At 38.0% G+C, this 139344-nt stretch overlaps 3 protein-coding genes and 1 pseudogene across 3 annotated transcripts; 2 read left to right on the top strand and 2 right to left on the bottom strand.

The window, feature by feature from the left end:
* Positions 1–25473: 25473 nt before the first annotated feature.
* Positions 25474–68257, bottom strand: LOC139709787 (pituitary homeobox x-like). The gene is made up of 3 exons (XM_071621747.1): positions 67885–68257; positions 54799–55001; positions 25474–26019 (listed from the first exon to the last, which is right to left on the bottom strand). The coding sequence occupies exons 1-3, from the start codon at positions 68045–68047 to the stop codon at positions 25474–25476; spliced, it is 912 nt and encodes a 303-aa protein (XP_071477848.1). The 5' UTR covers positions 68048–68257.
* A 12717-nt stretch (positions 68258–80974) lies between these two features.
* Positions 80975–99187, top strand: LOC139709786 (beta,beta-carotene 15,15'-dioxygenase-like). Its single transcript, XM_071621746.1, has 10 exons — positions 80975–81315; positions 85722–85792; positions 87246–87396; positions 88044–88296; positions 88693–88834; positions 91288–91748; positions 92496–92604; positions 93985–94070; positions 98145–98256; positions 98741–99187. The coding sequence occupies exons 1-10, from the start codon at positions 81152–81154 to the stop codon at positions 98896–98898; spliced, it is 1707 nt and encodes a 568-aa protein (XP_071477847.1). The 5' UTR covers positions 80975–81151; the 3' UTR covers positions 98899–99187.
* Positions 99188–107028: 7841 nt separating this feature from the next.
* Positions 107029–111573, top strand: LOC139709785 (peroxiredoxin-like 2A; annotated as a pseudogene).
* Positions 111574–112395: 822 nt separating this feature from the next.
* On the bottom strand, positions 112396–136707 carry LOC139709790 (gamma-aminobutyric acid type B receptor subunit 2-like). Its single transcript, XM_071621751.1, has 17 exons — positions 136375–136707; positions 135453–135590; positions 133569–133736; positions 131861–131968; positions 129184–129249; positions 128266–128463; positions 127093–127362; positions 126029–126092; positions 124604–124687; positions 123296–123446; positions 122599–122731; positions 121280–121393; positions 119009–119131; positions 116393–116570; positions 115081–115244; positions 113017–113190; positions 112396–112461 (listed from the first exon to the last, which is right to left on the bottom strand). The coding sequence occupies exons 1-17, from the start codon at positions 136705–136707 to the stop codon at positions 112396–112398; spliced, it is 2532 nt and encodes an 843-aa protein (XP_071477852.1).
* Positions 136708–139344: the final 2637 nt, after the last annotated feature.

Here is a 139344-nt window from a genome sequence, read left to right as displayed (position 1 = left end):
ACTCTGTGATAATAAAACTGAGAAGATACGTTATCATCATCATGCACGACCCGTTATGCTGATTGTCGTTTTTTGTTAAATCAGTGCCTCAACGGAGAGGATTTCGTAGAGATGAAGAAACGAAATCTTAGGCTTATCCATTTATTGAAGTCTATCAAATGATAACCCTATTCAGAAAATTAGCCCGTTTTAAAATTTCATATTATGATAAGATACCTACCACTGAGATATCACGCTACTAGGACAAAAAAAGGGACGAAACAACAACAGCAAAGTATCAAAGACTACAGAAACCTCTATTGAAAGTGGGCAGAATAAAGATGAGTTCCTTCTCCTTTAAGCTGTTTGCGTTGTCTTAGTACTTAATATCACGACAATGATAGAATACGACATCAACATAGTTTTGCCAAATTGTAGAACATAGGTGAACAGGTTTTGAAGGAATAATCCCTGTATAGGATATATATACTGTCAAATGGTGCTTTTGGTCTCTTCTTACGTTTCCTTGGTTATGAATTAATTACTGCAATATTGATTTCGATGTCGACATTCTGGACACCACAGGTCTATTGTTATAGCTTGTTGCCAATAATGTTAGTGAAGATCTGAGTGAAGACTCAAAATAAAATGTCCTCGACGAGTAACGTCGAACCAAAACAACATTTGACGAAATTAACATCGGCGTTATTATTGCGTGATCAGAAAAAAAAAAAAAAAAATCTGACGGTGGGCTTATATCAGGCCGGCCCGTCGTCATTGGTTACCACTTATCGCTGCAGTCCATGGCAATGATATTAAGGCGCATTTGATGGATTCTGTAATGATCATTTTCCATTTAGACACCGTTTCAAAAAAAAAGATATTCCTGGTGGGTTTTGCTTTCTTGTGTGGATTTATTTCATGCTTTCTTTCTTGTTGTTGTTGTTGTTGCTAAAAACGCGAGCATCTCATCACTGATTTAACTAGATTGTACCAAAGCAGCATCTTTAAAGATGTTTAAGAGTAAAATCAATGCAACGCCTACAGATAAAAACAAAGCAACCCGGACGAGCGGGGAAGTAAATCCACCTTTATGTATTTTAGATCCTGGCATTTCTTTTCCTCCCCTGCTCCCTCTCCCATGCAGGCCCCGTCTTTTCTCCAGCGTATTTGCGAGGCAATGCAAGAGTTTTGCGAGGCTGAATCGTAATCACAGACTTTTCCAGCTCTGCAAATGAGAAAGAGTTCTCCTCCTTGTGAGGTATTCCATCACCGGATCTATGAACGTCGTTTAACAGATTAGGATTCTAGCCGTCTCCAATATGCGCTACTGCGGCTGCAGTCTCCGAAACCCCATTAAGCGCTACTTTACTTTAATGTTGTTATGTCAAATGCGCGCGTTACCCGTCGCTCCTTCTTCCCGTGACCAAATCATATATTTTGACGTTTCGTCATTGGTGGGGGGGGGGGGGGGGGGGGGGGGTCGAACACTTTCTCACACATGAAAGAACCCCAAATGACCAAGACTTGTCTGTCAATTTTCGTCAAGCTGGGTCTTTATTTTTTCCTCCTCCGTGCATCTCACAACAGTTCAAGAAAGCTCCTATACATTATGCCAATACAGCCTCCTTATCTGTCTGCACGTATTACGGACGGTCCGCTCTCAAATATGGCTTTATTTAATATCAACGCGCCAGCTCTATCTAGCGATGCAACGCGGATGTAGTATAATAAAAATGAATTATGAATTGCATTTCTTATTTTGTTAAGGAGATGGATTGGAGAGAGAAAGAGAGGGGAAAATAGATGCCTTCCATAAAATGGCTATATCGATAGACCTCGGCAGTAAATGATGAATCGGGACTGATAAAGAATGGTTATGAGAGCACCAGCGCCCCCGAGGAAGAGCGCGCATATTCGATTCCCGCTAATCCCCGCTCGGCATGAAGGGGGGATTAGGAGCCGGAGAGGGGGGGACCAGAGCGAATGTCATTTACGAGGCTGAGCGAGATTCGAGGCTTAATCCCCGCGCAAATCCTGGTTATGAATATGATTACGGGCAATCGAGACTGTTTTGCCCGCTGTCTCTCCCGCGCAGGGATGGCCTCGCGCTCTGCATGGATCAGGGGTAAATGCGATGCCTGCCCGTTCGAAGGAGATGAGAGAGAACGAGGTTGCAGAGGAAAAAAAAAACGGGGGGGGGGGGGTGGAGACCCTGTCCGCCGATTTGAAAGAAGCAGATATATTTTCTGTACCACAATGGCTTATTACTCGAAGAATAGAATGTATATCAAATAGGTTTTCAAGGAACGAGACGAAATAGAAGGAAGTGTACAAAGATGATAATACTTTCCCTCATCACCATTGCATCCCTCCACGTATTTTTTTTTTCAAATTCGGCTTCATTTGTTGTTGTTTTTTTCCAGAAGAGAATAAAAAAAAATATTCTGATTTGACATGCATAACGCGTACGTTTTACTATCTTTATTCATGTATTATTTTCAATGAAATCATATGAATTTGACAGTAAGAGAAAGTGATTGTCTGTGTGTGCAAAATACCAATTATAGATCTAACGTTGTCACATCTAACATTAATCCCAATACATATCACTATCGAAGGTATCTTCTTCCATGGCAAGAACTTTTCGTTCTTTCGAGTATATATATATATATATATATAATATTTATATATGTAATGTAAAATATATATTATTTATATGCATATTATGGAATATATACGTATATTTGTAATATATCATATGAAATATATATATTGTATATATATATATATATGTGTGTGTGTGTGTGTGTGTGTGTGTGTATGTGTATCTATGTCTGGGTGTGTATGGCCCCTAAACACAGAGAAAATCGTGGGACACAGTTCTTATGTTGTACTATATTCAACACGTCGATCATCCATTTGAAGCAGTCATAGCTTCCATCAGTATTTACAAAGATATATATTACAAAAATATGATATACACCTAAACAATAGTGTTTTGCTTACTACTGTATTTCATCGCAATTAGTAAAAAGTGCGAATGATGCATTGATTGACATCAATTGATTCAAAGAGTCAACATTGTTTATGGGGAACAAACTGTCTTTTAATATCGACAAAATAAATAATGTAATCCGTAGAAATAGTCATACATAAAAAGAAATATATATATATACATATATATATATATATACATATATATATATATTCCATACACACGGACAAGTAATAACAGGAACTAGAGGAGCATTCCAAGAAAGCAGACCTCCCCCAAGCGGCAATGATTGCAACTCTGATCATCCTTGTTAAGTTATTGGGAGATTATGCTTATTCTACGTCTTTTGTGATTTTTATGACTTCTGACATTTGATCTCATGACCCGATTTCAATTGTTTCTTTCTAACTTTATTGTGACACACTGCAAGTTTGGTGAAAATCCGATCATCCATTCTTGAGGTATTGGGGGATTAAGCTTATCTAGGTCCTTTATGACCTATGACCTTTGACCTTTGACCTCACAATTACAAATTAAATTATTTCTCTCTAACTTTACAATAAACACAGCCTGCAAGTTTGGTGAAAATCCAATCATCCGTTCCAGAGTTATTTGAAGATTAATTTTATTTTTCGTCCTTTATGACCACTATGACCTTTGACGGTTGACCTCATGACCCCCAAATGTAATCGTTTCTTTCTTACCTCATTATGAACACACCCTGCAAATTTTCATTATGTAATATATATATATATATATATATATATAATATATATATATTTGTATATACATATTCTTTTTTTTTTTGGTGGGGGGGGGGGTAACCATTTATGCACAATTATCTAACATACATATACGCAGAGTCCACTCAACATTATCAAGAAATATTGGGATTGCTTTCAAAGAAACGTGCTGTAAGACTTATTGCGGGTTTTCTAACTATTTCACACACACTGAATCAGTTGGTCATATGGGTATATATCAGTGATATACAAGATATAACCAACAGTAACAGTCATGTATAGATATATCTGAAATATATATAATCAAAAACTCCAGCGTACATTCCTTTCCCACCCGTCGCACAGCTGATTATCATTCTAAAAATCCAAAACTTATTATATAGCACAAAAATCTTTTAGACATCATGGGCGAGCTGTATGCAACTCGTTTGTCTGATATTCTTAGACGCAGTGCTTCCCTTATGTTCGCAATGTTAAATCAGTTCAACAACAACAACAACAACAACAACAACAACAACAACAACAACAACAACAACAACAACAATCATCCCTTTTCACAACGTATAACTTCCATAACAATCCAACTCAACTTGTTCTTCTTTACGCAGTCACATCCTAACGGCTTGTTGCCTATCCTTCTCATTCACGTTCATGGCCTCAAAAGATCCTAGGCAACGTCACTTTTGGGGATAGATATGATTACACAATATGGCTCCAAATGCTTAATCAGTGTTATACATTTTCATTTTCTTTCTACTCTATTTTTCAAGTATCCCCTCTAGAATTTCTTTTGTTCTCTTTCTTTGCAGTGAGTCTTTCAACTCAGCACCGTAACTGATATCTCATTATACGTTCTGTACTGTCCTGGATATGGAAGAAAAAATCCAAATACCCCCCCCCCCCCCCAAAAAAAAAAAAGAATAACAACAAGAACAACAAACAAACAAACATACAAAAGAATCCAAAAAGAAACAAAACAAACAAACAAACAAACAAAACAAAGAAACAAACAAACGCACACACTCACACGAATTAATTGTAATAAAGATATACGAAATGTAAGATCCCTTAATAGTGTTCATAAAACATTTTTTTTTAATAGGAATGCTACTATACCTTTCAAATAATATTCAAATCAAAGCAACATACAACATTTTACATCAGTATAGTTGATACATACTGACGGATAAATTGAGAAGTCATTTTGTATCCCCTGGATCAATACATTCCACTCTCATCGTTTGAAAAGAAAAATACTTTGTTATCAAAATAGGCTTACCGAATTCTTTGGTAAATTCTTTAGGAGATTGTTCATCATTCCAATCACAAGAATCACAAGAATGCTTTCACTGAATGATGACGTCTTACCTGTACTAGTGTATTCAAATAATATTCAAATAATATTCAAATAATATTCAAATCAAATTCAAATAATATTCAAATAATATTCAAATCAAAGCAACATACAACATTTACATCAGTATAGTTGATACATACTGACGGATAAATTGAGAAGTCATTTTGTATCCCCTGGATCAATACATTCCACTCTCATCGTTTGAAAAGAAAAATACTTTGTTATCAAAATAGGCTTACCGAATTCTTTGGTAAATTCTTTAGGAGATTGTTCATCATTCCAATCACAAGAATCACAAGAATGCTTTCACTGAATGATGACGTCTTACCTGTACTAGTGTACTAAGAGAGTAACTTGAACTGAGCAGCTGATTTCGTTTGCATATGATGATCAGGAAGGCAAGTATATATTTTGGTCAAAAAATCAAATTTTGGTACATAATGAGAATTGATCGTTTAATGTGTACATAGTAGAGTAAACTGTAACAGACAGTACAATGTACAGTATATACTCATGGAATCTATCCTTACAAAATCTGGCATAGTTCACTGAAAGAATATCTAAGCATTTCAAACGTAATGTCTTCTTACATATTTGTTTTTTATTCTAAGCTGATAAACGTTTTTTCCATACATTACAGATTTGAAACTAGGCAGAGAATAGAGAATGTAAATGCATTCCTGCCAAAAGAACTTAGTGTGGATTTCAGAAGAAAAACATTCTGCTGAGTACGCAGGTCCGATAATGGATCAGACTAAAATCATTTTAAAAAAATGGTTTCATCGAGTGTTAGGAATGAATATAAGTTTATGGTGACTTTTCTTGGGATAGTTTATAGTAATGATACTAATGTTTTCATTATTTGTATTATAATGATATTGCGCAGGTTACTAATATTGTTCAGTGTATTATCATTTCCCTGTTGGAATGGGATATACTGATACACTATTGCATTGGTGCTGAGGTGTATTCAAGAATGAACAGATAAAACGTGTCGGATTAGACGACACTCTAGATTTTTTTTTGTCATAGTATTTAAGTGTCTTTTTTTTCTAACTACATCATCTATGCCAAGGTTCATGTGACTAAAATTTTGTGTTCATATAGTTGTGTGACATTATGGTTTTGGTTCAAAACGAAGGTTCATTTCTTAACAAGTTTTCGTGAAAGAAAGATCTGTCAAATACAGATTTAAAACCCCGAATGATATTACTGAAACAGACGGACAATCTCTTGTTAGTGATTCATAAGGTACATTGTGGGCGAGGAGATGTCATCTCATCTTATTTGAAAAATGTGGCTGAAAATGACGTCAGTGTCTCATAAAATACACATGACACGTCAGAAAGTCATAAATGTTTTGTTCTACGATGCCCATACTCATAAAGAGGAACTTCTGCGGCTCTGTTTGTTGGATTCCATTCCTCCTATCCAAGTCAACTCGGACAGAGTAGAGTTTTCCCCTTTCGAACTGATTTCGTTTCAGTCCGCTGTTACGCCTGGATGAAATGGCCCGATATTTTTATGAAAATTAATATAAGATGTTTACCTATTACTGATTCACTTCCATTAATGTCGTCATATTGTGCCTTTTACCAAGTCTATGGGAATTTCAGAAGAGAAGAAGAGAAACGAATCATAGGAGGTTCGTAAGGAAGGGTGAAGGGCAGCGCTTGGCAGTAGATTGAGGAGGCGACCACTTCGGGGATTAAAACCTGACCCAGGGTAGGTCTTTTTTCGGACGTATCATTCGCTCTTGTGTGTCTCTCAGAATGTTGCTCTAAGGCCTCAACATTGTTTTGCCTTTGTATTTCATGAGAAAGATGTCAAGCGAGAGTTTAAAGGCGTTAAGTGCTGCTTGCGGGTTGGGGGTGGGGGTGCTGATGACATAGAAAGTCACGGTATATCAAAGGGATTCGATAGTGCTGCCACACTGTAGCAGAGCCAATCATCGGAGCTAATTGCCGCCGATCCCCGGTCGACGGCGAGAGAACGATGGCTTCTGACGATAGCTAAGGCTGTAATTGTGTAGCACGCGCATGCGAAATACGATCGTTGAAACGCTTTCCAGCTAACTGATTTCGGAAAGGTATAGGAGGGAAGATTTCGTCGCCATGGCATGACCCAATGCCGAGGGATCAGAGTGGGTGACTAGTGGCGTGTTTCCGTAGAGTCCGCTTTCTCCGAGCTCCTTGCCCCTCCTGTTTCACCGCGTCCTCATTACAAGTCGCCGCGACACTGATCAAGGTTAGGAGGCGCACGCGAGCGCGCAAGGCGCGTTCATCATCAAAACCATGACAACCGGCAGAAGATTGAGTGTGTTCGGTATCCCATCAGCATCCACGGGTTGTGAGGATACTGAGGCATTTTTTTTCTTTCATTTTCTGCCACCAAAAATAAAGAAGAGGGATCCGACAGACATTGCTGGTGCAGTGTCCGACCACCTGCTTGCCTAAATGAGCTCTCACAATCGGCAATTTCCTGCTACGAACCTAACCACCACTCAGACAGACCCCAACCGAACGTAGAGCGTGGAGCCCCGTGGAAGTTGCTGACAAATCGGTCGCCAATGTGCGGGTGACATTTATGACAGTAGACAAAACCGATTGTTCTTTGTCGTTCCCCATTATTCTCAGTCACTTTACAGCGCAAACTCTTACTGTCTCCGACAACATGTTTTATGACACTCCGCAGTGCATAAAAGCATCTTTTTATCACACGCATACTGGCCCCACGTGCCGTTCCAAGTCAATTTTGGTCAATTTGCATATTTTTCCCCTTTGCCCTCGAGGAATCTAAGGCTTCTATTATTTAAGAGAAAGTAGAGTTATGTTTTCATGTGTTTCATTCCTTTGATAATACTAGTACTTGATGTATTTTATGTATCTGGATAATGTATCTATTCATATATATATATATATATATATATATATATATATATATATATATAAGCTAAACACACATTATGTGTATTTGTGTAGTTGTACGTTGTATCCACTTAAGATAATCATTAATTGGTCAGAAAGTGGCATATTCATTTTATCTCACATTAAAGGGAATGGCTAGTAACTGATCAGTGGGAAACAGTGGGAAAGCTGGGGGATGATTGTTCGAATCCTTGTGGGATTCATTTAAGAGTACATTATATATCTATTTTTGAGTGAAAATAATTTGCTTCAGAATGGTCTCATATTCAATTAATGTGCAGTTTAATGTTTCCAGGTTAGCGTGCCTGGTCAGTGACGGGGCATTAATCTGCACATTACCTGAATATGAGACCATTCTGAAGCAAACAATTTTCACACAACAATATATATATAATGTACTCTTAAATGAATCCCACAAGGATTGGAACAATCATCCCCCAGCATTCCCACTGTTTCCCACTGATCAGTTACTAGCCATCCCCTTTAAATGAATGTCTAGTATAACTCGTTGCTTATCGTAACTTCTGTTTGTATCTTCCTCTTTCTTGTATTTTTCCCCTTTCATCTGGTCTTTAACTTACAGTATCATGTTTGAAGTTATAGTGCCATCATCATTGCTTTTTTAGCAAAGCTACGATAACTTTGAGTATTTATGGACAGATTCGTTTTAAGCGTATATTAGTCCTAATATTCTAGCTATAGCCTTAGCATGCGACTTATTTTGTCGAGATGACACATAATAATTATGCACTACCCCCCCCCCCCCCCCCGTCCTGCTAAAATCGTCAAGAAGTGGACTACTGTTGTCCTCTTGTATCTATCAACAGGAACGCTGTGGCACAGTGGACAAAATTACGGAGAATCATTTACAAAGTTCCTGGTTCGAATCCCCTGGCTTTAGAGATTGTGCCCCTACAAACGGCACCTGATTCTTATTGCCTGGTCCCTTGGCAGGGACCATTGGTACCTGGCTGCTTGTTTATAAGCATTCAGTGAATCAAATCAAATCAAATCAAACTGCCGGATAATGAGATGGTTATTAAAGAGACTAAACACTTTGGGTCTGTTTTTTTCTCTTCAAGAGCGACACTTCACTCATTTAGACACTGGAAATTTTGCTTCGATGCTGATTTCGTTTGACCTGATTTTCTTTGTAAATCAATTTTAAGATCACGCTCTGAATGCGATACTAACTGATTTTTTTTTTTTTTTTTGCGACTACATGATCTGTAAGTTTTAATGATGATGCTATGATTCAAATGTTGACTATTAATGAAATTATTGGCGTTGTAAGACAAATCAATTTATGAGTATATTAACATTCATTTTATGTCTATTACACAACTTCAGTACTATTTATTTAAGGGAACATCGCATCAGCTTAAATTTCCTCCAGGTTTCCAGAGTATAGATCGTTGGGGGAGGGGGGGGGGCAATAAAGAAAAAAAGTAGATGGTAATCCATATGAAAGTTGACTTTTTTTCTGCATTTATTCGGGTAGAAGCACCTGCGCAATTAAGCCTCATAATCCTGAGTCATTTTAATCCGAGTCGCAATATCTTTCAGCCCGGAGAAAAGCACCTGATCTATTTGAAAAGGGAAACCAGCAGATTTGATTGAGCGCACCAACGACGTGCGCGTACGGGTACCGTCTCTCTGTCTCTCTCCTTCTCCCTCATTTTCTTCTTTTCGTCAACTTTCTTTAAAGTTCATTTTCTTCTCTTTTTTTTGCGCGTGTACCCCACCAAATTACGGTTACATTGACATACCTAATCAATCATTTTGAGTTATTTAAGCTTTGAGTTTTCTTCTCTTTCAGCTGTTCTGGAAAGACCAGCAACGCGCTTTTGATAAACGAGAGGAAAGTGTGAATTTCATAAGATCACCATAAAGCATTTTCAACGTCGTAATCACTGCCTTGTAACACCAGTGTGAACGGGATATCATCTCTTAATCTCCGACATTAATTTCAAGAACAAAATCCCTGAATTTCAAGTGTTAACCAATGTACGATCATTGGGGTTACCTGTGTTGTGCTACTTTCATGACTTTACGTGACTATTCTTTTATCGATCCGCAAATAAGTGGTAGTAATATACTACATTATCAAAACTTTTAACTCTGTACTGACTACACTGTATAAGAAATGTTTATGTAATTCCACTGTAGCACCAGTGTACGGGATATCATCTTTTAATCTCTGACATTAATATCAATTGAACTAAATTCCTCGAATTTCACAAGTTACCCAGTGTACAATCGCTAGGGTTACCTTTTGTTGTTCTATTTTCATGACTTTTTGAGACTATTCTTTTATCGATCCGCAAATAAGTAGTATATATATATATATATATATATATATATATATATATATATCAGGGCTCAACACTAACTTTTTTGTTAAGTGGCCTGATGGGGCCACCAAAATCCTCAATTTCAAATTTTTGGTGGCCCGAGAGAAAAATTTGGTGGCCCCGAAAAAAAACCCAATAAAAAACATTTTTAAAAGTCCTTTTTTTTTTAATGAGTCAAATATCTAAGTTTTATCCAGTCATAGTAAGAATTGGAAGTTGGACATACATCTACTCATAAATAAACCTCAACAAACTCGCAACACTCACTCTCAGGCACTCATTCAGTCATTTTCATCCATCCTTTAAACGAATATAACTGCTAATTTCCGGCGCAAAAAGTTACGAATTAATTGACTTACTTTTTGAAAAAAAAATTGGTGGCCCGAGGTGGGCCACCAAATTTGCCATTTTTTTAATTGGTGGCCCGACGTTCAATTTTGGTGGCCCCGGGCCACCGGGCCACCGTATGTGTCGAGCCTTGTATATATATATATATATTTATATCAAAACTTTTGACCCTGTGCTGAGTATATTATATAAGAAATGTTTATGTAATTCCATTTCAAGGAAGCCATGCAAACTTTATAATTATCATGCCCACAATTGTCTTTGTTGACAGTGTCAGTGAGTACTTTGTCCGCCCGTCGTCAGTTGGATGTCATCCACCTTTTAAGTCACATGAGAAGAAGGCACATGTGCGATGAAACATGTGAGTCGTCATGCCGTAGGTGGGAGCATCCGTTGGAACATGGTTTGAGATAATGGTGTGTGTGGCAGCGCGAGTGTGTTTATAATAATCTTTCCAAAACACGAGTAGGCCAACAGAGTGGTCAAAACACCTCTGTACGTCTACGAACATAAATTTCTTTATGGTAAATTCCCATCGGTAAAAATAATGCTATACACGTATATGGTAAAATATTCTTCATACAATGGAGTCGACGTATCAAAAGGCAAAGCCTCATACACGTCGGTGACTGTATTAAAAGTGTTACAAGAGTGTATGGTTGGCAAAAATATGCGAATGGCCACCATATTTTTTTTTTTTTTTGTCATTGGTGAAAAGCAATTTCTCACGGAATGTTTACTAAAACCACAACTCAAGTGTTTATCATGATTATTCTTGCTATCTAATTCAAGTTGATATGCACAGATCTGACAATGATATAACTGTGTAGAGTTTATCAAGAGTAGTCCCCTTCAAAGCTGAATGATGCACAGAAAAAATGGTGATACATGATACCATTAAGAGGAGTTCATTGTGGTTCAATCGTCCAGACAACATCAAATCAAATCAAATCAAATCAAATCAAATCAAATCAAAATAACACAAAAGAAAAGAAAAGAAAAGAAAAGAAAAGAAACCAAAACATTGGAAATAGAGTACCAACGTATGATGTCACAGCCATTCATCACCATGGAAACTGGTTCTAAACAACCTCACCTGTCCTGGTCTGTGAACACTATTGTTGCTAAGCATGCTAGCACCATAGTTCCAACCCACTCTATAACACACAAAAAAAAAAACAACTATAAAAAACAGCAAAAAACGATAACTCTCAAATCATCACTTCAATATTTTATAACCAGGTCACACATTAAAGTTTTAAGTTGCACAAGTTGTCCTTTCATTTATTGTCTCCTTCACTCCATATCTCCTGCCACAGACTATAGATTGTAATGGTAGCAAAGTACACAGTAAACTTTGTTCCCTGCTTTTACATGTTCACTGTTTTGATTTGATTTAATTTGAATTCATTTCCACTTTTTGTCCCCCAAAACAAAGAAACAAACATAACTGACTTACAATGATTGTCACTTTACAGTAATTTTTTGTCTTTTTTGACGTACAGAAATAATCGGGAATATATTCCTATAACATATACTGTACATTTGCCACAAATGGTAAATAAGCAGTAGTCTTAGGAACCAAAGTATTTCGAAGGTATAGTCAATTTTTTTTGAGCCTTTGCTTTCGTTGGGTGAGTAGTTCCCAGTTCACCGTGGCACATTCACGTCTTCCTTCATAGTTGATTGTACGTCCCGCATTCACGTGATTGCTAGTGATCCAAAATTCTTTGGATGCTCAAAATTCTCACTTAGCGGAAGGAGCCGAGCTGACGCGGAAGAGGTGTGAAAAAAGGGTCGTCACTCTAATAAATTGCCATTGATATTCGAAATAAACAGTCTTTGCCCGTAAAGCCCCTTTAACACTTTCACGGATCATCACGGCTTGTAATCCGTCGAGTTCCGGCGTGCGACATCACGATTTTTCTTCTCGATGCCGGTGTGGAAGGTAGACAAGGTAACAACCCCGACCACACCGGAAATAGATACTGAGCTAACACCGACACCAAGTAAGAGCAAAGAGGCAAATGGGTCACTTCACGGTCCTTACATGGTTATGAAAGTTGTCTACATGGATATCCCCGAAATGTTGACAGATGACTATTTATTCCTTTAGGCGCTCATTTGATAATCAAACCTTCTCGGGCGATAGCATGTCTTCAAAGCCAAGTATATAAGCACATCTAAAGATTTAAGTTTCCTGCTAATGCTTCTGCTTGTGGACACCATAAGGTAAAAGTTTCGTTGCAGAAGCTCTTATTTTGCAGCACAGTCATGGCATGAAAATAAAAGAAGAAACAGAAAACATTGAAGAGACAGGGTGAGCCAAACAATGGCTTCTCAAGCGATCACTCTGTATGGACAGTATGAGAAGCTAATGGCTGAACTGATTGGAGGAAGTTGTGAGCAATGTGAAGAACTTTATAAGGGTGGACTCTAACATATTCCATAAAATCCTCGATTCAAAACAATGCGTTTATCTGTGTCCGTCACACCCAACTTTGCCCTCAACTATTCGTTTGTATAGGCAAAATATACTGTACATGGAGCCGATGCTATTACGAACGTCCCGATGTCTTCAAAGAATGTCCAGAAATGAATACGGAGGCTACAGGGAGTGCACGGCGCCTCCAAGGGAGAGTACAGACTGATTTTCATCCGTGAACTCCAGGATGAAAAATTAGGAAACATGTGAGCTCTTGGGTTAATTGCGTGCAACTTGGTCACCAGTTGACGGTGATAAACTGTTTACATTTCTTTTTTTCTTTTCTTTTTTTGTTGGGGGGAGGGGGGAGGGGATTTGTTGAAAGCTTATATATTCACATTCGGCCACTTGAAGAACAGTTTCCCCTCCCTGCGCATAGTGTAAAGCACGTAATACGGAGTTTGGGCCCTAATCTTTCTTTGTTGGAGTGAAAGTGAGAGTTGCAACGTCCGGTCATGTTTCGTAGGCTTCCCACTAACTTATAGGCACACGGACGGGGGATTTCAGAGGGCGTTGTTCGATGGCGTGATGATATATATAAAGCTACACTGTAGTTAACTGTCAAACAAAGTAGAAGGTGGATGCGTATTGCTGCGCTCTCTTTTCAAGAGTCGTTCACGATTTGTTGTACGCTGAACCAGCCAGGAACAACCACCGAATCAAGAGACAAACACAGATTGATCTTATTTCGACCATTTTCGAAATATACTCGCTGCATGAATCGGTTCTATTCGGACGTTCTGAACATGGCAGATGCGTAAAGGTCGAAATAACAAAAAGGCGCCCTCTTGAATCCCGATCTCCTTGTGCCTTTAACAAACCTGAAGCTAGGGTATCGTTGCATGAGCCGACTGGAAACATTCCTTTCCAGGCAAGACAAGGATAATGATATTTGTCAAAATATTTGCTGAATAATATTTGCCAGTCTTGTTGAGTATCGGCTAGTCATCTCACTGCTTTGCTGCAAAAAGAAAAAGATAAAAAAGAAAAGAAAAGAAAACGAGAAAGCACGCAATGGTCAAAACACGTCACAAATACATACACATCACAAACTACTAAATCAACAAACCTTCCCTGGGTAGTTGGGTCATGCTTGTCAGGTGAGCTGTCGGCTTCCATATCTCTCGAATGACTTAACTTTCATCTTGTTTCACGTAATGTATTAACTTTCATCGCATTTCACGTAATGCACAAACAATCATGCATGTATACTGACACACTGGCAAACACACACACACACACACACACATACATACTTACACTGACTAAAGTGCACCATTATATAGACACATACGCTTTCAAAACTTTGTTATTTATATTTGTAATGCATCGTAATCATTACTATGAATCGAATGTCTGGGTTAATATTTTTGTACAGGTTTCAAAAGGTATTGATTCTTTCTTGAATGTTCAAACAGAATTACATTGATCTTTAACGTTTATTTGTAATTGAAACTTGCAAAATTTTATTTCAATGCAAATATTTCAGGAAATATTTCGCATAAATTTGCTTAAACTTCCTTAAAATGATTTTTGAAAAAAATCTAAATATATAGATAATCAATTAATGCAGCCAAGAGGAATGATTATCATATTTCCTGTACGGTGTGATAGTAGATCAGTAGTTCAGTTAGATGTAAGACATTTGAAAAAGCAAAACTACTTTTTTTCTCTTTTTTTTTTTTTTTTGGATGAGGCGATGATTTCGATCTTTCCAGAGATTCCCTTCCGACAATCTTTTCTGAAACATTCTTTTCATATCGGCAAGGTGTTTCAAATTCTCACTCTTCATAGTAAGACATCTGATCTTCCCGAACAAGGCGTATTGATGGATAGATGCAATTAATTTCTGAATCCTCAAGCAGTTCAGGTGACGGGCAAAAATATGAAAATGCAAAATGCATGTATGATAAATTGGAAGTGCATGCAGTAAAACCATCGACTTACAAACCAGAGGGACGATGCAGTGAATATTTTATGTTGTTATAACGGCCATTAGCCAACCGAATCACATCCACATCACGAAGTTCTATGAGATTCATATTGGTCTTTTCATTAAAGCTTCTTATTATGTTTAAAAGAACCCTTTGGCTGTTATTTTGTAATATATAAGCATCCAAGTCTCAAATATCATAATTCAATTGTTTCAAAGACATTAAGTTCGTAATGACATTAAGTTGTTTTGGAGACATAAAGAAAAAGACAAGGACGCGCCAAATAGTAAGCCCAACAACGTACAAAACAAAACAAAATAAAACAAAACACAACATACCGTCTTAAAATATACGTCTTTTGTGAGACGGTTGTGGAACTTCAAACTGTCCCGCGAATTTCTCTGGCGTACTTGACTCCACTTCTATCGCAAAGAATCGAGGTGTTTAACATGATTACATATAGTTTCCAGGTAATGTGAGTGACAAGTGAACGGCTTCTTATAATTACCAATCAAAACACCATCAGAATTCGACATCTCCATCTTCAATTTAGGCTGTTGGTTTTGAATATTAGAGCCTATATAGGGCGAGCGGGATAAACATGGTGAGATTCAAACCATGGGTTTGAGATAAGATGGAATTAGGCCACTAAGATTGCATAGTCCGTCGATATAATATTATATTCTTAACTTTGGATATATTTCCTCGGTTTCCGTCTTGCATTTTGAAAGATGTATTTACATCGCTACATCACTTGTGCATTTTCCACGTTTTTTATGATGAGCAGAGAATCAATGGGCGAGAGGTGAAATTTCTTCTTCATGGTCTAACACCCATGCTATTACTATTATTATTATTATTATTATTATTATTATCAGCATTATTAGCATTATTATTATTATTATTATTATCAGTATTATTATTAGTATCATCATCATAACAATAACAATAATTAGCAAGACATAATGCAACTTGGAATAAATCGCTTGAAAAGGATTTGAGAGTCACGGTCAAGGGTAAAAAAAATTCAAGTGTTGATGAACTCTCTCAGTGGTCCAAAATAAGAAAGAAATATTTGTCAAACAAAAGCAAACAAATTGCCAAACGTGTATTCTTCATACGGATAAGCAGTAACCTTGAGCGCAATTATAACTCAATGAAGGCAATTTGGTAAAAATGTATTTGCAACCCGGTATGGGAGACTTGCCTGTGTTGATGACATCGTTGTCTCATGTAAATTAGGGCATGCGATCAAGAAAGTGAGTTTCTCATTGTCTTTTTTGCACTTTGAAATAATAATGGTTGAATAACGATGATGCACATAGATCTATTCATCATGTTTTTAGTGATCCGCGTATTACAAACTTTGCTTTTTAGTGGACCACTCTTTTTTCCATACCTACTTTATTGTTATCCTTCAAAACATTATACCCAGGTGTTCTCAGTTGTACTTCTTATATCATAATATGTTTTTTATGTACCTTGCGATTCGCTTTTCTTTTTGTATTTTTGTTTTCCTTGATTGAAATTAACAAATTATGTGGTTGTTATAGGCATGCTTTATGTTATATTACATTTTTACTGAACTGAACTGAAAAATATCGTTGCGTCGTGACGAACAAGCAAAGTTTCGTAACTTCCACGCTTTACATCAAATTGTGGCAAAGCTTTCACTACTTTTTTATTTCATTGTTTACTTCACATTACATCCTACAATTCGCTCAAATGTGAATGGAGATCTTCTTTAAAGAAGTATACCTCGATTTCCCGACGTCGTGGTAGAGGGGAGAATTTTCGAATATAAACGACCTTTTTTTTTTTTCTTAAGGATGATATTATATTTCGCAACATTCCGTTCATTTTGTCAATAATGCTACCAGTAGAACAGATTTGAAGTAACTGCAGGACGCCTCGAAGGGATGGTATATTTTTGCTTGAGATGGAGATTCAGATTAATTTTCTAACTTTTTGCGAGATAATTAGTAACCATTTACATGAAATATTAAAGAGCATATATAATTCTTAGAGAAATTAAAAGTTTATGTGACGAAAATCGGTTTTGGAAAGGCTGAAATATCCAAAAATAACGTAAACAAAGTAGTCCCAGTAAAAAGTGGTTCCAACATTTTATTAGGACCACTTTGTTTTTGGATATCTCAGCCATTTGATTTTTTATTCCTCTTAGAATTGCATGCTCCTTAATATTCATATAAGTATTTTCTAATTATCTTGCAAAAAGTTAAAATCTGAATCCCCATCTCAACCAAAACTGTAGGGGAGAGCGGGGTGAGTTGGAATGCGGGTCAAGTGGGACACGTTCTCTGTATCAAAAACTATTCAAGCAATCAGCGATTGGCTTATATCTACAATAAGCCCCTAGCAATCATACATCACACTAAGAAAGCCATGCAGTTCGGCAAATTCTAAGTATGTATAAATTGCTATTGAAAATTTTCCCCAAAATATGATATTTTTTTGAAATCAGGTTAATTAACCTGTTGTCTTTGTATTCATGATTTGAAGGGCACAATTGAAGCGGGTGGTGAGCCTTATTGATATGCAACTAATATAACTTGTTTTGACAAATGCCTGCATGGTTACTGAGCAGTCGTACATATTTATGTATATGCCATGTGAGGGACAGTTGGGACAACGTGTCCCATTTGTCCCTCATAATAACATTACATGTAAAAAAGTTGATATTTTCAAACATGTTGTTCAAACTTGTTTTGTTGAAATAAAGATTATTTTAAAGCATGTTTGACTGTTTTCATTACCAATGTTTCATTACGCCTTCCAACTTTGACATTTCCGACATTTCTATAGGATATCACATTTTACCAACACCGTCCCATTTCTCCCTTGCCGTTGTCCCACTTTTCCCACGGGTGGGTCAACTTCTCCCCCAAAATGAATTTTTTTCTTTTCATTAACTGCAGAAAATTGAGAACAGTGCCACCCCCAGTTTATAGCTCTTAATGTAACCTACCATATGAACTTTCATGCAAGCCCGAAAGGAAATGTAATCATCTCTTCTATAAAAAGATATAAGAAGAAAATCGGCGAACTTGAAATAATGTCCCACTTCTCCCCGCTCTCGCTGCGGCTCTCCCCTACCATCCCTTGATGCATCATCGGGAAATAACGGAACAAAGTGATGAGGATGAAATGACATGATTTACAGTCAACTGTACAAATCTAATCCTTTTGTGATGATTACTGTTGTTTAAATCAAAGATAAAAAAATATGACCAGACTCAAGTGGAAGGAATTAGATCTAGGATAGAGCAATACAAATATGTCGATCTGATGTATGATGGCAGACAGTGCAAATTGAATTTTAAGAATGCTCATGTTTATCATGTTGAGGGCTTTAAAAAAATGATGGCTTCTGGACGAAGAGAAAGAAAGTCTGTCGTCTCCCTCCGTCAAAAATGTCTGATGTCTTTGCACTCTATACAAAACTCTGCAAAAGAATAGAGAATGAAAGTGTTTCATCACACTTATGTCTGTATGTGGTACCCTAGACCATGCCGTTATCAGAGGGGAAACAAGTCGATAACAACAACAATAATATACTCAAACTATCATGTGTGATAAAAAGTAAAGGATGATGTACAACTTATTACAATAATTTCAGGTGATTACTTTGAAATGGAGATGGGAGATTACGTCACAGAATCAGAGACAAGCTGAGGCAGGGCGGAGAGTAAATGAAATGTTGGACTTGTTTGCTCCTGTTCTTGGTCTACAAACTTTGTTTCCTAAATTTGTTTTAATTCTTATAGAACAATGAATGGTATTGCAGAGTTTGAATATAGGTGTAAATTTATTACACATTTGGGTATTACCAATGTAACTTATCTATCATTCCATTTTGCATGACTGCAACAGCCGGTGAGTATAACATTATAAAGTATCGGCGCCTGGCTCGTTTGTTGTGTGTTAGGGTTGGTGTATATGTTTGTGGGTTTTAGTTCGATGTATACATATGATTTTCAAAAGTGAATAGAGCTTATATCATTTGAAAAAACAAGTGACTGTTTTCTGTGTCAACAGCAAATCGTTTTCTCTTAGGCGTCCATTGTCAATGTCTCATTATCATGTTTGTTTTCAATGGCTAGCTGTTTCATCAGTGGCACCTTAATCATCACCATCATCACCATCACCCTATGGCATAGTGGATAGGACTCCTGACTCCCGATCGGAGGACCCGAGTTCGAATCCAGCCCAGTGCTTACGTCCTCAGCCAAGATGTTTTTACCCACCATTTCCTCTCGACCCTGGTATATAAATGGGTACCTGGCAACGCTAGGGTAATGATAATAGCAGGACCCTGTGGTGGAGCATTGGCAACACTGAAGAGGCTACCCTGGGTAGATAAGTCCTTAGTATTGTTGTTATTATTATTATTTTTTTATCATTGTTGTTATTATTTATATTATTATTATTATTATTATTACCATTATTATTATTGTTATTATTATCATTTTTATCATCATTATTATTTATGTTATTATTATTATCATTATTGTTATTATTATTATCATTATCATTGTTATTATTATCATTAGTAGTAGTAGTAATAGTAATAGTAGTAGTAGTAGTAGTAGTAGTAGTAGTAACATTGTTAACATTATTATTATCACCATCATCATCTTCATCAGCAGAGATTACTTGAAACGGGGTCATCTCACGAGCTAGACACACATGAGAAATACGGTCCACGAGCTAGGCATTGATAAAATACACTCAAAAGTCATATACAACCCATGAGCTGATATATAAACACCAAGTAAAACACACCCAAGAGCTAGACACCAAGTACAGTATGTCCCCAAAAAATTACAATCAGATTTTCGCATTGATAACATCCAATATGATTAAATTGTCTAAATGCTACTTCAGGGTCTTAAAATATAAAATTTTAGCTCTATTTTACAGAAAACCCCATTCGATTTGGTTAAGCGGTCACAGAGAAATGTGGATTGTTGTAAAGCATGTCATGGGTCTGATTCTCCCTATAAGTTTAGCACTTCGATGATCTTGTGTGTGAATACAATGGACAGAACTTGGAGGGAAGAGATTCCCGACATCCTCTACAAAATTCCTCATTTCTCTTTGACCACTGAAGCAAATCGAATGAGGTTTTCTGTAAGATGTGGGCAATGAGTTATAGTTTCATACCCTGAATTTGTATTTAGATTGATTCAATATTTTTAAAGATATCATTGCGAAGGGTCCCGTTGTAATTTCTTTTTTGGACATACTGTAGAACAGACCCAAGACCTAGACACCAAGTTAAATAGACCCAAGAGTTACACACTAAAGGAAACAGGCCAAGAGCTAGGCGTTCGGCAGAATTGCTAAGCAGCAGCTGCAGCTGTTATTTGCCTCGTGTCTTGCTCGTGGACCGTATAGCTCATGGGCCTAGTTTACTCGGTGTCGAGCCTGCTCAAATAGTGTCTAATTGGTGGTCTGTATGACTCGTGGGTGTCTTCATACGCTCGTGACGTGCATCATTTGAAACATCCCAAAAATAAAATAAGGCAAAAGGACTGAAAACAAACAACGAGAAAATTGATATCTTGACTTCAACGCTTTTAATAAATTTGTACACGTATGTACATTGATTGAACAAGCGTATATAGCATCATTACCATTGAGATGTCATACAATCATACTAAATCTGTAATACTCTAAAACCAATAAATGGTTAATACATGCAAAACATCATATGTACACCTATGGACCAAAGAGAGAGAGAGAGAAAAAAAAAAAAGGAAGAACGAAAGATAATGGGAAAATCGTAATGTCATACTAAAAAAAAAATATTTTGTGCTCGTTTAGTATTCGTGTGACAGATTGTCTTATATCTCAATCGAGTGGCTAATATCATGTGATATATTTTATACTTTACACTTATATGTGTAATACGCATTATTAATGGGAGTCAAGAAATAAGTGAACAGCTGAGGTATACGTTAACGAATGCGATAGATGAATCTCTTTTGAAAATCAAAAAGTTCAGTGTATAGCCTTATTTTGTGTTTTAGCACACAAATACCAAACTTACGTTACGTTTGTAAAACAATATTATGAAACTGGTAAGAAGCTCGGTAACTGCTGTTAATTAATAAGTAGGCAAATAACACATATAGGTTAATATCACCGACAACACTGGTGTTAAAACTGGCCGGAGGAGAATAAACTTATCTAATTGTGTGAAGAACCTTGCACACAGATCGACATCACCATAATTCTAATCACATTGTCAGCCAAAGATATGTAAGCATGTATTTCATTATACATACATACATACATACATGTATATAATCATCATGTATTCATGTTCTGTGTGTGGCTGTGTGACTACATTTGTAATATTTTGTACATCGCAATATTCATAACAGTGTGCAATTGAAACATTTTGTTCGAGAATCTGCCGTATAAATTGATCCTCACACACAATAACCAACCTGACATCAATCGTATCTACAGTGTGACAGTTAATTACACACATGTTCGTATGAAAACGTCGTCCTAACATCATAAATTATAGATACCATAGGAAAATTGTGTAAAACAAGAAGGAATAAATATAGCACGATATGAAAACCCTCGTGAAAAGGCACAAATTTCCAGCAAATGCCTGTGCAACTGTAGCCACCACAACGAAATGAACAGACACGATGAAAAAGCACAAACTTGTAAGTGTAGACAAAGATAATTGTTTTCAAAACACATCAGCAACCCGGTTTGAACATTTTTTTTTTCATTTTGTCTCATTCATTATCATTGATATCACAGTAAACGTAATATCAAAAGGGCACAAATGCCCTTTTACATGCACACAAGATGGGCCAGAAGACTTCATGTCGCTCTTGTGCTGACACTACTTAGAGAGGGCGTATGTCGAGAAAGAAGCAAAGAGATTGGAAAGAACCAAGAATACACTAATAATCTACAGGTGTACCTCTGATGACCTCCGGTTGACTCGTATGAAAGACTGCGCATGCTTGCGCGGTCACAATAAAGTTTGTGGCAGTGTTTTATCACTATTTTTTGTGTGTGCATTAGACACGCGTGTGTGTGTGAGTGTGTGTGGTTTTGTGTGTGTAAGCTGTGTTACCATGAACATGTTGGGGAGGGGTGCTGCTGTAGTAAGAATGGCAAGAACGAGAAAATTGGATTCTCTGATGATTTTAAGCAGCCTTAAAGCGAAGTATCTTTTATCTGCGTGAGTGACATGACATTATCACGGTTCATTGTGTTCGAGGTACTGGAACTGAAAATTTATTCATGGGGCACAATCATTGGGTTAAGTGCTGACTCAGAGGGCATCAAACTATTTATGTCGAAACAAAAATCACAAAATAATGGCTCCATCAAGATGGGAAGCCAGTTTGACATGCTCTGAAACTGTACGTATACCTACGATTAACTTGTCATCGTTTAGCCGGGCATACTATAGTCGTGTGCTTTTCCTTTTAATAGATCAGTTCGATCTGACAGATTTGCGCCGTGAAACGTCGTAGTCTTCTAAATGTCATTGCGCGTGATAAGGATAGCTTTTATCGGTGGGGTAAAAATATTGTTTTACAGGCAGCTGTGTCAATTTCACTAGAGACTGCTGTAGTATTATCGTTCGCTATTATATGCGGTAGAACTATTCAATCACTAGGTCGTCCTGGGGGTATATTACAGCTCTAAACGCGTGATTGCAATGAACATTAAAACTACATCCTACTTTCGGTCAATGCTACAAAGACCAAGACAGAAATTGCACTTTGTTAATCGCATAGCAAAACATTTCGGTTACCTATAAGAACTCAATGTAACTTCCTTTTTAAAATAAAATGGACGTTTGTAAGGTTATTTAATTAAATGAGTGTTCAAGTGAAATGAACGTTACGTTGATGACTGTGCCTTGCATAAAACAGTGGTGGTAAGGTTGAGGATATTTTTTTTTCCACCGAAGGACGGCGAGTTTTACATGGTACGAAACTCGATGTGAGCTCTGGAGTATACAGCTTTCCAGCTCAGGGTGCTTCCAACTCGAGTATAAATTCGGGCCATGAAACTGAGGGGAAGGGAAGGAGGGGCGGGTAGGGCGGGGGGGGGGGGGGGGGGGTAGGGGAGGGGTGGTAGGTGGAGAACCTATTCTGTAGCATAATTATGAATATTGGGTATCAACAGAGAAGATCCAGTGGGATCTTCGCTTAATGAGACGCGAAGATGACTGTTATTATGGGATTGCGTCTCGGAGATTCCTATGCTGATGATGATGATGATGATGATGATGATAATGATGATAATGATGATTATGATGATGATGATAATCATTGTTATGATGATGATGGAGGAAGAATGATCCTAGAGGGGCATCGGCAAGGAGAATAGGGGATTGGGCATCCACATGAAATGATTACGAGAGTGTGATGAACGTACTATGACGAAGAGATGAAATACTCGAGAGTCACGAACCATTTATTTAAATATGTAAAATTTAAAGTATTTTGAGTATGCCGAATATTGTAGTTAATTTGCATAGACTAACAACAGCTTAAAGATAGTATGATAGGAAACATAATTATGTAAGTCTATCTTCGTTCCTTTTGTTTTTGTTATCTTAATGCACCTGTCAATGGATATAATAATTATAAACATGCTTTTTTTGGTGTGTTTTTTTTTTTTTTGCTAGGGGAAGGTATAGTGTCATGTGCAATTCCTTACATTTTCTATCATTACAGGGGTCCAGATGTGAGATAAAAAAATTCATTTTTTGCGTGTTCCTTCAGACAATAACACTTGTAAGATTTAACCCAGTCACTGTCAGGAATCATTACCGAAGACATGGGGGTGTTCCTTGTTGTAAATATTGGTGGTACAGTCCGACCTCTCCTATCCGGACATGTCAGGACCGGCACTCATCCGGATAAGGGATTTGGCCGGATATGGGAGACTCAATGTTTAATACACGCAGCTACATGTAACCTATTGCAGGTGGCGTACACTGAAACTCTTTCTTTACTAGAATGCATGTTATTTCGATGAAAATTTGATATGAATATACTAAATGTATGTTAATTATTTTGGGAATAATATGTAATTCATGTGGATTTGTGTAGAACTTTTGTTTGGGTTTGAAATCCCCCTTTTCCACGTATTATTGTTAGATTAAAAGAAAAAAAATCACTGCGAGATCGCGTCCGGATAATGTAGATCCGGATAAAGGGAGGCCGGATACGAGAGGTCGGACTGTATCTGATATCATAAGTGCAAGCAATCGATACCCTATCGATGTATTTGTACACCCGGTATGAAAATCAATTAACAGATTAACAGATACGCAAGTAATCACGATGTCATTAATTTTATTCTTCAATGACTCCCAGCTCATAAAAATACAGCTGTATGTTCCATTATCTATAATGCTACTGCACGCGCGAGAAATCCAACATTAAGAAAGTATGCTGCATATATTACGCGCGACACGTGTGCTCTGGAACAAACTGGATATCAAGTAAGTGAAACAAATAAGTTTAGTTTTGGAACTGCTCAGCAAAATTTGCTCCTTTGCCTAAAGTATCTCCATCCCAATTCTGTGGCCATTTCTTTAAGATCACTTCTCTACGAAAAAAAAAAAATCCTTTTTTTGTGACAATCCAGAAAGACTATCTTTTTCATTTATCATTCCAAGGCTTTTCCTCATATTGTGGCTGCGTAACAAGTACAAGCAGAATTATAAAGAAAAAATAAATAAAAAGGGGATCCTTACTAAAACCAATCATAGTTCTGCATAACAAGTCGGAATATTCTATACTTACACTGGCCACTGTATGTTTTCTTACAACGACACAGAAAACAAGAGAAAGTTATCGTCATATCAAATATAGTGGCGCCTGTTACTGTCAGCAGCCGAGACAGAAAAAAAAATTGTCTCGACTCTTTCAAATCTCTAAAAATGCATGCAATATTAGAAGAAAACAGAAAGTGGAAGAATCATATAAAACCAAAGTCTCATAAGGTGATTAATGATTATATGCTGCATGGTTGGGAACTGCCTTACGTGGTGGTGTGAATGTAGAAGAAACGTGAATAACATTCAACAATCCAACTTGCAACAACGGTATAAACACGAACGCTCTTACGCACTATAAGCCAACCAATAGGTGTGTCCATTAAAATTTCCGAAATCGTGAATGGAAAACGATAAACGTGTCCGTATGCATTTCCCGGCAACGTAAAAAAAAAAAAGAAAAAAAAAGACAGAAACTAGGAACATAAGAAAGATGATAATGTTACCATAAAATTAAAACCGCTGAGAAAAATTGATCTGCTGCTTCTACATCGTCCCGTTTAAGCCCGAGTATTGACAAGCTGACAGCGTCGAGCTCTGCGGTACGGGGTAGCTCACGCCAGTCATACTCTCGCAGTGTTGCTTTGCCTTCAGCCGCAACGAAGCGATGCTGTTCGAGCACGGCTCTCTGTACACGTAGGCCGGCGCACCTGGCGCAGATGCGTACGGGTAGCCGGGCGCTCCAGCGGCGGCAGCGGCAGCGTTGTTCAGAGAGTTCAGTTGCTGGCCGACACCGTTAACCGGCGTGGCCGCAGAGAAGGTCGAACTGATAGTGGTCGGTGGGTTGAAACACATCGGTTGGCTGGTCATCGACAACGGGTTGACCGTGTTCAGCGACCAGGCGAAGCTCTTCGAGCCGAGTGGGTTGGCTGTTTTGGCTGCTGCCCAGTTGTTGTAGGAGTAGCCCGAGTAAAGACCGTCATCGAACGGCTGCATCAGCCCGTTGAAGCCGGCTCCCAGTCCGTTCTTCAGCTCGTTCATCTGATTCCGCTCTCGTTTCCTCCACTTTGCGCGTCTATTCTTGAACCAAATCTGCAAAGAAACAAACAAAAAAGAAAAAAAAAAAAGGTAAACGACGTCCGAAGAGTCCATAAACTCACTGCTTCTTATCTCGCATGCACACTATAGATCGATAGTAAAGGATATTACATAGCAGCCATTAACAGGAAAGGTGTGTACTCGGCATCCATGAATGTGACTGCGAATTGTGACGTCAAACATTGCCGTTTTGTTAGCAGACGCAAGAGAGTTGGCTTGAATTGTAATGCTTGTTGCCCTACACACAGTGTTGCACCTCAACAGAAAATCAGAAGTTGACAATTCACGATTTGAATCATCATTTTCTATGTTTCTATCCCCTCCTCCTCCCCCCCCCCAAAAAAAAACAACAACAACAACCCACCACTAACAACAACGCTCAAACACACACAACGTAAAGAAAATATCACTTTCCGTATTACCTTAGATTCCATCTGTGTCTCTTTCATATTGTATGTATCGTCAGACACTGAATTTATGACCATGTGTATATATATGACAAAATGTAAATAATAAAAAGGATACAAAACGATTGAAGCGGTATTCATTATATCACAACAAATAGTGAGCTAGAGGATTTAGATGTATGGACGCCATGTGCAGTCCTGCCACCGTTTTATTGAGAGTAACTGAATTTGATTTCACGTTGATATCACTGCAGTATAGTATAGAATATGAGAAAAAAGAACGTCCACATAGATACGGTGAAAGAGAGAGAAGATACTGGTCTCTGTGACTGTCAGAGAAATACAAAATGACAGAATCTTGCATTCTACCATGCACATACATATACGCATACATTTATAATTACATACACATTGCGTTTTGTGGAATATGCTTAGTGTTCGCTATGTGAACTCGTATGTAAATCGGAAAATATATGCAAGGATTCACATTATAGTGTGTGTGGGTTTTTTTTTGTGTGTATGCTTGTGGGAAAGTAAAAGTGTGAACAGACTTTAATCATATGGATATCTGTATGGAACAAACAATGAAAATGATCATGAATCAAATGAGGCACACAATACTTCGATAAAAACATATCATGCATATGTAGATATGGAATATTCTGACACAATGTTGTTATACAACCAAGAAAAAAAACACAACAAAATGTGAAGGCGTGCTGCATTACATTAATAACATGAATGTAATAATCACGGTTCTTGTGTTAATTCGCCCTTAAGAAAAGTTTTTGTCCGTCTAGAAAAAGAAAGACATGATTATTTAATATCTTATTTATCAGGATTTGTGCTGAAGAATTAGAGCATGGTACAAGATCAATTACACACACAGAGAACATTGTGCTTTCATGAAAATTTGTATTCACTGTGTGCTGTTTATTTTCTAGTATATCTGATCAAGAACGGAGGATGATTAAACAGAGTATAGAAAAATATAGACCGCTTCATCAACCAAGAAGAAATGAAATGTGATTACCAACATCATCAAGAAGTACGATGGTAGCAAAATCCATGCACATACAAGTACCAAGCACCAGGTACAGTATAGTGCCCATGCACGATTATTTTTGCTGATTTTTTTTCTCAATCTATTCGTCTTCGTTTTCATTCGTTTTCAAATATCCTGCACAAGCTGTTCCCTCTCATTCATATTATTATAATTTCTTTTTGTAAAGTATGTTTTTTGGATGTCCTCATTACAATCTTTAAATGTGCTTTAATGGATTTGTCTCCTTTCTCTCTCTCCCTCCCCTCCCCATATATATATATATATATATATATATATATATATATATGTATATATATATATATATTATATATATATATATATATATATCATATATATATATATCATATATATATATATATATATATATATATATATATCTTTGGAATATCTTTATTTTTTTCTAAAATGATGCTTTGATGCGCATTTTAATTCCATCGAGCATCTGAGATTCAGTATCGTGTCATATTTCGTGATGCTATTTTTGCTATCACAATATTGTGTTGTAATTAAAATCGGAGCATTGCTGATAATGCATCAGTAACCATGTGTTATTACAACGTTGTTGCGATTATTGGTAAAGAATTATAATAAATAGGCTTGATGTTATCGATTTATGTCAAATGGGTTTAATGCTTCGTGATGAAAATATCCAAGAAAGGGTCAGGTGATTTTTGTTTATAAAAATCTTTGTATAGTGTTACCGATAAGTCTATTCTAAATGACACAAGAAATGTCAAACTATAGGCCTTGGGTTTAAAAGCTTCGAAAAAATAGAAATTATATAGAATTAGCGTCCCTTCAGACTCAACAAGAAACAAATCTTTGCCAACTCCCTGTTTTAATTCAATTTGGAACAAAAAAGAAAAACGAGCTGAAAGAGGAAGAGATAGATAAATGGATATATAGATAGATAAGCGGATAGATAGATAGATAGATAAGCGGATAGTTAGATAGATAGATAAGCGAATAGATAGATATCATCATATTATAGAGAGAGAAGGACAGGTGAGCTCAAATGATAACGGCTAAACTGGTGGTTTGCTGTGGTAAAGCGTTATTATTTGCAAGGGGAGAAAGAGGTGTGGAAGAAAGAGCAGTGGAAAATATGACAAGATGAATCTAAAGCTTCAAATCTGACGCATCATCAGCGAAGAGAGTAGAGAAGGAAAAGCAAATCCGACGGCAAATTTTCCATTTTCCATTTTCCTCTCACAAAGCTGACCCCGGCATTCTGACGTATACACACGAACCCGCACTCCGCGGAAAGGGATAGAGAAGAAAAAAAAAAAAAGAACGAGAAATCCACGCCGGAGATTGTGACGTTAAGTTGTATAATTTCGAAAATAGTCATAACTTCCCGCTCTGCCATGACATCGTAATGACTGAGTCAGAATGCGTACATAGCTGGCATGCGATTGACGTTGAGTGTTTACCTGCCTGGCCAAATGTTTTCTGAAACGCGATACGAATGACCCCTGTACGAGGAAAATCCCGCAGGCGCCGACAGGGTTTCGCGTATTGCGCCGGAGCGCGGGGAGGATCTTTCGCCAATAATTGCGTCTGTCCACAGCCCGCCCGCGCTCGCCCGCACTCTGTAGAGCTATCTATATCCACCGTGTATGTAGCGATCTAGTTCATGGCTAGGACACGTTGGCAAGGAGCTGCTCGTATTTTCAAACTACTGTCGCGTTTCCGCAAGAGCTATTTCCTACTTTTTGAGGGGGGAATTTACGTCTGTCAGTAGTAGTAAAGATTAATGTGATGTCATCTAATTTTAGACATGAGCCATATTATTATCAAACTGTGTCTTCAATCGCAGACTCTGAATTTTCCCCAGTATTTCCCGAGACTCAACATACGTTCCCTTGGACGGCTATATGCTACACGCAGACAACAAGAAAGACAGCTGTAAGAACTAAGACGAATACGACGGACTACAAATTTGCAGACAAGCATTAACATTTATTTATCACTTTTTATGTCTGCAAAATTTACGATCCCTTTCATCAATAATCTATGAGCTAGGTTACTCGGGTACAGACCCCAAAAATCGCTAGTTTGCAGCGAAAGTGGAATTGCGGTTGGCTTATCAAAAGAAAAATTTTCTTGATGGTGCAATATCAGTGAAACGATGTTTTGTTAACATTTTACAATGTTTCAACAACAAAAGAAAACAAACATGATGTCTTGCAAGGGTGTTTTCTTTATACTACAATGGAAAATAGGGCAAGTATGATTGTATGAATGTAGCTGTATACCCGCGCAAAGACAACGACTTCTCGCTGATTGTGAACTTAGGATATTTCATTTCTTTCAAATTTTAATTTTCCCACTGAATTCATCATAATCATGCACCAGCCTAAAATCAGTTTCATGCTGCTAGTGACTAAGATAAAGTCCTTTGTTTTTGAAAGTGGTTTAAATGAAACTTGTGATTATTATGATCTTATAATTTTGCAAGAATAATACAATTAACGATAATGATGATGATTATAGTTATGATTATGATACGCATCATCATCATCGTCATCAACATTATGATCATCACCATCATAATCATCATCACCATCATCATCATCATTATAGAAAATGACTGAAAAGAAAGAATGTGATTAATCACTATTTATTACATCCACTGCAATTGTAATTGTGATTTTTGCTCCCATGAAATGCGATAATGAACACAGATAATGACACTAAAATCAGTGCATGTGTTGAAATTCATAAATGGAATATTAGTCGCAAAATATACCTAACAAAGTTCCCGATCCATTTTTATGAATAGCTCTATATAAGAACCGGACATTTGTACTTCTTATTTCTCACTTGACGGCGCCCATGCAGAACACAAGTATCTAAACCAGATGCTGTTTGACAAGCTTTATGTATGGCATTACAATTTGAACTATCACTACAAGCCTTTTTTTTCCCTTGTCAGGGCCCCTTAACTAATAAATTTCTGAACCAATTGAAAAATCAATTGTAATAATTGTTCGGAGGTGACGCCCAGTAATTGGAACCACGTTCTGACACGTCCATTAGCTCCTTAGTCCTCCCCCTCTTCGTACCCATATCCCCCCTCGCCTCGCTGGTGCTCAACGCGAGGGAAGTCCGATCGAGGCATTAAGCCGCACTTCGCCTCGCGGCGGATGCCGCGGAAGAGTTGGCACGTCTTCCGCGCGACTTTGCTATATTTGGCTGGGAAATATGGACTGATACGTGCCGCTGGATCAAAGTCTCTTTGAAGCAAAGAGTCTGTAAAAGGCCAAAAATTCATTTGAATCCTACTCTGCAATCTGCATCCCATACCACGAGCGCGATGAAAGACATTCTCAAATGTTAGTATATTAATGATATATTTATTTTGCAATTTTATGTAATATAACGCTTCCATATTGAAGCTCTGAGAAATATCTGTTATGGTACAATTTAATCGGAATACTTGTTATTGTATTGTTGAAAAGCAGTAACTCCAATCTGCACTTGAGTGACATTTTGGTCAACTCTAAAAGAATCCGCTATGACAAAGACAAACTCATGCGTTGTAGGGAAAGTTTTGAAAACTAAGCGAAAAGAACAATTGTGTCTTATAATATGCTGGCTTCTTCTTAGCCTCAATTTCCGATTTTTGAGAGGTAATGACCTTTTTTGTGAACAGTTTTTTGTGTGTGCTGTTCTGTGGATATACATATATACAGGCAGCTGCTTTTTGAGCGTGAGAAAGATGTGATTCGACACTTCTTTCTCGCTCAGGTTGAGACCTTGGGCGAGAAAACAAAGAAGTCGAGGAAGTTTGACACAGGAAAGATAAGCTTTGAAAGTGATGACAGATACGAACGGAAGAATAAGGTGCATGGCGACTTGAGAAGAGAAATCGGCTGTGAAATTCTCTTTTGTCCAAAGTCTTCTACTTCTCCTCTCACTCTCTCTTTTTGGTTTCGTTTTTAAGACTGCTTAAAAAAAAGAAAGCGTTAACGGGGGAAAGAATCTCTTTACAGCAGAGTCATATAGTTCACAGTCAGTTTTCCTGAAGAAACAGAGATTACAAATCGGAAGCAATCATATTTTCATTTTGAAACCGTTGATGGCATTATAAGTCCTATACATTTCCTTTGATGTCGGTGAGAGGTGAGTAATACGAAAAAAAAAAAGTGAGAAGAACCAAGACCGAGTGTTGTGTTTACAAATTTTGATATGCCTATACAATCACTTTTAAACCGCAAGCAGAGATATGGAAGGAACGGAGATAGATCTACATTATTATCAATGTACGCACTGTATTGTTAATATTTGTGATTGGTATATGTGCTTGCATTGTCATTTAAGTCTACAAGCAAGGGTTCTCTTTTTTATTGTTCGATTTGTAGACATCTGAAATAATATTGTATACAAAGTTGCAAAATTACTGTCTTCTGAAAAACAATATTATATTTTGAATCAACTGCTTTATTTTCCTGATGTATAAGGGATGAATATCCCAGCCACTCAGGTCTTCTGATAATTGACTTTATATATAGTATGATATTTATTTATCTTTTTTTGTTGTTGGTAATATTCTCAAGTTTTGAGAATGTACCGCAGTTAAGACCACTATCTGATAGACAAGTATGAATATGAAGTAAGCTATGAAATCAACTGATACTTAACGAAATTTTTGATTTAGATTTCAAAGGCTGGCACTGCCATGCGACACTTATGCTTTAAATTGAAAAAAAAAACGTGAAAAGAAACACATGGTATTGCAAGGTGTAGTAGTAGTAGTAGTAGTAGTAGTAGTAGTAGAAGTTGTAGTAGTAGTAGTAGTAGTAGTAGTAGTAGTAATAATAGTAGTAGTAGTAGTAGAAGTAGTAGTAGTAGACGTAGAAGTAGTAGTAGTAGTAGTAGTAGTAGAAGCAGTAGTAGTAGTAGCAGTAGTAGTAGTAGTAGTAGCAGTAGTAGTAGCAGTAGTAGTAGCAGTAGTAGTAGTGGTAGCAGAAGAAGAAGAAGAAGAAACTAAAGTATTTGAGCAAGTTATTTTATAAGTAGATGCAGACTTTGTTCTATAAGGGTTTCGAGAGATGACCCCAGCCTCCTTCAGAGCTCTCATCACTTAAATCGCTGTTCACCATCATCCATCTTTCGAGTGGACGCTAGTGAACTTGTGGTAAACTTTGAGACTACTTCCCAGCACAGTATTTTTTTTTTCGCCTCTTTGAATTCAGCGTAAATGGAAATAGGTTTTTAGCAAGCAGTTACGAATAGCGGGTGTATTACCGTCACTAAGTCGGGTTATTGTGCGCAGGATTCACGCGCATAATACGAGGCGACCGCTTTAACGCGGTAAGTGGAGCATCAAGCTATAAATTACCAGCCTTAAATGCTTTTTATTCAAACTAAGAGTTCGTGATCCTTGCCCCGGTTTTTCACATAACTCAACCAAAGCTGGAGCGCGGGCAAATCCGTGGAGGCATTCACTTTGTCAAAACATTAATCAAATAAATCTGGGGGTCTTAAGTGAACAAAAAGGGGGAGAAGAAGAAGAGGAAGAAAAGTATATTCGTCCTTTGTCTGGTACACAACGGGTGGCGCATTAGATGGGTATACCGAACAAACATTTAGAAATAATTTTGATGCCAAAGCGATTTAATGTCTTTCCATAGCAAGCTGTCGACAAAGTTGGTGAATTTTTGTGTTTGTTAATCTAGAAGCAAATATACGAAGCAGAGGGATGAATGATGATTCTTAAACACGATGTAAACATCCTTGAAGAAGAAGAAACTCGAAAATCTTTATGTAATTGCTGTAAAAACTAGATACTTGTTAGCATACAGTTAAGGCTATTAATATGTGTCTTCATTGATTAGTAACGGGCAGTATACCTCAAAGTTAATGGAGTTGTACTCTGCCATCACCAATGCAGCAAGCGTCCGACGGTTGTGACATAACTTCAGAGTTTGAGATTACCTTAACACTAGTAAACCGTGTACAACATCAATCACCATCATATGACTATGCAAAATCAGATGCTTTTAGAAAAGTCATCAAAGATGAGCAAAAATGAATGAATAAAGTGGAATAAACTAGCAGATATTATGTGTCTATTCACAGCACAGTTATGATTAATACCAGGTCAACATCATATACCTTTATCTGTAGCATTATTGCATATAATGCACAAATAGATATAATACTTTAAGTCACAATATGAATGTGTGTGTTTGTGTGTGTGTTTTGAAACAATCCTAGAGAACGAAGAAGACGACGGTTGCACAGACTCTGTGCTAGCAGAGGGTCAAAAAATCAAATTTATCTGTCAACATGGTGCCGTAGGCACGCGCGGAGAGCGGAACCGCATCCCAGAAAGACCCGCGCGGTATTCATTACCGCGCGTTCTGCTCAATTTCGCTCGAAAAAGGTGACAACATTCGGTCGGCCCGCCCGGGCTACAAAACATACTGCTCGCCCCTTCGAGCGACGTTTCCCCTTGGCGAAGGTCAATCGCCTATTGTCTTTCCATCGTGGATTGTAAGAAAAAAAAAGGAAGAAAGAAAGAAAGAAAGAAAGAAAGAAAAATGCTCTGGAGAATAACTATGTTTCTATGGCAACCTTTAGATTGAATATTATATGTGTTGATCTATTCACATGAAGAAAAAAAGAAGTGGGAGAAAAATTATTCTCATATATTATATATACATATATATATATATATATATATATATATATGAAATATTATATTATACATAAAGTACAATTGTAGTCCACGTGTTGGTGCAATAATATCAAAAATAAAGCACAAACCAAGAACACTTGAGAAGGGGCGAATCGCTAGAAAATTTGTGTGCCGAACAAAAAAAAAAAAAAAAAAGAACCGTTGGTAATGACAGCATGAACTTGGTTTTTGTTTTATTTTTTTATGTGTATACAGAATAGATAGATATAGATAATTGGATGTAAACGAGTAAGAGAAAAAGAGTTTTTAGTTGGATAGTAAGATGGACGAGTGTTACGAACAACATCCGACAAGTAATGTTGTAACATGGATACACAGTCTAATGGTCGTACTTAATTAACAGAGAGAATGTGTGCCAAACTCTGTCGCAATGGATTGTGATGACGTCAAAACAATGAGGTAAAATCGACAAGGTAGAGGCATAATTATGTCAAAAACGCGCACGGCGCAGCGCGCGTAATATCGGCGGTAGCGATCGTTTGTTTTTTTGCTGACTCACTGTGTGTGCTTTGCCTTCGAATGTCTACGAGAAAGCTTGTCCACACCTTTGTTGCATATCTATATGTCCCCCTCCGAACTCGCAGCATCTCTCACACCTCATATCATTTGATATTCATTTCATGTTCAGCGGCGCATAATTGTAGCTGTAGGGACAGTTTCGCAATTGAGATCTGGGCACGTGACCAATGTGATTTATCATCATCGTTGTGCAGACGAAGTTCTCCCAATATCATCCGTCGATGTCCGCGTTGCGTCTGCAAACGCCAACGTTTGTTTCTTGTTAAAAGCTTGTCTCCACGTCTATTCTCTGTTGAAATGGATGTGTCTAAACCGTTACTCGAACGCCTTCTTTTCTTTCTTATTTGTCTTTTCTTTTCCAACTCTGTAAGGCCCAACGAGGCACGACAAGGGAGCACTAGATCACTCCATTGCTCGAGGTGAAACATATGGGAGGAAGGGCGGACACGCGGGCAATTTGGTGAGCACACGATTTAACACGTTCGGTGTTAGTCGTTTCCTCTGCGAATTTGCAAATGACACCAGCGAAGAGGAAGAGGGAACGAAAGAGAGGGGAGGGGTAGGGGGAGGGGCATGCAGCGAGAGGGGGAAGAGATGGAGAGAGAAGGTTGTGAAATGAGGTCAGCCTAACTAACTTCTAGAGTTTGACTATGAGAAGCAAATATGAAATCTTGAAGCAAAAGGACCTGTCGAGTGACTAAGCTGTTCTTCACCAAGCAAGCTCACAGGCTTCGCAGAGTGTTCAAGATGATTATGAACGAGGATTTTTGCTACAGTGTGGTTGCATGGCGATTATTTAAAGTAAATAAAATGAAAAAAAAAATTGTGTATCTACTTCAAATTCCAGCAAACAAAGAATTGTGGTAATGATTGAAGGTGAACTAAAAAAAAAAACCCAAACAAACAAACATTCAATCACCCATCCGGATTAATGTTTCAACCTTTCATTGTCAACGTTAAGTAATGTCTCCAAAATTTGAGAAAAGATTGTGTTCATGGAGACATACATAAAGAAGTACTGGCATATTCAAAATTAAAACCTACTAATATTTAGCTGAAAGGCCACAGGAGTAGGTCTACATTTTCAACAGATAGTTAAGGATGCATGCTAATAATCATTAAACCGCATTCACTCATGTAAATCATCCATTTTATAGACTGCTCTTAGGTCTTCTTATTTTTCATGTATACATGACAGTATATATTTCATGATTCATATTTTTTTGTGTGTGTTCTGCCCGCATTTTTCACCTTCCTCGACGAATACTGAAGAAGTGCATTGAATGTGATACCAAGAAAGATATGGTATACGTATGCCTTTCGTAATCCATATTTATTGGTTCACAATGTGCACCCTAAAACATTTTATTTTTCCCTCTACCTTGACTGATGTCAATCGTTTCCGATTGTAATTCTAGCCTTATTTACTGTATTATCACACTATTTTTGAATTGATGAATCAAAACAATCAACTTTATTTTCATTCTCGAGAGAATATGATATGTAGGCATTGAAATTGGACATATAATTGAGTAATATACAGAAAGCAACAAGGCCGTTATGTTGATGTGTACAATAAACTATACAAACACATACACTAATATATAATTCTGTGAAGAAAACAACAACAACGGACGTGCCTGTTATATGTGGGTTCCTTAAAAAAATAATTACGATAAGCTTACAGCTCCAAAGAATGCGGAAGAGAGAAAAAAAAAACAGCCTAAAATATTTTTGAAGATAGGTGTGACTTATGCAAATTCTGTGATTTAGTGTTGATTCCTATCTGATGTCTTTTAAAAAAAAAAACAATTTTGTCTTCGATCCAAATTATGTATACATATACATTTGTCTCTGTCTGTCTGTCTCTCTATACATGTCTCTCTATACACATATATATTAATATACTTATATGTTTACATATCCATATACTTATATAATCATACAGTTACATATTAGTATATCTATATATTCATATGTTTACATAATTATATATATTTCATTTAATAGTACTTAATTTCAATATCTCTCCTTGCTGCCCCCACCCATTTAACCTCTTTCTTCCTTTCACTTTAATACTCTCCCCGCGCCCCTCTCTTTTTTCTCTTTCTCTTCCGAGGTTTGTCATACGAAGAAAATGAATTTCATAAGGCATAATCACGTGAGCATGCCGAACTGCCATATACCAGGTCTGTTCCAAGACCCGAACGGTTTGATAATCATCATTACCATTCTCTCAGCAACAATCAGGAAAATATTTCTCGACCTTCTACATAATCCAAAAGAGCTACGAGAACGGGCTAAACACATGGAAAACATATTACAACCATGGATTAGGCTCGCTTGGGGGGAGGTTTCCACTCGAGTTCGCAGGAGATTAAGGTGCAACCAATTAGCTCGGGCCAACGAAGTCACGTGTCGAGAACGACATTTTTTTCGAATATGTAAAGAGGAAAAAAGAAATTCTGCAGAGAGCGCGTTCTCAAGAAATGGGAGAGCAGTCTTGTTAGACCAAAAAAAAAAAAAAAAGAAGAAAAGAAAAGAAAAAAGCTTGGAGATGACTTGGCGCGGTATCACTTTAAGTTTACCCTGAAGTGACATCTTGTGGCAGGGGGAGGGGCTCGACAAGATAAGATGACATTGTGACATGACACATAACAAATGGAAGGAGAAAGAAGGAAAATGAAGCGGAAGAACGTCAATAGGCATATTAACAACGACATGTCGGAGAGCGGCGGGGTTTAGAGGAGGTGGGATGGGGGTAGGAGGGGGGGGGGGGCACAAGCACTGATTATGTCTGGTTCTTGGTCATGGACTTGACATTGCGCCCTAAATAATGCAACGTGAAATCAGCGAAGTATGGTGGGGGGGGGGGTAGGAGAGTTAATAGACTGCCTTGTATACAAGTTACTGAGGATTTCTTATTGGTAGGCCTATATGATTTCTTGACATTCTCACGAATACCGAACAGGAACAAATGGTCGAATGACTTATGGAGAAGAAGAACATGAACGTTTTGCACACTCACTCCCTTATACTTAAAATTTGATATACATTTTACATATCTGCGTCATTCATTTAACTGTGACATATCAAGTATTACTTCCTCAACGTTTTCCCTTTTCTAGTCTTTGACACACATGACAATAGCGTTTGTTCGTCTGGCTATACTTCCCTAAGGAACCATGCCTGATAACCGTGCTCTCTTACATGCAAGGATGTTATGTGTGATTATATAAGATGATGAGTAACAAAATATGAATGACTGACTACACCCACACACAAAACACACACACACACACATGTATATTGGTGTTATATATATCCCTTCAATATTTATATATGTGTGTTTGTGTGAAATAATGAGATGTATCGCATTTCGTGTGGAGAGGGGGAGGAGGGAACCCACCAAATTTAATCGTTGCTGCCAGAAGGAGACTGAAAAACACATTCCGATAGATTTTCAAAGAATGTGGAATTGAAATTGGCTCAATTATTGCAATTCTTGTCACCTTCCAACGATATCCTTTAACCTCGTTTTCAAATCACACACTTAAAACAAAAGATCCAGCAACAACGCAATCATACAAATCAATTGAGGACAGCTCGTTAAAATGTGAACACAGTACATGTGTAAAGTAAAAAGATGTCGATCATATTATTTTGTCGAGTAGCAGACAGACAAGAGTGAAATATGTGTCGAAGGTCAGTGTGCCGGAAGTCATGACCTAAAGGTTTCATGCGAGACTTCCTCCTTAGCCCTCAGTCCGGAAGTGAAAGTAAGCTAAGAGAAAAGGAGGTGCGTTGTCTGCACACCTGTATGTTTACCCAAAAGTACATGCCCTTCAAACTGCGGGGGAGAAAAAAAGATAACATGAGACTTATTAAGTCAAATCACTATTATGGTTTTGAGGCTAGAGCAGTTTCTCTTTTATAGAAAAATACACGCGCTAGATGTGATTAAATCTAAAATTTGTAGATGGATCCGTCTTGCACGCAATGTAAGTATACGTATGTATTTATTTTTCTCTCCTAATCAATTATATTTATTATTCAATTTGGTCTGAGCAAACCGCGCCTGTAATAAATCACATTATATGAGTGGAATCGCAGAAACCGAAGTATTTCGAGTACCTTCGTCATAACATTTGCCCCTGTGAGGAGAAGGACGAGGACTTTAACGAAAACAGAGCGGGTCCGCAATGGATGAAAACTCGTCATCGTGTCGGCGCACATGAAAGGGCTTCGCGTCGGAAGACTTCACTAAAGAGTGGTGTCATCGGGTCTGTAGTCCCAGCTGATAGAAACGCATGTGGCGTTCTAGATCGGCCCAAGGGTGGCGAGGGTGGCTGATGGCGAGATGCAAGCTCGAGGAGGGAGTGGGGAGGGAGATGGAGGGGGGGGGGAGGGAGGGAGGGAACGGATCGGGGAGATTGCTGGAGAAGAAGACAGCCGCGTACCTGCAGACTGACGGAGCGGCGAGGGTGGGGCTGGCGCAGAAAGGTGTGAATGCGGGTCTTAGACGTGACGACAAACATTAATTGAACATTTTGACGAAGGGAATAAGGTTTCGAATACATCCCCGATTGGATTCTCTGGAGGGGAAGGATAATGAATAGGAGAGATAGGCGCGAGAAATTGATAAAAAAACAATCCCACAAAATTCACAGATTTTTTTCTTGACGTGGAGGATTTCTCCCCGAACTTCACATCTTAGTGGGACGATCACTATTGTTCACAGTCTCTGACATATCATAGCAACGCTATTGGTGCCCCTCTCACCTTTCCAACGTTAATTTCTTTATACGTCATAGATACCCATTCCTGAGGAGCACCCTTGTTGTGGCTTTAGTTTCTCGCCATGACCACGACATCCCTTAATATTGATATATTATTTTAGGATTCTAGAGTGGATATTACACACGCAGCGAAACTTGAAAAAGTGATCCTGTTGCAAGGACAAAATGTTTGTACACATAATCACAATGAACCTCTTTCCTTTTTTCCATCCATTTAATATCATAATATTTTTGACCTTGGTGACGTGAAAGTGATATTGGCCACCTTTAAGCTCGATGCAACACCTACACACATTAGCACTCACACTCCTAGCAAAGTTTACAATAATTTATGCACTATGGTACTAGCGGTGCGGCTCAATCTGAAACTGTTTGAAGATCATGTTGTATCAATCTAAGAAAGGAAGGAAACGGAATACTTGATACCATTTAACAGGTTATAATCAATTAAAAAAAAAGAATGTTTGGAAGATTATTTTGGAAGGGTTTTCGACGATAACACCAGATTGCGCTTACATCATTCCCGATTTCCTGATCTCTTCCACTCCCTCCACTATCATCACCATCACCACCACCAGCAACAGCATCAGCTCTTCTTCCTACGCTTTCCTCATCTAAAAAGGGGGAAAAAGTCCAGAAAGTACATTGGCTTATTTCCGATGGCCAGTCCTACTCATAGATATCATCGTGGGTCTCCGCGCGCATTTGAACGTCGCAGCAGCGCTCTTGTTGAGACGAGAGTCAAGGTTACCCAAATAAGCCCGCTCCGCCGGGTCCGGGGGGAAGGGCATGATCCTTACGTCCCACCTAGATGTCAGCACCGGTGCGCGCGCGTGTTAACAGTTGCGCTTTTGGTCTCAGCCGTGCGGAAATATCTTGAACTTCGTTTTTGCACCAACACTGACGGAGGGAGGAGAGAGGTTTGGGTGGTGATGATGGCAATAAGGAGGACGAAGAAAAAGAGGAGAGTTGTTGGGAAGATGGGTATAGGGAGTTTGGACACTTCGTTGTATTAGCAAGTCCTGCTTTCATAGGGATCTCCTAAAAATTTGCATGCATCTGACCATGAGAAGTTGTATATTGATACCAATATTACAAAGTGAAAAGTTGAAGAACATATAAAGTTATTAAGGTAACGAAATAATGATAAAGAAATTGTATACACCTAGCTTCAAAATCATTTCTACATATTTCATACATTGTTATAGTAGGCTGAGAAGTAAAAATCAGATGGGTTGATAGCTTAATCTTACATAATAATAATTATGTAATTATAGACAGATAATAGACAAATGGTGTAAGAGCTTTTCAACTCATATTAAGTATGTATGTGCATGTGTTTGTTTGATTTATTATTTGTGCACAGTGAATTGAAAATGTAGAAGTTTAATAAAACAGTATCGAATGACATGTATGTGATATTTGCGATGGAAAGGATGATACAGATGGTAACAAACAGGACAGGAGGGAATAACAGTTAACCAAATATTTACGGTTTCAAATTCAATCGGTTTATTAACTTGACACTATGGTCACAATGAAATAATATAATATTAAATGTTCTTTGATATGAACATCTATGTCCCTCTTTTTTGCGTACAACAGACTTTATTTTGGATACAAACATGAATTCTATAGAATACTGTTTCCCTTGGTACTATCCCTTCGTGAAACAAGCTTTTATTTAACAGAAATTAATGGAGCTGCGCGCAAGTCAAGTTTATAACACGAAAGGTATCTAATTACCACTTTCGCAAGTAAACAAGCAACAGTAGACGCCCGCTCGATTTTAATATATTGGAAATCGCTCATTTCCATGTGTTTTCGAGATAGTTCTTCGAATGTGTGACGCGTACTGGAGAAGGGTGAATCCCATATTTCCTTTCAACATTTCCGAAGCTTTATGCCATTTCAGCGATGTCCCAAAATACATTGTGCACATCATCCTGCTGGCAACTATGCAGTAGCTAAGCTGTCGATTGGGGCGCTTCTCCACGTCACTTGAGTGGTTTAGTTCTCGCCCTCTCTCAACATTTATTTAAAGTAGTGTGATCTTCACATTGTCCAAATACCTTGATAACAGATGGAGACAGGTTGTGAGAAAGAGGAACAGAGATCTAGGGAGATGGATAGATACAGTAGATAGATAGATAGATAGATAGATAGATAGATAGATAGATAGATAGACGAGAGAGATGATAGACGAGAGAGATGCAAAGTTAGTGAAAGAGAAAGTTAGTGAAAGAAGATAGATAGATAGATAGATAGATAGATAGATAGATAGATAGAAACTAGAGAGATAGATAGATAGATAGATAGATAAATAAATAGATATATAGGTAGGTATAGTTAGACTAAAATACAGAGATAGAGACAAAGTTAGCGAAAGAGATAGAAACTGCAGTATGGGTAGCGATTGTAAGAGAACTTAGGACAAAATATACCTTATATCTGAAAAAGAGAGAAAGAAAGAGTGAGAGATATATATGGAGAGAGGGAGAGAGCAATAGAGATGCATACGGAGAGAGATATGGAGATATGGAGAGAGGGAGAGAGGGAGAGAGCAATAGAGATGCATACGGAGAGAGATAGGGAGGGAGAGAGAGAGGGAGAGAAATTGACATAAGAGAGAGAGATGATGTGAGATGGGGAGTTCAAGGGTCAGTTGAAACCAAAACTGGAGATGTCCGTTCCGGAGATTCGCCGGGATTAGGATGTTCATCCCCCACCAAGGAGAAATAACACGAAGCCGCAACCTTCACGTGGTACTGCGGAAAAGTGTATTGTTGCCCGGGCCATCTCATCACGTTTTGACGGAAGAAATAACAATTAGGATAACGTGGAGGAGAGAAGAAGCAGATGAAGAAGAAGAAGAAGAAGAAAAGGAGGAAGGCGATGACTTTGAAGAAAGAGATAACGGAGCAGTAAAGGGGGAAAGGGTGAATAGAAGAAAAATGTGATTACCATGATGAAAAGTATCATTCGAAAGAGGATCGTAAAAAGAAAACAATCCAAACAAAAACGTCGAAGAACACACAAAAATAAAGGACAAAGAAAAGTAGGAAGAAGATTAAAAGGATGAATAGTCGATCAGCAAGGAAACTGAGGTGCTGTACGATCCAGCAGATTGTTTCCTCTCAATAACAGAATAAAAACATCAAGAAGAGTGAAGGATGTTTGATATGAAATGAAGTGCTTAAATGAAGTGAAAACACTGGGTCATAGTTAAAGGGAGGGAAGGAGGGAGACGTTTCCCTTCCCTCCCCCGCCCCCCACACACACTCACTCATTCTCTCTCAGCAAGCACCCTTAAGATGAATCGATCATTCTACGTACGTTTTATATAGGTACATGAATACGTATGAATTATCAACGTTGGAAACCTTATCAGAATGCGTGTTTGGGTTTGTAAAGTTGCTTAACACACGACTGGGATCGGCAACGTCTGTATTTCGATGTCGAAATAAGAAATACAAACAGTAGGGGAAATGCTTCACGTACATCCCTGCAAGTACGAGACAACGACGTATGCGCTCTCTGGCGGTTCACTGCTATCCTTCAACCGCGTTATGGCGACGAAGACTGATGGTGTAAGCCTCACCCTTCCTCCCTCACCCCGCGGTTCTGGCGGCACACAGTGGGCACGATTACGCGATAGCCGTGTGTGCAGTGCAGCTGGATGTTACCTACTCCCGCACGTCCCAACCTGGAGCCGAACTGGTCCGAGCCGGCCCGACGGAGAACCGAACGCACCCGAGGTCACGGTCACGCCAGGGTCAGCGCTAAGCTCTCTAAACCACGACCGATGTTTGTCTTGCGGAGTCTCTCTCTAGGGTTCACGGTTCAGACAGATTCGTGGCTTGCACTTTTCCTCACGATTCTCTTTTCGCCTTTAAATGACAGTGATAAACGAGCCCATGGCTGGTTTGCGTCAGAAAAACATATCACTCATAAAAAAAAAATCAAGGAAAAAATGATAAAAGCATATTGACATTCTACGCTAAACCGCGATTGTTGTTACAACAAATTGATTTCATTTTATTTGAACAAAATCTTGAATTGCTTTTAAAATACCTCCAACACATTGTGCCTGATCTATTTTCCGTAGAGACATTTCGAGTTTGTCATTTTTTTATTTGTCTTGTAAGTTTAGTTACGCTGATTTCTACATGGACTCGTCAAATTGTAATCATTATAGTATTTAAGAAGATCTCCACTATGAGTGTACTTCTTTTAGACTCATTTCACACATGTGTCTTGATTGCTTATTCGCAAACGTACATGGTAGGGTTGTACGTGATATTTGAATACCGTCGCGACGCGTCGATCATCTGTCAAGTAGCTTCCACTCTACCCAGCATAGTTCTATCTATAATGATTTTATTTTAGTTCATTTAAGTGAGAATTGATTTTTTTTTAATGAATTCGGGTGTCCTAGACGCTGCTTATAATTCGAGAATTGCCCAACTAGAAAGTTGTGCTTCACTCTCCCATGAGATGCAAAGAGCAATAATCCGTCTACGTCACCATCTTATTTAGATCATCTCATTTTTATCATGCCATGAAATAAAGTAAAACTATTCAAGTACTATAGAGTGTCTGTAGATTGTAACATTTGTCTTAATTTGTGTTTCCTCGTACACTAAAGTAGCTAATGTTTAAAATGGCGATGTCCTTATTACATGCATTACATTTAACACCCATTCATAGCTGTACGTGAAAAGATTTTGGATGATTCTTTGTTATCATATAACATGTATTGAGTGACTCCGACTTTATTTACCCTGCTCTTCAGTGGATCGCTCCTTTTCATCGTTATGCTGACTATTCCGTCAACCTTGCAAAGTATGCATTACTGTTCTTGATTATTCTACTTATTTACATATTATAATTATACTTTATCATAATGAATTATACAGCACTTTATGATCCACCCTGCATCGTGTACTTCTTACAAACTGATAAAACAGTATGATTCGTGTAAAATTTGCCTCGTATTTTGTTTCAGTCTTGTTGGATGGAAATGAGTGATAATTGAATTGAATCGAAATAGGAATAGTCTAAGGAAAGACTTCATTTCCATTGTTCCACATTCACATCAGCTTCATTCCTGTCACCTCCAGCAAATCCTCAAGACCTCAACGGATGTCGTCACGCCCTATTCGTTGTCAACTCACCATCACTGTAAATTCGAAGGATGGGGGGGGGGGGAGGGAATGGATCAAGCTATCCTTGATACACGCATTTCCACCTGAAATCATTAATTTGCCCCGACAACACACAGCGCGCCTATTTCCACATATCACTCGCACGTCACGGAAAGCTCACCGTCTATACCATGATGGCTATTCTACCTCCTCAATCAGCGATCCACTGAAATCAAACTTACTAGGCGGGCGAGTCGACATCCCTTTTGACATTGGGGGGTTTGTGGGTTGCCCTGACTAACAACAGCACGTTCGGCGCTTGTCTAGTTCATCTTATGTGGCTCTATGGTTTGTATATTATGATATCATAGAGACGAGGAAAAGAGAGGGAGAGAGAGAGATAGAGACATGAGACAGGGAAAGAGGTAGATAAAGAGGGAGCCATTTTAGAGGCAGTCATTGGCAGAAGTATCAAATTTGTCGTAACAGCGATGCGTCATCACCTTGCGCTTTATTCCTATAAATGAATACGTGAATTGGCGTAGACGTGGTGCCCGCGAAACAAAGAAATATGTCGCCCCGTATCATAACTATACGGGCTGTGGATGCGCGGCAGCAGAGAATATACGAGCCCCGGTGATTTGACGAGACCCGGGGACATCACTACGGCAGAAAAATGATACATGGTCGCATCAAAATAGATATAGCCCGATGTGATTCGGGGCAGATGATGCTGCGCGCCAAGCCGAAATTCTATATATTGCCAATTTTGGTCGAGTATGCCTTCACATAAATTGGCAATCGGTCCAAATCAGTCACATCCGAGAGCGCTGAAATACCCCCTTGCTTACCATCTGACTGTATTGGTTGTACAATGTATTTCAAACAGCCTTCTGACGTTTGCATAACGACACAGCTGCATGTTCTCCCCATCCCCCACCCCTTCCCCCTTCCTCTAACATCATATGTTAGCACATAAAATCCGGGAAAGCAAGCTTGTAATCCGATAAACTTATTGCGCTCACAACTGAAGAATAGTCAATGTATGTTGGTTTACTATTTTTATGTCAAAATAAGTTGAATTATTCCATAATAACATATTTCTTATGCTTTAGACTTCTACGTTAATGCTGAATGAATTTAATGTGTGTGAGTGTTTTTATATAATCTTGTGATGACGCTACTTATGTACGAAGGAGCTCTGTATCAATATTACATCGAAAATTATTTTGTTCATAATGATATTATGCTATGCATGAGACGTATACGCTTTACATGAACATAATAATGACAATACGTTTACACTGTCAAGTGTTGACCGCATAATCTTTCTGATGTGAGATCAATGGCCATCAAGACTATGTTTACTGACACCAAAATACGTACGATATGTTGTATAAAAAGCCGATTGCGTTTAATACAGAGCAGGAGCGTTTAGTGGCGAAGTCCGGAGTCACCATGGTCATTGGTCACTCAATGCGGAGGACACTAACTCATTGAAGAAGGCAATTATACTTTCCTTAACCCTTTACGTAATTTGAGTGCCGATTGGCTCAGAAAACTCCATAGCGTTGAACGCACTGTCCAATATCCCTAGCAAAGAAAGGATTAATTAACATCAGTGGACAGAGAGAGAGGACGTTCTGTGCCAATTATTTGAAACTAATCACTTAGCCACCATCAATTCAAAGTTGCCGACGAAATAATATTAAAGCGCCGAAATTTCGAGCGCGCGCTGTTCCAGGAGTCGTGAGCAACTTGCGATGACAATATAACGTCAATCGACACAATGAGGGTGATTCAGCGCCGGGTAAGTTTCCGCGAGATTTGCGAAGGTTTTGCAAACAAATTTGTCACGTCTATATTAATAAACTGGCTGAGGGGCTGCTGTTGTTGATATATCTTTTCTTTGTTTAAACATATCGATAACTCCTTTGCGTTTCCTTATTTTTTCTCCACGGTGTACGCGCGGAGACACACGTTTTTAGGAGAGGCGGAGACACAAGGAGACGAAGAGATAAGAATTCGGAGAAGCAAAATAGAGATACAGACAGATTGAACTACGAAAGCAGGAAAACGGGGTGTAAGAGTAGTCTTTTCCAGTCAGCTTGCCCTCTCTGCCACCCCATCCCCTCTCCTCCTTCAACTCTCAAAGTTAGGGTTCAAACGAACGGAGGAATATTACGACTTGAACAGGAACATGTTGGAATATCCCATACTTACGTTGTATTTATTTATTTAGGCCTATTTATTTATTTATTTATGCATGTAGGTATGTATGTATGTATGTATGTATGTACGTATTTATTTATTTATTACAATACCTTGTATTTATATATTTATTTATTTGTATATCATGCAAATTGGAAAATCACTTCAAAAGGGCACCATATTATCGGGCTAAGCTCCAATTTCCTTATCTTTCATTATAATTTCCTTTTTCCCCATGAAGTTCGGACTCGGAAAAAAAAAACCCAACATGTCATGCTTCTAAATCAAAACCTAATCTCTGACTACTAGAAACTGACTTTGGGCGGAAAAAGCAATTGAATCATCAATTACCATGAAAATCGGAATAAAGCAAGGAATTCAACATGTAATGGAAAACATTCAATGCAAGACGTCAAAGAGACATTAATGATATCAATTGCGTATATATATACATACATAATATAACCATATAATTTTATTCTCCGATGTATCAATGCACTTTTGATATCATATTCATTATGCACTAACGTAGAGTTATTCATTCCACAGCTATTCGAACGGATCGAAAGAAAAAAAAATCATTTCTAGCAAATGTAATCCTCATCATCTATTTTTTTTTTTCACCAATCGAGCTCTTTGTTCATCATCTTTGCTCAATTCGATCCTTTTTCGACAGCGATGTTAACCACACAGACGGGTCGATGACTCCGAACGGTAGATTGTTTTGTCAATTCCCGATGGTTCGGGAATACAGCGACAAATCCTCCGCAAAATACTTTAATTCTGACGCCTCGACCATCAGGATTAAATCCTGATTACCATGTAAAACGATAAGGGGAGAAAAAGTAAAAACTGTCGCTTCCATGGTGAACGACGATAACAACAATCATTATAGTACAAAATCTACCGACGATTCTATCGCGTTCTTTTTTTTTCTTACTTTTTCAATTTCATTTTGGTACCCAGAATCGGAGGAAGGGTCTCTTGGAATCCAAAGTTCAATGGTGCAGTGAAATTACACTTCTCGCTGTCATGTTTGACAACTAATTATGACTAAAATGAATCAACACCTGCAAATTGTTGGGTAGAATAGACAGATGGTAGTCATTTTGTCAGGTACTGTATTTTTATGACAGGCCTACGTCCTTTCCAAGATGCACAGTGAGGACTGTATTGAGACAGAAAAAAAAGGTCAAATAACAGAAACTTCTTTTACAAACATAAATTGTTGCTTACCTTCTGCAGTACCAAATGCAAGATGATTGCCTTCATGCCTTATTGCTTTCATCTCTTTCTTTGTCTATATACATGTACTTCATTCTTTGTATGAGGGGTTACTGTTTTCATATAAATAGATCATAAAAGCGCAATGAAGAATGTATTGATGAGTTGGAGAATCGAGTGTATTTTTGTGGAAAACTTTTTTTTTAATATTTTAGGGCGTTGCACTCGCGCAAGAAATACAAACAAATGCAAACAAAAGTAGCGAAAATATTCAACAATCAAATATCCTGAAATTCCTAAGACATTTGAAAACCCGGTTGTGCATGTAATTCATCTCAGTTCACAACTACTCAAGAATGACCCTTGGGAGATATGACCTTTTTTAAGAGATCGGAATGTTAACTTTGTTAAAAGTTTTCGTTTTTACTCTTTATTCCTTTCTTCTTCTTTACGGCAACAAAAAGAACATTATAATGACATTCTGTGCATGTATCTCCTTCCCAACATTACATCTTTGAAAACATTGTAGAGCTCAATTGTTTGCGAGTTCGAAAAATTAGACGAAAAACCAGTAAAATCCTTTAAAGTTCCTTAAAAATAATCCAGGCTTTTTGAGAAAGTAAAAGAGATGATTTGTTTGTATTCATCACGCGTGTGGACATAAAACCTTTTTGAAGGGGCACGCAAATTCGACCTTGCTTATCGAATATGGAAGGTGAGTGAATGTTAAGCCTGGTAATGAATCGCTTCCCAAATGAGCCATCAGTCTGCATTTTTATGTGGACTTTTATCCCACTCCTTTCACATATAAACCAAGATGGCGACTTTACGAAGCCTTATTCTGGATGGACATTAGGGACTGGGGGTTTAATCCTTGGTACACATGGCACGCGAGGGTATTTTAATGAGTTAAAATGCTTTTGAAATCCCCCCTTCCATGTCCCTTGCTCGTGAGACCCCTACATGTTTGGCCGCGCAAAAGCGACTTGTCCTGGCCATTTTTTTTTTTCTTTTTTGCCTATGCTGTCTTTCTTCCTTTTCTGGTTCATCCGTAATGGCCCTGGGTGCCATTCTGTACACGTGCGTCTAATTCTGAACTATCAATAGGAAGAAATATTAGCCCTTCTTTGACCCACGTCATTGCTCATGGCACACAAGGCCTCCCGATGCAAAGCGACCCACCCTTCCACACGTCGAGATGTCAGTCTCTTCGGAATACATTGAGATTCCTCCGCGAAGCTTTTAGGTTTGCATCACTTTCTCTCCTCAGACTTTTCCTTCTGTTCTTTTTTTTTCTCTCTCTTCTTTTCTTTGAATATCACTTTACTGTCTACATATTTCTGTATCCATAAAACTGCCTTTCTCCTTCCTTTCCTCTCAAACAACCCATTTTCCTCTATTTTTTTTTTCATTTACGTCTGGTCCCCTTTTCTCCACATCAATCTGACTCCTCCCACTGGCGTCTCCCATCTCCCAGATCTCCCTCTCTTTCTTACTAATACACACACACACACACACACACACACACACACACACACACACACACACACACACACACACTCACACACACACACACACACACACACGCACGCACGCATGTTATATATCTATATATATATGCTCCTCTCCGATGTTCCAGTCTCTCTATCTCTATCTCTATCTCTGTAAAATGTAGCAAGAAAGTTCATTTTTAGAAGTCTATTGTTATGTTGTATTCCTAAATTCTTCAGAAACACCTGTAGCATATCATCATAATTATCAACAAATAAAGCATTGACAAGTACATATCACAAAGTAAGAACGGCGTGAGAATACATATTTCATAATATATGTTATTAATACATTATCAATAAATGTATAATTATATATGTATTTCATATGTTTTCATAGGTAGAAATAGGAAATAGATATAAAACTTCGGCCAGTACAGATCAAACACTTTTTCTCTATTAGCGGATTGAGTGTGCAATTATTTTCATTGTTGGTTGTATTCGATATCAAGCAAGAAGCGCCTTTGATGATTGTCTTGCAAATAAGCCAACACGAAACATGGTGGTGGCTGCTAAAGGCGTTGCAGGCAAGACAAATAAAGAAGGAAAGATAGACGAGGTAAGAATAGGAAATAAAAGGGAAAAATTGTATACAAGGTATAGATAAAACTCACTGAATGGCTGGAGAAAGAAAAGTGGTGGTATAACAACTTCGGCACGCCGAATGCACCACAGACATTGATCAATGGAAGCAGATCGTTTGTTTACATCTATTCCTTATCATTGGCGTTGTCTTCTCCAGATGAAATTATCAATCTTCGGGCGTTCCTCTCCCAAATCCGTCCATAGATCAGAAACAAGCCATCGTTCAATCGCGACGCTGTCGTGATACTTCTTCCATTCTGTTTTCCTTCCCGTCCACGAGTTGCGTTGAAATTCAGAGTGAATCTATAGCTGGAGTGAATCTTGGCATGAAATGCCACCGGCGCATTTTGAATATGACGTACATTTGGTACAGTAAGGTGTGACTTGAATAGTGTACCTATAGGCTTCTTCAGGCTTGAATAAGCTGCTTCTGCGCCGATTTTTCTGTCATTTTCTTTTATGATACTTTGATTCTTCTTTTTTTTTCATTTATCCAGGTAATTCATTTATTCATGAATACGAATATTGACTAGAATTATTCCCGGGGTGGACTTTCAATAGTGGTTTCTTTCTCATTTGGCCTTAGTTTCTTATTTTTGGCTTTGATAGCCAAAAGCGTCCAAGCTTTTCTTTTCCCATCAGCGGTGGATTTTTTTCGGTGTGTGTGTGTGTGTGTGTGTGTGTGTGTGTGTGTGTGTGTGTGTGTATGTATGTGTGTGTGTTATTAAGATAATTGCATAATATTCCCATGAGCCATAATCATTCCTCAGCTTTCACACTCGAGGGTGTGGTCTCGGGTCTTCCGTTTCTTTTGGTCCCTGAAGTCTGATAATCCTGACATTTTTGCATCATCGCTATGCCGTTTCCCATGGCAACCTCAGGAGTGTAAGTATAATACTTTTACACCATTTTTTTAGCATTTGTTGTTTTGTCTGCACTCGTTGACTCAAAGAGAAGTACAAGGAAAAATTCCCAATTCCCATTCTATTTTATGTGAATATTGTTTTAAAAACTTTCTACTCTACTGACATGCTGAAAGAGGAATAATGCCAATATAATAATGATGATGATGATTATAATAATATTAATAACAACAACAATAATAACATAAATAATCGTAACAATAATAATGACTATAACTTCTTATCTAACTTTTTGTTAATTTGGTAATATTTTATGAATTCAATAAATCATGAATAAATGAAATTACTGCATACATTTATTTACTTTCCTTGAATCAAGTACATTGTATATCGATGTTTTCTGTTATATTACTGAAAAGAAATTTGATTTATGTATGAATTATGTTGAAGAAAATAAAATCAAACAAACAATCTATGATATTAGAAAAAAATGAGCAGATGAAGTACAAAAGTGATACATCCACAATCATTATTGTTATGATAATGACGATAAGTAAATGATGATGATGGACTATTGTTATTATCATTTTTATTATTATTATTATTATTGTTATTATTATTATTATTATTATTATTATTATTATTATTATTATTATTATTATTATCATTATTATTATTGTTACTATCATTATCATCATCAGTATTATATGTTTTTAATTATTATATACCTAGTGTAATTATCTCAGGGGGTCTTACCATTATCATCGCCTCAGCACTTTAAGATACCAATTTGAAACATCTGGAGGAACTCGTGGATAAAATATCATGGTCAAATGTTGTAAGCAGGGGACACAATTCAAACTTACGATCCTCCTGTGATTACGATGGTGCATGTAGCCTATCCGCTGTATTATGTAGCTTGATTTTGTGTTTTCATATTCATTTGCAGTAGTCTCACTATAGCATGAGTCTCAGTTTGAAAAATCATAATCTATGATAGCAATGCCACCACTACAGCTACTCATCATTCATTGTTTATATAGGGCAAGGACTACGAGTTTTGAAGAACATTAACTGTTTTGTTTGTATTTCAATTCAATCCAAAATGTCTAAAAAAAGCATATTGATATAAAGCCATTATTTTCATTTTAACGCAGTATATGAACCTCGATTATATTGCATAGTTGCATGGTATAATCTCTGAGAAGGTAAACTATATACACTATGCTTCTACTGGGAGGAGTAAAAAACGCTGCAGTTTAAAGTTCTTTTCGATGGATACTGTTTTACGGTGAATCTTGCAAAATGCTGTGACCTTGTAACCACTACTATCATCATCGACGCTTCTGGGTGCCAAAACAAAAATGATATAGCTTAAAAACACAATTGAATCACGTATTTGCCAAGCTCGAGCCGCCACTTCCTATTTGGATAAAGGTACGTGTGTGGCCACTTCCTCAGGTGTAAGATGGAAACTCGCATCGGATTACATCGTCCGTGGAAGGTCAATGTCAAAGAAAAAAAAGACGCATCTTTTAGATCGAAGTTGTTCTGTAACCTTTGTTGTAGTCATTGTTGTTCTTTGCATCTAGCCTTTTAGCTAATATGAGCACGACTGGTGTGCACTTTTTTTTAACTGAGTAACGTTTTGTGTGTGTGCGCGCGCGCGCGCGCGTGTGTGTGTGTGTGTGTGTGTGTGTGTGTGCATTCCAGTATTCCAATAAAAGATAGTGATAATGGCTGAAAGATAACAACAATGATACCAACGACAACATTATCAACGTAAACACAACAACAACAACGACACACATAAATACATACTAATTATTCATCAGGGCTCTCACAACAACGCTATGATGGGGATTTGTAACCGCAGACAATATTGTCATTGTTGTAACGTAAATTATTGTCCCAGCAGATAAAATGGCGTGTGGATAAATTCGCGAAATTCACCCTACATAACAAACATGAATTTTAATTATTGAAAGCTTTTAGCTTTCGTTGTTGAGAGGCGCATATATCGTACAAGTTCAGGAGGCCACAGGAAACTAGGAACCGGGCATTAAAGAGAAAAGAAATGAAAGTAAAAGAAGAGAAAAACGACCTCCGTGCCTTCTACCAAAGTACATGTACATGTTCCCAATATCTATATTGTCCTCTACAATACCGGTATCTATATTTTTCTCTTTCATCCCCTCCAAGGCCTTTAATACACTTGGATTTTCAATTTCGGATGCTGTGCCCGATGCATAAACATAATCGCTGATGACCCTGTTGGCTTGGGCACCACGTCGTATACACTTAGATGGCTGCAAAACGAGGAAACAGCCAGCAATAACCCGTAATGACTGTGATATTACTTGAAAGCAATATTTCCCCGGCGAAAATGCCAATAAAGTGACAATTTTCTGGATGATGTCGACGTTTAATAGACACCTTCATCCCACGCAAACATCGCATAACACTTGCATGTGCAAGCCTGGATGCTTCAAAATTCAAGGAACTCGCGGCTAAGGTCCGAGTGGTTTAGTGTTGGATTCCAAAGCGTGAAATATAGAATGACGTGAGTGTAAACCGTAAACATCGTACCTCAGTGGGAATGTAAAGATACCTATATGGCATTACGAAACTACACTGCATTGCCTCTCGGAATAAACTTAAATGATATTCATTCTCAACTTGATACGTCATTTCGGTTGCTTGCGTCATCATAGTTCGGAATTTTAACGCGGATCTAGTGTGTCAGATCAAGATTCAAACTGACTCTACCCCCAAAAAAAACAAAACAAAACAAAAACAAAACAAAAACCAAAAACCAAAAATCAAAAACCAAAACAAAACAAAATAAAACATTAGGAATGACATGGACAACAAGTTTAATGCTTTCTTACTTATAGCTTTGAAAAGTTCGAACATTTGCGCGTGAAAGACATGGAAAAAATATGTCCAAATCCTCTATTTCAAAGTTTTAAGTTTGGTATTCTGTAATAGCCAACATTGAAAGAACTGTCAATTTTCATGGGGGGGGGGGATGATGACCAAAACTGTTCAATTATGAATAATACATTTTTGTCCTATATATGAGACTCGTATAAAACGAGGACCAAGAACAATATACAAGGTGAAAGCTGCAAACATCATTATCATGATGCGCCAATACGATAACAAGCAACATTATTAATGGTGCCACTTTTAAGGTGATTTCATGAAACTTATTCACAGTGCTTGTGTGTGTGTGTGTGTGTGTGTGTGTGTGTGTGAGTGTGTGTGTGTGTGTGTGTGCATTCCAGTATTCTGCTAATTTGTATAACATTATTCTCTCGAAAACTCCTTTCTATTTGAACAACAGTTGCTTTATGGAGAAAGCTAATGAAGGGTCTGAAAAATTGAATAAGAAAAACACACATATACGCGTGAATACAAACGAACAAGTGTAAAAAATTGAATTAATGGAGGTAGAGAAAGACGAATTGATAGATAAACGAATTAATCCATAGTCACTTCATTACGAATTGCGCTTTCAACCGCCAGGAAAAGTCATGCATTTCTCTCAAAATATTCCCGCTACAATAAAATCTACAAAAAGGAGATTAACCCATAAACTCGTCCACTTCAAACTGGTCGTTGACATCGTACACAAGCAGATTGCAGACGACAGAAAAAAAAAAGTTAAGGATGCTTAAGTTTACTCACCCTAACTCTGGGTTCTGTGAGGTTCGTCCACGCGGCGATCTCTTCCCGCGTGGACATGTCCGGGTAGCGATTTCTCGCGAAGTTCGCCTCGAGCTCCTGCAGCTGTTGGCTGGTAAAGTGGGTGCGCTGTCGCCGCTGTCTTCGCTTCTTGCTGTCGTCGTCATCGTCGCCCTCGACGCCGTCGTCGTTGTTGCAGTGCTTATCTGTATGGAATCAGTAAATGAATAGAAATGTCTCACCTGGAAACTCCACTATGAAATGGTTTTTTTTTTTTTTTTAACGTGAACCGGTACAAAAAGATAGCTACTTTATTCTTTTGTGAATTGGCAGGGTCGAAGGAAATATAGCAATAAAAAATGCTTTTTAACCCGTTTTTTTTTTCTTCAGTCATTTAAACTGAATAACTGCGTACCGTATTTACCGGTGTTAATATTGATGCAAATACTAATCCAAACTTTTAGTTTAATATCGCTCTAAACGTACAGAAGAAATTCTTTGCTCAGTTGCAAATCAGGTCTTGAACATAGAAGACGACCTGCTGATTATAACTGAAAGGTTTGTACCCCTGGAATCATCGTTTGGACTTACTTCACGTAGGTTGCGAAGATAATAAACTGGTACATATTTCCAAAAAAAAAAAAAAACACTAGTCAGTACTCATTTTAAAGTGTCAGGACATAACTATGGAACTAATGATCTATCATGTTCAATTATAGTCAAATGTTTTTTCTTCGTTTTAGTATTTGTGGTAATTGTATACATTGCGTGAATACAGATTATTAGCCAAATACCACGTGCTTTAAATGTAGTTTAATGTTCTGTATCCCGCATGGTAGTCCATCACATGAAATATTATCTCTCCCGGGATAACGAATATATGAAATTAAGTATAAAACAATAATTGACAGTGTGTCTTGCTATCTTTTAACAATAAAAACGAAATGATACAACAATTGGTATATTTTATGGTAATTCGTGTACATCAAACGTGTTATAATATTTTCGTGAAATGAAGTTATAGAGTAGAACTAAATTGGGTCCCAGAGGAGAGGGTAACCATGATATTATTTGTTTTTATTTTCCTTTTTAGAGGGAAGGGTTAGCATATAATGAGGATATGAGGAGATAGGAAATTGTTTTATAAGAGATAACCTGTAATAAATCTCGTTTTTCTGTTTCTTTATACTTTTTTTCTTAGGGGGAGGGGAGGAGTGTTATAGTATTGAAATCTGGTCGTTTCCCGTCGCCTATGGTTTCCTGCTGTTGACAATGTCAAAAGGAATGTCTACAGGAGGGGAGAGATAAAGCGTGGAATGAAATAACGCTCAGGCGGGTTGAAGTTCAGGATTTGGACAGGTAAAAGGAAAAGGTAGCCGTGCACTTTTCCGCCGCGCTGGTCCCGGGGGAACACAGAAAACCCCTTTGTTTTGTCGCCGGAGAACACAGGTGTAAAAAGTGACCCCGAAGCGATGACAAATGTGGAATTTTGTGGCCAGGAAAAAAAAAAAGAAGAAAGATGAAAGAGAAATGCAAAGAGATGGGGAAAAGTTCTGAAAGTACTGTGGGTCTTTTCCTCCTTCATTTTTGTTTGGGGAGAAGGGCAGGTAAAGAGGATTGTAGAGGGGAGGTTGGAGGGGAAGAAAGAAAAAGAGGTGGATTCGGAGAATTTGGAACTGATCCCCGTAGCGGTATATGGTAATCTTTTGTAAAGTAGGTTCGCTAATTTGGACCGTCTAGATTTATCCCATATTGCAGTGACGGAAACTTTTTTTTTCTTTTCATCATTCTTATTTCTTGTCTTTTTTTTCCTGCGACCAAGAAAGCTGCCCAGGTAAGAAGGGGTATCAGGCGAGTAGAAGGCCTCGTGTGTTCCTCCCCCCCCCCCTTCTTCTTCTTTTTTACCCCTTCAGTTGTGATTGGAGAACACTGGAAATATTGTTTCATTACCGCCAGGTGACGAGTGACCGGTACATACTTCCAAGACCGCGTCCCCTCTCTATACCAGATGAAGAGTCCATTTATCAAAGAGATGTCATACTGTGTTGTATCACGCCAATATTGGCTTTGCATTACACACACCGGAAGCTTGTCGAAAGTCAAATTAAATCCGCCGAAAACATTCCATGTACAAACACAGGACACGCACGCCAACTCACACACACGCACACTTCCCAATGCATTCTACATTCTGCACACATTTTAAGTTAAGATGTAGCCTATATAGTAACTCTTGAACTATTAAAAACTGACATGCCTCAAACGTTATCAAGTAATGCATTAAACGACACTCACTCTCACACGCGAAAAAAAAAGAGATATTATATTGCAACATGATTTGACAATTAATTTTGTGTCGTAATAGCTGAAATTCTCAAATAAATGCACCATTTTACACGAAGTGTAGACTCGTAGTTTAATGCCCTTTTTTCATGCAATCAACTTGTTGATAGACGTTAAAGGTTATTAATTGATTAATCATGTATTGAACATAATAGCAGTGACTCAGTAATTTGATACAGGGCCTACAGTGTTTGTTTTTTTTTTAAACACCAAAGATAAGCAATAGAGAAACAAGAGTTGTGAAAATTTTCTCTGGTAGTGTTTATCCAAAAATTTTAGGCAATTACATTTCAGTGGTGGTAAAATCTCGAAAGCAGATTGTTTTCGCAGACTGCTGTGCAAGTATAGTTCCCATCATATCATATCATATCATATCATATCATATCATATCATATCATATCATATCATATCATATCATATCATAATTATCATATCATACGTTTATGATTATCGTTAGTTTGCTTCGTTTTCTCGGCAGCAACATGCTCCCACAAACTAGACTTCTCGTTGGCATAGTATACATGGCATCATCCTACTAGAAGCATTATTATGACAAGTGCGTGAAGGGTTAACGTCCATACACTATTTATCCGGCTCGTTATCAATATATCGCTTTATCTTGTCTTCATCTGAGCTCGGTGCGAAATGAAGTGGACGAAGGCTAAATATCGGATTCGCGCGCCCTCGCCGAAGTTGATCGAAGAAAGAAGAAGAAGGGGAAAAAAGGGCAAGTGTTTCAACGGTTTTTATCTCGTTTTCAGGCGGGACTATGAATAATCGTGCGCACCAGACAGTCAAGGCTGGATTCACTCACCATCCCCATGCATAATTCCCAAATAGAAAATATCGATTTAGAGATCAGGTATTTACACTCTTCTCTCCTCCTCCTCCCCGTGTGAGAATTAATAGTGATGCAGCACTTAGCAGGGTGAGAGTGTCAGCTTAGCAAGTCCTCCCTCCCCGTTAATAATGGTACAATCCATAACGGATGAACTTAAAGGGCAGAACCGCACCATTTTTTAATCTTGGTTTTGATGAATAGAGTAGAGTCATACGAACCGCATGGTAAGAGAGTGAAATCAGACGAACAGAATGGTCAAAATTTCATAAAACTCGGACCTATTTAGTAGTAAAATTACAGAATTTTAAAGTCGCTCATGTTTTTAGGAAACAGCGTTTTATAGTCCTTAACAAAAATTCAAATTGACTGAGGTATCAACTAACAAGACGTTATTGTGCTGTACACAGATCATCACTTGATTTGTCTTTTTTTTTACAAGAAAAAATAATAAGAAGATGCATCACTATTATTCATAGGATTGTGCATTATATCTAATGTCCTATAGTATCAGCGATTTTCAGGGGAAAGATGTTGCAATACATTATCTAGAACTCGACTGAAAATAATTATGATTTGGCCTTGTTTTTGTGTCCAAACGAAATAAACATTGTGAGGTGAAGACGTTATCACTTTTTTTCCAATACTAGTATGCACGTATTTGGTGAAAACATGCCACACTTTTACAATTTATTGAATGTGCAATAATGTTTTTCTTTTTAAGAAGTTCATGTCAGTTTACACCCTCTGCGAAATCAAAACAAGATGGAGAAAATGAACAAAGATTGATAAACAAAATATAGTCAAGAAACAATTTTGATAAAGCAGTGTTTAGACGAAATGGATGATTCAATACTAGAAGTAGAGTGAGCAGATGGTATTGAAAAATTAACGCATCCTATACATGCTATAAACGATTATAATGTCTATCTTAGCAATAACAACGTACACTGCTCATAAAAAAATGTAGATGCGGTATATTCTAGCGAATAGATTGTCCATCACAAAATATTTTGCTGTTTACGGGGAAATGATAAATGGGGGCCCTATTGAAAAAATCCCTTCCTCAAAGCAAAACTTATATGAAATCAAGCGATTGTAAGCAAATCAAGCATCGCTATTATTCAAACCTGTGCTAGACGTCTCCATGCGGGAGCACAAGATAATAAATGTTTCCATAGCGGAGCTCATATAGGATAAAGAAGAATAAAAATGTCTCACAAAATAATCATATTCAAGCATCTACTACATTACTCGCCATCGTTTGATAGCTTGAGTGTTGTATTCAGGCCTCAATTCTCATAAGAGAAATCGTGATGAATTTCAGCCAACACGGTTGATTCAAAATTTATAAATGACGTGGAATCTAAAGATTACTGCCTAATGTCGACTAATTGAAAAAAAAAATAACAAATTCACCCAAACAGATACTTGTTTTAAATAAAAAAACAACACGTCTTTTATTCCATGTGGTAATCGACGTATGCATGTAGGCCTATACGTTCATATGATTATATATGACGTGTATTTCATATTTACATTAAAGATTCTTTGAGAAGAAATTAGGAAAGTAGTTATTATCATTAATCTTTTCTTATAATTTGTGAACATTTGACACAATGAATTGTATCTCCACTATTCTAGTGAATTATTACCATTAGATCTATACACTGAATGACCATAACTGTCTAGCATAAAGCTGGAAACTCAAAATGTCTTGTTCACATGATTGTTAAATATTTCGTTATTCAAAACAGCATTGAATTAATAGGCAGATATCATCACGCAGCTTATTATGTTCTTTTAGTTATGTTTCTCATTCGTTGTACTCAATTATGCATTCAGAGTGTGTATAATATGCGACCCACTATGCCTAATTATGTATTGTTATCATACAAAAACTGAGAAAGGCAACGTAACGAATCGATTTAATCCGAAAATCAAAGGTGTCTTTTTTAGCAACGTTTACAAATCATATCTAGCATGTAATTTAGACTTTCAAGGAATAAACATTATAATGTGATATGATATCCATACTTTTTCATTTGTTTTCATCTTTACACAAATAAATCTTCCAATGATATACGTAAGGCATTGATTTTAGAATATGCTCATGTTAACATGCATTTTCTTTATACATGCTTGTCAGCTCAAACAAATGAAATTAATCTAAAGATCATCGTAACTTTTTTGTTTTTGAATGATTTTTTTTTTAATATGGCATTACATTGTCTCGGGTTACTCCAAGTATTCTATTTCGTAGATATTTAACCATGACTGGTGCTGGAATAAAAGACAATGACTTCAAAACTAATAAATTTAGGAATTTTCTTCTTTCAATCTTATTACATCTCCATTCAGGATGAATATGTAAAACGAGTATGTTTTAAGGTTGATTAAGGAAACCTCGAAGAGATGCGTGTTTTACAGAAGACGTATTAGTAGACCCTATTTGTTTGGTGCTTATCGGTATTGTGCAGATGATATCGGTTTTAATGTTAAAAATGGATCCGCAGACTTTATAAAAATTAGTTTACCAGGAAAAAGATACAACGAAACGAAGACAAACAAGTCAGTGTAAGTTTACAGTGTAATAAATATTTGATACTGCATAATAAAAAGTTTGCGATATATAACTTTTCTGCAATATAACTCTGTTGACATCTAAGTCGCTAAACCTGGGGAAGCGTAAGCATTGTTTGATCAGCGTGTGCTGAATATATAACATCATATAAAACATACTATCGGCTAACGATGCATTGAATCTATTGCGAAAACAGGTTCATGGATAAGATTCAGTGACACCTGTAAATAATCTAAAAGATATTAGTTTAAACATTTAACAGTTACTTACAAAGGAAAAACAAAGCATCATTAACAATCTTATTAGCTGTTTAGCAGCTCTTTTAACAGCTACTCAAAAGAAAGACACCCACACACTCGCATATTTTTTTCTTAAGTTTGAATACTTGCAATCAATAAAATCAACAAAAGATAATGACAGGATTTAACTAGAGTCTATCTGAAGTAACTGGAAGATACGTCAATCATTGCGTCAGAACCAGAATCACAAAGTATGACAAATTTGGGCATGTTTTGTGCCTCCAAATATCTCCGCATGTTGCTCAATGAAGATGAATCCGTGCACGAATTACCGCCGTCTGTACCTTTGATGCAGCTGTTCGCACCAGCGAAGATGCTGGGGTCTTCCGCCCCGAAAGCCACGGCCGAACAGCGCACGTCCGAAATCCCACTAGCTTGTAACCGCCGATCAGGCAGCTTACGCAGGATGTCCAAGTTAATTGGTAAATACCCAATTCTCCGTTAAAATTCATTAGAACAGGGGAGGGGAAATGCTTAATACATATTTCCATGTTACCACCTCGAAGTACTTCACTTTTTCACCCTTTTTCTCTTTCTCTTTCTCTCTCTTTATTGCAAGAAGGAGGAAATTCTAGAACCCAGTTTATCGCGGCTCAGTTAAGGTCATCGGGTTGAAGAAGGAAGGATGAGGGAGCAATGTGAAATGTTACTACTTCAACGCCACGAAGATGCGCAAAGGAAGCTAGACAAGTCTGGAGGATTTCTGTCATATCGGGAACATAATCTTGGACACCTTCAACTTTAAAAATAAGGAGAAGAAGAAGAAAAAGCTCATAAATGAGTCCTAACATAGAAACAGTATTCCTAGTGTAGACGTATATTAGTTGTATGCATGTTGAGACTTAGAGGGAAAAAAATCCAGTCTTAACAACTAACGAATGATACGAAGAGACCATTGAGTGCACATAAGACATTTTAATATCAACATAAAATTATATCTCACCCTTATCTTATTCTCTCTCATTTTCTTTCCCTCGATATCGATCTCTATCATATACATGTATATCTCCTTCTATTCATATTTTTATATCTCTATGTATGTATCTATTACCAATTGATTTCAATATCTATCTATCTATCTATCTATCTATCTAGCTAGCTAGCTATGTATTCATATATCTATATATAGCAATATTTATCTATCTATTTAAACTATTCATCTATCCATATAATCTTTAATACACATGTATTTCAAGAGATATACAAACATATAGATAAAGGGATATTGAGATGACAGATAGTAATAGTCACGCGGGAGCAGGAAAAAAGTGAGTGAATTGGTGAAAATGAATTATCATGTGTAGCTATTGATTTTCTGAGAATATGACGAGCGGGTTAATTAAAATTCATTGTGCAACGCACGTCTCTATTTTTGTGTGAGCTCATCGACACCTGTGATTTTTAACTTCGGTGAGTCATTACAGTTTTGGCACATTAAATCGCAGATTTCCCGTGACAAAAACACGTGGCCGAGCAAATGAATGAAATCTCCCTTTTCCTCGTCTTCGTCAGAATGTGTCTCACCATACAGTTGCCTTTGTTTCGGTATTACATACTCATCGTCGCGCAGAATTAGCATTTGCTCAATTATCAATAACACTGTCATCGGATGACAGAGTTCAAATATAAATCTCAGATTATTTGGGGTGTTTTTTTATTTTTTTAATTTATGTCTTTCTTCACGTGATATGTTACTATTTTCTGAGTATTTTTGAAGTGGGTTAAATTTAGTTCGGCAAATGTCATGCTCTATCCCATCGTGTCTGAAGATAATCTCTTCGTTATGCAAATACTTATCCAAGAAGCACTTTCCTCTTCTAAAGGTCGTATAAAATACATTATATCTATATTATCATTTAAAGGTTAACTAACAGCAAGAATAACATATCGTTTAAAGGGATGGTGTAGTTTTGGTTGAGGTGATGATTCAGTCTTTTTGCATAATACTTAGAAACCGCTTCATGAAATGTTCAAAGAGTGTACGATTCTAAGAGGACTTCAAAGTTTACTTGATGAAAATCAGTTTTGAAATGGCTGAGATATCCAAAAACAAAGTAAAACAAAGCAATCCTAATAAAAGGTTGGTCCCACCTTTTTTTTTTATTAGGATTGCTTTGTTTTGGATATCTCAGCCATTCCAAAACCAAATTTTCATCAAATAAACTTTGAATTCCTCTTACAATTATATGCTCCTATAATTATATTTCATAAGAGGTTTCTCATTATCTACAAAAATTATCATCAAAAAATGTTGGAAACCTGCGGCCGAATGTCAGCCGAAATTGTACCACCCCTGTAACGGGAGGAATTTATTTGCAATTTGAAGTGTTTCAAGGTGATGCCAAAATAGAAATAATACAATGTGCCATTTTGCTTGTTTGTCTGTGTAAATGCATTTTTCATTTCTAATAAGCGCACGACTGTACATCATACTTTGAAGAGAGACATTACTGTAATTATCTCCAATCTGAAGTATTGTTTCATGGAATGTCTTTCTCATCTTCAAGAACAACAGTCTGTCCAATTAATTTGAGACATTGTCCTGAAATACATATTTTCTTCTTCAATGAAATACACCTTACAGCAAACCACAAGACTCTAAACGGACGAAAGTCGACTTCCCATTTTGCGATATATAGTATTTGTAGTGATGGGGGAAAACGCAGAGCCATTTTGTTGAACGCACGACTAAAATCATTCCGGATTATAGCCAATTTGTCCCTTCAGGATTGTTTTCCGTGTTAAGGTTATAAACCATATGCTAGCAATGAATATTCAAATCGCACAACTGCTTAGGGCGAAAAATAAGGCTGATTGTATTGATTAATCCCCTAGCTGCAAAGTTAAGCCTTTCGATAGCTGCCAGCAAGTGTTATATCTTCATTGTTATGGCGGTGTTCTTCAAAAAACAAAAAAAAAAGAATAAAAGGAAAAATATGGCTAATTCATCAAGATCTAAAACCAGATAACATTATGGAGGTTTCGACTCTCTTTGAACCGGTAACGTAGCAATGGGGGAAAAAAAGGTAGGGATTCTGCCTCAGAGGCGCCCCAGTGCAGACGGTGGGCGACTCCCCGGCCGAGGAGTGCGGAGAAGCATGGACCTGGCGAGTCGTATGGACGCTGTCCCATCTGGCTATTTGAAGAGAGAGAGAGCGCGAGATGTAGTAGTCTAATGTAAATTGCGTTGTCGCAAATTGCCGCGAATCGCTTTTCGGAGGAAATGCGAGTGATAAATTTCTCCCCATTTCCCCTAAAAAGGAGGGTGGGGGCAGGGAGAAGGAAATAAGAACTGCGGTTGGATGTTAACGTTGAGGACACTGTGGACATTGATGTTGAGGGGTAGGAGTTTCGGTGCTATGCCAGAACATGAATGATCACCGGCATAAGACATTTACAGCTCAAAATAACATACTGTAAAAGGTTTTACACGAGAAATTGGAGGCATGCACCACCGTCGTCTCGACTCACTTTTCTTCCTGTCGATCCTATTTCTTTTTATTTCCATGATGTGTTAAAAATGTTGCAATACAAAGATCTATACGAAGGACACGCCAAGACATCCGTGCGTGTAAATCATAGTAATAGTGTTAAACGACCATATAGCAGTGAGAAAACGACATGTTTATGGAGAATTCAAAATTGTTTTCATAGAACACACACACACACGCACACACACTAAAAAGGTCTTTGGGAACTTGGTGTCTATTTGTGAACTCGTCAGCACAACTCGCTTCGAAACATGATCAGAGCAGCAGTAGCTGACCAGCTGTACACCAGAAGTAGAAGTAGATATTGGCTGATCTGGTACTAGTACTAATGCTGTCAGTAATGCTATAGTAGTAGTAGTAGTAGTAGTAGTAGTAGTAGTAGTAGTAGTAGTAGCAGTAGTAGAAGTAGTAGTAGTAGTAGCAGTAGTAGTAGCTGTAGCAGTAGCACCAGCATCAGTAGTAGTGGTAGATAAACCATCATAGCCATGGTAACGACATTGGCAGTATTGAGGAACTCGTATTAAAAGTTTAAGTCAGAGCAGCGTGCAGAGGCAGATGTAATAAAATGTTGATAATAGCAAAGGTAGTAAAAATACTGGTAGTGAAAAGGGAAGGATTGCTTCGTAGTAATAATGTTTGGAGTTTTATCAGCAGTGACATCTTTTTTTTCAAACAGTCGAACGAATCGTAATCCCAAACAGTAGATCTAATTCTGACGACAAAACGATGATGTTGACAAATTGGTAATAATGCTGCGATGTGATTATTAGTAATACTGATTGCAATGATAGGTGCGTACAAAAGGAGTAAGAATAGCGATTCCGGCATTAAAAATGCTTGCGGATGAAAATAATTCCTTTCCGGTTCCAGTGAGCTACTCTTCAACCTATCGCAAGTACATTTTATGACTGTATAGTCAGTCAACAAAATGAGATTTAACAGCCGCAATGTACACTTTCATTGCTTCTAGCATGACTTTATTGCCTCCCTTAATACTAGTAATTTAGTATATCATTATACTGTCATTACTAGCACATTCTTTATTAATAAACTGCCATCCCACCATACTCCTAAGTACGTACATACGTACGTACATACTACCACTCACACTACTACTACTACTATTACTACTCCTGCTATACTACTACTGTACTACACGTACCACTACTATTACGTCTACTACTACAGGACTCTACTAGCACTACTACTATTACTACTACAACTACTTCTATAATTATACTTGTTATACTTCTAGCAACACTGCTGCTAATACTAAAAATAACAGATTTTATCAACACCACTGTAACGATAATCAGATCGGCTACGCGAGTCTTCTCTCACCATATTATTACTACTGTTATAAAGACATAATGTCTATGAACATTCTTTTCTTATTTAGCATTTCGTCGGTACTGTAAGATTACAGACGGGTGCCCAATAAAGTATATAAGACAGAAGTTATGCATTTGCTTTGTTATTTTTTTTCTTCTCATACAATTTTTTTTTATATGAACCTTAAAAGATATAACAGAGTTAAGTTGGAATATTGGGAGGTAAAGATAGAAAGTTTTATATTGTACTTCTTCCATCTGTCCACGTCTTAGCAACTACCAACTCAAATATTTCACTCATAATATATATAGATATATAAATATATATATATATATATATATATATATATACAGTTATGGAGAGAGAGAAGAGAGAATGCGAGACAGAGAAAGAGAAAGCAAGAAAGAAACGTTGACTGCAGCCTGCATATTTGTCACCGTCATCGCAAAGATATATGGATGTAATGTATCCTTATTTTCCGATGGCGACAGTTAAGATTGCCGAGGTGAAGAGGAGTAGATATATTTCTCTCCGTTTGTTAGTAACATTGTCCCAATAGGCTCCCACGACACTTATCAATATTACTACTTCCACTTCTACTACCACTACTACTACTACTACTACTACTACTATAATACTACTACGTCTATTACTATTATCACTGTTATTATTGAAAATAATTGCAATAATGATACTAATAGTGATCATTCTTCTAACAATGCATGACACATTATCTTCTTCTTTTTTCTGCACCGTTATGGAATAACAATACTTTTCCAATACTGATGAAACTAACACTTTTATGTTTGTTATATAGAATGAAAGTCGTGCTTGTGTTTCCCCAATTAATCTAAATGTATGTAAGAGCAAATTACTAAAATTCAAAGAATAGTACAATGAAAGCAAAAAGTCTTCTTTTCCATGGAAACACTGGCATATATTTCAATACACTTAATTTCCTCCCTTGTGGAGCGCATAGAGCAGCAACGTTGGGGATACCTGAACCGTTCAATACTGTAATAGAGGAAGGTAATGGCCTGCCATGATTATATTCCCGGAACCAATCGGTGGTCCCCACGGGGAAACGGCGGCCCAGTGACAAATTGACAAGGAGCGATAGCATACACTGAAGTGACAATACGGGAGGGTATATCCAAGCAAGTACAGGTGCATTGTAAAGATGTAGTAATAAAAAAAATCAATGAATTCCCTAATTCTCTTTAAAGTTTCGTTAACATGAGGCTCGCAAACTTTTTTGTTTGGTTATGTATTGTGTTTGCTTCTATTCTTTTTAAACCAAAAAGGTTCCAAAAAGGATAAACGAAAGTGGTGGGCCTTCATAAGACAGGTTATGCACAACGTTCTGATAATATTACGCAACTTAGAATTGTGAAAATTACAAATTTCCAGGCATTCTTATTTTCTTGGCCTACAGAGTAAAAGGAAATGAAAATAGAATCAATAATGAAATGTGTTCACTATGAGAAGGGTTTCTTACCAAAGTTTCCGCCACTACAATTTCGATTACTTAGTATCATTATTTTTTTATTAAGAAAACTTTGATGCGATTGCATCAGTTCATCACATCAAAACGAAAGTCCATGACACAAGTGTTTATCAATGCAGATGTGGATGGAATGTTTTGCAATTGAAAATGTGGTTATTAGAATTGATCTCTGTGAAATTATCGCCTCTATAAATCGCAGGGAATTTTATCTTTCCTTCCCCAGAACTTAATCTTTCTTTTTACAGACAAATTACAAATAAATCCCGTTATATTTCTGGATGTCAGTGATAATTGCTGTTTAGACCTGGCGATGGTACATATTTGTGACAGGTATTCCATAATTCTTCCTGTAAGGAAGCTTGCGAAAAGCTTAATTTACATAATTTAGAAATAAGAGTGCAAGTAAATCGTGTTTTAGAACAACCAGAAAGGAACATGAATTGAGATTCAGATCGAATTGGTGCATGAGCAAGAAATCGATGTTAATTGTAGGTTCATGAAGGTAAATTTGTCAACATTAAAAATATTCAAAAACATGAAAAAGGCGTTAATCACAAAGCAAAGACAGAAGATGGAAAATGGAAACACCAAATACAAAAATAATATTTAGTATGGTCATTTGGAACGGCGATGTCCGCTTTCGCATCATCGCATTCCCAGCATCGAAAATTGAAGAAGCGGGAGTTCATATTTACCGACATGGTCCGGTGTGTTCTGATGTCCGGCACAGTGCGAAGAGGTACGATCACAGGCGACGTCGTGTGCGATGTCGTTGTGCGACGACGCTGTGGTCGCCTGGCTGTTCCGTGCGTTGCTGGCCTCGACGAAGCTCTCGAATGCTCGGATTGTACTGTTCATGGTTTTTGTTTGCTGTGTTCGGAAGGCTTATCTACTCTTTTTCTCTCTCTCTCTCGCGACGCAGGGACAAAAACCTAGTCGTGGATTAATGTTGATCCCCTCGATCTAGCCCGCCTCGTTACGGCTCGCCTAGCCTTCGAGCTTCGGGTAATGTGCGGGGCTTAAAACGCTCTCCGCTCCGTTGTCTTTTTCCCCCCAAAACGGTGGAAAGAGACTTTGTTACCGTGGAAAAAATCCTGGCGAAATCTGACTTTAGTCGGATCGACAAGGGCGGGCAACGAAAAATGACGACGCTCGTTTCGCTCGTAGCGTGTAGGATCCTAGTGTGATTTCATTCACGACAACGAAAGGCAAAAAAGATTACTCCTCGATTTTACCTCGTGTCCCCCAAACCACAGGCCCGATTTACAAGCGAATTTTCGAAGATAATGCCGGTAAAAGGGGATGGTTAAAAATTGGAAAATACGGCTGGAAAAATAAAACAGATGTAGTAAATTTTATACTTGGCAATGAGCAAAGTGTATGGAAATGCACGCGGTTGTGTGACCGAGCATGAGCGCGGTTTCATTTTTCGCTATCCCGCGCATTATCGCCGGAGAGGACGGATTTGATTCGCCGGCTGTGATTTTCTACGTCATGAGCGTGCCGTGTGCAAGAGAGGATCCCAGGCGTATTTCCATATCATCGCATCGTCAGGTTATTATATTCTACGCACTTTCTCCGTCGCCCGGTGGCAGTGATTTGATACGTAGCGAAATGCATATTCTCACTTCGCCGTGTTGATTGATAAGGGAAACGAAAAAAAAAAAAGATCCTTCAGCGTTTCAATAATTGTCTTCTTCTCTCATTTCTTTTTTCCTGTTCAGAGGAGAGTTTGTTAGAATGAGACAAGTTTGACGACTAGTTTGGAAAATTATATATGGGAAGTCAAATAGAGTGCATTACGTTGATTGTATCAATGATACTGAAGAGGTAAGGGTATTTGTTGGTTTCGCTCGCCTTCGATAAAAAGGTTTTACATTTTTATTGATAAGGAATTCCATCACAGGAAGATGTAGCTATCCCATGAATATCCACATCATGAAAAAATGGGGAAAATTAGCTAAATCTTAACTTTTTGCGAAATAACCCTCAGGCGAAATAACAAACTGAAACAGAAAAAAGGGTGATGACAACACTATACTCATGATAACAATGATCGCATCGCGTGTACAAATATATAAAGATGACAAATGACAGAAATAATGGAAATGAAAATAATTACAATCACGATTACATGCACATGTATTCCTGTCTTGTACAGTAGTAGTACAAAATCTCAGGACAATGCCAATCTTTGACAGATGAAATAAACACAAATATTGAGACAAGCAATTACGCAGGAAAAAAGATAACTAAAAAAAGGATTAAACATTAATATATCGAAAATGATAATGATAATAACACTGATCATCACCATCACAATGATGATATTTATAACTACGATGATGATTATGATGATAATGACAACAATAGTAATAATGATAATGATAATAATAATAATAATAATAATAATAATGATATTAATAATACTAACAATAATGATGATAATAACAATGATAATAATAATATCAATAATAATGATAACAATAATAATAGTAATTATTATTATCATTATTATTATCATACGATAAGCTCCATAAAAATTATCCCAATTATAGCCATCTATTTGACTACGGCAGGCTTTACAGCTTATAGCACTACGTCCAGAAAGCACAGTCATTATGGGGTCGAGATTATGATGGCCTAGGAATTGATAACACAGATAAACAAATAGAAATCATGCTGATGGTATGACGTGGTTGATATTTTTTAGAACCTCTTAATGATAGGTTCTTAAAGTGGAGTCGTTTATAAAGGGGGATAGAATAACTTGCGTCATATTAAACTGTCTTTCGTTTCATCGATAGTCTTGCAGTCTATCACGCACATCACTACGCTTAGTCGCTGACAAGGCTGCCTGAGCGTGTTTTGAGATCCCCATAGATGGCTGTCATCTTTCACATAATCAGTTTGGCAGTGATAATGGTGATGGTGATTTGAAACAATGAGCAATGCAGCCACTAAATAGGGAAAGAAGGTGAGTTAGTATAATAAAGAAAGTCGGGAAGGTAAATGACAATCAATGTCATACCCCCCCCACACACACACAAATATCGATATCAAATTCTATTCGGACATAATCATAAGTTCGTCATGAGTTAGCATGTACATGTACAAGGCCAAAAGCAAGGAAATATTTGTGTGTGGTGGGTGGGGGATTACACAATTTTATAATTCCATAATCATTTGCGACATCGCTATGCTATTTCGTGAAGTAGAGGGTACTTGTCCAATATCAAAAGAATTTACTCTAAACATATTGTTATTATTTGTTGTTATTGTTGTCGTTGTTTTGGGGGAGCGGTAGGGGCTATTTTATTTATTTCTTTTTAGGGGGTGGGGCGACTGCCCTTTTCGCCCTCTCCCCCACTGATTATGATCGTATCACATTGAACATTAAAAATCACGATAACTTTGCTACTTGCGCTATTTTTGTTGTCATATTTCCACAATCTTGTCCTTTTTTAATTAAGTAGGCCTACTACCACCATCACCACCACAACTATACGTCCACTACTACTACTACTACTACTACTACTGCTGCTATTACTACTACTACTACTACTCTTACTACTACCACTACTACTACTACTACTACTGCTGCTATTACTACTACTACTACTACTCTTACTACTACCACTACTACTACTACTACTACTACTTCCACCTACTACTACTACTACTACTGCTACTACTACTACCACTACTGCTACTACTACCACTACTGCTACTACTACTACGATTTATACTCTTACTACTACTACTACTACTACTACTACTACTACTACTACTTGCTACTACTACTACTACTACTACTACCACCACTACTACTACTACTACTACTACTACTACTATTGCTACTACTACTACTACTACTACTACTACTACTACCACTTCTACTACCACCACTACCACTAATACTATACAACTTCTACCTCCACTTCTATTTCAACTACCACAACTGTTATTGTTCCAATGCTACTTTTGCATCCGAAGCGAAGCTTCCTTTACTGCTGCTGACGAAGAGCAATGCTGGAAAAGCATTCTCTTCTTTATGACGTGATTCCAGTTCCTTAGGGAGATTGGTTTTTAATAGGAAACACAACGTAAGTTTGAATGTAATTCGACTAGGGAAACGAGACGTCAGTTAGTCGTTGTAAGTTGACTGTGCCTCGTGAGAATCAGTTCCTATTTTCTTGTCCTTTACATTAGTTCTTAATTCCCTTAAGATCACAAACCCAGTAGTGTGATTTTGCTTCAAAATATCCTAAAATGGTCATCAGATGGTTGCCTTTCAGGTCAGTTCAGTTCAATCCAGTTATACTTTATTTCTATCCAGCAAAAGGTAATACATAATACGAGGTATACAGATTTGACGATTCGTATTGTTTAACCATTTTAAAGAAGTACGTGCCATAAAGAATAATATGTACGAATGCCTCGTGGCTCGTGAAATCTTATTACTCGAGATAAACCACTATTCATTTTAAAGATTTGATACACATATCTAAGAAGATGTTCATGAATTTGGCTAATTGTAAAGAGCTATTGTAAGCATTCACAATTATAGGCCGTGTTATTTAGACTGGATGAAACGTGGACGAAATGTGACACAGCAATTTTTGCAAATATCCAGGTCGCATAAACGGAAACCAAAGTGTGACTGTAAATCTAACCTATAAGCTACTGAGACATGTAAATGCACACAGTGGGGCGCAGTGTGAACCCAAGAAATTAACAGTGCAGAAAATATTGAACACCAAAGGGTAGTTACACGAGAGTATTATTTTTACAATTGGACCTTCACTTAGTACACGATTATTATCATTTTAAACTCGTAGACATCAATGGTGGGGCAAATTTATCTGCCCGTGGTATTGGAGGACGCCCTCACTTGCCGGGGTTGGAAGCATAGAGTTCATTGCATCAATCCGAAAATCACACGACAAAGTTATGTTTAGAACACTTTCATTGCCAGTGCGGGCGAATCAAGGTATTGAACCAATAGGGCACTGAATGAGTAATGATAAATAATATAGTGTTGCACTTCAAGAAATTACAAAAAGATGAATTATAGGCCTACTTCACTTATTTAGCGAAAAATCCACTAGTAATAGGAGCTAAAAATGACCCTTGATTACTTTCAATCTTTGTTGTCTTCATGGAAAAGAAGTTGGCACTTAGGGAGGGTTGAGACTGATATACAAATGATGCACAGGATAGAGTGTGTTAGTGAAGGTGCGGCGCGCTCGAGAGTATTGACAATGGTGCGACATGCACGAGGCGCAGCCGAGTGCATGTTTGCAACCGTTGTCAATACTCGAGAGTGAGCCGCACCTTCACTAACGCCACGAAGTAATCCTGTGCATCATTTGTTTTATAAAATGGGTCGAAAACTAACAGTATTATTCACGTACCTTTGTGGGTCAATACCAGTCAGCTACATGTAGCACTCGCTCAAAAGTCAAGATGTCCGAAGATGTTCGTCCCAAACATTTACGCACGCGCGCACTCGGAAATCCCGCACATAAGTACTGTACGTACGTATAAGAGTATACGTACGCCACGTACTGTTATGCACAAGAAAGGCCGCCGGCTGTTGTGGCAGCCCGCGGCCCGAACTAGAAGTTGTTTACAGGATTGACAGCGCGTATAGTAGCGCGTGACGCACTTGTAACAACTGATTGAGTGCGCACTGCTAGTGTAAAACATTGTGACGTACGTCAGGCCAGGGAGGTGGAAGAGAGACTCTTCTTAGTGCATACCTGAAGAAAATAATGCACGCACACGTGACTCATTTCAGCGCTTCCAATTGGCTACATTCTTGAACCCATTTTATAAAGGGAGTTAACATCATTTATGAGGTATTTGTAATGCATAGATGAAATAAAACGTATCATACCGTCATTCGTTAATTACAACATTGCCATTCGATTCGATTTGTTTAATCACTACATGTTTTCCAACCAAAAATTTCCTAATAATTACAAACAACAACAACAACAACAACACGCTGCCATCGCAGATCCCTGGAATTTGTATTCGAAGCAAGCAGAAAATAAGCATAAACTTTCCTGAGATTTAGAAGGCATTATTTGAATGACCTTTCACTCGTCAAAAATACACCCCCCCCCTTCTTACACAGACAACAAATGATAGAGAAATGCATTTAAGGCAGCAATATACGCAGAGGAAGAGCAAATGAAAACGAAGGCAGAGATAAAAAAAATGGAAAAAATAAGAAAGTGGTGAGGGGAAAGAGCGTATAATAAATAGCGCATGATTTGGCGAAAGACACACCGTGTTGTGCCTGAATACTTGATTCTGTTCTAATGTACACTATTAAAGCTTGGAATAGTCTCGTAGGATTAGGGAGGGGGGAGGGACTAATTATGTGACTGGAAAGTCGAAAAAGGATGGGGAAAACTAAATCATTAGAACATTGTCATGATATTGAGATAGCATGCTTAGTTCCAGTCAAAAATCATTATCTACAATGTGCAGTAAGCCTCCTGCTCCCCAGACGACAGTGCACAACGACAGAGACCTTGCAAAGATGTAACGCAAGATGGCGCTCATCACGATTTGCATCGTTCGTAGATCACGTCTGAAATTCTCAAAAACGTGATTAGTCTCAACTTATTGTAATGTTCCGGATTTCAAGAAAGAAAGAAAAAAAAAACAAAGAAAAGAAGAAAGAAAAAAATATCCTGAAATGAAGATTTCAGATAAGAAATTTTATTGGTTAAACTCGTCATTCTTCATCTTCTGCAAAATGTAACGGCAACAAGCTTATAATGAATTAATTTCTGGCCGTGGAATTTTGAAAGCACTACTTATTTAATGCAAAGAAACAATTTTTTTCTTCTCTTTGTTAAATTGCAATATCTTTTTTTAATGTAGTTATATCATTAGCTTAAATGATAATGGAACAGATAATCAGATTTCAGAATCTCAGAAGTGCTAAACTGAAATATTGAAATCAGTCATGGTGTTAATTAGTTTTTGTATATAGAATTGAATGACTCCTTTATCATGTCATATTGAATGTAAGCCTTCATAGTAACTTCAAAAGGGTTGATCACTTTCTTAAAAGTCTTAAAAAGCAGGTCCTAGAAATTTAGCTAAAGTGGCGCGTGTAATCGCAGATGTGAGAAAAATACTTTACAAGAAAATAATTTCAGGCATTACTGCACATTATGCACTTACAAAAAAAATGTATTGTCATTTCTATTTGATAGCTTTGTGCCTTTTTGCATGAATGGAAAGAAAACTAAATTAACTGAAATGACATAAGAGTTAACTGTATCTAATTAAAGTGAACACTTGTTGTCATTCTTGCATGGTGTTGTTGTTGCTTACTGCTGTGTTTGTTTGTATATTTGTTTTTCGTCCTGGACATTTTTGTATAACTTTATTCACCGGCTTGGTCAGTTCAATTCCATTTGATTCAATGGTCAGACCGGCCAAAAAAAAAAAAAAAAAAAAAAAAAAACTACCATGGCATTGGAAATTGTTGATTCCGATCACCAGCAAAGTATGTTTACTGTTTCAATACCCTCTACAATGTCCACTATACCTCCTTCTTCCTTTTCCTTGGTATATAAACTTATTCTAGTATTGTAACAATAAAATTTTTGTTGTTGAAGCATTGAACTGTCAACAGTGAAACCAACTTGTTTTCATAATTATGTAAGTGTTATTGATTACATCACATGCATGTTTTCACACATGTTTTCCATGCATTTTTGCGTCTGTTTATTAATATAGGTTTTCCCATCCATTTTCGCACTTGTCATTCAATTTCAAAGATTAAATAATTTTATTATTCAATTTCGTCCCGAGAAGCACGTGGAACGAAAATCCTAACTTCAATTTCGTCAGGTGTCATTGTAATTCGTTTTTCGTCAAACATTTTCGAAGACATAGCATTTAGAATCGTCAGTTGTCATTCAAATTCATCCCTCCCGCTGACGGATCGCAGAATGTGAAGATCAAATTCGTTTTTGTTCACACAATTTCATGAACTTTTCATTGAAATTAGTCCGATGTTGTCGATTCTTTATTTTGATGGTGAACCAGCTTTAAGCCGACATATTTTTACTTTTTCTCGTAAATTGTATCGTTACACATTATTCCCCAACCATTTGCTTAAACAATACACACGAAAAACATGACTGCCAACCAAAATTGATTGAAGGATAAACGACAGTCAAAAGTCATAACCCAGGACAGTATGTCAGTGTCACATTTTGAACTTTAACTCGTAATTTTCAGCTTTTCGCATCATTATGCATGAAGCAAACTTTAAATTGTGTACCCTGCAGTGCCCTGGAAAGCAGCAAACATAATTATGTTATCCATTCTTTGACATTAAACAGGCTACAATTCTACGCTTAAATTTTTTCTTTAATCATGTTTGCCTAGAAATCGTTTGTCAATGTTTTCGTTTGCGAGACGGTACGTTTGTTTGTATCAGTGTGTACTCGGATTGCTTGTGTGTGTGTCTGTGTCTGTGGTTCTGTGTGTGTGTGGGGGGGGGGGGGCACTTGTGTGTATGTTAACTCCTGAATGTAAAATGTGAACGGTTACAGAAAAAAAAAATGAATGACTGGAAAATCACACTGGATAGAGATATGAGACGAATATGAATGAAAGTTTAACGAAAATGATTGAAAAAGGACGAAATCGATCCTGCTGTTTTGAGTGCTGCGAGTGAGACTGGCGAATTTGAACTGTAAATGACGAAAATGTATGCCAAATGACTAAATTGAATGGACTTTATTTGAAAATGAACGACGAAAGACGAATTTGAAAGTAAGATTGGCCTATTCCCGACATCCGGCGACGAAATTGAAGTAAAAATTTGTGAAATTGAATGAAAAAAGTTTGAAAAGGAATGGGAAAACCTATATTGATTTTGTGTCGTACGCCTACTATTTATGACTATGCAGATTATTGTAAAGTATTAGTTTAAAAACTAATCCTTTCTGTAACGTTCTACTTTTCAGTGGATATCAAATTTTACCCCAGTCGAGTTTTCATTTTCTGACATGAGAAAAAAAAACAACAACCCAGAACACAATATTCCTTTAGAAACTTACTAGTTGATGACATTAACAATTTTTTACCACTGGAAAAATCATTTTGTCTTGAATAGTTTGTTTGCTTTATGTCACTATTGCCGATGATGTTGTTGATATTTTTTGGAATATTGATTGAATTACTCCGTGGTTATGATTAAACACTGTGATCAATGGAAATGGAACTGTTGAGAAATATAGGTTTTCCCATTCATATTCAAACTTTTTTCATTCAATTTCACAAATTTTTACTTCAATTTCGTCGCCGGATGTCGGGAATAGGCCAATCTTACTTTCAAATTCGTCTTTCGTCGTTCATTTTCAAATAAAGTCCATTCAATTTAGTCATTTGGCATACATTTTCGTCATTTACAGATCAAATTCGCCAGTCTCACTCGCAGCACTCAAAACAGCAGGATCGATTTCGTCTTTTGTCAATCATTTTCGTTAAACTTTCATTCATATTTCGTCTAATATCTCTATCCGGTGTGATTTTCCAGTCATTCATGTATTTTTTTTCTGTAACCGTTCACATTTTACATTCAGGAGTTAACATACACACAGGTGTCCCCCCCCCCCTCCCCCCCCCCCCCCCCCCACACACACACAGAACCACAGATACAGACACACACACACACAAGCAATCCGAGCACACACTGATACAAACAGACGTACCGTCTCGCAAACGAAAAAACTGACAAACGAATTCTAGGCAAACATGATCAAAGACAAAATTTTAAGTGTAGAATTGTAGCCTGTTTAATGTGAAAGAATGGATAACATAATTATGTTTGCTGCTTCCAGGGTACAAAATTTAAAGTTTGCTTCATGCATTATGATGTGAAACCTGAACATTACGAGTTAAAGTTCAAATGTGACACTGACATACTGTCCTGGGTTATGACTTTTGACTGTCGTTTATCCTTCAATCAATTTTGGTTGGCAGTCATGTTTTTCGTGTGTAATGTCTAAGCAAAATGCTTAGGGAATAATGTGTGACGATACAATTTACGAGAGAAAGTAAAAATATGTCGGCTTAAGGTTTGTTCACCATCAAAATAAAGAATCGACAACATCTGACAAATTTGAATGAAAAATTCATGAAATTGTGTGAACAAAAACGAATTTGATCTTCACATTCTGCGATCCGTCAGCGGGAGGGATGAATTTGAATGACAACTGACGATTCTGAATGCTATGTCTTCGAAAATGTTTGACGAAAAACGAATTACAATGACAACTGACGAAATTGAAGTTAGGATTTGCGTTCCACGTGCTTCTCGGGATGAAATTGAATAATAAATCTTTGAAATTGAATGACAAAAGTGCGAAAATGGATGGGAAAACCTATATTAGAATAGATTTTTTTTTTGTAAATTATTATTATTAGAAAATGTTTATATGATAGGCCCTAACATATTGATTATATCTTTTTAGTTTTCTCTTTATCGTAACAGTCCGCTCTGAAAATTTTTTGCGGATATTCTTTCATCAGTAATACTTATTGGTTTTAACCACTCATTGGCTTTAATATTGTTATCACTTCTCAATTCGCAATTGATACTTTATTCTTATCGTTCGAGAAATAAAATCCTTGTTATATGATAATAGTTATGACTATATTAATACTATTATTAGTAGTAGCAGTATCATCATTGTCATATTTGTCTCTATGTAATTTTTAATCATTGTCATCATTATAACATTATCATCGTTATCGTTATTCAGGCTCACGTTTATATCAGAAATCAACGCGACAACAAACGGTGAAACGTACCTGCGACTCACTTCAATATGCTGTGTTTCGGTGATAGAGGGCGCTACCTGCAACCATTGTTCCTGGGAATAATTACATTGCGCCTGCCCAGTCGCTGCATCCCGCAATAATTATTCTGAAATTCGATATTCCGAATCTAAATACACAGAGAAGCAGTTTCTGACTCTATTTCATATCCTTTTGTTTCATTCTATTCCATAGCTTTACCATTTTTGCTCGAATTACTGTATGATACGAAATCAGTGGTATAGCTTTACGACGATGAGGACTTTGACATGTTGTGTGAACTTAATCTATTAGTTGTTAATTTTCGTTTATGTTTTGGTGGGGAGGGGATTTTTTTAGCAACTAACACGTCTTCTCTAGCATATACGTCTTTAGTTGACCGCTGATCAATGATGGCTGAGAGCCACGGGTCGCACACAGAAACAAGCAAGCAGGACAAAAAGATCAACAGACAAACAAACAAACATCTACGACGTCTATCGGCGTAGCACGTTGCAGTTATTTGTCTTCTTGATAACTTTAATTAACTTACATTTGGCTTTTTGGGGGTGGATAAAACCAATTCTATAAAAAAGAATAGTAAGTTCATGAATGAAAAAAAAAATAAAAGTAAAAAATCAATAGTGTTTGCTGGGCTATCACTATCATCACAGCGTCTCGATAATGACGCAGAATGGCGTCGATGGTATATTATACTGGCCGCTGATATGATGGCTGAGAGCCACGGGTCACACACAGAAACAGCAAGTACGACGCAGAATGGTATATTTATACTGGCCGCAGTGGCGTCTGGTGAAAGTCATTCCATTGTTAATGTAGTCCATTTATTTTGGCAGAAAATTTAACGACTTATAAATGTTGATACTAGGTCTGACATTACAAGGAAGGGCCAAATCCCAGTCATGACCCCCTTGGGTTGAGGAGATGGATTTGGGGTGCGTCTTGACACATATACACAAGCGATATGTTCGGTGGTGGTTTTTGTACAGCATATCTTCCGATGATTACCACCGCAATTTTTCAGTCGTGAAAACACGCTTGATGTGTTGGGATAGCTTTCATGTTGATGTAGACATGACCTGGATAATGTGTGTAAGGGTCCCAATGAGTAGTAGCATACTCCTAAATCGGCAGGACGTATAAGTCTTAAAAGGAGATCTTGAATTTCAATCGACTGCGCCTAATAAAGCCTTGGGTATTATTGGCTTTAATGGGGCATTATTGCGGTACATGATAATAATGTCATGTTCCGCTGGCGGCCTATGTCTTGCCCTCTCTCAGTCTGCTTCAAAAGTGGTTGTTCATGATGCTCTCTTCTTTGTTTCTTTCAAGGAATTTCCTGGAAATTCGAGAAGGTTAGGTGACCTTTTCCCATCGTCCCTCACCTCAGCCCATAGTCGTCGGTTGAGAATGAGAAGGGCATTAAGTTGTCTCGAACACTAGTGGCAACTTAATGCCATTCTCTTTCTCACCTGACGCCTTCTTCTTCCTCTGAAATAGGCCTACATTTATAGAACTGTCCACACAGAAGCAACCGGGCAGGTGTGTTCGTGCACACATGGTGTGTGTGTGTGTGTGGGGGGGGGGGGGGGGGATAGCATAGGTCGGACCACTTCACCGGGTTACACTCTCAGAATACCGATTCGTAATTAACTCTGTGATTAAGTCCTCTCAGAGGTGCACGCGCATTGATACGCGCAAACGCGTAGGTCCTTCCCGCCAAAACGCTTGTTGCTATGGTAGTTAATATACCCCCTACTTAATCATGCTCTCAGAATATCAATTCAGTAATTAAGTGCTAATCAGACACTTAATTAGCTCTCAGAATACGGCCCCTGGTGTCCTTCTCAGCAAGACTCATGTTGGGCTTCGACCCCAAGCCACATGTCATTTTATTACAGGAGCGTTTTCAAAAGTGTGGGGGACCCACTTCCGGGTTTCATGAGCTAACACGCAAAAAAAAAAAAAAAAAAAAAAAAAGGTCCTCAGCTCATCTCTCCCCTTCCACTTGACTTACCGCGCTATCTATTTCTTTTTAAAGCCACTTACGTACCTTCCGGGTTAAAAAAAAAAAGTGGGGGGGGGGGGGGGGGGGCTGCAAAGTGACGACACCTCATGTATTCCTTTGTATGGTGCACAAAAAGTTGGTCTAATATAACCACTGGTATAGCCCCCACTTTTTTGTGTGTTTTGTTGATGTTGTTGTTTTTGCTTGTTAGGTGATGAAACCCGGAAGTGGCACCAGAAGTGATAAAACTGCACCCCTCCCCATCACCCGGTCCCTCTAACTATACACAGCCCTGTCGCTGTATACAAGTGTGACCACCGTCAATCCCAACTTTCTACCTCTACCAATACATGTATATCCCCTTCCCAGGGCCTATGCGCTGATTTTCGGAAACCTATTTTTCCTAGGTGCTTGATTGCAGTCACTGTATCAAAACTTGTATAAATTTTAACAGGCATTAGGCGTAAATATTCATAAATGAATTATGATACACGCCAAAAAATTAAAATAACAACAACGTATACCCAGATAATCCCGGTAAAGTCAAAGATGTTACTCATTCAGTCCCTCCCCTCCCCTCTCTCTCTCCCCTTCCCCTCCCCTCCCCCCCTCCCCCCCTCCCCCCCCCCCCCCTCCCCGCCCCTTCCTTCTGCACCCTCATCCCCAGTCATGTGTTGACCCTATCCACAGAACTCTACACACATGACCCTATCTCGCTGGTGCCGCGTGGTGCACTTCGTGTACCCTTACTTGCCATTACTACAGTGACTTGTAACGGTCCGGTGCGTGTCAGCTGATCTTGGCCTGGATGTATGGGATCACCATTCTCTGTATTCAACCAGCGTACTCAGTATGTCACGATCACCAGCCATTCGGGGTCTACATTTCCTTTGAAGAAAACCAACAGTCCCTCACTATTTTAGCGTAATCTAACGATTCCCAGGGAGGTGTAGTCTGGACTATGATGATGAGCTGATAATGCGATGCATCCAGGCCCCAGCTAGCCTCGTCTCGATTGATTTTGAGATAGCAGTATCGCAGCTCAATACCCAGGGACGTGGATCCAAGGATACGGGGAGCTTACGTTGATGTGGCCGAAAGTCTCCCCGCTCTCCACCGGCTCAATACTCGTTCGCACTCTACTCCCATACAATCCTGTATTCATCCCGTGTCGTTCTTCGCCAGCTCGACTAGGTTGCTGCTCCTTTAAAACAATGGCTGCTGGAAATTCAGCGACGTCTAGCTCAGACAGGTAAAGAAATAAGACAACTCACTGCCCATGTTGTAATAATTTAAAAGCCGACGGAGGAGTATTTCCACTCGCCGGGTCGTGAACATGTCGCTTTGATAATGTAAACACCGTCGTTGTCACGGTTGGTGAGCAGATTGTTGTAAGAATCACCATAATGTGTATTACCTGGTTAGCCTGGTATGTTGCATGTCAATCGATTGTCATGCCGTGTATGTGATGTATGCAGAAACTGGAAGTATGCTACATATCACTGATCATAATAGAGTGACTGAGATATAAACCATAAGTGAAGTGATTGTGGAAAAGATGTAGATTTTTAAGCTTTACACAGTCAGTGGCAGATCCAGAGGGGGGCGCACGGGGTGCGCCCCCTCTTTATTGTTTGTTAAAACAAAAGAAATAAAAAGAAAAAATATTGGGGAAGGACACGTGCGCCCCCCCCCCCCTTCAATTTTGTAAAGGTGCCTCCCCTACAGTATTACAGAATTCCTGGATCCGCCCCTGTTGCATGTTTTATAGCCCAGGCATGAAGTGTGCTTGTTTGTAATACGACTGTAATTATACGATCTAACATTTGTCTGTGGACTATGTAACTTCACTTTTGCTCAACACATCATGTTGAGGTCTGATTCTGCCTCGAGCTTTACTTGAATGTTTTTCCACTTGAGAGTCATTTTGATGATTTAATTTCTTCACACACATAAAAAACAAACAAACTCATTACATATATGTGATGCCTTTGTATATACCTATATAAAGCCGGTATATTAAACAAAATTGATTTCTTGACATTCTTTTTTTTTTAACCTGCAGAGATGAGTGATTTTGGAGATAAATGTATATCTCGATATTGTAATGTGTGACTCAAGCCATGGTTATGACTTTCATGTGATGGTTTCATTTTTTTTTTCACTGTACTGTATGTTGCTGTTTTTTTTGTGTGTGTTTTTTTTTTAGTTTATTTAGTCTGCCCAGATCTGGTTATCTCTTTCACAGAAAACAGCTTGCTGAGTGAGATGACTCAATCTGCCTGTAATATTACCTTTTTTGTCAAAGCCATTGTTGCTGTTATTGTTGATTTGGTCACTTTATTTGTGTTTGTTGGCTGTAGTCAGGTTATTCTTAGAAATGTTGTGAGGTCCTACAGCTCCATGTAAGTATGGAACTGTGGTTTAAAGGGATGGTACAGTTTTGGTTTAGATGGGGCTACAGGTTTCCAACTTTTTGTGAAATCGTGTAAACCTCCAATATGAAATATGGAAGAACATAGAGTAATTTCTAGATGAATTCAGTTTATGTGATGAAAATTGGTCTTGAAGTGGATGAGGGTATATATCCAAAAAGTGATCCTGATAAAATGCAACAGCTAGGCCACAACTTTTATCAGGATCTCTTTGTTTTACCTTGTTAAATTTGGATATATCTCAGTCATTTCAAAACTGATTTTCATCAAATAAACTTTCAATTTCCCTTATATTGGTATGCTCTTCAACATTATAGAATGGTTTCTAAATATCTCACAAAACGTTAAAAGTTGAATCCTCACTTCAACCAATACTATAGGCTACTATCCCTTTAAATGCAGGCTGACAGGTCATTTTCATTTATATTGCTGCCAGCCAATTAATTTCAACAAGGTCAACCAAGTACAGCTCAACATTTCACATACCTACAGTCGTACAATGCATTCAAGGGTACAAGCGTACTTTTTTGCCGTGCCCTAACATAAATGTTTACATACTGTACTTCCAGGTAATCATCCCCCTTGTTATGTACATGATATCTAGTCTAGTCTGATCTGGTTCCGAAGGGCAGTGAGGTGGCTCAGTCGGTAGTGTGTCTGCCTTGCATTCAAATGGCTCGGGGGTTGAAGAGCCTGATTCAATACCCAGTGAGTCTTGCTGAGCAATGATATCTGCATTATCATGCCTTTCCCTCTAGTAAGGGGCAAAACACTCACAATGTCCACCGAATAGGACATGAAATGGAGGTCGTTTATCTTGTATGAGAGTCACACCCGACCATGCACATAAAAGATCCTGCTTTATTCATTCATCACAAAAGCAGGGTACTAACCTGATCGAAGTGTCCCCCCCCCCCCATCGCCGAAAAGAAAGAAAAAGAAAATCACCAAGACCAGGCAACGAGTACTTGTAAGACTATAAGATAATTTACACCATTTATGGAGGACTGTACTCCAACCAGAAGACGAAGAAATCCATGTGACATAGTAAAGACAGGCCATGTTTTATGGATATATATGTTTTGTATCCCTACTAAAAGTGCATTCTGGAATACACTGGTAGTAATGGATATGCCTTCATGTGATTGAGGAGTGAGCACATGAAACTTGGGTGGGGGGGGGGAGGGGTAGACATCATACGCACATGGAGGAGGGTACTTTTTTTATCTGTGTTGATGTCTTTTCATGCACAGACCTCTGATGAGTTTAAATCTCTTGATATATCTCATAATATCATGCATCTTAAATATGTATTATTAATAGCTGTAAACCGGAGGCAAAGTATAAACTGCGGGAGACGCTGTTGTATGATTTATCTGAAATACTGTGATATTCCTTCCAACTAAAAACACCAGTGGAGAGGTTTGAGAGCAGCTCCGAAGAAGAAATTCAATCTCAAGGGTGAAAAAATGTACACTGTGGTACTGTTAGTACTTATTAAAAGAACTTTGCACTTTGCTTTGAACCAATATGAATTTCATATCGGCTGACTTCACGGTGTGTCATTAATACTACCAGCTCCATTGCACAGTTGTTTTTTTTCTTCATTTTTTGCCATCAAATACAACATATAATTTGTGACTCACTTCAGATAGGCATTCGCATTTTGACAATTTGAATTTTGCAGAATCTTTAGATACTATACAAACATAATTTGTTCCACATTATTACTATTCCGAGTTGCTCCAAGGATGGCCAACCATGCATGAAGTATGAACATTTTTATTGTTTACATGATTTTCACCTCCTCCCAGTTTTTACAGCAAAGATGCATTTTCTCTGTGATTTCATGAAAGATAACAAGTCTCTGTATTTCAAGAATGTGCTTGTCATCATCATCAAATTCACAGGATTTAAAGGGGATGGCTAGTAACTGATCAGTGGGAATGCTGAAGGATGATTGTTCCAATCCTTGTGGGATTCATTTAAGAGTACATTATACATCTATTGTTGTGTGAAAATTATTTGCTTCAGAATGGTCTCATATTCAAGTAATGTTCAGTTTAATGTTTCCAGGTTAGCGTGCCTGGTCAGTGACAGGGCATTAATCTGCACATTACTTGAATATGAGACCGTTCTGAAGCAAATAATTTTCACACAACAGTAGATATATAATGTACTCTTAAATGAATCCCACAAGGATAGGAACAATCATCCCTCAGCATTCCCAATGATTCCCAATGATTCCCACTGATCGGTTACTAGCCATCCCCTTTAAGGACTTAATGCAAGAGCCATTTTTGTCTTTAAAGGACAAGTTCACCTTCATAAACATAAGGATTGAGAGAATGCAACAATATTAGTAGAACACATGAGTGAAAGTTTGAGGAAAATTGGACAATCGATGCAAAAGTTATGAATTTTTAAAATTTTTGTGTTGGAACCGCTGGATGAGGAGACTACTACAGCTTGTGAGTCATATGCGTACAACAGTACAAAGAAAATGTAAAGAAAATTCAACATATTTTCACTTTTTTCGCATAATAAAAGAGCACTTGACTTGCCTCTTTCTAAAGGCAGGGGGAATAATATTACCCATAACATTTGTCGGTAACGAGTCGGGGGAATGTGTACTTTTTTCAAAAGATGAAATTTTGTGAAATTCTCTTTATATTTTCCTTCCATTGTTGTACGCATGTGACATCTAAGTTATTCACACACTGCAGTAGTCTTCTCATCCAGCGGTTACTGCACAAAAACTTCAAAAATTCATAACTTTTGAACGGATTGTCCGATTTTCCTCAAACTTTCAATGATGTGTTCTACTAATATTGCTACATTCTCTCAATCCTTATGTTTATGAAGGTGAACTTGTCCTTTAATACCAAAAACACCCAAGGACTTACAGTTAAATGGCTTCACCTATCTAAGTTATTTAGATGTAGTGATTGATTGTTATAATTTCCTAATTCTTGCATTGATTATCAAAATTTTTAGTAATACTTTGATTTCATTGGACTGTTGGATCTGTTTGGTTTGGTATAGTGGTGTTGTGTTTATGTGTGTGTGTGTGTGTGTTTTGGGGAGGGGGATGGTGGGGGAGGAGGTGGCAATGTTCATAATCAGTTTGGTATGTTTTTGTTTGTAACTGTATAACTCTTCCATATGAATATGCAACCAATCCTTTCCACCTTTTCCTTTTTTATCTCCATACTCTAATTAGAATTCTGCCAGAAGCTCTGTGTGTGTCTGTATCTGAAGACTTTCCTGATGGTGTTGAAACGACCGTGAAAGGTAGGGTGTCTGGGTTCTGCCCCTATTCTATTGAGGTTTGACTGTTTGGAATTATATTATATGGTTGCATTATTCTGCCATTGCCCCTTGAAAGTTTGACTTTGAAATCAACTCTTTCTCCTCATTAGTGTAAATGTTTTATTGGTTGCTCGTCTTCTTAAAAAAGACCTTAATCTAATTTGATTTGATTTGATTTGATTAGATTTATTGGCCACCATATTATCATCATACGCTCGTGGATCAAAGTACAAATCAAGTGATTTGCTTGGAATATAATTTGTGTGTGTGTGTGTGTGTGTGCAAAAGAGGGAAAAAACAGCTGATCAGCAAATTACTGAACGAACAGAAGAGCTTCAGCTTAACTCGTTGAGGACTAGTCCTGAGTATACTCGAGCAGGTGTCTATGAGAAACGTGTGTTAAAGCAAAATCAGCTTGTCCTCAGTGGGTTGATAACAGCTTGATGTGCTTTTCACAGATCAATGGAGTTTGCAGGGTTAAAGTGACTTACTTGAAGGGAAGAGTAGAAGAAAGGAAGAAAAAATGGGGTAGGATGAAGGGAAAAAGATCCCATCTGCATCGTTTAAATTGTGTGAAGGTCATTTGAATTGTCCATTTCAAGTTCCAATACCAAAATATAAAACGACTATTATTTTCATGTTTGTGTTTAAAGCAAAGAGGTATATGAAATTACATGACATGTATTGTTCTTTTTAACCTGCACCTGTAATGTGGTGTACCAGTACTATCTCTCTACCCATGTAGGCAGATCTGCAAAGAAGGCGATTTGCGTTCACGCATGAACCTGCTATATATGTTCTCCTGTATCTATAGCTGTCACGTGTAAATTTCTGGCCTTTGTAGTTGGGTACAATTTCGTTATAATGTGAGCAGACTATGCTCAATAATGTTCCGGGTTGATGAATGTACACTCTGCAGTTGGCCAAATGTGTGACATTCATTAATTGTGCTGCCAATAACCACACAATAGCATCAGCGCTTAGAGTAGTATGGCTGACTGCAGGAGGTATGGCATCCCTGCATGCACGTGTATATATGTGGGCTCGTTGTTCTGTACACGCATAGTACCTCTCCCTCTTTCCTCTCCCCCCCCCCCCCCCCCCTTCTCCATCTCTGTCTCTCTCTATCTCTAGTGGGTGTATGAGTGTTGGGGGTAATGAGATGAATATAAGAATGACATAGGAAAGTATTCTTACTTTTTCAGCAAAATTGAAAATGTGGCACAAAGACAGCATCACTTGTCATTCTCCTTCCCATTCAGCTCAGTGGGACATGTGAAGGCTTTGAAGAAAAAGAGAACAAATGCCTTATCCATCTTATCTGTACATTTAATTCATGCCAAGCTAAAAATTGGATGTTTCTATATTTGCTCAGATTTCAACATCGATTTCACTGTTAACATTTTTTTTTTTTTCTAAATCATCTACTGTACAGGACACATTCCCAAGTGGCTGAGTGGTAGTCTGCTGCGAACTGGTCCGGGCCGCTATGAATTTGGGGACCAGAAGTACCGCCATATGTTTGATGGCCAGGCCCTCTTACATCGCTTCACCTTCAACGACGGCAAAGTCTCTTACATGAACAGGTGTGGATTCTTCCATGCCGTACTAACCTGCCCAATAAAATCACTTTACGTAGCCCACCTTCTCTTAACACATTGTTGATTGTCATTTTCTCAGCTATGTACCACATTGCAAGCAGCTTGTAGAAAGCTTAGTGTGATCTCAACAAATTGTTTTTTCTTTCACAGAAGACAAAAGAAATTAATGAACAAATCAATAGCGGTGTATAAGTTTTTTAGTAATTTTCAATGTTAGTGTATCATGCCTTTAAATGAGTACTTGTGTTCCTTCTATATGGATACATGAATCCTAACCTACATTGTATTGCAGATTGGATATTGCAGTTCATGAATTTCTATCCATCTATCTATCTACATTTGTACAATCTATCTATCCATCTATCTAGTATGTATCATATATGTATGTATATATATATATATATATATATATATATATATATATATATATATATACATACATATATATATATATATATATATATATATATATATATATATATATATATATATATTTATATATACATATATGTTGGAGAGAGGGGGAGAGGGAGATCACTTTCCTCACAAATTGTGTGCAGCTAGCACATTGTTTGTCTGTGGTCACAAGGGATAATGCCTTCGATTTTGCCTAAAAACTCGATTGTTTGCAGATTCTTGGACAGCGATGCCTACAGGTCAGCCATGAAGGAGAACAGAATCATCTACACTGAGTTCGGAACGGCCGGGTTCCCCGACCCCTGCCTGAACATCTTCAGCCGCATGATGTCGACATTCCTCTCGCGCTTGAAGTTCACAGATAACTGCAACGTGAACTGGATGCGGTCGGGAGATGAGGTGTACGTCTTCACGGAGACGCCGATGATCCAGAAGGTGAACCCGGAAACACTGGAAAAAGAGCAAACGGTGAGTAATATCATTCGTAATATTCTGGACCGAGGTTCCTGAGAAATCCTACAAATGTAGAGACTTAATATTCTGGACTGAGGTTCCTGAGAAATCCTACGAATGTAGAGACTTACATTGAAATGTCATGATTCTATTTTAAAGCAATATTATGGTTGGATGGTAAGATTAAATTTAATTTTCTATTTCTTTCTCAAATTGGCTTTTTTGGGGGTAAATTTATCTCTGATTATGTTCAACCACTTCCAATTTACTTTTTGTTTGATGTAAGATATGCAATGAAATTCAGAGGTGCCAATTTCACGAGTACCAGATGACAATTTGTGCTGCAAGTCATTTCCATTACCTGACAAGCTAAAGTTTGACAACATTATCCTATTCATGTCTTGGAAACAGATAGACGTATCAAAGATAATCTCGGTCTTCACGGGAACGGCACATCCTCACCAGACAAAGGATGAGACCATCTACAATCTGGGGCTGAACTTCAAGGCGAGGTCCACCTACAACATCATCAAGATACCCCCTGCTAAAGAAGGTAGACACTTAAAGTGAAAACATAGTTCTGGTAAGGGTTTGAGAACCCGTCTTGCACCCTTTCATATTTGCTTGCAATATATTGGAAGAGTCTACCAAGAAACTTACCTGACTGATGTGATTTGCTGGGATATTGAGTTGATTTGGAGTATTTTGAGAACAAAAGTGTAGAATTATAAATGTCAGTATACCGTCTTTTATTCCAGAAAGATCCAGGCTAACTCGGTCTCAGGGACAACTCGCCCTATTTCAGACAATTTACATGCGGTTTGTGATCGCCATATTCTACACAATGGCACACATTCATTTTGTATGCGCACCAGGTTCTTTGATGCGCGCGTTTTTTCAACTCAGCCCATAACTGTGACCAGCCAGAACGAGAAGCGCTCCCATAGTACAACTCTGTACAATCCAAAGTGACAACTTGGCCCCGCCGTCAAAGTAAAGACGAGTTGTCCCGAAGTCCAAGTTAGCCTGACCCCGATCAGTTAAGTTCTGAGATTGTGAGTGCAGTGAACCTTTATTTCGCATTTTCGTCGTTACCCAACAAATATCTTGTTTATCAGCGTTATTCCACACATTTCTTAAAGGCATAATTATACGTGTACATTGTGTAGTGAAAGTTGGCAGTTCTGCAGGAGTACCAGAACTATGTTTTACCTTTAATAGATACTGCCACAAATTTGTGTCCTTCCCGAAGCATTGCTCATTGTGTGGATTTTCAGTGGTTAGGATCTTGCGAAAAAAAAGGACAGTTGTAAGATCAGATTGCCCTGTGAGATATACTATTAGTTGTAATACACTGGGTGCTCACACATGTGTTTAGCCTCAAACTAGGCCCCATTGAAGGTTAGCAAAATAAGTGAAGGGATATCTGACTCACAAAAGACAGTATTAACCCGTTGAAGACTAATCCCGAGTATACTCAGGCAGGTGTCTATGGGAAATGCGTGTTGTGGCAAAATCAGCCCGTCCTGAACGGGTTAACGTCTGTCATCACTTGAAGATGGTGGCACAGTTGTTGTTTGGGTTTGTGTCTTTTTGTTTATCCCACATCGAAAGTGATCCCAACGTGTCCTTTCATACACTCTTTTGCGTAACCACCAAGATGACTCATACATTTTCCACTCTGATCATTGATGTACAATAAGTCAAAATGTGGGGATCAGATGTATTGTTAAATGTCATCTGAAATTCTTATGTAAGCAACAACATTTTGCATACATTTGTGTATCAACATTTAATTCATCTTCTGTATGTGTATTTGTGAAGGAAAGGAACTCATTACATGCTGTCTATTTCCCTCTATCCCCCATGCAATACAGATTGTAACAACCATCTTACTTTGCAACTGAAATATTACATGGTTTCACCAGTGTTGATGAACATGAAGACCAAATGTTAAAAAAATTCACATTCTTTGTGTTTGTCAAGTTGAGAGATATTAATTTCAATGTTCTTCTTGACTCTGTGCACATAAATCTTGTATAAACTACAATGCACCAAATAGGTATGCCTGTGCAGAGATTTAACCCATTGCTTCTCAGCAGTGGTCTACGTATTTCCATAGTTTGGTGTTGTATCTGTGTTATAATTTTGAAATTCACTGCTAGCATTTTATGAGGAAGATATGTATTCTCTGTCATTTGAGCCATGTGTTGTTCATGTTTACAATAATGTAGATAATTCATACTTTCTGTATTGCAATTGATTGACAGCTTTCCCTTCATCAACATAACTAAACACTGATTATTCAGTGTTTTGATAGTAGCCATGATTAAAAAAAAAAAGGTCATGGGCATACATACTTAGATTACTTAAATACTCGAACCAAATAGTCCTGATTACTACACAGGCTTCATATCCACTAAACCACCAAGCTTCTGCATAAAAAGCCAGTAGAGTGCTGGTTCTAATCCTTAATAGTCTAGTGGATATGATGCCTGTCCAGTAGTCAGAAGATCATTGGTTCTAGTCCAACCTGAGTATGTATGCCAAAGATTTTTTTTTTTATTATCATTATGGCTACTACTAAAAACTGAAGAATATGTGCCTATTTTTGTTATTGAAAGGCAGTTTGCTAATCTGTTGCAATAAAAAAAAAAAAACTTGATACAAGAATCCATTGATTTAAATACTTTTCTTTCTGTTACAGAATGTAAGGATTAATGCCTCTTTGAGGCTAGATTTATGAATTATTTTTCATTAACATAAAGTTTAGAGGATTAAAATCACAGTGTCTGAAATTGGCAAAGGTTTATAAATTTCTTTCTCATTTTGTGCAGATTGAATTAATTTAACCAGATCTATATGATCTTCCTCCAATATCAGATATGCAGTTGGCAATTTATTCATGATAAGATGATAATTTCTGAGGCCAAACTTCATCACGACATGATTGGTTAATCTTCATCTCTAAAATGTGGTTTTGTCGCTACCTTCTTTAAATCCCAGAGGGCACTGCTGGTGAACCGATCCTGAAGAAAGCCTCTGTCGCCCTCAGCATACCCTGCACAGAGACCCACCCATCCTACTCTCACAGCTTCTTCATGACGCCAAACTACTTTGTGCTGGTGGAGCAGCCCCTCTACGTCAACCTGTTGAAACTGGCATCCATGCCGGTCATGGGCTACGGCCTCTCCGACACGCTGGAGTTTCACGCGGACAAGCCGACCCGCTTCCACGTCGTGCGGCGGTCCGATTTCCAGCGAGTCTCGACTAAGTACGTCTCCGAGCCGCTCTTCTTTTTCCACCAGATCAACGCCTACGAGAAGGACGAACACCTCGTGCTGGACATGTGTGCCTACAAAGATGCCGAGATCATCCAACGGCTCTATCTCAAGTCCCTGCGGGAAATTGAAGTGTTAGATTTAGGGGAGCGATGCAAGAGATTTATTCTTCCCTTGAATGTAGAGGTAACCAATTTCTTTTCCTCTTTTGAACGAATTGAACAGTGTTTGTTTTAGATAATTTTTTGAATTGTAATAGTGTAATAATAATTTAGTAAGGAATAGTATTTAGCATTATTGATTAACATTTATTTTATTTGATAGTTCATAAAAACCATAGAAACAATCAGAAAACACAGAAAATGCACATTAAATAGAATACAAGTACATTCAGATTCATGTCGTCAAGCATACATAAAGCTACTGATCTGCCTGCAACAGATACAAAATATAAACATCAATATCAGAAATTATGAAGCATTGGGAATTTGACAGGAAGGCAGAGCCTTTTATGAAGCCAAGTCCTATAACATGTACCAAGTGGATAACATATTAACATCAAAATTATGTTTAAAAAATATTGACACACAGTCATACACAGAATGAAAATTTTACACATGAAACAAAAATATTAATCTTGAGTTTAACATTTTTTAAAGATACAATTATAGTAGATAAAAGTATACTTTATGAGTTGTTGGCAAAAATTAAAATTGCATATCTGAACTTTAATATCTAATACCACTTGCCAGAGAAGATTTCTAAAGCTTTTAGGGACAAGGAAAACAGAAGAAGCATGGTACATTGCAACTTGCTGTCCTCTAAGACAGAGAAATGCAGAAATAATTATGTAGAGAAATAAAGAGTGCACTTTGCAGTACGTTTTGTTGATACCCTCTAACTGTACTATTGTGTGTGCTTTGACTGATGAAGGGCTTTGAACCTGGAGATTTTGTGTGCACCCTGGATAAATACAGGGACTGTGCCCTCCTGGAGTCAAAGGACACTGTCTTCTGTAAACCCACCGTCCTCGCAGATTTGCGTAAGTTTTATGCATAATTTCTTCTCTCTTTTTTTTTATAATTTAGGTATGACAAAACCATACAGAAGGTACAAGTACATTGTAGTGATAAGTGTATATAACTGGTCAACAGTCAGAACAGGAAAACAAGCGAGTGCCCAACTTCCCGTTTTTAGAAGCTATGAAGTGTTCTGTTTTGTATTTCAAACTGATAAAACGAATGAGATGATCGAAGCAAGGCTTTACATTTATGGAATTTGCATCTGTATAGGTAAAATCATATGTACACATGATAAAAAAAATTGATACATGTAACTGCTTCCTGAGGTTTCTACAGCCAAAGAACCTTTCAAACATTGAGAAGGTAATACATTTTCTTCAATTTTACTGCTTTGACCTCTACAGCGGCGGCATTCATGTGATGATGTATTGCTTTAAAAAAAAATATGCATGCCACATCTATTGTGACATTGGCATGGGGCCAGAATTTCAGATAGAGTTTCCTGAAGTAAAAATAGAGTTTGGCTCCTGCTGTATGTAAACATGCTTTTGTGCGAAATAGAAATCCTGCAACATGAATAGATAGAATAGATTAGGACTTAAGTTGAGCTGCTATGAACCTGTGCTGCTGCAATAGAGTCGGATGCATTGTGTCCTGTAATATATTTGTCTAGAACAAATATCTGACTATAGATTCACTGAATTGCGTAAAGTTGTAGCATTGTGTTGGAAGTACAAACTAATGGTAATAAACTTAACGGTTATTTCATTCTATTTCCTACTGATCATTTCATTATGGGGCAGTCAAACAGCCTACCAATGTAGACAGATATTAAAGTATACTCATTCAAGCACACTGAGAGAGTTTCTTTTGCTCTCTGAAATTTTGAAACCAAGAACACATGGATTAACGGATAAGATTTGCTATTCCACATTTCAATTCTAGAAATTAGGTTTGTGTTGTGTTCCTTTGACTGACATTTATTTTGTTTAAATTAATGAAGTAGTCATGAACAGTAATCTACTCATTACATGAATTCATTGGTTTGCAGTATGACATCTGTGCTATAGGCTGTTGTCATCATACAACTAATAACTCAAAGGGAACACTTCAGAAACTTCTTTTGTCTTCCACAAAAAGTATGAGAAATCAATTTTCCAAAAAATAATGATTGGGAACTGTCAAGACTTGCATTCTAGTTAAAATGTAAGCTCTCTTTCAGAATATTTGTGGGTGATCCGATTTTTTTAAACAGATATTGTTATTGCAGCATTACCTATGATGTGGCTTTGTACCTTTTTTTTTCCCCTTATAAGGTTATGAATCCTCTCATCCCGACTGTGGAACTTTTGCTGCCTGTGTTACATCATAATTATTTTTCTCTCTTTTCAATCCCCCAGCAATCGAACTGCCTCGCATTAACTACGAGAAACACAATGGGAATTCTTACCAGTATGTGTATGGCTTCAACAGTCGCGACAACCAGGTACTCACCCCCATACTCCTTTGTGCTGTTTCTTTATAGTGTGTGAAATGGTTCCAGGACAATAGTTCCAGGCCCCTTGCCTTACATAGATCTCCTTCCCCTTTCCTCTGACGGAGTAAGCATAGTGTGGAGTGGATTGACCTTTTCATGACAAGGTCATTTTTTTTTTTGTGGCAATAAATAGACTTTGAATAGTGAATTATGAGTCAGCTTCTTCCTCTGTTTTTTCAGGCACACAAATCAACATGTATACACTAACATATAAGAGGTAAAAATTCTTCTTGGAAATTGCGTTTCCACCGGCCTTGACCTCAGTATTATTGTGACTGCATTTCTGGGCCTTTGATGTTGGCATGCTCATCTGTCTGCTACGTTTACACTGTTGTTGTTTGAAATTTAAATTTCCACAACAGCAGTTGACCGACTGGGCGTTTCAGGGCTATAGAAGTACATGATTATATATACATGTATGATATAAATGCCCAAAAGTTGTTAGAACACAGTACACTTCTTATTCGCTCATGGTAATGGATAAGCTGTTATTTTTGCGTACAGATATTTTCAAAAAGGCAGAGGTCACGGACATTTTTGCAAGATGTTGTTTTTGCGATTTTACACCAAGGCTTATCGTGCGTGCACTATTTGCAGAGTGCATTACATTGTAGTTTGAATGCTAGAGTTACAACTAATCATGAAATGGATAATTTGATGTAGGTAAAGTTGTTTTTGAATGTTCAGTTGTGTATGTGACAAATGCACACTGTTGCACGTATCATCAGAATACACAACTTAGTGCTGAAAATGTGTCTTTAAAAAGAAATGCATCTTGTAATGGCCCTTATATGCCTAGTAAAGTGAAGTATGGACCATTCCCCCCGGTAACCTCAATCAAAATGCAAGATGGGCGGATGTAAAATGCAACCCTGCCCCCCAAGTCAATCTGCATTGCTAATGGGGCAAATTTAACCTTTACACAGATTAAGGCTGAGATAGATAGGGAAATAGATTGAATAGGAGCTGTAATAGTGAGAATTCATCAGGAATTATCTCAATGGGAATCTATTCATCACACAGAGTAAGAAGAATATATTATGGTTTTTGTGCATCTGTCATTTATCTTTGGATCAGTATTGCATGTAAAAATAGATGCAGGAAAAAAAAACAGTGGATGAATAAAGGGAATCAAAAATAGAGGAAAGAAATAGTGCTATATCATTGTGAGTTTTGTCTGAACGACGAGGTCAGAAAAGGGCAGTCTAATTCCCCCTGTAGTACCTTATATGTGGGTTGAATATTTGACTATAATGCCATGCTCAAAGTGTTAGTTCTGTTTCCCTGCATAAATACAATGTGCTCATTGATGAATGAAGATTTGCAAAGGGTTCTGCAAGAAAAGAATAGATTTTTCACTGCATAATTATTGTGCTCAGTAAAAAGGTTGAATCTCTGATATGCAGTCACCCAAGGGCAACTTAGTATAATAGACAAAATATGCAGGCTGCTTGTAACCTTGATATTCATCAATTTCATTTATATATGGAATACCTTCCGTTCTGCAAGTGGTATAGGGATTCATAGGAAGAGATCCAAATAGCTCATACTGCCTATGAAAATGAGTCATACACCATATGACACTGAGTGTGTAATTCAGAGAATCATACATGTATTCATCACACTAAAAGCTATAGTTTCAGTAAATCTATCACAACGTTATTTTTTAATGCTAGAAGCCTTTAAAGATTACTTAATCTGTTTATTGTTCTGTCTATTTTATAATTGTATTTCAAGTGAATTCTTGCATGCATTTCTCTGATAATTTTGCACAAAATGAGAGTTGAAATCCAAGTGAAATTGTGGAATATTTTCTCATGTTATTTTTCAGTGAAAGTTATCCAAACTTGTTTTACTCAAAAAATGCCTGGATACTTTAATTTGGTATGATGAGAGTAGAGCTGATGAGGATAAAGATTCACCTTCAAACTCTGTGGACTAATCAAACTCTGTGGAATATAGTCTATACGTATTTCATTGATACTCCAAATTTTATGCCGGATGAATGCAAATAATATTAGAAGGGATTTGTAACAACAAGAAATGAAGTGGTGAAAGATCAGTGGTTATTTTCTATGATTGAGCACTTCACAATATGATTTTCACTCACTGATTTTCACTCACTTGAACTATGCCCTGATAAGCTGAGTGTAACTCGTCAAATAGCTGTCTTTTCTCTTTATTTCATGGAAAGAAAAGACAAATCTTTCACTGAAATTCAGTCAAATAAAGTGGCAGAAATCATCGAAGGTACTTCTACAACTTTGACCTTCTGCCAATTCATTATGAAATCAAAAGCTTTCATCTCATGCAAGGATAATGCGTACCTACGGAGAAGAATCAATGATTTTAACCAGAAGCATAGAGTGTGGTTATGATTTTATGCAGCATTATGACCATACATACGGGTGATAGTTCTGTTAAACTTTATACAGCAAAATTTGAAGTTGCTTAGCACAAGCCTGGGCAATTGCTAACTTTAGGATGTTTTTATCTATTCAAGTCACCGTTTTTTCCCCTCCCAGTGAGTTGTGTTCGAGAAGATTTTGTTTTTGTTTTTTCTTTGCCAGGTTGTGGTGCTGGAGATGAAAGTCAAAAAATGATGATCAAATTCTGAAATGTTGCAGCGTTTACCACTATTTGGGATGAATAAAGTTGTCCGTCATTTTCTCTTTTACATATGCATTGTACATTGTAACTATGTCAAAGAAATTAATTGATGGTATTTTCTGAAAGCTCTGACTAGTGGAGGTTGAATCCTGGATACAAATTTAGAAAAGTTTACAGGTCATGGGATTAATTAAGGATCACTGGATAGAATTCAGCCAAACTTGATAACACATGAACTCACTGCTATGATAATGAACTCACAGAGCTCGTCTGTAACATTAATACTTGCTGTTTTGAAGATCAGTGATGCGATAGTCAAGGTGTATCATGTGACATGCAATTGTAATTATGCTGGGTGCTTGGACTAAAAATAAGCACAAGGAGATCAGACTGGGGAAAACAAACAGATGATAATGAAAAAACATACGTGCAATATTGTGTCGATGTGATGGTGACGAGTTTTAGCTGTTTGAGTTGTTCAACATGCTGATTATTGCTGCAGACAGAATTGATAGATCTAAGTCATGGTCTGTGTGATAGCTGTTTGCAGCAAGCATAGCCATTGATTATCATGCTATCACGTGAATGGACTGAGACAAAGTTTATCAACGTTCAAGTCTGTTTTGTGTCTTGTTTCCTCCCCTAAACTGTGTGCCATCAGATGAAATTAGCAGATAAGTCCAACTATTATGTAACAAAAAAGGAAAAAATAAACACTCCTCAAGACTGTTCAAGACTGTGTCCCTCAGTCATGATGGTAGGATGAAGACTGCCAGTGACTGATATTTAAAAATCATCATGATCTTGTTCTGAATAACATTGCAAACCACACTACGTTCTATGCACTGCACTGTGATTTTGTATAGATGTGTTTTAATTCCAGTATGAAGTTTGTTTATTGAAAGAATTATCAAAGACTTATTGCAGAATCAGTAATGTATGGGGATCACTCACAATTAAAAACTATCTTCAGTTAACCCATTGAGGACGGGCTGATTTTGCTTCAACAAGCATTTCCCATAGACCCCTGCCTGAGTTTACTCGGGACTCGTACGTCCCCATTGTTTTGTGACATGTTTGCATGAAGTTGACTTTGACATTATTAAAGTTAACTTAGCACATTAAGGATGGTCTGATTTTGCTACAAGCATTTTCCATAGTCCCCTGCCCGAGTGTACTCAGGACTATACTCTTATTAAACCCGTTGAGGACGAGTCCCGAGTATACTCGGGCAAGTGTCCATGGGAAATGCGTGTTGTAGCAAAATCAGCCCGTCCTCAATGGGTTAATAAGATAAAACAGGTGATCGCTGTGTGTCATCTGCCTATTCACAGCATATAGTAGACTTTATTCTAGGGTGCCCATTGGTGGTGATGCTTTTAATACCAATCTTTGTTTCTGGTATCTTGCTAGTTGTGCAAAGTGAATGTGGAGACAGGCACGTCTAAGTTATGGAGTGAGGAGGGGTGTGTGGCGTCTGAACCGGTCTTCATCGGGTCACCAGATGGACAGGCGGAAGATGATGGTAAATTGCTTCGTCAGCTTGTTTCTGTTAATAAGTACTCCTTTGAATGTAGTAGCACCTCTACCCCTTCCTCCCCCCCCCCCTCCTCTGTGCCTCTCCCCTTCTGTTTCCTTGTCTCTCCCCTCCCCCTCTGCCCCCTTTTCCCCTTCTCTGCTCTCCTTACAAGTTATTCAAAAATAAAAGTCCCTACCAACTGTGATCTGTAGACTTTCTGATGGTAGTACTACTAATAATAATGCAGTTTTGATTTCCTTGATAACCATTTCAGTGTGTTTGTTTGTTCGTTTGTTTGTTTTTTATGTTGTAAATGGCTAATAAAAGGTGATAGATATTCAGCATATTTTTCTAGGCTTAAAAAAAAAAGATTCCTCTTGGAGATATCAAATCACAGTGTACTTGTGATATATTCAAAAGTTTGCATTACACAGCGCACAAGTATGCAACATTTTGAATGAACTTCTTTTAAATGCCATCTTTGATCCAGGTATTGTGGTGTCGTCGGTGCTAAATTTCAATGAGGGTGGCCTCCCATACCTGCTGGTTCTGGATGCCAAGAGCTTCACCGAGCTGGGCCGCGCCGAGATTCCCATCAAGAAGATGTCCTACGGAATACATGGGATGTACATGGAGGGTTTACTGTAGGTTGTGTTGATTTCCAGATAGTAAAAGCTCCATGTGTATGGATGCGGATGGCTCTTGTGAGAAGGAGAATTGTAATACAGAATAATATGGTGCTCAATAAATCGTCCACATGTATGTAGCTTTCTCCTTTTCATTCTTCGTCAGAGAGGGTGAAGAATAAAGATATTTAGAGATTCCAGGGTTTGCATCAAAGTACATCAATATACAAAATGATTTTAACCTGTTAAGAACAAGTCCCAAGTATACCGGTACTCAGGCAGGGGTCCATGGGAAATGCGTGTTGTAGCAAAATCAGTCCATCCTCAACATGTTAAATGGCTCTTTCACTGTCACTGTGGAAACACCTGTTGGAAGTGATAACACTATCATCTGGTGCAGCCGTTGTTGCCATGGTTTCCAGTACCAAGCAACTGGTGGCAGGCATAAGGTTTGCATCACTTTGATTTGATTTATGGAGAAGGGTACTAACTAGGCTCTTCATGCACCAGTTCCTGTCGCTGTCTTTGCAAACTCCAAAAGAATCAAACAATTATCATAATTTTCTTTTGTGCTAGTGGTGATTAAGCAATTTGGTCAGCCAGTGTTAGAAATCATGTGTTGACCCCATAAAATGTGCATTCATGCAAATGCATTAGTAGCGAGGGAGCAGTTCAAGTTGATGTTGAGTACAGTGTGGTCAGTGCCAACTACACAGTTAATAACTGAGCAATGACTAAAATTACTCAGAGCTGGCACTGATTTCATGTTAAAGGTCCAGTTTACCTTTGGGAGTAGTGATTTCAAAACTGTTCAAGATATCACATTTGATGCACATGTGTAGGTCTGTTGTATCACAAAACATCCTACCATATAAGATTTTTGCAATAAAGCCTAAAATATAAGGAGATATCAGCGTTTTTCTCAATAAATCATAACTGTACACGATTTAGTCTTGAAACATTTTTATTATAACTATTGTTCACATTTTGTGTATTTAACGACACTTACATAGATTATACGGATTCAAATTTTTACAGTGGTTGTTTCTATCCCTAACTCACATTTTAGAACTATTTTGAAGCACTAATGCTGGATTTTTGTTTCAACTGCAAATGGTAAATTATGCCTTTAAATGACAGCAGGGTGACTTATGAAAAGCATTCCAAAAAGCATTGAATTTTCACAGCATTAGCATTTTTATTCCTTGTGAAAACGTGGGAATGGGCAATTACATTTGTGCATTGGATAGCAGAAGACTTATGTATGTCCAGATGTGAGCATGTGTAGACAATGAGTTGCAAGTACTATCCTTGTGTTGGAAGCCATATATCCTTCATGTGCTTTGCATGTGTACTCTTTTTGTGTGTGCATATCATTGTGTGTAAAGTGTGATTGCATTAGAACCACTTCATTATTGAGTCAGTATGTCAGTATTTTTTTTTTCTTCAATGACAGGGTTTTTTTGTAGGAAGAAATATATATCAAATTAATCACTGTGAATGCTATGTTCCTGCATGAGAGAAATTTATGTTAAATGTGCTAGCTGGTGGGCACCAGCAAACAAAGCAAAAAAAAAAAAAGAAAGAGAGAAAGAAGGAAATAGACAAACAGACAAACAAACACATTATTTCTGCCCATCAAGATTCTTGTGTCTCCTGCTTGTTTGTGAAAATGATTCATTTCCTGCTCAACAGTATGCATACTATTACAACAAACCCTCCCTGCCAAAGATTTCCAGTTTTAGTCATCAGTATTGTGATCCTTTGTTTGATTTTGACCATATGAATGAGTGATTGTTTCAGCATAAATCACATTCATTTTACTACTCAGACTGATGATGGGCTTGGCAAAGAAATAAAGCATTGGTATGCTTATTCAGAATCAGGTAAATGTGCTAATTGCCATGGGCATATTCTTTTGGATTACGAAAGTTCATATTCAAGACATTCTTTGGTTATTCAAATTCATGAAAGCTCGGTGGTCTAGTAAAGATGATGTCTCTCTGAAGATCAGGGGGTCGTAGGTTTGAATTCTGCTCGAGTACATGCGCCCATGATTTTTTATCATGGCTACTACTAAAACACTGATCCATTCAGTGCTTATTTACATCAATGTAGGACAATTTGTCAATCAGTTGCAACATTCTTTGGTTGTTACATAATCAATATACCTGATATATTTAGATGAATCTATGATATGGCTGTAATTGCACCTCATGGTGTACTTGGTAGATGGCCTTCATTTTATGTTAGAGCTCGAGAAAATGTTGAAATACTGTATTCAGATGCATGGTATATCAGAAATTCCAAAATTTAATTTCAAAATATTTTGCTTGCAAAGAAGATTAAAACTAGATAGTGAGAGAGCTGTGACAGGCTATATTGGAATAAAAACTTACTGCGCAATATTTTGTCATTGTACTTGGAAGTATTCAGATTTTTTAATTTTTCTATCTTACTTTCCTTTATTCATTGCAGGATAAGCATTTGTTTATATCATATTTTGTTGAGGAAAAAAAAAAGATAATGTTTGTCTTTTCAACTTGTGTGCCCTCTGTATAAATTTTAATGTAAGATTGTTTGCTTGTTTGTTTGTTTGTTTGTTTTTTTGTTTATGCTCTTTCAATGTGAGTGCATCAGTTATATGTGAATGTGGTGGCATCATGCAATGCCAGAAGTGTGTGACCATTTTTTTTTTCTCTTTCTTTTTTAGTGCAGTACTAAATTACTGAATTTGGGAAAAAAAAATGATATATTTTAGGAGGGACTCATAGCCAATGTGTTCTAGGCCAATATTGATTCTTTATCCTGTTGATTTGTCATGGATATTGGTCTCAAAATGTGCATGGGAGGCTAAGCCTACCTTTTCACTTATGCCATTATCAAGTATATTTGATTGCAATTACAGACACATTAAAAGAACATGTTTGCCAATTGTTTATTTCCTGTCAAAATTTAGAATGTGCATATGTGCAATGCAATTGAATTATTTTAAACAGGCTACAATGTATGTGAAATATCATATTAGACCAACTGATCACTAATACAAAGAGAAACAATATTCCTAAATGTTCCTACAGCTTCTTACATTTTAACCCAGTCTTACTGAAACTGTCAGATTTATATATATTTGATAATGTGCCCTGTTGATGTACAAAATGTGTGGCTTGATAGTCATCTACAGGCAAAATTCACTCTTGCAAGCTGTGTTTAATTATTTGATTTATCTGAATCTATGAATGTTAGCAAATGTGTACACTCTGAAGAGTTGTCAATTTCAGATGTGTACATACACTTGTATGGCGAGCTATGAATTTATATTTAAAAAAAATCTGTCAATAATGCGTGTTGACAGATCTTGGTGCAATTTGTGTACTTCAAGATCAATTGGAATTGTTCTCTTTTTTAAGGGACCATTGCTCATGTCGTACAGCTCCCATGTGTTTTTATATTCATATTTAATTACCTGTATCATATCTTTAGTACATGTATCATTGATGTGTGTATTTTGATTACTCTTGTGTTGGGTGTACTTTTTATCATCCGGGTTGTTGTTGTTTTTTTCAATCATCATTATTTTTTAAGATGGTTTAGAAAGCCATTTAAATCAGACTTTGTCCACAATGCATTCTTGCTTCTTTTCTCTTTTCCTTTTTTTTTTTTTGGGGGGGGGGGGGGACAAATATTTTAATTCTCATTTGAACATACATTATCTACTCACTCTGTGGTCATGTGTATTATATGTAAATAGAAATGTAAAGTAAGATGCTTGGTCCAGATGTGAGTGTAGTCATGCTCTCATGAATTATCTTGTGGCACGATGCATTATTGAAATTTATTGTTGGGAAACAAACTTGCTGTGTTCAATGCATGTAGGAATGACATGTGCACATTTGATATTTATATGTTTTTATTTAATATTTTGGTTTTTTGTGTGTTTTTGTGTAAGACTTGAAACAAAAGGAAATTCCAATTAGTGGACAACACAGATTGAAATTGAAATTATACAGTCATTGCCATGTGTAAATGAACATGTGAGATACATGTAATCTGGATCAAGTGAATTTATTTGCTTGGTTATAACTCTAATAGGAATATGTGATTGCCAAAATAATATCAACATGTCCCTTTGTTAAAACATAAGGAAGCTCACTTTGTAAAGAGTGCAGATAGAAAAAAAAAATGACAGGAATACATATTATATGTGTATATAACTACATTTGCAAATTTAGAAATAAGTTGTGAATATCACATGAATATAGAGGATTCAGGATCAATAATGATTTATGATATACATCGGTGAGGGTGATGGATAAAAGGCACTGAAGAATTCATCAAGTTACAGCGTCTGTTGCACTTCAATGGATGAATAAATTATAAAGCATTGCAAGCAGGATAATGTCTCCTTAGCAATGTGTTGTGTATTGATGTTTGTGATTTCTTTGCATTAACTATGCCTATGCCCACAAGACTCTAAAAATCTCCACAGACCTTTGTATAGGACCCATCACATTTCTTGCAAGTAATGTGTTTAGTCTCAGTTAAAGGCCTGAATTGTTCAACAACGTCAATTGAATATTGCAAAGGAGCATGTAGTATTATTATTCACTGCATGCTTTAGGTGTAGTCCGAGAAAGTCACAACACATATAAGACAGTCCTCATAAATTAAAGGACAAGTTCACCTTCATAAACATAAGGATTGAGAGAATGCAGCTATATTAGTAGAACGCATCAGTGAAAGTTTGAGGAAAATTGGACAATCAATGCAAAAGTTATGAATTTTTAAAATTTTTGTGTTGGAATCGCTGGATGAGGAGACTACTACAGCTTGTGAGTAATTATGCGTACAACAGTATAAAGAAAATGTAAAGAAAATTCAACATATTTTCACTTTTTTCGCATAATAAAAGAGCACTTGACTTGCCTCTTTCTAAAGGCAGGGGGAATAATATTACCCATAACATATGTCGGTAACGAGTCAAGGGAATGTGTACTTTTTTCAAAAGATGAAATTTTGTGAAATTCTCTTTATATTTTCCTTATATTGTTGTACGCATGTGACATCTAAGTTATTCATACACTGCAGTAGTCTTCTCATCCAGCGGTTACTGCACAAAAACTTCAAAAATTCATAACTTTTGAACGGATTGTCCGATTTTCCTCAAACTTTCAATGATGTGTTATACTAATATTGCTACATTCTCTCAATCCTTATGTTTATGAAGGTGAACTTGTCCTTTAAGTAACTTTACATTTCATGAACATACATTAACTACTGGTAGGCCTATATGGAATGTGGTAAGTGAAAATAAAGGGAGGTGGCAGGCGGTAGGCCCTACTAGTATAGCATGCATCCTGAATTGCTTGTGTTTTTCTTCAGACGAAAGGTTCGATTCCATGCAAAATTAATCTGAAAAGTAAAGATTGATTGAAAGAGATCTGCAAAGTGTTTTGATTGTGTCACTATACAGGTCAAAGGTTATGAGCCTTCTGACATGTCCTACAATTTGTATATAGGGAACTGATGACAATTTTGGTTACACTTGACCATTTGCTTGAACACAAAATATGGAAGTCATTTGATTGCCCATCATTGATTGTAAGCATAACAATCAGTGACTTGGCATCGATATCTCCTCCTTTAAATTAGCATTGCTGTATTCATTTCAATTCAATTCATTTCATTAGAAAAAATACAGTACCAAGTACATATAGAAATCATGCCTTGCAAACATGATACAGAATATGACAACTTCGGAATAGCATAAGGATATATTTTCTCTCCCTTTTGAGTCATCTGGACAATGAAAGAGATGTGTCAGATAACAAGTAATTGTTAAAGGGGAATCCCAATGCAGTTGAAAGTTGGTCTAAGAAAAAGGAATACAATTTTTGTAGCACAACAATAAAACGTTTATCTGAACTGGATGAAAAATGAGGAACTTATGACATTTTGAAGTTCCCCCACACAACTTGCTGTATAGTTTAGCATGTATACATAAGATTTTGGCAAGTTCAGTTTTTAATTGTAATGCAGCAATTATACTCAAGTCCCAAATCCTGATAGGCCTATATACCTAATTGATCACTATTCTGAAGTTATTCAACCAGCAATCATATGTTTCAAACTTTAATAACAGAAAAATTGAATTTCCTTTTTTTTTAGGGGGGGGGGGTACACTATCAATAGAAAATTGTGAGGTGATGACATCACAGCTCACTAATTTGCATATATCAACTGTATGAGGACCGCGTATCGTGTTCTGCAGAAATTAGTGAAACTTCACAATTTTATAATAACTTCTCTAATTTTCATTGATCGATTAATTTAAGTTGTTGTACTTTCCTCTTTCTTATCAGACTAGTACAAACTTACTACTGGAGTGGAATTCAATGAAAGTTCTCCTCAGCTTCTCGTAACAGTCAGGTAAACAATTGATATCTATTGGGAATAAATAACCTAGATGGGGACTGTGTTAAAAATGATCCGGGGGGGGGGGGGGGGTGCTTCATAAAGCTGTTCGTAAAGTTACGAACGACTTACGAGCGACTGGTGATCAGTTCTTGTGCTGAATTATGGAAATTCTGATAACTACAAGCACATCAGAACATCAGGGGCCCGTTGCATAAAACTTACCACTGAATTTCAATGGTAACCACTGTCAAAATTAGGCCTCACAGCCAATCAGCATCAAGGATTATAAAATTTACCGCTAATTTGAAGACTTACCGCTAGAAAGGAGCGGTAAGTCCAGCGGTAAGGGTTTTATGCAACAGGGCCCAGAACTGATCACCAGTCGCTCGTAAGTTGTTCGTAACTTTACGAACAGCTTTATGAAACAGGGCCCTGGGTACTGGACATCTTCTGGATGTGAGGTTGCGGGCTCTGCGGTGATGTGTAACGTCAGAGCAAGTAAGCAGCTAGTAGCGGTATCTCGGTGCTAGTGCCGCTGGCCTGGGGAGCCTAGCTACTAGCGTCGAGGCGCGGGGCGGCGCGTCGCGCGGCTACGGCAGCATAGCAGATTGTGGGCTGCACGCAGCGAGTGAATGAGAGGTGAGAGCTAGGAGGGTGAGTACCGCGGACTGATACATTTCTTATCTGCTAAAGTGTGCCTTGATTTACATTTAAGCCATATATGTGAGAGATTATGTAGTAGCAAGTTTTTTCTGTGTCATTTCCTTCTAATGTGGTTACTCGTGCCAGACCATGATAGAGATTACATAACAAATAAAAACCTACGTACAGTAAATTAATTGAATTAGTCCCATCTATGCAGAATGCAGCTGGCAAGATTGGCCAGGGTAGGCCTACGCTAGTTCACTAGTTCCAGTTGCCCTTTTTAAAGGCACATAAATTGTTATCGATGACAATGACGTATGAATTTGCTACGAGTAACTTGAAGGTCTTTACCATACCTTTGTTCTTGCTCAATGGTTCACTTCGTTGACTTTGATTTAGTGAGCCTGGCTGAGGTAACGATACCATGGGTCGATATTTAGATAAAGATTTCCTAAAGACAATGATGCATGATTACTGTTGACTGTTTGTGTAATAGACCTATAATGAATTAACGTGTGAAAAAAAAACAGAATTGCAATATTAAAGTATACTAATAATAGGGCTTACAAAAGTTTAAAAAAATGTATAGACATACAAGCATGTACTACTAGGATGGCTAGACAGCCCCTTTTTAAAGAACATGGTGAAATTTAATATACCTAAATTTGGTGGTAGGAGCTAGGTGCGAAACTCTGAAATGATACAGTTTGGCCCTGAAGGATCCCCTGAGATGGGGCACAGGAAGCTCAAAACTGAGTAAATTTCCAAGACTTTTCCAGATGAAGTTTCATGCTCGGTTGTTCAATCGAATCGTGTTTGAGGTCTTTGATTAACCCATTGAGGACGAGTCCTGAGTATACTCGGACAGGTGTCTATGGGAAATGTGTGTTGTAGCAAAATCAAACCATCCTCAACGGGTAGAGGATTCTGTGTTCATGAAATGTATGCTCGTGTTTTGCCAGATTCACTTGTATTACAGCCACTCTTAGAGGGTAAGTTATTATCTTCATTGGTTTTACAGGCCACTCCTTTCAAAAAGTGGATGTAACCAGGCCAGAGGCAAACTCGAGTTTTTGCCAACCAGTGCATACACTTTCCACTCAAGATGGCGCTGCTGTGGGGAGCTGCCGCAGCCGCTGTTGGTGGGGTCATCCTGGCCAACATGGACTTCTGGCTTCCCAAGGGCGGGGCTCCCACCACAGAGCCTTTCCTGGCAGGTGCCCCGCTCCAGCTTCTGGGTGAGACCCAGCTGAAGCAGCTCACTCTGGTGGACGAGGCCCTTAGAACGTTTAAGGCGGGTGACTTGTGGAAGGAGACAGGGGCAGTTGTCCTAGCCGTCCGCCGACCAGGATGATCCTTGTGCAGAGAGGTGTGGTGCTTGTCTGATCTCATCAGATATCAAAGTCCTTAAAAACTATTGCCATTTAGAAACATTGAAGGGTGAAAGAACTGTTGAGTCTATTATAGTGCCTTGAACTTTAGACTCATTTTGTAAACATCACACAGTACCATTATCATTTTTGGTGAATGAAGTACATGTATCACACATTGTAATCGCAAGTCTTGGGGCAACTGAAAGATATGCTGGGAGAGATGGGGATAGCGTGTTGATGACTGACTGTAATCAATGCTAACATGATGGAACCCCCAATAAACATGTCCATATTTTCTTCTTTACTATTAAACTTCTCTTTTCTTTCAAAACATGTAGTTTTCATCCAGAAAATTGATAGGTAGTGAAAAATCCATGAAAATGATTGATCTACTGCGTCAAGGGGTATTAATGATATGGACATGTATACTTGTCTATGCATGCTAATTTGGTGATGAGATATTGTAGAGCAAGGGTAGAGGCAGTACAATGTATTGACAGATGAGGTCAGTAATGATATTTTCAAGACATACAAAAGATTTTATCACCTGTAAATTTTGATCCCCCTGACTTCTTCATTTCCTGTTTTGTTTTTGGGCTTTTTTTCTTTAAATTTTTATTGTGAAAAGTAAATTGTATTTGTAATTAGCAGTGGTTGATGTTGTGGTTGTTCCTGCAGGAGGCCCAGTCGCTGTCCTCTCTGAAGCCACAGCTGGATGCGAGAGGCATCCAGTTGTATGCAGTCCTCTTGGAGCCTGGTGGCTACAAGGAGTTTCTGCCATTCTTTGCTGGAGAAGTCTTCCTCGACAAAGAGGTACAGTACATAGCAACTCGCCTCTAGACTCATGTCATCACTCAGTGGTATTGTGCCAATATCCCTACCAAAGGGTGAATATACTGAAAGCTGATGCTTGTGCAGCCAAACCGTTTATAATTTTTTAAAGTATCAACCTGATTTGACCCGTTGAGGATGGGCTGATTTTGCTATAACATGCATTTCCTATAGACACTTGCCCGAGTATGCTGGGGACTCATCCTCAATGGATTTATATTGCACTTAACCCAGTGAGGACGGGATGATTTTGCTACAACACGCATTTCCCATAGACCCCTACCCGTGTATACTCGGGACTCGTCCTCATCAGGTTAAATGTTGCAAAGTCATAATAATGCAGATTCTCCCATTTGTAACATTCACAAGATGGTGTTTTGATTATTGAATTCTTTTCCACTCTCCCAGAATGAGCAAAACAGCCATCCAACTTGTATTTAAATGGATGTTTGGATGATAGTGTCCATTGCACAAACAAAATGATTTATTTTCATATTCCTCTTTTTGTTTTCTCTTCTCCTTTTCTTTTTCTGTCAAGATGAGATTCTACGGTGAGCAGAAAAGGAACATAAGTCTCGCCGCACTACTCAGATTTGATTCGTGGTTGAAAATTAGGGAAAACAAGAACAAAGGAATTCCAATGAATCTCAAAGGTAAGGACAAAGCAACTGTGAAATTCCACATTCCAGCAGCTTATAAGTGTTTCATTTGAGCCTTATTTTGGTCATCAACCATTGTTTAATAGTTTGCAGAGAGTGATTAAACCTCTACATTGCTGAATTCACAACTGATCCTTTACTTGGCAAAACATACCAGACACTTTAAGTTAAAGGGCAATTCCGGACTAGTTGAAAGTGAGTCTGAAAAGAAAGAGACAGAGTATAATCTGATATTAAACCACAGTAGTGAAAATTTGATCAAAATGGGATAACAATGAAGGTAGTTATAGAATTGTGAAGTTTCATTAATTTTCACAAAGCAGTTCTTGAATCGTCCATGTGAATTTGCAAATGAGTGAGTTGATAATGTGTTTGCATCTCAACTTGTCATATTGTGTGTATTTAAGATCTTGAAATTTCCTCTCTTTTTTTTTTAAACGTAATTGTGCCCAATTCTAAATACTGACCAGTCAATATTTTGAAGTTATTTGAAGAGGAATAACATTTATGTTTCTCACTTTAATAGCAGTAGAATTATATTTTCCTCTTTTTTTCTTCTTTTTTTTTTGACACAATTAATGGAAAATTGTGAGGTTATGACATCATGAGTTCACTCCTTTGTATATGTGACTGCCCATCAAAGCCCACAAAAAGTAGACCAAAATGAATTTCCCATATCTACATGGTATGAAAGAGTACGCTCTAAGCTTTGAAATGATTATGTAACTTGTGTTAAAATGAGACCATCCTAACCCATTCAAAAAGTGATTGATGCAAGAGAGACTTAGGAGGTGCACTTTCATAGAAATAGGAGAAAAAGAGGATTGGATTAAAAGAGTAGGTTTGGGTGTGCTGTCAATACGTTCTATACACTTGTGAGAGTAGCACCTGTCAGAGAAAATAATCTATAATAATGATTTTTCTGGGCCATATTATTGCCCAGAAAAACGGCGTAATATCTCAATTTTGGTTTTGTTCTAAGCCACCAAGTTTTAACTGTAAGGAGAAAAAAAGGTAACTCTCCTAGGTAAGGCATACATTTACTTAAGAAATTTAGGTGGTCACCCATATTTAGTATTTTAGTCTATTACAAAGAATTCTAATCTGCAAGTTTTTGTGGGTTTCTAGCTGGGCGGTCACATAATATATTATTCGTATCAGCTGTTTTGGGACTGCTTGGCAAAAATGATCAAAGCTCCATTATTTCATAACATCCATAATTTTCACCCAGTTTTATCAACTTTTTACTGTTTCTTCACTCTTTCTTTTCCAGATGAACTTTTAGCTGGTCTGGAATAGTATTATTTTGTAACATTCTTGTCTTATTTTATGCAGATGTAATCAAATTTCTCTCTTGAGATAAGCAGTAAAATGCAGAGTTGTCGTGTTGATGAGGATAAGCCGATAATATCTACAGCAAAATTACCCTAAGACTTGGGTGGGTTAAAGAATAATGAACTGATTGCTCTCAATTTTTCTGACTGGTAGGAAATGGTCTGACTCTGGGTGGAGTGTTCGTCATCGGACCAGCCCAACAGGGAGTCCTGTTGGAGTACCGCAACAAGGACTTCAGCGATCACGTCACCAATGACGAAGTCATGGTAGCTGTCAACAAGATCCCCCAGTCATCTCCACCAAAGCTGTAAAGACATGGTACTTTATGTTTTCATAATTTGTCATCTAAATGGAGGAGGGTCATCAGCCAATTGTATACAATATGTGTTTATGCCAGGAGTAGGATTTAAGATCCAGTTTCTCATTGTTCCCAGTTAAGCTACAGCAAAAGAAAAAAAAAGTGCATTCATATTTAATAATTACTTATGATTTCTTATGCACATACAGCCACTTTTCTTGCTTGACAAGTTTGTGATCACTGATTGTAAAAAAAAATCGGGGAGTATTCTCTACAGCATTATTGGAGAACAGAAATCTATGTTAGTACAGTATCATGTATACTTATATTATCCATCAGAAAATATGGGATCATTTAAGTGAGAGATGGGATGGATCAATGTAACATTTGATATACAGTGATGGACAAAAATTTGACTTCAGCGATGCCCGAATTTATTTTGATTAAGCTCGAGAAGATGGACATGTGTATAATATGTTTAAGCAAAGTACTGTACGTGTACAAATATATTGTACTATGATAATCAGGTATAGCACTGTAACAAATGTTTGTTGGCCGGAAAGTACGTCATAATGTGCAGTGATTTAACTTTTATTCAATTGCATTTGCTGAATAGCATTCAGTAATTCAGTTATTCAGTTTTGTGCCAGATATTGAAATGTATTTTTTAATTTGACAGAACTTGAAGCAGGAGAAGGCGCAAAGAGAAATGCAATCATATGACTGTATGTGATCAGAACTTTAAAATAGTATGCTCTTCTTGTTGCGAATAGCTTTACACTCTTTATGTGAGAGAGTGTACAGGATACTACTTAGGAGTTATATGAATATATACGTATAGTATACTATACATATAACATTATTGACGGCACCATTATGGTGATTTTTATATTCCTCTTCTGTGGTCAAGGGGTGTGGCCTATTATCAAGATGACAACCTCGTGTCTAAACACTTCCTGAGTGAGAGATGGGGTTTGATAGGATATGATAATGTTGCCGCACAATCTCTTTTCTCCATGGAAGAGGAAAGTGAAGACATCATGCGTGCACATTCCTTTTTCTGTGCTATTGTCCGTTCTGAGCAAGTGTCTAACTTTCAGTGGAAATGCCTGCACAGTTATCAATAAAATGCAAACAAGACTAACTGAAATTGTTGTGGTTACGAGTTTTGATTTTGTATGTAGCATGATACGTGATATGAAGTTTCTTTAGCGAAATGCTAATGTGTGGGACTGCTATCAGAGAACACATTACCTACTGGGCATGTATTCAAAATTGAAAGCCCTGACAACTCTGTGACTTGTATTTTCTGTGCTGATGGATTTTGTGCTACTATTTAGTGATGCGTGATTCCGCTATTGTAATGTAGAACGATGCCACGATCCATCATGTGAAACTGAGCAGTTATGGCCAAGAAACTTGTAAAAATTTCGAGGACAACATATGGCTCCCTTCCATATCCCACTAGAGATCATCACAGAATTCATGACACTTTGACCTAGTCTGTAAACTTCGCTACATGTATTAAACTTTACTACCTGTCAAAAATCATCAGACACGGATTGTCCGGGCACAGTTTACTGACAAGGAAAATACGATTTTCTGTTCACGTGTACAAATGTATCAGAGGGAAACATAAAGGTGCTGCTTTTATAATGACGTGTTAAAGTCAAATAACAGAAAATGTGTTACTTTATGGTGTCTTAGAATCAAAATCTATGACACTATTTTTTCTAGAATGATGAGGGAACAAAACGGACAATACTACAAGTATATTCATAACACTGTGTCTTTGGGTAACCTCACTATATTTCTTTGTGAGCATGGCCAGATATACACTTGTAAAAATCATGTTGCATGAACAAGATGCTACGCTGATCGATGAGTGCAAGGAACTTTTGACAGTGTTCGTCGGTGACACGAGGTGGGCCAAGGTACGCGGTGTAGATACATCTACTTCTCTAAGCAGACACGGCAGAATCAAGCCTCTGGAGCTCTTCAGAGAGACTTTTCAGGAGTCGACGTTTCTGTAACGAAATATGGGAGAATAACTAGCGACTGTGATATAATACACGTATATAGATGTACATGTATATATGTTTAGTCTTAACATGTCATTGCGTCACTGATTTTCGCGGTCTATTTCAAACGTCCAACAGGAGCTTCAGTTCACATCAGTCAACTGCACGATTATAGGGCTCAATGAATTGTGGTTTTACCTGTTGAGGACGAGTCCCGAGTACACTCGGTCAAGTGTCAATGGGAAATACAGCGTACATGTTACTGTATAGCAAAATCAGCCCATCCTCACAATGACTGGAACATGCATTTTTTTTTTTTTTTGATTGCAGTTTGCAAACACCAGGGAACATTTTATTTTGATAAGAAATGTGACAATTATTTGTCTCCCATGAACTTCAAACACTATGGGAAGCACGACTTGATTCGGAATCGGAATTAACCACGTCAGTTATGACTGGACTGTATTATGACCATGCATTTCCTGGCGTTTTCCCCTCTGTCAAAAGTCCCTTTCGCAATTGGCGCCTCTTGTCATTAATCACCTGAAGACGAGTTCTCACCTGTTCAAGTTCCAGGGACAACTTTTGGATTCCCTCGTCTGCAGACTGAAAGTGGAAAGTGTTTGTGTCACGAGCGGTGCCACCCCTGTCCAGCCGCACAGTGGACGAACGGCGGTGTGACATTGGGACCGACGCTGTCCTGTCTACACTGACGTTTCTTAGAAGTGGCCAGACCTGTAAACGAGACATTATATTGGGCATGTCATTCGGTAGATCCGCTGTATACTGTGATGACATTTTCTGTGCAGTCCCCTTCAACGTAACTGTAGCCATGGATTCTCCATTTTAAAGCGTAACACGAGATCTAAAAAATATTTGTAAAATCATAAAAAGAAATAAAAACGTGATTATGGATACATAAACAGTTTAAAAACATGCGATGTCATTCATTATCAGGGATTGAGACTGGCGCATCATAATGCACGTGCACTGCAATCGAATCATCTGTAGTGACTGGAGGAACACATTTGCTGATAAAATAGCATGCCAGACAGGCGCGCCGGAAGCAGTTTTGGATTGGGGGGCAAACATTGGAGGGGGCTCAAGATTAGACCATGCATATTATGTTACACAATATACACATACACACACACACACACACACACACACACACGCACACACATCTATTATTTATTTATATATATATATATATATATATATATATATATACATGTATATATATATAATAAAAGTGGCTACGGTGGGTCGAAACATGGGGGGGGGGGAACCATAAAGTAATTTTGACGGTCAGTATGCTTGTGCGTGTGTGCGTGAGCAATAATGGGACTACAATACATTACGGAATGTGATACATTCAACAACGCAGTCATTGAGGAACATTGTAAGTTTTCCTTACATGGATTATGGAATGACGGTGTGAAACGATCGACAAATTATATAACTGTCAGCAACATAAGGTGAATGGCATAACAATAAAATGCGAGTGAGCGAAGCGAGCGAGCTTGAAAATGTTGATATTCTACAGTTCCAAAACTGGAGTTTTAATTGCAGCTACATATTTCGCTTTGAAATAAATGGGGGTGCATCGGGCGCAACTGCTGGCAATTATTGGCAGCAACATTAGGAGAATGGCATAACGATTCAATGCGAGCGAGCAAAGCGAGCAAGCTTGAGAATTTTGACATTTTACAGTCCAAAAACTCCCGTTTGTAGCTATATCTTTCGCTTTGGAAATTAAGGGGGGCATCGGACGCAACTGCTGGCAATTACTGGCAGCAACATTAGGAGAGTGGCATAACGATTCAATGCGAGCGAGCGAAGCGAGCGAGCTTGAAAATTTTGACATTTTACAGTCCCAAAACTCCCGTTTGTAGCTATATTTACCTTTCGCTTTGGAAATTAAGGGTTGGGGGCATCGGGCGGAACTACTGGCAATTACTGTCAGCAACATTAGGAGAATGGCATAACGATTCAATGCGAGCGAGTGAAGCGAGCGAACTTGAAAATTTTGACATTCTAGAGTCCAACAACTGCCGTCGTAGCTATGTTTTTCGCTTTAGAAATTAAGGGGGAGGCGCACCGGGCTCAACTGCTGGATGCGAGCGAGCGAAGCGAGCGAGCTTGAAAATTTTGACATTTTACAGTCCAAAAGCTGCCGTTTGTAGCCATATTTTTTCCCTTTTATTCATATATATACATATTTATTTTATTTTATTTGTTTATTCATTTATTTTTATTATCATTATCTTTTTTTTTTTTTTTTTTTTTGGGGGGGGGGGGGGCTTTTTGGGGGGCAAAAATGCGTTTTGCCCCCCCCCCACTTTTTGGATGGGGGGGGGGGGGTGGGGGCGGCTGCCCCCCCCCCCCCCCCACTTCCGGCACCTATGATGCCAGATGATTGATGTGATAAAATCTATGAACTTTAGACTACTAGTAGTCAGCGCGGTATAATCGAATGCAAAGAGTATACACTGTACAATCGTACATCATAAAGTGAACGTATAGAATAGGCGGTTCATGTACTGTACGTGTATCACAAGTACTGAATGAATTGATAAAATTGAAATAATGGCGGAAAATTTTAAATGAGGGGAAGGCCGATACCTTTGGTACGAAGACCAGACACAGAACGACGGTGTTGGCTACCAGAATGGCGCAGCTGAAGATGATGAAGCTGAGATCCACTCGGTAGACGAACATGGTTAGGGTGGGCACCGCAACGGCCATCGTCACGGCTACCGTGTACACGGAGAGCGCGATGTAGTGACCTGAGAGGATTCCGACAATTAAAACTAAAAATCCATCGCATACTCATCTGTGCGAAAGGTGTGTTGAGTGGCTATTTAAGCAGAAACATGGTAAAAGGATAATCTTAACAGCAGAAAAGAATAACGGAGTTTCCGAGAAGCCATGTGTATAATCACTTTTTTTGAGAAACAGGTTAGGTAGGTTGGAATTTACAGTGGGTGACGTTATGTTATGATTACTATTGTATTGTATTCCCTGCTTTACTTTAAAATATCCTGGTCGTATTGGGTTTATGTAATGAAGAACAACAACTGGTTTAGCTTATTGAGATTCTGATGAAAGGCGTCGGAAAAGGAATAGATCTTAAACGAGAAAATGCAAACACCACCTACATACTTCATGACTTTAACCCATTCTAGATTTTAGAATACCGTAGGCAAAAAATCATCATCTCGACAACTTTTACTTCGTATCCTATATTGGAAAAAGATTAAATGCAACAGGTAACTACATTTGCACAGAATTAGAAATAAGAGAAACTTATGCCAATGTGAGGCAGAATCTGTTGCCTTCAATCTTCTAAACTGTGTTTGCCAGTTTAAGATTCGGTTATGAATTTAGTAGGCCTACATGTACATGCTATTCATGCCATCATGGGCTTTTGATGATTCTACAACTGACATGAACACTGTTGTGAGACTAAAATAGGACTCATTGGCCCGAATTTACGAAGGTGGTACAAATGAAACCATGGTTTAAACCATGGACAAAAACCATGGAGCGCCAAGTGTCGCACGGAATATTTCGTTACGAAATTGGTCATTTCGTCGACAAAATGACCGTTTCGCTAATGAAATTATCATTTCGTGGACGAAATGTTCATTTAGTTACAAAATGTTGTCATTTCGTTACAAAATAATCATTTTATCGACGAAATGACTGATTTCGTAACGAAATATTCCATACGACACTTGGCGCTCCATGGTTTTTGTCCATGGTTTAAACCACGGTTTCATTTGTACCACCTTCGTGAATTCGGTCCAAAGAGATACAGCTGTACTAGGAATGAACGTTGAGAGCTGCACATTTCCGAACCACAGAAATTATAAAATAAGATATTCCCTGATCTAATGGGTTTAACAAGTTTTCTTCTCGCGACTGAACTCACTGTCATTGAGATCAGTCACCGTGACGTCGCGGGTCTCCCACGCCAAGAAGATGCCGAACATCAGTAGGATACCTTTAATGCCGTAGAGGACAACCCGGAAGTAGATGTGATTGGTGGACGCGCACCGCCTGACGGTGGCAACGTTGTAGATCTCCTTCTCCGGGTCGGTTTCATCGAGCTTGAGAAAACGGAAGGAGAGAGAGAATCAGGGGATGAGGAGAAAGAGATAAATGTTGGGGATGACGGGTATGGCAAATGTGAATACTTTGATAATAGCGTGGATGATGATGATGGGGATGATGATGGTGGTGGTGATGATGAGTAGGAGGAGGGGCGGAGGAAGAGAAATAAGGTGCTAGTGGAGTACAGATAGAGATGAGGAGAAAAGAGAGGATGCTGATTAGAAGCGCTAGAAAATATCCGACGATAACGCCGAAGACGGTGACGATGATGATGACGATGATGATGATGATGATGATGATGATAAGTATAATGAATGCGAGAATGTGAGGGGATCAGGATAATGGCAATGATGAAGAAGAGAATGACGCAGGCAGAGTGGGAAATGGCACAAGTGAAGGAGAAGGAAACAACGAGACATTAATTAAGCCTTTATTTCACATGCGGGGAGGGGGGGGGGATGATACTACGGATGATCGAGATCCATAAGCCATCTACGCCTCCCCTTCGACAACACACTCCTTATGGGTACATTACGACACATCGCTTAGGCATAATATCAATTGTTGAGTACTAATCTAATTTACTGAAACGCACAATGAAGTTCTTAACAGTCAGTCCGCAGCACGTATGCTAATGAGCCGATCCGACAAGATTTATTCAGCACTCTCGTTGACGATCTTTGCGTTCGAAATGTGTCTCGTCATGCGAGATTTTGCGAGACTTTGATAGGGCTATTGTTTTCACAGTGTAGCGACTTGTACATACATTCGTCATGGCTACAAGTTATGGTAAATTGTTCTCCAGACTTGATCTTTATTTTGATACATGTACTAAATTTGCGTATAACATCGGATCTTATCATGACTATAATACTATAATCAGTTGAATTTGCGTAAATTTTACCTGCTTTTCACGGAAGATTTTGTCGTCTAAAGTTCGTTTTTGGTTCCTGACCGGATTAAGAAACTGTTGTTTCTGATTTTTGCTTTTTCGTAGAGAGGAAACTTAGATGCTCATCATATATTGGAGTCAAGGAGACGCAAGCATGATTTATACTAGTTTTTCCGTTTTGAAATGTCTGTAAAATTCACTCCTAAGCCGGAAGTATGCTCCACACAAAGTGTACAGTGGCGCGAAAGAGCTCTCTCATTGGACAGTGCGTGCATTCAGCGCTTGAACCACACGCGTGCCAAGAAACCGCAAGTGGCATGAAACCGTTATGTAGCAGCGTAATGACCCACTCAGCTTCAAGGTTCATCCGGCTCCCCCACTGGCTCCAAACATCCAGGCCAGTCCCATCTAAAACATGACCCCTCCCCCAAGCTAACTTTCCCTCCAAAAATGACTTCCCCCTCATATGATTGGTCCAAGTACCACACCCACTCCTCTTCCCAAATTGCTGATGTGTCAAGAAGCACGCTGATCATGCAGACTGGACATTCATGTAAGGAGAGCTTGTCAGACGGTCACTGAGAAAAGACCGCTCTCTTGAGTTGCTCCCTTCTCTATACACCGGCTAAAACCATTGTGCCTTTTGCCTGTTCGTCGTTAACATACCTTGGATGTGGGCGTAAAGTTAGACTTAACTTATTTGCCCCTTTGGCGTTTCAATAAAGGAGCAATAGCTCTCTTCAGAACGAAGAACTTTGATGTGTACGAGCTCATCTTTTACTGCGAGTACCTCTCTGGAAATAATACACAACTATACATTACAGTAATGCAAGCGCTGAATGCAAGCGCTGTCCATTGAGAGAGCTTACTCTTGAGATTGCACGGTTTCAAGCTGATCAGCACTGACATCGATGTATATTTTACTGGTTCCTGACCGGATTAAGCAACAAATTGTCAAGATATTTACATGGATACAAAGATTAGGAGATGGACTACCAAATAAAGCATTTTCATTGAGACGCAAGGTGAATTTGGTATTTTTTTGACGTCTTGAACTTGTACTGCACGAATTACTTTTTTCATCATTTTTCAAGCTCAAATTACGCTATGATATTTTTCATTTACAATAATTTGAGTAACACGTGACGATAGTTTACATATTTTCCTTAAATTTGATACCAAATTTGTGAATATGAAGTGTATTTTTGTTGCCGAAAGCCAAAGGACAAAATCCCCTTACGCAGCTCATTACGTATGCGAGCCTCGAGCGGGCTTGCATACGAGTTGAATAAATACGAGCGAATTATCGGGTGCTGCGGTCTGACTGTTGATCACATCAGTGATATAAGCATGATAAGTGTGCGACGAAGTACATTACTAGGGTACTTGCCCATCTCCTCGGAACATTATTAGTAACGAATTTGAACCCACTGCTTGCAAGAAATTGATTGGTCCCATGTGTTACATAGTCTGTGATGTTTTTGGAATATCGTGGGAAATGGGTTAATCTTGTAACGGTGCTTAACTCCTGCAGTGACAAACCTTTGGTTCTAGAGCATGAGAGCTGACGTAGAATTCATCCAGAAAGACACGCATGGTAAGTATGGCCAGGTCAGCGAGAACGAGAGAGCAGACACACGTGATGAGCTTGGAATCTGGAAGGTCCTACGAACCACAGTGTGAGCATAAGTTGAGATAGTAACGATAATACTTAGTTGCCACGACAACGGCTGCTTCCGTATGCTACTAAACCCGGAGAGACACGATTAATAACACTGACTTTATCATTACAAGTTTGTTTGAAAAAAGAGGGAAATCCTTCAAAAGGAAGAAGTTGTTTTGTAATTATGTTAAACCTTCGAAGGAGAGTGAAACCCAAATATACATGTGCATTGAGTGAATGCAGCGACATTAGCAGAGCACATCAGTGAAAGCTTGAGGAAAATCGGACAGTCTGTTCTAAAGTTATTTTTTAATATATATTTTAATGCCAACGCTGGATGAGAAGACTACAATATCTGCATTATGTTTAGCATATTTTCACTTTTCTACAGCATAATCAAAGAGCACTTGACTTATTTCTTTCAGAAAGCAGGGGGAATGATACTACTCTACACATGCATATGTAATTACATCAATGACAAGTCGAGGGAATGTGTACTATCCATAAAAAAAATAAAACTTTGACGAATTCTCTTTACATTATTTTGTTTGCATCAATGTTCACACGTGACGTCACGAACTCTATAGTGCTAATCTTCTCATCTATTATGGCTTCAGCGAAATTCATGACTTTTCAACGTACAGGCCGTGTCACACCTTTCCGGGCCAGCCTTGCGTGCGACTTGCGAAGAACAATTTTTACTACCCGGAGGTCCCCGAAGATGACCCGCACATGACAGTACCTAGCACGTATCTCACCCGTAGTTACCTGGAGTTGCTCACGCAAGTCCTATTCACCCGCAGCCAAGTTTAGGCCCTGTCACACCTTTCCGGGCAAGCTAGGCGGGCTTGTTGCGTGTGGGGATTTTCCAGCACCCAGGACAATTTTTGCAGGCGGACAAGGATTTGGGCAAGCTTTGCATGCGTCTTACCTGCTGGACCCGTGCTACTTACATTCTACTTCCGTGTGGCCTGCGTGTTAGGCGCATGCGTGTCGAGTGAGGGCTGACAACTCGGTGAAGGAATCACTCTAAAGGAATGGCAGAAGTCCCAAAGAATGTCATTATCTTGGCCGCATACGGGGACTGCGAAGAACCTGCGTTACAGCTGCGAATTACCTGCGTGGGAGTTGCCTGCGAGGTGCTACCGCTAAGGGCCTCCTACTGGCGTTCTGCGTGGACCTCTGCGGGCAATCCCCGTGACTCACCCGGAAAAAGTTTTGGTCATGTTCAAAAACTTGGCTGCAGGTAAATCGGACTTGCGTGCGCACCTCCGGGCAACAACGGGCGAGATACGCGCTAGGTACTGTCAGGTGCGGACCAACTGCTGGGAGGTCCGGGTAGCAAAATTTTTTCCCCGGAAGTCAACCCGCAAGGATTCTCCAAACACGGTGTGACAAGGCCTTGAGCATGCTCAAAACTTGTTCCGGGTGAGTCGCGGGGGTTTGCCCGCAGAGGTTCACGCAGAACACCAGTAGGAGGCCCTTAGCGGCAGCACCTCGCAGGCAACTCCCACGCAGGTACTTCGCAGTCCCATTATGTTGCTCGTAGCTGAAAATGGATTTCAAAGCTCTCACGCAGGTCACACGGAATACACGCAAGTAGCAGGTAAACAGCACGCGTCTAGCAATAAGACGCAAGTACGGAACTCGCCAACATTCTTGTCCGCCCGCAGAAAATCCTGCGTGCTGGAAAATCCCTACTCGCAACAAGCCCACGTAGCTTACCCGGAAAGGTGTGACAGGGCCTTAACATCCTATTATCGTCAAATTTAGCTGATGTGTTCTCATTATTGCTGCATTCTCTCGATGTATTATTATTTTGGGTTTCATTCATTTTAATAACACCATTTTGATCTGCATAGTCACTATGGGGCATCCCTATAAACTTAGAGATTAACGTTACTAAATACATTGCAATAAAAATTTGCAGAGTCATGATGGGCATCTCTTTGCTGCCGGCACGTGTTCGAAAAATTCTCTATAAATCACAGATAAAGAACCTGTGAGAGACGATGTCCATTCTTTGTGAGTATAATATTATTGTTGTCATATTAATGCTCGATTTCTCGAATTGACGCGTACTGTGTAGTTACTGTATCATAATACAGCCAGTCACTGAATGCAATGTTTGCAAGTTCAGAACAACGTACTATTTTCTGCAGCTTTTTGACGGCCTTGGTGAAGATAGCGTGGATTCTGTATGTTTTGCCGAAGAGGGAGCCAAGCGCCAACGAAATGCCAATGCTTATGAGACCAGTATGCACCTTGATAAGGAAAAACAAAACAAAACAGAACAAAACAAAAGAGGTGGAGCTCACAATAATCATCGGAATGGATAAATGGAAGAGTCCCAAGCAGAGCGGAGTGCGGCATTTTCAGTTCAACGCCGAAAACAAAAATATAATCAGTAAGGACCTGCATTAGGAATCAACTGGAATTGATTGGAATTGGAATGACGCATAAATGCTTTGGGAAATTGAAAGGATCCAACAGAAAGCAAAGTTAAAAACAAACAAACAAACAAACAAACAAAAAGGATCCATGCCAGAAAGTTACGTAACAGCAAAACTAAATAAAAACAACAAAAAGACGAAACAACCAACAGCAAAAAGTTAAAAAATACACACACACACACACACACACACACACACACACACACACACACACACACACACACACACACACACATTTCTCCGATGTCAGTTCATTTTTTTCTTGATACAAAAATAATGATGTCCACAGTTATGTATTGCATTTGCGTCGTCACGAGAGACGAATACATTTGAATATAATTGGCAAAGAGTATTAACGGAAGGACGTCGGATGATTTGTGGAAAATTACAAATAATGATATGTAATAAAGAGCAGAGGAACTAAAACCCGCCTTTGCGGAACGTCACACTTTATTTCCTGCAAGCTGGAATTATGTTCAGCGACCAGAAACAAATTGTTTTCTCATCTTGACAGTAGTTCCTGAACCGAAAGACCTTGTCGTGTTCGTGAGATAATGATTTGTTATTAGAGTAACAATACCTTTTTATCATAATTCTTATCGTTCATTGACAAGTAGATCATAAGGTAGAACAAATCCTGTCTTTCCTTTGGGCCTTATGTTAGTCTTGCATCGCCATTCATTTTGATTAATGATCTAAACCTCTCAATTTGTAAATCTATTACCTATTGTAAATTGGCACATCGTTAAGAAGATTAAAGTTCATGTTTATATCTAAAATTGACATTTTGTTTCATTCTTCCAGTAGATTTAACAGATTTAACCAGTTTTATTTGATCTTTTCTCAAATGCAAGATCGCTGTGCAGCAAAATTTAGAGTTTCCAATTTTAAAAAAAGGCAATAATCAATATAATATCTGCAGGAAAATGCCCCTGGGAGATTATGGGACGAAATGAGCTCTAAAGAGCTGCGTGTAGGAGGCTATTATTTTGTCCCCATAAATATGGGATACATACGTTACAGAGCACGATGAGACGGCGGTCATCGAACGATGTCGAGTCCAAGCCGGGGATGATGACGGACGAGTAAAGTATCAGGCACCCGACGATGATGAGGTTATTCAGTGTGGGACTCGATATCTTGATCGATCTACACTCGAGGAAAATCGATGATGTATAGTTATGACATTAAGTACTGTATCAAAGCATCCTTTTGCTGGCAGGGAATCCAGCAAGGTTTGGGTAACAAAAAATAGCAAGGCCCTTTGGATGTGTGGTGATAGACCGAAATAGGGCATCCTGGTTTAAAAGACCATGACGTATCATTTTTATCGTTATCATCACTATTATTGTCATTATCATTATCACATGCTTTATCGTTGGACATACAGTCCTCCAAGTATAAATTACTCCATTTATGCTGTAGGTCTATTCATTAGTAACCTATTTGACGAGTACTGTAAATTAATATCAAACAGCATTATCATTCACTTCTTTTCAATTTTTTTTTATTTTTTTATATAACAATAAATTACTAAACTTACGCTGTAACGGGATAAACTTCAACAACATCTCATTATTTAGAAAAAATATAATAATCAATGTTTGCGTTTGGTTTTTTACACAAATTACAATTGTCGATCCGTCAGTCATGACAATTCATGCTTAAAGCTGAGAGTCCGACAGATAGATATTATTGACGCTGTAGGCCTACCTGTATTCTCGAAAGTGAATATTTAGAGATAAAAATAGCAATGCTAGCACAGCCCCACAACCCGACAGTGCGTAGAAGACGTATCGGACTGTAGTTGACACGGTCTCCGGTACCATGCGGACCGTTACACCATCCACTGGTGTGTATCCACCTATGAGACATTGAGAAAAACATGATAACCATGAAACACAGACCGAGATTAAGACATATTCATCGTAAATAACCATTGGGTGAGGGATAAGCTGGTTTTATGTGTTTCTAAATGCTTCCATCTCTATTAACTTTTTGCTCTGGTAGTATGGCCAACCCACTCTTGCGTAGGCATTTCCCTTACAGCATAGCATTTTTTTTTTCCCGTTGAGGACGAGTCCCGAGTATACTCGGGCACGCGTCTATGGGAGATGCGTGTTGTAGCAAAATCAAACCGTCCTCAACGGGTTAAGCATATTGTGTATAGATGTCAAAATGTTCGCCTCAAAGTAATCTCACGTATATGGTGTTTTACATAATTCCTCAATGATACAAGAGATGATAAAATGAACTTGAAAATTGATAGAACGTCGACCTGCTAAAGAAACAATCAAAACCAGTTGCCCACAACTGACGCGGACAAATCCCTAACTTAACGCTGAGAACGCTCACTTTCATATTCAGAGGGGACATTTTCTTCATTTTGGCGGAGCGTCATAAAATAAAACTTCTAACTAAGAAAGAATGTAGTCTATCTCTGAATTCCTGTAAATTGTGTTTATGATGATAATAATAATGCTAAAGAAAGGCAGATTAGATCAAGGTTAAACAAACACAGTTCGAGTTTTTTTTTTTTGACCGTATATTGATAGCGACAATACAATCGTGATATGATTTGAATTTTTCACAGTTTGGTTTATTTGTTTGTATGTCTTCCTATTCACTTTTTTCTCTTCTTTCAAGATTTTTTTTTTCTTAAAGATAGGTATCTACTATTTAAGACCCTTATCCACCATTACCATCTTACTGGCTATTAACTCAAATTTTGGTGAATGATGTGAACAGTTTCGTCATATTGATGGTGACGAGCAATCGGTCTGCAATCTCAACACTGGGTGATTCCGAAAGTTCGCTAATCCGAAAATGAAATAGGCCTATGGTTAGTTGATCCGGAAATAGAATATGGTTCGTTAATCTGAAAGTGAAAAGAAGGTGCATACTGACGAACCTTCGGAATTACGAACCTTATTTCGTTTAAACGTACCTTCGGAATTACGAACCTTATTTCGTTTAAACGTGCCTTCGGAATTACGAACTGTTATAGCTCTCGACACTTACCAGCCCATCTCAGTGAGCGATTCTCCAACGGGGTCAGTGACCCTTCCCAGTGAGAGTACGCCTTCACCCTCATCGTTGTGTTCCCTGTATACGCGATTGATAAAAAAGAGCAAATTCATGAACAACAACAACAACAACAACAAAACACAACTAAGCACAACAAACTATACACTTTCGACTGTTTAAAATATTAAAAAAGGACAAACTGGAGCTGTCTCAAATTGCAGTTTCCTTTGTCTTTCTTTCTTCGACCAATGTTAAATTCAGCAGTTATGTTGACACAATATCGGATATAATACAGATTATCGTTTGTTGTTATCCTTTAGATCTTATTGATCATCTGAGTTATCAGTTGCTGTTTCTCAAAGTCTGGTGGTGATACAGCCTCTTCTTTTTTGTGTGTCATCGAATTTTCCTCGAGGTTGTAATAATGGTATCATACATTAAATTACTTCCTGCGGTGAGCTGTTATTAGAGATAATGATGAAAAGAGTAACCAAGAGAAAAAGAAAAACCTGTCGAAGAAGTGAGACGAGGGAGTAGATCGTGACCGCATGTTTCTCCCTTATGGTGTCACATTGCAACCCTTTTGCAACCTTATCATGAGGAAATCCTGCCCACCCATGAATAACCTGTTCACCTGCCACCACGATACCCGGACTTACCTGCAATGTCATTGTGGGCATTACCAAGGCGAGGCTCGCTCATTACCTCCTTTGGTATTGGTATAACTTGCAGCATGCCCTAGAATTCTGTCTATTTTTGGTATTCACTTCCTTACGATAATCATCATATAAGCTATGATTTCTTTGGTACCACCATTAATTTCACTTTCGATTTGAGTTTTATCAAATGCATGCAGCGAGATGCTGCCTGTGTCGAAAATCGACCCGAAATGGCAACAAAATCCTTCGGAGAGGGGAATCTGATGAAGAAAGCAGACTTTCTCATCCTGGTTTGGCGGTGATGTTACGCAGTGTTAAGGTTTGCGTCGAAAATCCCCTTTTCAATATAGTACACTGCCCTCTCACCACTTATACAGTTGCTGTTGTGATTTGAAAGAACAGTACACCAAAAGTTACGATTCAAAAGATCTACTGGTACACCATGTCATTCGAGGCAAGAACACAATTATTTACTCGACTAGGTGATCATCGCTCCTCTTATAGGGTAACCATTATATGTCATAATTTTCTTGATGACAGGCATGATTTGTTTGTCACCCCTCCCTTGAAAGAGTTAGGTATAACAACGTGAATAATTCCAGTATACTACCAAGTGTCGATAGAAGTGGAATTGTCATCTGAGTCTGGAAATTGTACGCATGCATGTAATTTCGTTAACTCCGCCCATCACTGCTTTCATCATGACAGTCACGTACTCAGTTAATGATTCATTTGATAGTCAGAGAGGTTTTTGGCTCACCGACAAACTGTTCCACGTATATCAAGCTGTTTCTAACGCCCTCTTCGGCAATCTCGACCTTGTCCTGCAAGGGAAGCGGGAATACAATGCGGTAAAGCTACCTTTGTATCGGGAAAAATCGCGATGCATTTGGGGTGATAACCTTGGTATCTTCTTTCTCTTTTTAAGATGTGATGTGTTAAAATTATGCATCTGCTGATCACTTTTCTGCAGTGAGGTGCAGGAGTCACATAGGAAAGTAATTTGATTCACGCAAGCCTGAGACACGAGTCATGAAATAAGAGTTATTTGACACTCAGAGACGGGAGACCTTCACCAACCATCGTAGTGGATCCGTAAAGGGTGATTTCATAATGAAATATTGTCATATCACAAGAAGTCACCTTAAATTTACAAGGCACTATATGCCGGCGCAGTCTTGTAGTCTTTTGCGTTGTAGCGCTTGCGATGCATAAAAACCATGCTAACATCAACACTTTGTTCAGATTGTACATTTGCAGCCAAAACGTCGCGTCGTACCGTGTAAATACTCTGGTTAACCACACATCGTGAGTGAGACAACTGATTAATAACTTGATTTTCTTTCTACTCACCACGATGATTAACATCTTCCGTACTTTGTTACATCTTGTCTTCGATGACCAGGACGATAGCTCATATCAACTTAAAGATAATATCCGAGGAGGAAGTTCGTTTCCAGTGGACTAAACTGGAGGTATTTAACTTTAGTTAGACACCTGTTTCCGATACCTTACACCACTTCGTGAACGAAGTTTTGAAATAGTTCATGGTATTCTTGAAATAGTTAATGGTACTGAAAAATTAATGTTAAGCTATACTACCTATAAGACCTATGGAATAATAGCGAACGAGAACGTAAGATTTGCTTGAATGGTGGACTGTAGTGTATGTTATCGTCACAGTTTATTCGTGGTATAAATTCTGAATACATCCGAGTGCACGTTGTATCAAAATTGACGTTTGGCATTGATTTTGGATTCCGCTGTATCCCGCAGAAAAGCTATTGAATTTTGGTAAAGTACGAAAATATTCAAGTGATGTACCGTTAATCCGGTGAAGGAGACCTTGTGGGCATTTTTCAGCAAAATTTCCGACATTGCCGCGTCATCGTATGAAAAGTCTTCGAGGAGGTTCCGCGATCCGAGGCCTTCGTCATCACCCGGGCGCCTGGCGTCTCGCTGCTCCAGCTCGACCACGGACGCATTCAGGATGAGGGCTAAGGTGATGAGGCTATCGTAGGCGTAGATGACGCGGCCATTGTCTTTCATTGCTCGGACGGTTTGCAGATACTCCAGGTGATGAGGAAGTGGTTTCTGACGGGTTGGATGAGTGGTTATAAAAGGAAGGAAATCAAAACTGACCTGTGTGATTGGTAGATATAGACTGGGGTACCGCTATTAATTTCCGGCTGCGTGTGTTAGTGTGTGATGGTGTGTGTGTATTCGCGCCCGAGGACGGTCGCATGTAACTACATTGTATATGACTTCAGGTGTCATTGAATTGATATCCATTCCACTGCTAATGAGTTACAGAGTATAAATTCGAAAATGTATCACGATGATGGATACTATAGCATGCAGATGGGTCAGAAGGAGGAATTGCAACATTATCATAGATCGATAAGCACTTTCCCCTTGTGGCGACATATACTCGTAGCCATTCATTATCTGACCACATTGAATTTTTTGATATACGTCAGAGGCTGATCGAGAAAAGCTGGCACAGGGACTCGCGGAACGGGGGAGAGTAAGGTTGGGCTGCAGCCACTTTTAGCTCATGTTTATTCAAACAAAACATGAAAAAAAAGCACAAAACACCATGAATTTCAAAGGTTCACATCGAAGGAGCGGGGTGGGGTGGGGGTGGGGCGGAGAATAACACCTTGTAGTACAATCATATTTCCTGCTGATATGATAGCGAACAACCTTTCATTCAATGCCCCTCTCATATTATTTTGTGTGTTATCACCATGCTCCCCTATACGTTAATGTCGTGCATGAGCGAGCGGTACTCATGTCCGCAACAAACAAACATACAAACAAACATACATACACACATACATACAAACAAATAAACAAATACATTTTCAAATAGAATGCACCTCGTATCATACTTTAGGGAGATTCCTTCATTTTCTTTTCCCCTTCATGCACTGATAACCTAAAAAAGAATAATTTCATTGCACTATAATCTAAAGCGCTGACGAATTGACTTACGAGGCCATTGAAGTTGATGAGATCGACCGCAGGGACGAGTTGGTCACCATCAAAGCCGATATGATATTGCAGCACTTCCTTCAAGTCTTCGCTGGAACAAGGTATCACTTCCGGATCGGTGACCTTCCACCAGTCTTCATGGTACCAACCGGGAACAATCCAGACAATTTTGGGTCCGTACAGATTGAGCCGAAACGCCTTGAGAGAGGAAGGTATAACAGAATACGCGAAGAATATTTGCTTACACACAACAAGGTTTGCGTCACAGCAGAAGAACTCTTGATTACTGGGGGATACCTGTCCTCCAAGTCGAACGAATGAGATACTTTTAAAGTTAGATGCCAAATCTTAGACTTTTACCAATAAAAGAGTTTCCCTTCTGCATTCTCAAACTCTGTTAGTTCTGAGTAATCTGTTGTTGTTGCTGCTGTTGTTTTTAAGTAACATTACCAGCGGCAGTAAAGTGATGATGCAGTACGGTAGCAGCAGCGTTCTCTCTCACGTCAAAACGTGATTGTTACATATATCTATCAATCTGATTGACTAACAGTTCATATACTCTAATCTATCTGTCTGTTTATCCTTTGCTTCTCCTTTTCTCTGACAACCTGGTGATTGAGTTTTCACCCTTTGTATTTTTTGTTCTTTTGACCATTAAAGTTTTACTTCTTTCTTTCTTTTCCCCTTCTCTTTTCTGATTTATTGCGTGATTTAGTTGACTCACCATTCGTAGATTCAGACATTGCGCGTTGCGATGAAACGCAGGGAATACAGTATGATGACTTTGATTGAGGGGAAATGACCACACACAATTTGAAGAGTTGGTATGTGATTACGAAAACGAAAGTGTCAAGTAGATCCTTTGTGACTTGTGTCTCAAGTTCGCGTGAAAATTACTTTGAATCACTTCTGATTTACCTTGCAGAAAATAACCGCAGCCTCGTTCGGCAAGAAACCGGCAAAAATGATTCGGGCATCGTGTCTCTGGGAATAGTTAAGCGAGAAACAAGAAAAACGAGTGATCTATACGGTCACTCATTTATACAACAACGGATACACTCACTCATATCTTTTGAAACTCTAGTCATCTATTTCGAAACACACTTGCGTACATGTACAGTACATCATATCCAACACGACTTAAATGTGTACACAGTTTATCATTTTCTCTAATATAATGTATCTCTGACATCAACATTGACATTGTATTGTATGACTCTTGTGTGTCTATGTATCTATATTATGGCCGTGTCTTGCATGTATGCATTTTATGTACATATGGACCTATACCACATGTGCTCTATGTATGCATGCGAAAAAAAGAAAACTAGAAATGAACATAATATTGAATTGAACTTAATTAAATTTCAAGTGTAGGAACTATGTTGGATTAATTGCTGCCGATGTCTCTAGAAAAACATTTTTTTAACTGGTAAACGACCTCTCGGTGACAGCTCTCTTTGGAACTTCAGTTTTTTAAACATCCTTGTCTCGTCACGGCCACCCGTTGTCATGGTTACGACGTGACATCACGTGACGACAGGACCGTCCGACACAAAGCAAAGGGGAAGCAGACAATTGTCCTTTTGTTCTTTCTTCTCAATGAAGATTGGATGCGCCCACAAAGTAGGACGCGAGATTTTAATTGCAGTCACCTGACAGTTCTTTATTCCGAAGGTTCGTCAATCCGAAAACGAGATGAGATTCGTATAATTCCAATTCTTTCTTCTTCTTTCTTTTTTCTCATTTTCAGATTAACGATTTTTTTTTTAGATAACGAACCTTATTCATTTTCAGATTAACGATCCTTTGGAGCAACGAACCTTATTTCAGAGTTCATATTCGGACTAAACCTTCGGAATAACACCACAATAGTCTGGACTAACGAACCCTGTTTTATAATAACACTATTTCGGAATAACGAAGATCTAGGTAAACGGAATTTGTGTGTTTCGGAATAACGAACATCATCTGATCTTTTCATTATCCGGATATCTCCTTATTCAATTGAACTGATACGGCATAGTTGTATTGAAAGAGAAATATAGGAGAGAAGGGGGGGGGGAGAGAGACCTGTAACCAAAAAAACTGAAAGAAGGAAGTTTGTTTACATACCTGGAAAATGTCCAAGTCCTGTGCCCCGCGATTATGTTAGCTTAGGTTAGGAAATCGGTCAATCTGCAATTACCATCCTCTCAGAATCCATGCACGTGCACATGTAAGTGATAGTTTATATTGTTTGTTTTATATTCTAATCTGGACTCTCTTCCTTCCCAAAGGGATGCTTAGATATAACGATGGTTTTGCGGTTAGCCGGATACGTAACTTCATTTTGGAATTGAACTTAGGTGAACCACATCGAATGTTCTTTAGAATTGTGGTATTCGTCGAGGGCAGTTCCATGACATTCTGTTGCAATCATCGGCTCTGTGACACTGGACAAACGGTTTCACAAGCTGCGTAGCAGCATCTGCGCAAGTTATAGGTCTCTCTGATTGCTCTGAAGGGCAGCTTAAAGCTGATTGCAATCACGTTCGAAATTGTGATTTATTTATTTGTTTATTTAGACGTGGCGTGTATCTTGGTATCCTAACAATCAATCACAGCTGAGAGCTCGGAGCTCGTGCTTCTTAATATGGTGATGATAATAATTTATTGTTGTTATTATTATCATTATTATTATCATCATCATCGATATTATTATTATTTATTATTATTATTATTATTATTATCATCTATATTATTATTATTTATTATTATTATTATTATTATTATTATTATCATTATTATCATTATTATTATTATTGGTAGTAGTAGTAGTAATAGCAATAGTAGTAGTAGTAGTAGAAATAGTAGTAGTAGTAGTAGTATGAGTATTATTGTCATCATTATAATGATAATAATAATGGTGTTTTTTTTTACCCAAGTTGAACGTGGGATACAGGAGTAACGCCGCCGGGGGCCCGGGAAGGTGGAATCTTTCGAAGAATCCCAGGAAAATCGAGGTTTCTATCGACTTAAATGTTTTGCAACCATTTTTTAATGGGTGCACGTCGCGGGTCAGACACCCAAGAGTCATACAGCAGTCCACGAACTCGACACTATGCAAATAAAGCCCACGAGTCCGACACTATAGGTAAACAAGGCCCACGAGCCCGATACTCATTACATCACGGGGCTTGATGTACGCTGTATCTGTCTCGTGGACCTTTTTGCCTGGTGTCGGACTAATGGACCTTGTTTGCCTAGTGTCGGACTCGTAGGATATATCATTTACGTATATTGTCGAGCCCATGGGCTGTATGACTCATGGACCTTCTTTCAGTTTCGAGCTCGTGGGCAATATAACTCATGGGTGTCGGGATGACCCCTTTTTTATGGCAAAAATGCGGGGGGGGGGGGGGGTGCAGTCTCTCTCCCTCTCCACCTGGTTTCATGACCCATACTAAAATGTAATACTGGTTCATATAGTGCCATTGTTACTCTACTAATGTTCAAAAAAACTCATCTGTATTACGGTCATAACACTGACGAAGTGATTCCTCCATCCTTCAGAATATATCTATATGGCGGGCTTTATCGTCTGATTTGTTACCTTCAAGCTCTCGATTTGGACATCGACGCTGTCGAGCTCAGTCACGGCCTCAGTGGCGAGTACGGTGATGTCGGCCTGATGCAGCAGTAACGTCAACTGTTTCGTGTTCTAAGGGCAGATATGAGGGCATAGCCTTTGATAACAGCCGTCTTGTACGTTCAGCTTCTGCGTGATGTTATCTATCGCCTAGTCTCATCACTCGGGATTTTTTATCGTGCGATTTCAGTTAAAGCTTTTTAGAGTCGGAAAAGTATGAACAGAATACAAGAGATATCCAAATACATCTTGTTTACATGGGTATTGTATGTAAGCATGAGTTATACCTAGATTAGTTCAAACCATTACAAATTAACATCTTGGCTTTGATACGTTAAGAACATTGACTGACGATGTGTTGTGTTTTTCTGAAGGACTTATCCCTCTATTGATATTTGATGTATGCAGGCACAGATCCACGAATTTCGTAAAGGGGGGAGGGGGCGCTCGTCCCCTCCATTTTTTTCTTTTCATTTCTTTTGTTTTAACCAAAAAAAAAAAACAATAATAAGGGGCGCGCCCTGTGCGCTCCTCCTGGATCCGCCACTGGTATCAAAGCATACAAATCAATGTCTCTTACTTTTTTCGTTTACCATCATTCTATCCGTCTTTTCTTCCCTATTCTCTGCTTATGAGAAACACACTAAACTGTTCATGAAAACCTCTAAAAAAGACTTTTTCACAAAAGTTATCAGTAACAGTGATACGTTTGAATTGTCAATGATAGAATCTTTTCTAATGTTAGACAAGACAATTACTTTCAGAGCGACCCTCTCACAGAGTTTGTTGTCGAGTTGTTAAATCCCTCTGTGTGTAAAGACAAGACAGAGCGTATACAGTGGACCATAGTAATTCTATGCAGAAATGGCATTGCCATGTGCTGAATTTCCTATCATTTAGTTTGGTCGTGTTAGCATGAACATATAGTTCTGATGAGCTATGATTCTAATGCGGATAACAGCTCTCTTTGAAATCTAACCTTACCTATAAAACAATAATCTCACGTCTCTATTGTCCATATTGTGCTGAGAAGTTCCTTTTGGGTCTGTGAACATTGTCATTTTGTTAAATAACTATAGACTATAGAGATCATGTAGTAAAATAACTCCTTTTATGGGAGGCCTACTTTCTTGATATTCGTCTACGTAATTATTTTGTCCTATTGATGTAAATTTAATCACTTTCTATGGTCCATTACTTATAATGATTAATTGAACAACGGCACAATTTGAATAATCATTATTAATTCATATTTGAATAAGCGCATGTGCAAATGGGGTGTCCAGTAAACATGGCAAAGGACAATAATCGTAGACAGTAAATTACCTTAGACATAATGTATATGATAATTGTATGTGTGTGTGGGGGCGCGCGTGTGTGTGTATGTGTGTTTATGTGTGTGATATAAAAACCAACAAAATAGTTTTAAACGCTCCATCTCGACGGGAAAGCGTTTGCTAAAGAAAAAAAAAACACGTTCGTGATCGCATTCTTCATCAGCGACCATGGATGCCATATCTATATCAAACTTTAAAAACCGTTTCTGAAGCAAGCACACACACACACACACACACACACACACACACACACACACACACACACACACACACACACACACACACACACACACATCCCTTTATAAACAACATGAAACATAGTACGCTTCTCTCACCTCTCTGAAATATTCCGTGTCTTCGAAGATAGCAGCGACACGTTTCCATCCCATGGCTCTGACAAATGCAACCCTGGCGGGATTGTAAACGTCTTCGTCCACTGTCGTCTGCACTGTTAGAGGGTAGTGGGCGCGGTCCTTGAGTGTGCTCGATGACGCCATTGTTACCTTCAAAAGGATATGTGCACTTGATGTAACAATACATGCGTAACAAGAATGTTAACATACAAACACACCCACATACACCCATTTGATTATACTCACATAATTAGATATTGCTTATTTACGGATCAAATTTTGAATGAATATTATTTTTTTCTCTTTACTCTGTAAGAGTGAGAGCAAATGACGAAGCGATAAAAAGGTGAAAAAGAGGAGGAAGTCAAATAAAGATCGACGGACTAAAAATATTTTAGGGCAGTCGTTTGACTTGCCAACAACAAAATATTGATGTTTCTTTTTTGTGTGCTCACCCCACACTTGAAACCAGATCCAAAAAAACAGAGCCATTAACCGAAATATACAGTTACCTGGCTGTTCTCTTTTCAATCGTAACAAAGAATATGACCCAATTTCATGAAATTTTAATCATTCTGACTCGTATGAAATTAACTCCGAAATATTTTTCCGGGTTACTAACACAATTGCAAGCCTCTATCAGGAGTAACCTTCTTGATTTGCGGGTATACTTGGAGAATGTACATTAATCATTATGGTTGCCGTCAAAGTTGAGCAAGTAGAGCGGACACATTATGGTTCATTTTCATTCGGCATGTCACTGATTTTGGCCTCAAATGTTTCATTCAGGTTTACTTTTGAGGAATGGAATTGCAGCCCTCAGAAAAAAACATATACATATATATATATATATATATATATATATATATATATATATATATCTTAGTTCGACAATTATACGAATTGAAAAGAAATGCATCGATGTACCCTGCGAATGGAAACTGTACATATTTTGTCATTATTCTAAATGGAAAGGAGCGTTTTTATTATCTTACATCAACTGATTTTTCAAAATTCGTGTCATTACATTTCAACAGCATTGTCCATTTACGATATAAGTTCATGATTGTTAAAAGAGACGATCAAAGCGGTACGGGGGACGGGTGGGGTAGCTGTACAAATATAGTCTTATACTGCATAATTACTTGAATTTGAACGCAGGTACTTAGAAATTCTGCAGCAAGTAACATAATTTTGAAATCAAATTTACAAACTCACAATAAGACTAAGTATACTAGTAGACTTCAGCATCTTTCAACTATACGGTCTTTAACCCTTAGTCAATATTGAAAAGGCATAATAAAAATTTTCTTGATGTCTAAAATATATTTTCTCCGCGCAGACGATAGCACTGACTATTTCTAAGAATATTTTTCCTTGGCTTTTCGCGTTTTCAGTGTTTCAGTTCATCATGATGTATTCAACTTTTCATTTCCAAGTCTACATGATCGGTGACATTTCGCAATTGCATAGGTAATCGTAAGTTTATGTCCCCAAACAAACTTCAATTATCTTAACTTTCATGGAATTTCTTACACAGTCATTTTACTTCTGCATTATTCGGGAATCATCTTTATATCAGAGATTTTTAGAAGAGTAGACATGGTAGAGGAAACTAATGTTACAAGTATCGTATACATACATATCAACGTAAACTGACGCGCACCTTGAGTGTTATAGAAATTAACTCAATATCAGTGATCTCGATGAGTGACAGCGCGTAAAATTCTTTTTTTCACCTTAGAGAGCCTACACTATGGGAACTGACGTAAACGTGCACCCTCGCAAAGCGTACACATTTTTGTTAAATTTAGGAATTTGGGGAGACGCAGCATTTTATCGGTCAGCTATAACAGGAGATCTTACCTGCACAAGATTGTATTGGGGCACCACCTCGTTTAGAACTGTAGCCACTCCAGACAAGAATGGTCCCCAGACCATTACTATCGGCGGCCCAGTGGTTACAAAGTCATTAAGAATTTGTAAAGCAGCAGCGGGGCTCCCCTGAATAAGAGAAGGAACGAAAAAGACCATAATATTTCATCTTTTTACAAAGACATTTCTATATGATATGAAACATTATCATTGTTAAAAGTAAAATAAGTTCCTGTGTACGTTGTGTTCAATAACACTCCGAAAGATATCGTTGTAGCCACAAAACGTCGCAACAAAATATCGATGAAATTGGAAGGGGAGTGACGGGGAATTTTTTTTTTCCTATAATACACATATTGCCGTTCAATAATCTTTTATGCCAAACCTCATACTGCAATTTGATTTCATTTCAGGTCATTTCACAAGTGCCAACTTGAACCAAATCTCGTTCAAATGTGCCTACTTAATGCTTCTACATTATTGTCAGATAGTATATCATGATCTTAAAGCTCGATTGTGCATTGAAACATTTCACATGAAATGAGGATTTTCTGTTTGGGTGTCAGTCTCTTGAATTAAATATATGACGACATGAAGACGATACGTTTTCTCGAAGTGACCAAGAGTATCATGAATATAAACCCCTCTTAGTGCATAAATTAGATGACGAGTTTGTAAAAAACATAAAAAAAAAGAAAATCAATTCCACATATCTATGATTGTGATTCAAACAAATTGTTAGAAAAGCAAGCAATAAAACATGGTAGTGATTGTGTGTGTTATAATAAATTAGTGTATTATGGATGTTTACATATGACAAGAGTAAGACGGACAGAGAGAGAGAGAGAGAGAGGGAGAGAGAGAGAGAGTGTGTGTGTGTGTGTGTGTGTGTGTTTAATTCATAGAGACTCACGTTGGTCCAATTCCAGCGCATGCGCAGTTGATAGTTGTCGAGAAATCCGGGCAATTCGTTCACGTGATCGATGGCCGTTTGTACCGTATCGGGTAAATCAGCAAACGCCTCCTCTCCCTCAAAGGGGAAGAAAGCCCCGATGTAGATCGGCGTCTTTCTGACACTGCCAGTCGTTGACGACACGCTCGACGAAAAGGATGTCGAGGTCGGTGACGGCAACTGTGCTTCTGTTGAAGAATGGACCTCGGTGGTCGTCCAGTTAGAGGTTGCGATGCAGTGGACGCATAGAAGCAGTGAAAGACGGGCAGTCTTTTGTAGCACAGATACAAACATCTTGGTTCCGCTAGACTTGAACAGTGCTGTAAGAAAGCGGTTGTTCATCGCATAGATTAAGGCGGATACCGAGTATCCATAATACCAATCAGGGTACCAGTAATAGGCCTACATGAAATTTTATAAAGATTAAAAAAAAAATTATTAGTCACTATGATAATTATGACAATGATGATAATGATAATTAATAATATTCTTTCAACCCGAAGAACCTCTTTATTTTAGTCCTGCTCTTACGGTTTTTTTTTTTTGTGTGTGTGTGTTTGATAAATTATGAATCATAGAATTTCTTATCCGATCTTCGTTTTTCACTCACAAACACTGATTATTCGGGCCTTACAGCCAACAAGTTTGCTTCATATGTAGGTCTCGTCATACTTCTCTTTGTACAACTCAAACAGTAATTTGGATTTCGACCAGTTATCGTCATGATTAATGTATAGTATATATATTGTAACCAATGAAGAATTGGTAGATTAGTGTATTAGTAAGAAAACGGGTGAAAATTTGTCAAATATTGGAAGTTACTGTCGTGATAGATTACATAATCGATCGATTGTTTTAACAATCGATCATGAATCAATCAGTTTCAGGGAAACTAACGATTATGGATTGTTTTGTTAGAAATTTTAGAGGGGTAATAATTGTTGGAGATGCGATTATGTATGTGATTGACGTTTTGACGATTGACGTTTTCATTACCTTTTTGTTTTTTCATACCGTGTATTGAACCAATCGCCTTCCTATAAACTCAGCGTGCCTTATTCATTCTCTTGAAGAAAAGTATTGCGGAAAATAATTCTTTTAGATAAGTGGCGATGAAAAAAAAATATTAAATTGATTGGTTCGAGACATAACGCATGCATCTATTCAAACTTCTGGAGTTAATTTTGATCTCAATTTACGAACAATTATCAACAGCCTCCTTGAGAGGTCTCGAAAGGGGCTCGTTCTTATCTTTATAAAAAGGTTTTCATTTATCCATTCTTGGCAAATCTATCTTGACTTGTATTTCATGAATCATATTATAGATGTACAACTGTTATGCTAAAAGCAAGCCTTGTTTGCTTACCATCCCTCGATCATTTTTTTCTCCATTTTCTACCTTTGAATCTCTTTGAAAGAGAATTCTAGTTCAATTATCCCAAATAACCTTGCCTTCTCACAAAATATTTTCCTTTGTTGAATGAGAGGAATGAGTTGTTTGGTTTTTTTATGAGTGTACCCGGAATATGCTCAAAGGTCTGCGCAAAAAAATACAAATCAATTTCAGCGGTGAAATTTTGAAGACGCCACACTGTGTTTCTGAATCTTCTTTTACTGATCAATTGAATTAAAATTCACAAGTACCCTTTTAAGATTTCCAGGCAGACCCTTCTTTTGACGCTAATGTTGTCCTTGCTTTGCTTAACCCAAAAGTGAATACGGGGGAATACACAACCTCCGCATGGTTTGAAAATTGTGGAGATAGCATTGAGATCGGCAGGTTAAAGATCAAATAAAGCAGCAAGAAAAAAAAAACACCCACACAATTACTTGGGAGATATTTTCGTGGGCAATCGATGCTGCTGCCTCTAATTGTGCTAGCTATAACCAGCAATGAGGCTATGAAGTTGTCCCTTTTCACCAGCTTGCTCCTCTTTTATCTATGTGATGGAAGGAATACCCCTATGTGGGGTCACTAATAGTCAAACTAGGTTATCTCCAGACTTCCCATGGAAGAGCACATTGGGCTAAAAGTTAAGAGATATAAAATGTTTTATACAAAATATTTTATACTTTGGCAATTCCACTTCAAATTGTTCCTTAATAGCATCTTTTGTAGAACCATCTAGTGAAGTCGAACTCATCATCTCATCAGTCAATATTCAATACTCATTCAGCTGGTAGCCACAAAAGGAATGAGAATTAGGTTTGGGAACGACATTTTCCCATAAAGCGGTTGCCTCAATGGCAATTAAATAGTCTAGGCTTTCGTTGCTCAGTTTTGGGAAAATAATTGCTATAATCTGTTATTGCGTCATGGCACGATGATCATTAATAAAATGATTTGATAATTCAATTCAGTTCAATTTTGTTTGTTTCTTTGAAAATGCAAGTAAAGGAAATTTTGTAATTTCACATGCAGTAATAATTGCCTAAATGTCAAAGAAAACAATTCACGTTATCCATTTTTGGGAAAACAAATTGGCGATCTTTCATGTGTGATGAGTAATCACAAGACATGCATTTATGGAGCAATTTCATAGTTCAGTGAAGTTCAAACTATTCATTCTTTTAAGATTACAAATTAAGGAAGTTTAGTGATCTCTCGTGCAGTAGTAGCTTATCAAAATGGCAAAGAAGATGGCTCAAGTTACTGAGTTCTGGAAGGTCATAAAATGCATACCCCAAGTTAATCAGTCCAGGAATGATTCAATAAATCAATATCTAGTCATCTGATATTACAAGTGTATAAACAGAGGAATTTGGGGGAGGGGATATTTTTGTAAACAAGCAATTCCCCTACAATACCCTTAAAAATAGTGTACCCTGCAAACTGTTCTGTTTTCACAAATTGGATTATACATATGGAGAAGACATTGGTCACAGATGAGTTCCATCCTAAAGGCCGTGTCACACCTTTCCGGGCAAGCT

The sequence above is a fragment of the Diadema antillarum genome, unplaced genomic scaffold, assembly GCF_040938485.1.
Source record: "Diadema antillarum isolate AM-2024a unplaced genomic scaffold, OU_Dant_1.0 seq00001470_RagTag, whole genome shotgun sequence".
NCBI lineage: Eukaryota > Metazoa > Echinodermata > Echinoidea > Diadematoida > Diadematidae > Diadema > Diadema antillarum.
This window is presented reverse-complemented; position numbering and strand designations above follow the sequence as displayed.

What these genes read in the sequence shown, in the direction of transcription:
- LOC139709787 (XM_071621747.1), bottom strand. Translation starts at nt 68,047, where the DNA reads ATGAACAGTACAATCCGAGCATTCGAGAGCTTCGTCGAGGCCAGCAAC. An exon ending in GAACACACCGGACCATGTCG is followed by an intron (nt 55,002 to 67,884) that starts GTAAATATGAAC and finishes GATTCCATACAG; the next exon opens with ATAAGCACTGCAACAACGAC. An exon ending in TCACAGAACCCAGAGTTAGG is followed by an intron (nt 26,020 to 54,798) that starts GTGAGTAAACTT and finishes GTTTCTTTGCAG; the next exon opens with ATTTGGTTCAAGAATAGACG.
- LOC139709786 (XM_071621746.1), top strand. Translation starts at nt 81,152, where the DNA reads ATGTGGCCGAAAGTCTCCCCGCTCTCCACCGGCTCAATACTCGTTCGC. An exon ending in AAAGTCTCTTACATGAACAG is followed by an intron (nt 87,397 to 88,043) that starts GTGTGGATTCTT and finishes GATTGTTTGCAG; the next exon opens with ATTCTTGGACAGCGATGCCT. An exon ending in TTCTTCCCTTGAATGTAGAG is followed by an intron (nt 91,749 to 92,495) that starts GTAACCAATTTC and finishes TGACTGATGAAG; the next exon opens with GGCTTTGAACCTGGAGATTT.
- LOC139709790 (XM_071621751.1), bottom strand. Translation starts at nt 136,707, where the DNA reads ATGTTTGTATCTGTGCTACAAAAGACTGCCCGTCTTTCACTGCTTCTA. An exon ending in CTGCGGTTATTTTCTGCAAG is followed by an intron (nt 128,464 to 129,183) that starts GTAAATCAGAAG and finishes TCCTCTCTCAAG; the next exon opens with GCGTTTCGGCTCAATCTGTA. An exon ending in ATTCACTTTCGAGAATACAG is followed by an intron (nt 122,732 to 123,295) that starts GTAGGCCTACAG and finishes CCTCGAGTGTAG; the next exon opens with ATCGATCAAGATATCGAGTC.